The sequence below is a fragment of the Podarcis cretensis genome (genome assembly GCF_951804945.1).
Source record: "Podarcis cretensis genome assembly, chromosome: 12".
Taxonomy (NCBI): Eukaryota; Metazoa; Chordata; class Lepidosauria; order Squamata; family Lacertidae; genus Podarcis; species Podarcis cretensis.
The window spans coordinates 1,752,782-1,876,012 of NC_137181.1; the positions used below are offsets into that span (position 1 = coordinate 1,752,782).

Below are 123,231 nucleotides of genomic sequence, written 5' to 3' on the forward strand. Positions count from 1 at the left end.
ATCCAAGACCGGCTGCTTTGTGTGTGTGTCAGATCTGGGGTGTGTGTGTGTGTTCCTGAATAACTCCTTGTGTCAACAAGGCTTTCAGAAGCCCTTCTCCCCTCAGCTGCTTGAAGTGACGTGGAAACATGCAGTGATTTTGAATCGCTATGAGCTTTCGCAGCGGATGTGCCATGTGTCTATATTTAAACCAGGCTGATAAATTTTGCATCAGACACAGTTTAAAGGCAATGAACAATTAAACTCCCCAAAAAGATGGGCTTTCTGAAAGGTGCCTAAAAGCGGGCGGCAGCTGCAATGCATTTGGACCTGTTAACAAATGTGTCTGTCTTTCTTAATCGAGGGGGGCATTTCTTTGTCCCACAAAGAGATAGAGGCTAAAGGAGCGCCCATTCCATGGGTCAAAAAGAACATCTGCGTCCTATGACAGGCCATTTGCACAGCTGTTGCTGCTGAGGAGGTCTCTAAATCTGCAGCATCTATGACCTTAGGTGGACTCTCCTTCCTAGGAGATTTTAAAGCAGAGGTTGGGTGGCCAATTGTCTGGGATCCTTTAGCTGAGATTCCTTTATCCCTGGGGTCCCTCCCAACTCCATAATTTTGTGATTCCTTGGTGTGGAGCAGGCTTCCTCAAACTCGGCCCTCCAGATGTTTTTGGCCTACAACTCCCATGATCCCTAGCTTGCAGGACCAGTGGTCAGGGATGATGGGAAATGTAGTCTCAAAACATCTGGAGGGCCGAGTTTGCCTATGCCTGTTTTAGGCTATAACTCTCATCAGCCCCCGCTAGCGTGGCTATTGAGTGTGGCTGAAGAGTGTTGTAGTACAAAACATCTGGAGGGCAAGAGGTTGGCCCAGGCTTCCTCAAACTCAGCCCTCCAGATGTTTTTGACCTACAACTCCCATGATCCCTAGTTAGCAGGACCAGTGGTCAGGGATGATGGGAACTGTAGTCTCAAAACATCTGGAGGGCCCGAATTTGAGGAAGGCTGGTGTGGAGGAAACAAGACACGTTCTGTTACCTGCCTGAAGTCCTCCAGACCTTTCCCTGCCTTATTTTTGAAACAAGAAGCTCATATTTCTGCTCCTCTCGCCAAGAAGTACCATCCCTTTTTAACCTAAGTCATTCACAACACTACGGAGGGCAGAGATCATGAGCCCCACTGGGCTGTGAGCATCAGGTGCCTCCATAACCAGTGCTCAAGGAATGGGGTCTGTGCTGGAGCCTGGCCTTGTTGGTGTGGGGTGGGGGGGTGCATGAGCACATCTTCACCACAGCTGGAAAACAGCAATGGCTGCAGCAGGATTTGGTTGCAGTTCAAGTCCACCTCCCTTGTGAACAGACTCCTAGGCCGCTGTCATATTGTGGGGCTGGGGAGCACATTGAGGGGGGAGCTTAGCCGCTGTGGCTGCTTTTCAGCACTCGGACAGTGCACAGCTAGCAAGAGGGATTTCTTCATTTTATTCTACTCATTCATTACATTTCTAGACTGCCCTTCATCCAAAGATCGCAGGGCAGTTGACAATATAAAAACACGAAACAGTCAAGTCGTCTGCCCACAGCAGTGACCAGAGGAGGAGTGACCGCTGGGAGAAGAAGTGCTCTGGTGCATCTGCAGCAGCACAACGGGATGCCTTCAACTGCCCCGGCTGCAACAAAACATGTCTCTCCCACATTGGTCTCTGCAGCCACAGAAGGGGCTGGGACCTTCCAACAGTTTGACTTCACCCCCAAAGGCACACTCCTCCACTGTCTCCTGAGAGAGTTGGGTGTCTACGAGCACAGCATAATAACAAACAAAAATAATTCCCTCCAGTAAAGAGCTTTTTATTCAAAGTGTCTCTCATGAAACAGCTGCCAAACTTGCAGGCAGGTTTCAACAGCTGCACCCAGACAGAGGCAGGCAAACATGTAAGAAGTGGCCCGCAATGGACAAGCCTGGCTTTGTGCTGACCTCGCACGAGAGTGCCTGCGTATGCTGGGAAATACTTATTGGCCTAACCTTCTTCTCCCCCACCCTCAGGGCCAAGTTGCAGCTGAGGCAAGGACCTTAAAGGTAAAACTGTGTGCGCATGCGCACAGAGCACTGGGTCTTGCTCATCGGCACCCTCACCTTGAGCAGGAGTTGCCAAGCGGAGAAGCCTCTTCTGTGTCCGCGGCCCAGGTGACAGATGACTTTTCTGCTGCCATCGGCTAATTTTAGCCTTGCGCTGGGAACAAACAGCTCTTGCAATCTTTTTTGGGAGTTAAGGTGAAGGGGCTGCCATATGTTCACCTGGGATAGTAGAGTTGGAAGCGATCTTGAGGGTCAACTCAACCCTTTGCAATGCAGGACATGAACACAAGTGCCCTCTCTTTTCCTGTGGTTTTTGGCAACTGGTCCTTTTCTGAACAAGCCCTGCTGAGGCCCATCAACACGAGGTTGCTGGGATCTCAGGGTGCGAGAGTTCCCCTAAACATTTGTGGGTCAGAAGTGGAAGGACTCCTCAAGCAGCCAAACAGCCGCCAGGCAGAGGAGATCCCCTTTTTTTCCAATGGGTCGGTGGACATCTCTTCCTGCTGTGCCTCTGCTCTGTCCTTGAGACCTCCCTCCCTCCTTCCCTTTCCCTTGGATGTGTCTTCTGCTGTTTAGACTAGACTCCTCCTCTTCTAATCTTTGTCTGCACCACGGCCACATATAACTGGGCCCCTGACAATATCACTTTACAAAACTGCCAGCCTTCCTCAACAAATTTTCACCCTCCCAACTCTTCACAGCAACTTCCCAAGTTTGCTCAGCCAGTCATGGCTCAGGATGAGCTGAGGGCCGTTTCTTCCCACCCATCTGTTATGGGCTGGTTGGATGCAAAGGAATGGTGGGAGGAACCAGCTGGGGAACCCTCAAGGGAAGAAGGCTCAGAGCCCGGGGACTGGTGGTGGGATGACAATGAGCAGTCAGAGAGAGTAGACTGGGAGGAGGAGGTGTCGGAAGCTGATGAGGCAACAGGGCTTAGTGAGCAGGGAGAGTCTGTGACAGAGAGCAGTCCAGAATTAGAAGCAGAAGCTGAAGCAGGAGGGTGGGAAAAGAGAGGCCAAGAGGCAGAGATGAGTCAGGCTGGTGTAGAGTCACGGCTGTCTCCCCCTCCTGCTGCAACAAACTTCCCTTCCCCCCCTGTCTCCCAGAACCAGATGAGGCGTGAAAAGGGTGGAGGGGAGGTTTGCTGCACACAGATGTAGTCTCTGACTGCTTGGGGAAAGCCCTGGAGAGGAGGGGACTTAGACAGCCGTGGGGGGACTTTCAGTCTCAGCAACTGATCTTCATAGAGTAAGACCACTGGGAATGAACTTTTCTGTGAACTGCCCTGAGACCTCTGGGTATGGGCGAGATATAAATTCAATAAACAACAACAACAACAACTGCTCTGCTCATTAGGCTTGACATTCAACCAAGTCCATGGAGATTGTGTTTTTGCTAATAAAGAGTTAACTCCAATTTTGAACTGTGTGATTACTGACCAGCAGTCTCCTGTGACATCAGATCTCTCTCTCTCTGTGTGTGTGTGCGCAAGTGCGCTCATTGGAGCCCCCAACCTCTCTTTCCCCAATCTCCTCCCTCCACTCTCTTCATTTCCTCTCCAACCCGCTTCAAGGAATTAATAATTTGTGTGTGTGGTAAGATCATAGAAGAGCTTGCTGGATCAGGCCAGTGGGCCTTCGAATCCAGCATCCTGTTTTCACACCCTGCTCTAAAAAATTGGCAAATGGATCTTCTCAATTTTGCACCTCCTTGGCTTGGTTCTCAGTGCAGGGAAACAGCCTGAACCAGCCTAAATGCAACCCTGGGGGCACCTGGTTGGCCACTGTGAGATCAGAGTGTGGGACTGGGTGCGTCATTGGCCTCATCCAGCCACAGGGCTCTTCTTACATTCTTAGTGCCAAACTGGAATTTGGAGAGTTTGTCTTTTCTCTGTAGCTGAGAATTCTGTGTCGTTCCAGCCTTCCTGATGAAGAGTCGGGTGTAACACGGAAGTGTTCAGATTTCATCAGAGCTAATCTTTGGTGAACAAGTCTGAGGGCTCGCCCACACTTCTTTGCTCGATGCTTTCTAGACTCACTTCCAGGCTTTCCAGGTCTGTGCCAAAGGGTGGCAGTGGTTGTTTTATTGACCCGGCACTTTCCCCAGGAAAACCTGTGATTTATGAGATTCTGAAGGTCATGAGTTCAAGCCCCTCCTTGGGCGAAAGATTCCTAAATTGCAGGGGGTGGACAAGATGACCCTCGCGGTCCCTTCCTATGATTTAATCAAAGCAAACAGCAACCCACAGAAAACCCGATTTGCTCCAATTCAGCGCAAAAATGCAGAATCGATCACATAGCATGGCATGCACACACCATTTGAATGCAAAACACTACTAAACCTTAGGTTACGTAAATACAATCTTGGTAACAACACACATACTGTAACAGTCTGTTTTTGACCATGTAACTTGTATTTCAAACACAATTCAACATATAAAGTCCATTCAGTTACTAAATTGGCCATCCTTTGGACTTTAATTTCTCAGGATATGTTTCGTTTGCATTATGTGTTGGTCTATGGAATTACACTTTGTGATATATTGTATGTTGAATTGTCTTTGAAATACAAGTTACATGGTCAAAAACAGACTGTTACGTTGTGTGTGTTGTTACCACACCATTTGAATGGCAATGCCCAACAATCTTTTTTTGGGGGGCCAGCCCCCTCAAATATTTTATTGAGGTGGCCGAAAGGAGCTCAGCCCCGAGGAGTTGGCTCCTAGGAGCAAAAGATTCCTCCACTGAAGTGGGTTGGACTAGATGACCCTCGGGACCCCTCCCAATTCTACAATTCTGTGAAGTAAAAGCCCTCTGGTTTCTCGCAGGATGGTGTGTGGCAGGCTGTCTGTCCAGCCCAACTGGCAGAAGTGGACGGTCCTTAGTGAAGCCCTTAAGAGCATCGGAAGAGTCTGGCCACAGGTTGACCAGGCCAGATCTCGACTAAGCTGCCTCTTGGGGACGCAGGAGTCCGGCTGGAGTCGGCTCTCCGTGGGGGGTTCATTTCTGGGGAGAACTTCGCGAAGGCGGCGGGGGGGGGGAGTGTCCGGTGAGCAAAACCCTTCGGCGCCAGCAACCTCACAGAAGAGAAAGCCAAGAAAGGGAAGAGCTGAATTGGGGGCGAGGGAGAGAAGCAATCCGACGTCGCGGACAGGGAAGGGTCGGGAAGCCCACCTTTGATCTCCCCTGCGAGGATTTGGGGCATCCAGAACCAGCCGCGCTGCGCTGACACCACAGTTTCTGGGGAGCAGAGAGTAACCCTTCAGACAGGAGAAGCGCTCCGACGGCGCAGACCTTTCTCTCCGTCGGCGCGCACTCTGCACAAGCTCTGCGGCTCCTTTTTTGCGCGCCCGAGAAGGTTAAGCTTGGAGAGAAAAAGGCGGCGGCGGCGGCGGCGGATCTGGTTTCGGGGAGCTGCAGCGGAGCGCCGCGCCGTCGGGGCTGTCCTTGCGTGGGTTGGACAGCGCCCTCCCCGCTGGAGGGCGGGCCGAAGCGAGCGGGAGCGTCTCTGCCAGGCTCGCGGCTACGGGCGGAGGAAGCCAGCGGCGGGCAGGACTGAGGCGCTGGCCGTCGCTCGGCCGTCGAGGCGCCTCCATGCGGCGCTGCTGCCGCCGCCGCTGCCACTGCCGCTGCCGGACGGAGCCGCGGAGCAGCGGCGGGACATGCGCGCGCGCCTCCTCGGGCTGGGGCGCCGCCGCCGCCACCGCCAGCCTCGCCGCCCGCCCGCCTTCCCCGCCGCCGGCGGGGGACGCCGCGCGGCCGAGGGATGCGAGGGCCCGTCGTCTCCCACCTCCTGCTCGGCGTGCTGCTCAGGTGAGACGGGGGGGGGGGCGGGGAGCATCTCCGGTCGGGGCCGCAGCTGCAGGGAAGGGGCACTTTGCACGTGCTCAGAGGCGCGCTGGTATTTTCCAGGTGGCGGCGCGTTCTCGGCGCCGGGGCTGAGAGCTGGCGCTCGAAACCGGTTCGGGGGCTCAAATCAAGTGCCAGGCAACCCCGCCCCCCCCGCCTCACTTTCCTTCTTCGCCTTCTTTGCCTAAGCCTCCCACCCGCCTCCCTCAGCTCCTTCCCCTTCTTTGCCTAAGCCCTGCAAAGAAATCACGAGAGGGTCTCTCTCCCTCTCCTTCACCACCAGCTTAGCCGGCAGATCTCCACAGTCCCAGCCCCCACCTCTCTTCCAGATCTGCTTGGATCTTGTCGGGGGGGGGGGGCGCTTCTTGCTTGCACTCGGACTGCGGGGGCGGCGGGTTGTGAAGCCCGGCAGGGAGGGAAGGAGCGAGGCCGGTCCTATCCCGACCCAGCGAGGCCTCTTGGTCCTTCTCGGGGGAGAATTTTAGCACCAGCCGCTTTTCCCTGCCAGGGGGAGAATGCCCTTTGCTGGGCAAGAAGGCTCTGGGGACCGGATCCCCCTCAGAGACTGGCGCTGGCAATCTGGGCGCAGATGCGGCGGGGGGGGGGGGAGGGGCGCTTAGCTCTCAGGCAAGGCTCGGGGAGGGGTCTGAAGGAGAAGGAAGTCCTTTCACCTGAGCTACTAGGCCTGGTTCTCTCCAGGGTCCGAGCAAGCAACACTTCTCCGGGCCCAGGGCAGGAGGGGGACCAGAGAGGCCACTCCAGCAACGAAGCGCCCCAGGGTGGGACGGGCATTGGGGAGGAGTACTGTATGTTCTGGCATGGTGAGCACTCCTAAGAGGCACTGACAGGCTTCTTGGGTTTAGGGGAACGCAGGGGTGCCAGCAGCAGCAGCAGCAGCAAGGTCCTTGGTGTGGGATGTGGGGCTTGCAAGAAGATCCATGTTCCTCATCCATTTTGCGCTGGGAGGTTCCAGCATCGCCCCACAGGCATTCGAGCTGGGGGAGAGCAGCGCTGGGGGCAACTCCTAAGTGTTCTGTAGTATAAGAGCCTCGTAGATGTTTTCAGGACTCCAGCACCCCGTGAATATTTCAGATCCCTCATGTCAGCCTCGGGTTTCCAGGTAAGCGCTTGCGAAGTTGAGCCTAAAAGCCTGCAGGGAGGTCAGGAGCAACCCCCCCCCGCCCCATTGCAGTCTGGGCTTGTTCCGCTCTGCAAATTCGCCAGCTGTCTCTAACATAGCAACCATTTCTACACACGCACACGGACAGTGCAGTTGTGAATAGCCGAGGAGGTTGTTTTTGATCGGGAGCAACCTCTGTCCGTTGTCTGGACTCAAAGCTCGAGGTTTGGGGGAGAGGCCGGCCGGCCAGCGACACTGAGATCTGGGGGTTCAGACCTCAAGAGTGAAACACACAGAGAGAACTCATCTAAGCCGCCCCACCACCTTCATGGAGGGGTGCACTGAAGATAACCCAAATCTTTCCCAAGCTATGGTGCAGTTCTTGCATTCCAATGAGCGTGGGGCCACCCTCAGGAAGGCCCCGCGGCTACTTTAGGGGTGAGAGCAGCCGGCCAGATTTCCTGGCTCTGTGGGACTGCCTGATATGGGGCTTGGCTCTTGCCTCGGGATCCTCTTCAAGGTGGGTTTGGAGTGAAGGGCAGGGAACATCTTGCTTGTACAAAGGTACATCCATTTGGGTGGGCACAGGCAGCGGGACTTCTCTCAGCTCTTCCAGGAATCCTCACTCCCTCTGCCCCTCGGCTCCGCAGCGCAGCATCTCCTTGCCTGCTGCGTCCACTGGGAGTGATATCAGGTTTGCCCGAAGGCACTGAAGCTAAATCAGGTGAAGGTAGCTGATGGGTCTCCATCCCTCAGTGAGTCGGGGACTTGCCCTGCATGCAAAGACAGACTCCGGCCGATTGAGCGGACAAGACCAAGAGTGGGTCCAATGGTCCAGAAGGCGGTTTCTGCAGGTGGTCTAGGGGGAAATGAGCGGCAGGTGGGGCTCGGCCACCTGGAAAGGGAGCCTATCTGGGAGAAGGAAAACTCTGATCATAAACATCCGCTGCCTTGCGGGATATCTTTGGGAGAAGAAAAGGCTAAGGAGTAAACCCTACACAAAACAAGAGTGGAGTCCCTAAGGCGGTTGGGTGGTGCCTAGTAGGCTTCCTTCCAGTCCCTCCTGCAGCCCAGCTGGTGCTCTCCTTTGGACCCCATCAGTGAGGCCCAGAGAGGGGTCTTGTTAGAGGGGCAGCCCAGGACTGGTCAAGGCTTGCGTCTTGGGGAAGTCCCTTCGGTGCTGCTAACACAGTTGTTCGACTTTACCCCTGGAGATGCACGGATGCCAAGAACTGAAGCTCTTAGCCCCTTGCGTGCTTCTCAACTGGACTGGCGGCAGACGCTCCTGTCCTCAGACTAAGTCAAAAGGGAAAGGCCTGGACGGAAATGGGACCCCCACTTCTGGAGATCCTCGAGGGCTTGAGAGAGACCCCAGGCACTGCGCAGCCAGGCGGCAAATGGTCCACACTTCCTGTCGCTGTTTTCTGATCCTTCCTGCTCAGTCGATAATGGTACAGCTCTCCCCCACCCAGGCATGCAGGGGTCCTGTCCTACAAGGACTCACCCACCTAACTTCTGCCAGGGGGGGCCACCAGCCTTTCCAGGCAGCACTGGCCCAGTAACGGAGCAGGGTCACTGGAGACGCATCCAGCTCAGATAGTTTTGCTTGTTGCGTTTATTTAGATGTCATTTCTTGATGGAGAAAGAGAGAGGAGAATGTATATTCTACATGCTGCCGAAGCCTCAATTGGCTTGTAAGTTACTCCAGATCTTTCAGCCCCCCAGAGGGAGGGGAAGGGAGCTGTTCTTGCCACAGACCAAAACCTCCAGGGGGCCCTGTTCCACTCCGGATTCTGCAGGGGCCTTGGCGAGCGAATGATGAGTTGGATGCAAGCGCTGCTGACCTCCCGCAGCGTTTGCTTTGCTGACCTTGCAGAGGAGCTGCTGGGCTTGTTAAAATTATTTGGCCTCCCAGGATCTGCGGAGCCTCTTTTGCGTCTTTTAACAAGGTAGCGTCTTGCAATGTGCTTTTCCAGTCTAGCCAGCGACTCCTTTCCTGGGAGCTTGCTTCCTTTTAATGGACGAGCATTTTCACGCGGGGAATCGACAGCAAATCCTCGGGCACCTCTCGGGGAAGGGGGCATTTGGGAGAAGTGTGGATAGCTCGGTTGGTTGGAGCGCGGCGATGATAACGCCAAGGTTGCATCTCTGATCCTCGTTTGGGACGGCTGCATATTTATTCCTGCAAAGCAGGGGGTTGGACTCGATGATCCTCAGGATCCCTTCTAACTCTACGATTGGCGGGGGGGGGGGACTGCGTGCTCGCTTCGGCAGCACATATACTAAAAAAAAAGGGGGGGGGGGACTGAGAGGCTGGCCTTAGGGACAGAGGCCGAGCTAGCTGCTCCAGCGCCCGGAGCGGTGCACATGCCGTAGGGGGGGGGGTGAGTGTCCCAGGGGGAGAAATACCTATGGGGGGTGGAGCGAGCTGTCCATGGTGGGCTGCGGGGGAGGGAGTCATGCCGCTTTGCCAGCGCCCTTCCTCCCTTCCCTCTTCCTTTTAACAGCTATGGGGAGGCTCCCCCCCCCAAGCAACCCGGGAGCGAGGGGCAATGGCCAGCCGCCGGCGCACAACTCCAAAGCCTCCCCCAGCTGTCAAAACAAAGGGAATGTTATCCCCCTCCGTGATGACACCCGGGGTGGACCGCCCCGCCGCCCCTGCTTAGGGAGAGGCAGAACCTGGGCTCCTCGGAATTGACAAATGGGGGGGGGTGTACAGGGAGGGACCAGCAGCTGGACCAGCAGCTGGAAATATTATTGACTTATTCACAGTATCTATAGCCCTCTATGCTGAATTCTCCCCACTCCCAAGAGTGGGGAGCAAAGTAATGAAAACAAATAATAATAGTAATAGTAATAATAATAATAGTAATAGTAATAATAATAATAATAATAATAATAATAATAATTTATTTATACCCTGCCTATCTGGGTGGGTTTCCCCAGCCACTCTGGGCAGCTTCCAACAAAATATTAAAATACCACCACCTATTAAACATTAAAAGCTTCCCTAAACAAGGCTGCCTTCAGATGTCTTCTAAAAGTCTGGTAGTTATTTTTCTCTTTGACATCTGGTGGGAGGGCATTCCACAGGGCAGGCGCCACCACCGAGAAGGCCCTCTGCCTGGTTCCCTGTAACTTGGCTTTTCACAATCAGGGAACCACCAGAAGGCCCTCGGAGCTGGACCTCAGTGTCCGGGCAGAACGGTGGGGGTGGAGATGCTCCTTCAGGAAGAAGAACAATTTACAAAATCTTTTAAACAAGTCCATTGAAAAACTAAACAACGTCCTATTTGTCTGGGGGGGGGGGAGGTGGTGGGCAGTGCCTGCCTCCCCCTTTCAAGGACGGCTGGGAAGGAGCCTCTGCAGGCTGAGCACACTCAGATGCAGGTGGGCGGGTGACAGAGAGAGAGTGCAGTGCCCCCAGTGCCCTCTTGCCTGGGGAGGGACAGGGAGCGGGCAGAGAGCAGCACCCCCCCCCCCAGGAGTGACAGCAAACTCCCTTGGGTGGTGGAAAGGTCTGCTCTTGCCCTGGCAGCTGCACAAAGACCTTGAGGAACTGGAGGAGGAGGAAGACGGCATCTCCCTGTAAAGGCTGCCAAGGCTGATGTCCAGTTTTTGCAGTGCTGGTTTCCTCAATTTGCTTAATGACCATCCTACAGTAATTCTGAGCAGAGCTCTGGGGAAGCACCCCTTGTTCCATGGGGAGAGCCAGCACAAGGCCTTGCAGGCGAGATGCAAGCTGGGCCCAGACTGGCAGCAAAGGGGAAACCTTTGGCCCTCTGGATAACTCTCTCTGCCCTGCTGTTGGGATGTGAAGAGATGCTAGGATCTAATTATTAGGTATTACCCTTCCTTCCTCACATCTGTGAGCTCAGCAGAGTGCCATCCTTTTGTAGTTTAAAAAGGGAAGCTTAGATAGTTTAGTTTTAGCCTTTTAGTTTAAGCAGTCCAGAATGCTTAAGACAAACTGGGTTCTCCTGGTATATTTCCCCCTTTTCTCCCCCTTAAAACAACAATCACACAGTCTTGTAAAAGGGGAAAAAATAACATTTCCTCACTCAAAATACTTATTGAAGTGTAACAGATGCAGCAGCTTTGTTCAGGCAGGCTTAGGTAATTCAGTTACAAGGACTTGCTTAAGTCTAGCTTAAGATGGAGTCTGAGTTTGGAGCTCAGATTTAGCAGATGTTCTCACATTTCTGGCTTGGGGGAAAGTGCTGAAAAAGAGAACATTTGCCCAGGGAGCTAAGTTAATATATATGGCTCTGCCATCCCTCTGTCATGGCACAGTGGGAGTTCCGTCTCTCACAGAGGGGACAGAAGGAGTAGCTTGAGTGGCACCAAGAGGTTAGACTATTTATTTTATGCATCAGAATCATGTTCCACCTTTTCAAGGAGCTGAAGGTGGCATACAAAGCTCTCTTTGTCCTCACTGAGCCATCACAACAACCCTACAAGGTAGGATGAGAGGCAGTGACTGGCCATACCTTGTGAGCTTCATGGCTGAGTGGGGATTCGAACTCTCTTTCAGGTCCTAGTCTGATGCGCTACCCACTGTACCACACTGCTGCCTTCTACCTCTGTGTGTTGAGGCACCTAAGCCCAGCAGGGCTGAATGGCGACAGGCAGCCCAGATGATGCCAGCTCCTATTTCCAGCAGTGGGGTGTGTGTGTGTAGAAAAGTGGGGTTCAGCCTGCTGACTGTGGAATGTAAAACACAGGAGCAGTCAATGACAACATTCCTAGAGTGTACATGTTAGAACATGGGGAGGGATGTCTGTCCAGCAAGCAGGTAAACTTCCTGGAACAGACTTCCTCCGCATGTGACCAGAGGTGGGTGTGGCCTCACCTGTGCAGGTAATGATAAAAGCACAGGGCAGGCAGCCATCTCTCTCTCTCTGCCATCTTCCTTCGAGGAAGCAACATCTAAGAATGCCCTCTTGGCTCTCAGCCAAGAGAGAAGGAAAGGACTATCTTCCTATAAGATAGATTCTAAATGTATTTTACCTTTTTAAGCCTGTCTGCCTTCTGGGATCATACTGTGATACAGAACATGAGTAAACTCTTTTATACCTTTATGAAGACTGTGTCATGTCTTGTATTTTAAGAGGGAACAAAGGGGAAATTACCAGAGTAATTATTATAGAGGTTCTAGCGAACCTGTGCAGACATTACCGTTGCGAACTTAAAGGGGAATGTCATAAACTCTGCTGATATTTTGGGAACTTGTTAGCACAAGTTGGATTAGGATATAATCTCACCATATATCCTCTCCTGCACCCCAGAACATTCCCACACTGACATGCCCCTCTCTTCCTCCCAGACTGGTGTCAGGGAAAGGAGAAGCAAAATCTGCCTCACGGAGCCTCCCGCAACCAATGTCTCCCTCTGATTTCCTGGACAAGCTCATGGGCCGGACGTCGGGGTACGATGCCCGCATCAGACCCAATTTCAAAGGTAAAGGAGGACTTTGCTCACATGCTTCCCACCCTTTCGCAACGTTTCCCCATCAGGGCTGCCAAATCCAGGACACATCCCTCCAGTGCTGAAGGTCACTCTGTGTGCAAGAATATTGGAGGCTGGAAGTTTGAAAGATAGCCAGGGATGCCAAGCCCCTCCCCACACAAAAAGAGAGAGACTAGAAGACAAGAGAGCCCTTTCCTGGGTGGAAATGGGGGAGTGTTGTCCCTGGGAATTGTATTGCAAGACTCCTGGTGTTGGATAGATTTAGATGAGTAGGAGAGGATATTTTATTTAGTCATTATCCTTCCTCTTTCTCACTTCTGTGAGAATGTAAATACTTATTTTTTAGCAGAGTTAAAATCACCATCTGTGCACAGCTTATCTCTAGAAGCTGTTAGGATAAGGTTGCACGACCTTCTAGAGCAATTATGATATCCAAGGATGTTCTAGGCAGACTTGGATTATCTGCTCCTGTTCATATTTCCCTCTTAACAAAGAAATCACTCTTAGGCTATTTAGTAAAACAAGAAAATATAAGGTTTACTCACATCAAAAGTCTTGCCAGGATTCAACAAGTATGGTGATGAAAATCAGACAGGCAGTAATCCTTAAATATTACAAACACCCATAGTCTAGTTCAAAATGGAGTGTGCTTTCTGGAGGAGAGCTTACAGACAACCTACCCCATTGCAGGCAGGAGAAAAGTGTGTAGAGTCAGGAAGAAGTAAATATTAAGTTTCTATTGTTCTTCCTGCCACAAAAGTTTAGAGGCTATGACATCATCATGTCCCCTGTTTGTGACTATCTAGGAATCGTGCATTTGTGATTTGGTTGCACATCCTCTCACACGTGTCCTGGGATCATTGGAAAAACAAATGACCTGTATAAGGCAGAATCCGAGACCAGGGAAAAGATTCGGCGGAAGAAGACTGGAAGAAGTTTAAAGACTATTTACAGAAATATTGCAAAATTAATGAATGTTAGAACAATGTTGGACAGGAATTAAGGGGTTTCCAGCTGTAATGCTCAAGAAATATGAAAAATAAGGTTTAGAAATAAGTAAAAACTAAATGGTGAGGATTTGCTGAACTAACAATTTGAATTGGAATACAAGAAAGGGAGGTATGAGGAGGTCTGGAAAATAAGTTACAAGAAAATAAGTAATGGAAATTCTATGTGTTTTTAATTATTTTTGTATTTTTATATTTTTGTATTTATGTTATTTTTTCTTTTTTATTTCACATTGTATTATTTCTGGAAAACTTTAATAAATATTCTATAAAAAAACAACAACAAGTGACCTGTATAAGGCAGGTGTCTCCTCCAGGTGGACCAATGCTTTGACATGGTCGAAGGCGGCTTTGAGTTGCGCCCTGGAACCTTGTCAACTCACCTGTGCTTTCCCATTGGCTTACAGGCCCGCCCGTCAACGTGACATGCAACATCTTCATCAACAGTTTTGGTTCGGTCACCGAAACAACCATGGTGAGACTCTGACTGCTTCCCTCGCCCCAAGCACAAGGGTCCTCCTCTGCCCTGGGGCTGGCTGGGCAGTGATCCTGGGGGTTGTGCTTGCCTCTGAGTGGCTGCTGTTCCCTTGGAGGTTGATGGGGGGGCAGGGAGAGGAAAGTGGTGGGAAAGGAGGAGGTTCAGGTGATGAGGACAATTGGGAAGAAGGCAGAGAAGAGCCTTGTGGCTTCTGCATAAGAACACACAAATAACCCTGTAGCTGGATCAAGCCCACGGCCCTCCTAGTCCGGCACCCTTATTTATACGGGTCTTAGTCTATCATAGAATTACAGAGCTGGAAGGGACCATGAGGGTCATCTAGTCCAACCCTCTGCAGTGCATGAATCCTTTGCCCAGTGCGGGTCTTGAACCCACAACCCTGAGATTCTGAGTCTCAGGCCCTACCAACTGAGCTACGATGGGCACAGTGGCTAACAAGAAACCTGTGGGAAACCTGCAAGTAGGATACTACGATCATAAGAACTCTCTCCCAGGGGGTGGACTGGATGACCCCCAGGTCCCTTCCAACTCTACAGCATTGATTCTCCCCTCCCGTGGTTTCCAGCAACTGGATTGTGTCCAGTTAGCACTGATGTTTCACTTGGTATTATTATTATTATTATTATTATTATTATTATTATTATTATTATTCCTGCCCCCAACTATGCAGGGAGAGCGTAGCCTACATCAATAGCCATTGATGTGCAGGAGTTCCAGAGCCTTTCTCCAAATCTCTTCCCAGCTTGCTTGCTTGCTCGCTTGCTTCCTTATTCCCACCTCCCACCTGCCTTGCTCACTCCCGGGCCAGGATACCAGAGGCCCTGAACCAACACTGCACATGGATGCATGTGTGTGTGCAGGTGCATGCCTGTGTCATGTGGCTTGCCCCCGCGTGTGATGGCTCCTCTCTGCTCTCAAGGACTACCGCGTCAACGTCTTCCTGAGGCAACAGTGGAACGACCCCCGCCTGGCCTACCGGGAATACCCCGACGACTCCCTGGACCTTGACCCATCCATGCTGGACTCCATCTGGAAGCCGGATTTGTTCTTTGCCAATGAGAAGGGTGCCAACTTCCACGAGGTCACCACCGACAACAAGCTCCTGCGCATCTTCAAGAATGGCAACGTGCTCTACAGCATCAGGTGGGCCCAGCGGCGCCTGGCATGGGCTCTCCCTGCTGCCATTCGGAAGCAGGGCAGGGCCCGACACAGACCCCTTTCCCCCCTGACCCCCTCCTTTCTCTCCCCTTCCCTCCTAGGCTGACACTAATCCTGTCCTGCCCCATGGACCTCAAGAACTTCCCGATGGACATCCAGACCTGTACAATGCAACTGGAGAGTTGTGAGTACCAGGGCAAAACCTTTTTGCGGTGCCAGGTGCAGGACAGTCGCCGCACCTGCAATCTATGTTTGGAGGCAAGGAGGAAGGATGCTGCCCCAAATTGTTGCCAGTGAGCTGCATGGAGTGGGCAGCAGGTGGGCAGTGGAAGGACTGCCAGCTGAGTCCAGGGTGGCTCCCCAAAGTCATTGTTGAGGTTCTGGAAGGCTCAGCAGACTCTGGCAGTGGAAGAGTCCATTTCAAAGCAGCTCTGGTGCTTCTCAGAAAGCAATGATGCCTTGAGTGGCGGAGTTGGAGGAGCAGGTCAAGGGGAAAGACAATAGCCCCTGGGGCAGGGAACATGTCTCCCAACCGGCAAGGGAGGACAGTGGTGTGGGAATGTTCAGGGATGCAGGAGAGGATATATTGTCTGTTCACAATTTAGCAGAATAACATTCCCCCTTTTTAAAACTCGCAGCGGATGCGTTTGCTCAGGCTCGCTAAAGCCTCTATAATAACTGTTCTGGTATTTTCCCCTTATTCCCTCATAAAAGATAAGACATGTCACAGTCTTCTATAAAAGTATAAGAAGCTTTACTCACACATCATTCTGTTCACAATAGGCTCCCAGAAGGCAGACTTTGCTTAGAAAAGTAACATACACCTGGAAACTATCTCATAAGGAGACAGTCCCTTTGTCCTTGGCTGGAGGCCAAGAGAGCATCTTTGGCTAAACAGATGTTGTTTCTTTGATGCATGTAGTCAAAAAGAGAGAGATGATGGCTGCCCTGCCCTGTGCTTTTGTCGTTACCTGGACAGGTGAGGCCACACCCACCTCTAGTCACATGCAGAGGAAGTCTGTCCCAACCCAGAAGGAAACAGGAAGTTTACCTGCTGGCTGGACAAACATTCCTCCCCATGGGTAAACATGTTCTCTCTAGGAATGTTGTACTTGACTGCTCTTGTGTTTCACATCCCACAAGTGGAACTTGTAGTTGAGCATGATCTGGTCTGCGTTCCCTTTGCTATGGGGTGGGAAGGTGACTGGTGCTGAGCAGAGGAAGAGGCAGTGAGCAAAGGGGTGTCCCATGGAAGATGGAGCAAGCTTGTTTCCTCCTGCTCTGGAAGGTAGGGCTTGAACCCGTGGCTTCAGGTTACAAGAAAGGAGACTCCAACTAAAGACACCAGGAAGAGCTTTCTGAGAGTGAGAGTTGTTTGACAGTGGAATGGACTCTCTCAGAAGGTGGTGGACTTTGGTTCATTGGAGATTTCTAAGCAGAGGTTGGGTACAGTGTTAGAAACGGAGACATGGGAGCTAGGAGCTCAATGGCACCTTCAACCGAGGTTGTGGAAGCAACAACAGAATGTCTAGGTGCACTTTTTAAATAACAAGAATACAAAGCTGAAAACGAATGAACTGCAACTAAAATATTACCTTCATTTTTCACATGGTCTAGTCCTTCCCCTGCCCACCCCCCTAATATTCTTAAGAGGGTCTCTTCTTCAGAGAGTAGCTGGAAGTGGGGAGGCAGAAAAAGGTCCTCCTTTCCTTCCGCTCTGCAGTTTTAATCTGAAATCAGGACTTGCTGCACCCAGAGCTCAGAAACTGCTGGCGCCAATGAAATTCCATGGCTCAAAATGCTCCTAGAATGGGAGTTTTGAACACTGGTTTGGTAGCCGCCAGTCATGGATGCTTTAGATGAGATTCCTGCAAGGCAGGGGGTTGGACTAGATCAGAGGTTCCCAAGCTTATTTGGCCTAGTGCCCCCTTTTCAGAAAAAAAATACTCAGTTGCCCCCTGGAAATCTACCTTTGTGAAGTGCACAAACAGAAAGATGCCGTGAAAAAATTTGCATTCTTTTTATGTATCTATATTTCTAGCTACGTCCTAAGCAGATAATCACTCTGACTTTAACTCTATTTTACATTGATAAGCATCATTATACAACAAATGAAACATGTACAAATGGTTTTTCAAAATTTTATTCTCTTCTTGTCTTTCTTCATGCTTTATTCAACGCCCACCCCCTTGCACCCGAGGCTACCATCCGCTCCCTGGATTGTTTCAGCGCCTCCCAGGGGGTGGTATCACCCACTTTGGGAAACACTAAGCTAGATGACAAGGGACGCGGGTGGCGCTGTGGGTTAAACCACAGAGCCTAGGACTTGCCGATCAGAAGGACGGCAGTTCGAATCCCCGCGACGGGGTGAGCTCCCTTTTCTAGGTCATTGCTCCTGCCAACCTAGCAGTTTGAAAGCACATCAAAGTGCAAGTTGATAAATAGGTACCTCTCCGGCAGAAAGGTAAATGGTGTTTCCGTGTGCTGCTCTGGTTCACCAGAAGCGGCTTAGTCCTGCTGGCCACATGACCCGGAAGCTGTACGCTGGCTCCCTCGGCCAGTAAAGCGAGATGAACGCTGCAACCCCAGAGTCGTCCACGACTGGACCTAATGGTCAGGGGTCCCTTTACCCCTTTACCGTTACACACATTGCACCCAGGGAGCCAGCGGTCCCTTCCAACTCTACCATTCTATGATTCTATGAAGGCCTTGTGGTTTGGGGGAGGGGGGAGGATGCCCGACAGCCCTTGTGGCTTTGTGCAGATGGCTGGGATGCTCTCCCCTCTCACCCTTCCTTCCTCACCCGCTGCCTTTGCCTTCTAGTTGGCTACACCATGAACGACCTGATCTTTGAGTGGGTGAAGGAGCAGGAAGCTGTGCAGGTGGCCGAAGGCTTGACACTCCCTCAGTTCATTTTGCGGGATGAGAAGGACCTGGGCTATTGCACAAAGTCTTACAACACAGGTAACCAGCCTCCCTCCGTCAGATGCTTCCATCGTCCCAGCACAGAATGAGCACCTTCCCACCCGCAACGCTGCCCACTCCTTTGCCACGGGGCTTGTGCCAATGGTGGGCATCTCACCTCCCAGATGTTTCCTCCTCTTTCTTCTTGATTTCCTGACTCTGCTTTCCCCCCTTCTTTTAATTTTAAGGATCCCAATCTTGTACAGAGTCTTTTTAACTGATGGTATCACATCTGCATATTTGACTGGTTTTTGCAAACCATCCAGGGGAATTTGATCCATGGGCATTCTAGGAATGGCACAAATAAATGAAATAAAGAGGGGAACAACCTCTTTATGAGGAGGACACATGGAGGGCCCCCCCCAAACAACTTTTGTAACCTCAGCGTTGTCTCATTGGCACTCTCTCTCTCTCTCTCTCTCTCTATATATATATATATATATTCAGTTTTTCATCATTAACATCATTCAAACTTAAATTCAGCAATATTTATACCTTTATGGGATTCTCTAACCCCTGGACTTCCCTCCTCCCCCTTCTGGTTTTCCTCAAATATATTTTTTTAAATTTTGACTGCATCTAATTACATATATCCAACTTTAATTAAATTTAATTAATTAAATCCCTTACCAGTTAAAAATTACAAGTGCTACATGTCTTTAAATTTTTACATGGTTCCTTAATATACTCTATAAATTTATGCCATTCTTTTTTAAATTTACTGTCATCTTGGCGCCTGATCTTCCCATTTCTGCGTAGTCCATCATTTTCTCTATCTACTCTTTCTTGGTTGGTGTTTCCTCTTACTTTCATCTGTGGGCAAAAAGCATTCTTGCAGCTGTCTTTGCATACATAAACAGTCTTTTTAAGTCCTTTGGTATTTCTTCTCCTGTAATGGCGATTTAAAAAAGCTTCCTTTTTTTATTAACAAAAGTTATCTTAAACATTATTTTCAATTCATTATATATAATTTCCCAGAATGCTCTAGCCTTTTTGCACGTTGACTACATGTGTTAGAACGTGCCCTTCATTCTCTTTACACTTCCAACATAGGTTGGTAGTATTTTTCTACATTTTTGCTAATCTTGTGGGAGTCAAATACCATCAGCACATCATTTTCACATAGTTTTCTTTCAATGTGCAGCATGCTGTAAATTTCAAATACTCCTTCTGTAATCTTTCCCAATCAGCAGTGTCTCATGGGCACGCTCAGGACCAGATTGAGGTTTGATGCGGCCCTAAGGTGCTCCAGAAGGTAACGGGGCCCTTTCGATGTCCAGCTGTCCTTTGTCAACAACAAATTGTTGCTGTTTTTTGTGTTGAATGTATGCTATATGGTCATTTAAGGACCTCATAGGCATCTCAAGCCATTTGCACATAACAAAATACGTATTTTATCAAAGTCATTGAACTGAAATGCAATTAAGAAGAAGTATATTAACAGTGAAATAGTGAATAGTATATTAATAGTGAAATAATTATTAATCTCTAACTTAAAGTGATTTTTTATTCATAACAGACTTAATAATGCAAACACATTGGCATTTGGCAATAACAAAAGTTCCTTTAGAAACACAATGTACAAAGACTCATAATCTAGTCTCTAGAAACTTGCTATAACATGAAATAATAATTGTAGGTTTTATTTTATGTTTTTTATCTTATATTTTGGAAATGTACATCCAGTTTTTCCCCCTTTAATTTTTTTTGGGGCCCCCAAGAGAGTGGGGCCCTAAGCTGTAGCTTGTTTAGCTTATACAGTGGTGCCTCACAAGACGAAATTAATCCGTTCTGCGAGTCTCTTCGTCTTGCGGTTTTTTCGTCTTGCGAAGCACGGCTTAGCGGCTTTAAGAAAAAGGAAACAAACTCGCAAGAACTCGCAAGACGTTTCGTTTTGCGAAGCAAGCCCATAGGGAAATTCATCTTGCGGAACAACTCAAAAAATGGAAAACTCTTTCGTCTTGCGAGGCATTCGTCTTGCGAGGTACCACTGTACGTCAACCCGGCGCTGGGCCTGCTCTGTCTTTTCCCTTGCAGGGAAGTTCACCTGCATTGAGGTGAAGTTCCACCTGGAGAGGCAGATGGGCTACTACCTGATCCAGATGTACATACCTAGCCTGCTCATCGTCATCCTTTCCTGGGTCTCCTTTTGGATCAACATGGATGCTGCCCCTGCCCGGGTGGGCCTTGGCATCACCACGGTGCTAACCATGACCACGCAGAGCGCGGGCTCCCGGGCGTCTCTGCCGAAGGTTGGTGCTGCCAGGTGGTTTGAGGGGGGAGGGGAGAAATAGCGCTCTCCCAAGGAGGGAGGCAAGTGAGCCTCTCCAGTCCCCAAGATGGCATCTTTGTTTCATTATTGCATTCCCACCGCACCTTTCCCTCCAAGGAGCTCAAAGTGGATTTTGAGGAGTAGGAAAGGATGTTCTATTTAGCCACGCTCCTTCCTCTTTCTCACTTCTCTGAGAATGCAAATCTCTGTTTCAGCAGAGTTAAAATCACCATCCTGTGCAGCTTATCTCTGGAAGCTATTAAGACAAGATTGCATAACCAAAGATACTTTGTCAGGGACAGAAAAAAGGAGAGGTTTATTATTTATTCATCATATCCACCACCCACCTTTTCTCAAGGTAGTGTACATAGTTCCTAGAATGATAGAATTTTTAATTTTTGCAGAAAAGACAATACCATTATTATAACCAGTTACATTTCCATACATTATTATATAGATATAAGTAGTATCATTATCCTAATACGTATATGCTTATTAAAAACCTACTATATTCTGTATAAACTCAAAGTCTATGTCTACCAGCAATCCGTTCAATATGTGTTGTTATGTTGTCAGTCCATTGACTGAAGAGGATCAGGTCTTTAATCTTCCAGTGCATCAGTATTGAATTCATCATAGAACCATAGGAATGTAGAGTTGGAAGAGACCCTGAGGGCAATCTAGTCTAACCCCTTGCAATTTAAGAAGGATGATGGAAGGTGTGCAGAGGAGGGCAACCAAGATGATCAAGGGTCTGGAAACCAAGCCTTATGAGGAACGGTTGAAGGAGCTGAGTATGTTTTGCCTGGAAAAGAGGAGAGTGAGAAGAGATTGGATAGCTGTCTTCAAATATCTCAAGGGCTGTCCCACGGGAAAGGGAACAAGCTTGTTTCCTCCTCCTCTGGAGGGCGGGACTCGAACCCATGGCTTCAAGTTATGAGAAAGGAGGTACTGACTAAACCTCGGGAAGAACTTTCTAGCAGTAAGAGCAGTTCAGCAGTGGAAAGGTCTCCCTTGGGAGGTGAGGGGCTCGCCTTCCCTGGAGGTTTCTAAGCAGAGGTTGGGTGGTCATTTGCCATTGATACTTGAACTGAGATTCCTGCACTGCAGGGGGTTGGACTAGATTGCCCCATGGGATCCCTTCCAATTCTAGGATAATTTTATTCTAAGACACTGTGGGACATTAGGGTGCTCCTGCTGAGGAGGGGACCAGATCCCCAAGGGGGATGGAGTCTTTTAAGTCAGGCCCTCCCTAGCAACCCACTTCTGAGGGGCCACCCCCTTCTCCCTTCCTCCTTTGCAGGTCTCCTACGTCAAAGCCATTGATATCTGGATGGCTGTCTGCCTCCTCTTCGTCTTCGCCGCCTTGCTGGAGTATGCCGCCGTCAACTTCGTCTCCCGCCAGCACAAGGAGTTCATGCGCCTGCGCCGAAGGCAGCGGCGGCAGCAGATGGTGAGTAGGCGGATTGACAACCCCCACCCCCACCTGCCCCGCCCCCCACCTTGGCTGTCTTCTTGATGGAAGGGGGCGATTCGCTGGCTGTATTCCCAGCTGCTCTTCTCAGCCCAGACACAATGGCCATGATCCTGGGTTAGGGAAAGGGAGGGGTGGGCAGGATCAGGGCCTCCCTTCTCAAGTGGCAATAGCTGAGCCATCCCTGTCTGCTGGGTTGCTCAACCCCTTCCCAATGCAGCAGGATTGCCCCCACTTGCCCTCCCTCCCAGATTCCTGGCCCAGCTGACCCTGAATTTTTGTTGAAAGTCACCCAGGATGTGGTGGGGAGGCAGGGGCTTTGGAGGGGGCTGTAGCTCAAACTAGCATGTTGAGAAACAGATGGCACCCAGAAGATATTTCAAGGCCTCCCACCTGTTTTGCAGGTGTTTTTCTTTCATCAGGTTCACCAAATCTGCCCCGAGTCTCTGTAGCAAAAGAAAAACAAAACAGGTTTTGAATCTGATTTGACAACATTATCATTGGCCGCTGCCACCAACTCCCAAGAACTCTCAAGGTCTAGTTGGAGTTTTTCATTCTGAACCATGAGGACAAATCTTTATTTTGAGGGGAAGGGCTGTAGTTCAGTGCCTGCAGAAGGCCACAGGTATGACTCCCAATGGCTTCTCCAGGGAGGGCCAGGTGTATCAATGCAATTTGTTCCTTTTGCGGGTTCTTTTTCAGTCAGCTGAATCACTCAGAAAATCCCCCAGAACCTTCTTTCTCAGTCCACTTCATCTGTTGGTGAATTCCCATGTGGGAACAAACACCTCACCCATTCTAGTCCTGCTTAAAGTATTTATTGAAAAATTAACATTACAACCACTGGTCTGAGGAAAATAAAGTAAAACTATGCACAGAGAATCCTTCCTCCTCTCTGCTCTTTAGCTGTCTGGCCAGAGTAACAGCCAAAAGTCTCTCATTCAGAGCCTGTCTAATAGAGAAGTCTGTTGCTAAGGAAACCCTGTTGCTGGGGAAGACCTGTTGCTGGGATAAAACTTGTTGCTAGGGGCAAAACTATGCAAGGATCGTTTCAAGCCTGTTTTTAGACTACACTAACAGGGAGAAGATGCTTGATCTGAGAGCTGCTGCCATTCAATGGATGGAGCTGTGAGAACATAAGGATGGGGGACAACCTGGCTTGCCAGTAGTACATGTGAGAAGAACCTAGGGGGTCTTGGTGGACTCCAAGCTTAACGCGACTCAATAGTGAGATGCAGCAGCAAAAAGAGGTTGGGTGGCCATCAGTTATGGATGCTTTAGTTGAGATTCCTGCCTTGAATGGGGTTGGACCAGCTGACCCTCAGGGTCCCTTCTAACTATGATTCAACGATTCTATGATTCTGTGAGCAGGATGAGATGTTGCCCAGCTGGAGGGAGCATCTCTGAGCAGGTGCAGAGTGCAAATGGCCTTCTCTAGCTGCAGCAAAGCCAGGCACAGACCTAGAATTCAGAGGAAGCACCTTCCTGGGCATGGCGGCAGGGTTCCCAGCTGGGTTTGTACCCCCAGAGATAAAGCTACTGGTCTTTGAGGGTGTCGGTGAGACTGTGTTGCTGCTGCTGCTGCTTCCTCCTTCCACCCCTCTCCCCTTCTCCTCACCCCCCTTTTCCTGAGTCATGCGCCCCACTGCCCACCCCCACTGCAACCATCTCATTTGTAGAGGCCCATACTTTAATAAATGAAATCGTCAGGAAAAGCAAATGTTGAAAGCACATTTTTGAAAGTACATTTGCGTAGCTTGGCTTATTTGGCATCCATCCATTTCTGGGAGTTGCAAGGAAGGGCCAGGAATGCTGAAGGACCCTGGGCATTCCTGCTCAGCCCCTTTCCCCTCACCCACCTCACCCCATGCCCATCTTTTGAGACGTCACCAAGCCTTGACTAAACCCTCCCAGTTCTATATCCGCAGCCTTAAAGGCTGGCCACTTGGCAAGCCGAGACGGAATCATAGAATTGTAGAGTTGGAAGAGACCCCCAGGGATGCAGGAATAGCAGCTCAAGCATCCCTGACAGATGGCCATCCAACCTCTGCTTCAAAACCTCCCAGGAAGCAGAGTCCACCACCTCCCAAAGGAGTCCATTCCATGGTTCAATGGCTCTTCTGATGTTGAGATGGAATCTCCATCCTTATCATTTGAATCCATTGGTTCAGGTCCTATCAAGGTGTGTGTGTGTGTGTGCCTGTAATGATGCTGCCATTCCACAAGCTCCCACAAAACCTTGCCTTTCATCCTCCTCCATTCCCCTCCTCCTCCCTGCCTAAGCTGGGAGCTCCTGAATGGCTGGTTTGTGTGAATGTGCCCTCAAAGCCCACACGCCATTTTGAGCCCCTTGTTGGAGGCATTGTGTGTGTGTGTGTGTGTGTTTGTGGGAATGAGGGTTGTCTTTGGGTGGAACGGACTCCCTTGGAAAGTGGTGAACTCTCTCTCTCGTTGGAGGTTTTGAAGCAGAGCTTGGATGGCCATCTGCTTGAGTTGAGATTCCTGCACTGCAGAAGGTTGGGCAGGTCCCTTCCAACTCCACAACACTACGGTTCTGTGATTCCAGGCCACCCACCAGGGCCTCTAAGCCCCACTGCCCCACTGCCTTTTTGCTGCCATCCTCCAAAGAGGAGAGGGCAGGCCTGCCAGGCACCTGGTGGGTCTCCCCTCTCTGTTCTGTGCATGTGTGAGTCCACCCAGAGGACTGTAGTCAACCAAGCTCTCTAAGAGGAGACCTGTTGAGCCAGAGCGAGCCACGCCTATGGGCATCAATGGACAGACCCATTGCACGGGCTCCCACCCAGCCGAACCCTCGGTCATCCACTCTCCTGTTTCTGTTTGATCTGCACTCCCTGCTGGATTGTAAAAGGGTCTGAACAGCCAGACGCCCAGCTTGGAGTCCCTACGGCAGCTGGAGGTCACGCCCAGCAGCGAGTCCACCTGCGAGACCCTCTCTCAATTCGGCAGCACCGACTCCAGGGTAAAAAGCAAGCACACACCCCTTCCCCACCCCCTGACCCCACTCCGCAGGTCTCCTGCTCTCCGCCTGACACCCTTCTCCACCCCAACCCTCGTGTTTTTCCCCTCCCTCCCTTGCACCTTCCCCATTGCCTGTGAGAAACCCACCCTGCAGTGTTGCCCACAAATGCACAGCACCCCCTGTATGTGTGGGAGCAAAGGGTTTTTGCTGGCAGTTGGGTCAGCACACAGCCCAGAGGGAGAGAGGGTTGGATGTGCTGGAAGCGAGCTTAGGAGGACCGAAGGGCAGCTGTTATCAGGGCATGCAAGCGTTCTGAGTGGCACAGAGCTCTTCGACAGACACACACTATAGAAGCTGGAAATAGAGAAGGCAGCAGCCCCTCTTCACATGCTCTCATGGGATGCGTATAGAAATAAAGAGATAATATATTTGTTAGATATTATCCTTCCTTACTCACATTTGTGAGTTCAGCAGAGTACATCCCCTTTGCTGAAAATAATAATAAGAAAGCTGTTGATAAACTAGTGTTAGCCCTTTAATTTAAGCAATCCAGGATGGTTTATCACAGATTGGATTTCCTGGTGTTCCCCTCCCCCCCTTAAAACAATAAACACACAGTATTCTTATTAGTAAAGATAGATTTAGGTACTCACCCGGTTTCACAGCAGCAGTCCTGCACCAGGCTTAAAAGGTAGTTACAGACATATATGGTAGTTTAGATTAAAGTGGAGTTTGAGCTGTTTCTCATACTCAGCGCATGTCCTACATCCCTAGTCATTGAAGAGAAGAGATGAGAGATATTGGAGATTAGGAATCAGAGAAGGAGCAGGCCAGGGATGTGACCAGCTTATATAGGCTGCTCACCTTTACCTGGCTAGAGAGAGTGGGAGTGGCTCTCCCAGGGAGGATTTCCTGTAGAGATCCAACTTCCCCCGTGTTTGCCTTTCTAGCAAGCACACCTTGTTGGTTTGACTGCCTTGTAGACATCCCACCTGCTCTGCTGTGGCATGTCTCTGGTGTTACCTCGAAAGCAATTTGGTCCCATTAGTTTCAGTTCCCTGGTTCAAGCCACCATCCTTGGAGGAAGGATTTTGGGCTTGAGCCATGATGCAGCAGCATCGAGGGCCCCCCCCCGTCCTGTAGACAAGACGGAGAACCTTTAAGCCGTGACTACCCCTCCAAAGCAATGACCCCAGCTCCCCGGGCTGCTCCCTCCCTTTCTCTTTCCCCAGGAGGAAGAGGTTGTCCGCGAGAGCCGCTTCTACTTCCGGGGCTACGGCCTGGGCCACTGCCTGCAGCACATGAAGGACGGTGGGGCCATGGAAAGTCTTGACCTCTACAGGCCACCCCCTCCCACCTCGCTCCTGAGGGAGGACGAGATGCTCCGGAGGCGCTACCTGGACAGGGCCAAGCGCATCGACACCATCTCTCGGGCGGTCTTCCCCTTCACCTTCCTGGTCTTCAACATCTTCTACTGGGTGGTCTACAAAGTGCTTCGCTCAGAGGAGGTCCACCAAGCCACGCCCTGAGCTCTTACCAGGACTCGGAAGCCAAGCCACAAGGACCTTGGGAGCTGCATTCTGTCTGGCGTTCACCTTGCAAAGCATTGGGATGTTGACCTCTCTCTCCCCCACACCCTTCGTGTTTCCTGGACACAAGTTTCCCAGTGCTGGCCAAGAAAGTTGGCGAGCTGAGCATGGCATAAGAATGCCCAAAGCAAAGCTTGCTCCCACTTCTTCCTCCAGTACCACCGGAGCATGGCGTTTAAGGGTGGGGCGTGTTCCTCAAAGTGCCCCAGGGATTTTAAGGTGCCCCAGCCTACTGGAGGCACCAGAGTTTCGACTCTAGACCTGTGTTGCTGTTCCTTCGCCCCAGCAAGGAGGTGGGAGAGGCAGTGGGACCCAGTTTCCCAGCTCTGTAGCACAGTGTGCTGCCACTGCCTCCCTTGCCATCTAACCCACAATCCCACCAATACTTAGCCAGCATGGTCCAACAGAAGATCCTTGAGGAGGACATTTCCCAGTCACACAGCATGGTCCTTACATCAGCTGGGCTCCTGCCCTGCCTTAGTAGCATGGATATGTCTTGCAAGCAACGTCACTTCCTGCCATCTCCCCAGCACCAACACCACCCATAGATCTGGAAGACCAACCAAACCAGCAGTGGTGCAGGGGGTGGGGGTGGGGGGACTGGGACATGGTGCAGAGATGAAGGTCCTTAAGGACAAGGCAGGTGTGGTCAGTCCTTGATGGTCCAGAACCTGTCCAGAAATGGAAACAAAAGGAAGGCACAATTAATGCAACTCTATCTCGCTGTGTGTGTGTTTATACTTTTTAGAAATGTTTAACTGCTGCTTGGGTGGACTATGGGAGAAATGTTTTGGTGTCCTCATTCAACGCAGTTCAGTTCTTTTTTGGGGGAGGGTAACATAGTTCTTATTCCTTTTCATCTTTAAGCTGTTTATCATGGTTGCATTGAGATATATCTTTGATTACATTAGAGCATATGACATGCAACAATTACATAAAATTAAAATGACAATAAACACACAGACAAATGTTTCTGACAAAGGTGTGTCAAAGTGTATATAGCAAAAGTATGACAATTACTACAGATATGAAATGGTGCAAAGTAACAGTGACAATAGGTAAGAGGAATTTTGTATCAATAACAATTAGAATCTATAGGAATTTATAGGAAAGGGGTAGGGGGAAGTTAAAATATGTCCTTCATGCACGCTAGACTGTGCTGTAAACTTTGGGTACGGTTCTTCCATATGCCTCTTTATTTGTGTAATCAATAAAGTCACATCAGATTGCATAAAAATCATCATGATTCTTTTGCCCTCTTGCTACTTTTAATTTTTGTGGCAGTTTTTCCAATCCTGTTGTTTGCCAGATTGCATTCGACTATTGGTCCATAATCAACCATTATTTGTAATTATTTCCATGTCTTGGCAATGGTTGTTCTTGCAGCGGTTAATGGATGTGTTATGAGTTATGTGTTTCTAACTTGCAACATATTGTGACTTACAAGTTAAGTGGAGCCAGTCCTGGGGTCCTGGGGTCCTGGGGTCCTGGGGTCCTGGGGTCTGTCTGCCTTGTAATCGAAGATGTGCTGGAGACACAGGGCAAGGGAGGGCGTTGCCTCAGGGTGTGTTTCCTGAAGGCTTCGGCTCTCCGCAAAATAGGGCTAGAATGAGACCATCTTGAAGTAGAACACAAAAGCACAGGAATTCAGAATCCCACTCCCTTGGCACCTAAGCAGGGACAGTGTTGGCATGGGATGAGTTTTCCAGAGGAGAGTTCTCCTTAACAGGATAAGGGAAAGCGAAGAAATGGAACGTTCCTAGGCCTATACTGACATCTAGGGACCATGGAGGGAAGTTTGCCTCAATGCAGGACAATCTTCTTGAGAGCTCAGTGCAGTGGTACCTTGGGTTACATCCGCTTCAGGTTACATACGCTTCAGGTTACAGACTCCGCTAACCCAGAAATGGTGCTTCAGGTTAAGAGCTTTGCTTCAGGATGAGAACAGAAATCGTGCTCCGGCAGCGCGGCAGCAGCGGGAGGCCCCATTAGCTAAAGTGGTGCTTCAGGTTAAGAACAGTTTCAGGTTAAGTACAGACCTCCGGAACGAATTAAGTACTTAACCCGAGGTACCACTGTATACGTTTATTTTAGACCGCACAGATTCTCCCCAACCAGTGGCATAGGAAGGGGGGTGCGGTGGGTGCGGGCCGCCCCGGGTGTCACCACTGGGGGGGGGGGTGTGACAAAATGGCAAAAATACGTGTTTTTAAAATAAATTTTAAAAAGTTAAAAAATTGGGCTCACGACACTTTTTTTTGGAAAAAATAATATTTAAAACGAGTTTGATATCTTTGCCTGACAATTAATTAACCTCAGCAAGTCAACACAATACATATTGAAACTTTTTAGTTCAGTCAACAAACGCAACAAAACACGGCTGAACTTGACGCTGTGTAGTGGAGAGCAAATGGACAAGGAAGGAGAGGGGGTGTTTCGTTCTGCCGAAGTCTGTCTCTGCAGTTTGTACTCGAGCGAGACGTCAACAGCCGGTGACTCATCACAGTGGCGTAGCGTGGGGGTGCAGGGGGGGCCGGCCGCACCAGGCGCAACATCTGGGGGGTAGGGTTAGGGGGCGCAAATCCACGGGTTAGGGGGCACGAATTATTTGCCTTGCCCCGGGTGCTGACAACCCACGCTACGCCACTGACTCATCATCACTCAACCCGCAGCCAATCTGACCTTGCTACGCCACGGTCCCCAATATTCCGCCTCCTTCACTGAAATACCCTTCGCAGGACTCCCTGTGGAGAGTGAAGGACCACAAGACAGTTTGCTCAGCAGTGTTGATAAAACACACTTTTTATACCCCCCCCCAATTCTTTTAAGGATCAAGGGAGATATGTTCTGTCTGTTGTCTCCTCCAGTCAAATCAAGGGGTCTCTTCAAAATCTGCCTGTGCCCAGGCCCAAATCTGCTTTGGAAGTGGATTGTGCCCAAGCCTTGGAAAATCCTAGGCAGCTGTCTCTTAGACCAGAAGTTGTTTCATCACTGGCAACCCCGCAAGTACTTTCCACCCCAAGTGAGCTCGTGCGTCACCTGGGCAGGCCCTCTCAACTAAGGATGGAAATGTGCTCCAGTTCACATTTAAAGGTGAACCAACCTAACTCACACTTTCTCAAACAGCGCGAAAACCAAAAGACAGCCATCTTTGGAATTCTCACTTCTTTGGATTTTGTAACCCAGTCCTCTAGCCAAATAATGTGCGTAAAAATGCACATGACAGGGCAAATAGTGCATATAAAAGTTTATACAGTGGTAACTTGGTTCTCAAATGCCTTGGTTCCCAAACACCAAAAACCTGGAAGTGTTTTTTTGGAAGCCGAATGTCTGATGCAGCTGTTGGATATTGTTTCCGGGGCACCTGCACCAACCAAAAGCCACATCCTGGTTTTTGAACATTTCACAAGTCAAATGGACTTCCAGAACAGATTAAGTTTGAGAACCAAGGTACCACTGTATTTGGCACTTTTGTTTTGGCTATTTATTTTGCGTTTTTGTTTTAGAGGCTTTTTCAGTTAATTTGTTTTTGTGACTGTGTGGAACCCAGTTCAATTACTGATTGATTGATTTATTGTGTGACTGCAGAAATGGATAAAAGCCCCCCATTCAAACAATGACTATCATCAGTGCAGGTAAGAAATGTTTTAATTTTTTTTTATCATCTACAATACTGTCTTATACATTTTAATAGTACAATACATTGATTATTGCTTTCATTTTATGGATCAATGGTCTTGTTAGAGAGTAAAATTCATGTTAAATTGCTGTTTTAGGGGTTGTTTTTAAAAAGCTGGAATGAATTAATCCTTTTTGCATTACTTCCTATGGGAAAGAGTATCTTGGTTTTGGAACGCTTTGGTTTTGGAACGGATTTCCGGAAAGGATTAAGTTTGAGAACCAAGGTACCACTGTATTGTCAAAAATGGAATAGAGAAATGCATTATTTTAGGAGAAATTGCTTTGCAAGCTTGTACGTGTTAGACAAACTTTCATATAAATCTATGTATTTTAGGAGTAAGTTGAACTAAGATGGGGTGAATTTTCAGCAGGACTTGAAACAAATATATACTCACAAATTGATGTGGAAATGTGGAGGACTGGACTTAACCCCAACCTAAGCTATGGAATACAGGACATCCCTAGTGGGGTGTCATGTATTTATTTATTTATTCTTATTTAGCAAGATACGCACACACCTATATAATTTAAAATACTGATGAAAACAGACTTTAAAAACATTAAACATATCTGAATTATCAAGATATATCTACAAACCAATAGCTTTTTAAAAGCAATGTACCCAATGAAATTCCATGTCTCTGTAGGCTTGCCTGTGGAAAGGAAGTTTAAGCAACGTTTAAAAGAAGCCTGCCCAATGAAGGAGGGAGATCATGTGGCCCTTCTGCAGGGCCGTCTGAAGCATATCCGGGGCCGTGGTGCAAAGACCCCCCCCCCCCGTTTCCCAGAGTTGTCGCCCTTTTCCCAATCCTCTGCAGGGATCGCTCTCCTCCCGAGGAGGCTTGGGAAGGAAGCTGCATGCCCACCAGCCCTATGGTTGAGGGGGCACAGCTGGCGGGTGTGTAGGGAAAGGGGAGGCAAAGCCACACAGCTCCCCCACTCGCTGGGGCGCCCCTGAGAGGTCAGCGCCCTGGCGCAACGCGCCACTAAGACCAATGGGAAAGACGGCTCTGCACTTGTGAAAGTCCCAGTTCCAGAGATGGGAGTCGGGCAGGCCACTCCTTCAAGTAAACTGATCCCAAGCTATGGAGGGCTTTGTATACTAATAGTCGCCCCTCTAATGTGGCGGAGTAACAAACCAGAAGTGCAGATTGAAATGCTCTTTGATGGTGTTGAGGGGAAGGATGTAGAGAAACAAGCCTCTCCCTCTTCCTGTTACTGGAGGAATCTCTGTGAAAACGAGACCTGTCATTGGGTATGTTTTTGCTAGAATGAACTTAGTTGAACATTGAGGAAAGGAGCTTCCCCCGCCTCCTCTTCGCCCATGAAACCTCAAATCCGCCTGTTTCCTGTTTCTATGAGAAAAAACACATAAAGCTGCAAGTAAGTTTCAAATGGAAGCAAGCGTGCAGATAGAGATATCCGCTCTGCCTGCACCTAACTTGCTTCACCGCAAAAACGAACGGGCGTGGACAATGAAGTCCCCTCTCCACAGAGTCCTGGTGTTGCATCTGATGGGAATCTTCACAGGAGACAATCAGGTATGAAAAGGCACCTTGGAGGGTGGAGGAGGGGGCAAAGGTGGGCTTCAGTCCAGAATTCAATCTTAAATCTGGAGTTTAAAACTTTCAAAAATAGAGTAGAAACAGATTGAAGGACACTCCTTTTTTGGAGGTTTTATAGCAGAGGGTGGATGGCCATCTGTCAGGCATGCTGCATAACCTTGACCTGTGATAGGAGCCTGTATCGCAAAGTCTCACCTTCCCAGCCTCTTTGCATGCTAAGCTGCTTACCCATCTTGTTCTTTTCTGCTTGAGGTCTCCGCTAACTGCAGCCCAAGACAAGACCATTTTTTAGGCAACGAGCTAAGACTTGACATGGCCCTGAATTCCTTCGATGACCAATACGAGGGCTGTGAGATGGAGAAGGAGATTGCACGGCTAAACCAAACCGAGTTCCTCAAAAATAAAATTTATGCCAAAGCCTGGGGGAAAGCAGTCAGCTTGATGTATGATAGTAACTGGCCCAGAAACCTCAAGCCAGAGTACGTTGTAGCAATCAAGGCTTATACCCTTGAAGAACCCAAGTTGTATCCTGATTTCAATGCAGCTGTAAGAAAAGCTGGGGAATCCAAGGAATATTACCTGAATAATTTCAACTTCAAGACCTTCCACTTTCTCCTGACCAGAGCCCTTCAGGATCTGAGGACCTCCAACACCCCCAGCCCCCCCTGCTACAAGGTGTTTCGCGGGGTCAGCAATATCCACTTCAACGCTACTGTTGATGATACGGTCCGTTTCGGGCGATTCGCGTCCTCATCACGGAAAGAGGGGATTGCCCAATGTTTCGCTAAAGTGGCCAAAACCATCTTTGAGATTTACACTTGTCATGGGGTTCTCATCAGAGAATGTTCTTCCTTCCCCGATGAGGATGAGGTTCTGATCCCACCCTATGAGCAGTTCAGGGTTGTAAGTTCCAGAAAGGATGCGGATGGTACAACCCGCATACAGCTCCGCTCTGCTTGGATATTCAGCAAATACAACTGTGCATATGCAAGTGGTAAGAACCCAAGCAATTACTCCTGGGATCAGAGAATAGCAAAGTTTCCTTCCTACCTACCTACCTACCTACCTACCTACCTACCTACCTTCCTTTCTTGAATGGAAGAGGGATAACTGTCATTAGTCATAGAGTAGACCTATTGATATCAGTAGATTTAAGTCAATTTATTTCATTGCTCCCACTCTGGATATGTCTGATGTTGGATGTCAACCCCTAATATAATGAAGTAAAAGCAGCATCAAATAGCAGAGTTAAAATTATAGTTACAAAGCAGAGGCAAAGAAAGCAAAAGAAAGCTAACGGTGCCCTATATCTGGGATGGGGAACCTCAGGCCCAGGAGCTGAAGGAAAATGCCTCAGGACTCTCCCTTGGCCACAGCCCTTTGCCTCCTGGGCTCCACTCCTCTCTGGCTCAGCTCTGCAGCCTCCTCACGTACTTCTCACAGTGTGGAATGTGTTCGTGGGGTGCAATAATGCAGAGAGAGAGATAGGGTGGGGGTGGATGAGCCCTTTTGGAGCATGAAGGTTAATAATACATGAATGACTCATGTTGTGGTTCTTGTTATAGGTGGGAACTATGAGGACGATGCTGTGTCACCAAACTTTTCTGTCCTTGTTTGGATCTTCTGGGCATTTTCTGCAACATTCTGCATCTGAGGAAGAGGGAAAGAGCGGCTTCCGCATCCCTTACATCCATAACCACCTGAGCTTGATTACTTTATGAGAATATATGTTGCTGTGGGGGGAGGGGAGGAAATAAGAATTTGTCAATAGGTAGAATAGGCAAAAAAAATATTTACCGGTAGTTCATTTTTTAAAAAAAGTTTACCCTTGTTACTGCCTTTCCCTCAAGGAGAGAGAGGTGGCACACAAGGTTTTTCTCATTTTGATCAGCAAAGCAACATTGCGCTCTAGGATTGAGAGGCAATGACCTCTGCAAATCAGCTGCCTTGAATGATTCCTGCCTAATCCGGGAAGACATACCTCTTTCCCTTTGCTTTGCTAATGCAAACAGTTTCCTATTGCTTCCATACAATGCTTCTAGTAGTTGTATTGCAAACATTTCCATACAAGGTATTGTTAGCACTGCATGAGCTTTGGCATGCTCTGCGAGATCTCACACAATTTTGGGCGAGATCTCTTTGCCAACGGGCAGAATGTTGTCTGAGATGGCGCTGCCCCTCTATTGGCACCACTTCTCCAGCGCAAAGGCGACAGGTAGGGCTGGGCGATAACTGGTTTTCAATACTGTGATATGAACATCGCAATTGTCAGAGCTGCCCCTAGGTCCCAGCTCACAGAGGACCAACGCCAGGCTGTCGTTATGTACAAAAGTCTTTATTGATGTTCAGTTTCCATTTCCAAGCCGCAGCGCGCAGCTCTACGTCTTAACCCTAGACCGGCGAAGTACCGTATGAGTCTCCTCCCCTATGACACCAGTTTAAGATCCTAGCCCTGCTCCACCTTTTACGCTGCTCTCTCCTCCTCTGGGTCCTCCTGCCCGCTGGGGCATTGCCCTTTCTGGACTCTTCCGACGCTGAGTCGCTTAGCTCCTCCCCCTCCCTCCGGCGGGCTTTAGGACCCGGTTCCCAATCCTCACTCTCTGCTGTCCCGCGCTCCTGTACATTTGAACTTGCCTCTCGCGCCAACCCAGTGACCTTCCTCCTGACCGTTACACTACTTCTGTCACTGCTTCCCTCTTCCGGGATACTGGCCGGATCTGACCTCCCCTCCGTTGTCTGACTCTCCGATGGAGGTGTGGTCAGCCCTGCCTTATCTTCTCTCCCTGGTGGGGAATGCACTGGCCCCGATCCTTGGGACTCTTGCCCCCCACTCTGCTCTCGTGGGGAAGCTGGTCCTGATTTCCAACTACTGCTCTGGGAGTCCCTGCTGCTCCCTTGCTCCTGGGGCGTTCCCCTTGGGAACCCCCTACCCCTGGCCACTGGCGCCCCCTTCTGTGAATCTTCCGATTCGCTGGAGAGGCTCATGGAATCCCTCGGTCCACTGTCCTCTTCTCCTACGCTCCCCTCGGATTCTTCCCCTTCGCTCTCCATCTCCTCTCTTCCCTGTGCCTCTGCTCCTGAACCCCTGACAGCAATATATTAATATATTGTGATATCTGAAAGATGGAACTACGCAGAGGTGAACAGGACAATTTCCTGGCAACTCCTACTATTTAAGAGTCTAAAACTGACAAATGATGATATTATCAGTTGTCTCATGGTCGCTTTCTGCAGCAGGCGAGCCAAAATGCACCCAAATGAGACTTTGGGTTTGGGGTTTGGCAACCAAATGGTGGTAATCAGAAAAATCCAAAGTACAGCAGGCCACTGCCATTACTGCCACCACTTTTCTTTTATGCAGATGCTTTAATTTATATTTTAATTCAGTTGTGCTATCTTTCTTCTTCTACAAGGGTGCCAACTTGAATAACATATTTGGGCATCCAGGTAACCCCCGCCCCACCTAATTGACCACACGACATTTGAATGGCAGTGCCCATAAACTTGCCCCTCCTAAAATATTTTATTGGGGGGGGGGGCGAAGGGACCTCAGCCCCTAGGACTTGGCTCCTAGGTTCTTGCATGTTGTTCAAGTGATTTATTTTATTTATATATATAAAACTAGTCAATCAATAAATAAGAAATGCATGAAAAAAGAAGACGTCCATCAGGATAGATAGGATTAAGGCACAGAGCGCCATTCCGGCAATCAGCTGCCTAGCTAACACGCCAAAATCGCCCTCCCCACAACCTCCCCTCACTCCGATTTATTCACGTGAGAGTCGCGCTGCACTCTGGACCCCAAATATGGGAGCGGAGCAACCTCTATGGGCTTCCTCGGGAGCAGCGTCCCCGGAATCTTACCCCCGAGGTTTTGGAGCCCAAAAAAGAAACGAAGGCGAAAGTGAGCGACACGCAGTTTCTTTCGGGGCCGCGGGAGGCAGACGCAACCGCGGGGCGCAACAGCGAGGGCACTTTCGGTTTCGTTTCCATCCACCCGGACGGAGCTTTTGCGCACCAGCTGGGCGGACGGGGAGGGGCGGAGGGGGGCTCGGCAGCGGCTGTCCAGGCCCCACAACCCCCGCTTTGGCTCCCGATCCTCGCGCATCACCTCGCGGGGAGACTCGGGCAAGGGGGCAGCGCGGGCTGGGCGTGAGGACTCCTGCTGCCCTGGGCAGGCTTCGTGCATGGAGGGAGGACCTCGGACGGATGGACTTGGCTACGCCCGTGGGCCCCGATCCCCTTCCCTCTTGCAAGCTGGCTCTGGCCTTGAACCGGGAAAGGCGCTCCCCACGCCCGGTCTCCCCGGGTCTCGCCTCTGGCCAAGGAATCAGGAGGGAGATGCGCCCTGCAGGAACCCGCCGCGCTCCCCGCCCTCCCGAAGGGCGCCTTGGAACAAAAGGAGACGCGATCGTGGGATGCTGAGCTCCGCATCCGTCCACCTTCAAGGCTGAGAGATTCTGGCACAGTGCCGGATTGAGGTATAAGCCAAAGAAGCCATAGCTTAGAGTCCCACTCTCTTGGATGTACAATTCCAAAATATAAGATAAAAAAATAAAAATAAAACCTACATACAGCAACAGCGTTTTGTGTTGTGTCGGCTCCTATGATGTAAGTCCTGGGCCCCGCCTGCTCGCCTGCTCCCTAAAATATCACTGGTTTCCTCCTTTCTATATATAGGGTGCTTACATTCTGCTATTTATAATTATTAGTAGTTTGCATCATATATTTAACACCTATTATTATTTCATGTTATAGCAAGTTTTTAGAGACTAGATTATGAGTCTTTGTAAATTGTTTTTCTCAATGAACTTTTGTTATTCCCAAATGCCAATGTGTTTGCATTATTTTGTTATGAATAAAAAATCATTTTAAGTTACAGCTTAATAATTATTTCACTATTAATATACTTCTTAATTGTATTTCACTATTAATATACTTCTTAATTGTATTTCACTGTTAATATACTTCTTAATTGTATTTCACTTCAACCATTACTTTGGGGGAAAAACACGTATTTTGTTATGTTCAAATGGCTTTAGATACCTATTAGGTCCATAAATTAGCATATAGCGTATAATCAACACAAAAACCAGTGACAATTTGTTGTTGACAAAGGACAGCTGGACATAGAAAGGGCCCCATTACCTTCAGGAGCTGAGGGCCGCATCAAACCTCAATCCGGCCCTGTTCTGGCACATGCAAAATGCATTGTGGGTGGGCAGCTTGTGCCTGGAAAGGGGCCGTTTTCCCAGCCCCCCCCCCCAAGTGAGCATGGGCGTCTTACTGAAAGATCCTGGAGGAGAAATGCCCCTGTGAGGTGTGGAGTGTGGGCTTGTCTCTGACGCCCTGTTGTCACGCAACTCGCACTTTCCTGCAAGCAGGATGCTTATTGTGAGCCGGTGTTTACATTTTGCGACACTTCATTCAAACAGCGAGCAGTTTCTGACCTCAGGGCGCAGTACTGATTTCAGATTAAAACTGCAGAGCGGAAAGAAAGGAGGACTTTTTTCTGCCCCCCCCCCCCCGATTTCCAGCTACTCTCTGAAGAAGAGACCCTCTTACGAATATTAGGGGGGTGGGCAGGGGAAGGACTAGACCATGTGAAAAATGAAGATAATATTTTAGCAGCTTTGTATTCTTGTTATTAAAAAAAGTGCACCTAGACATTCCGTTGTTGCTCCCATAACCTCGGTTTAAGGTGCCATTGAGATCCTAGCTTTCATTTCTCAGTTTCTAACACTGCTGGAAACGACCTTGGAGTCATTATGGGATGGACAGTTCTTTGCCTCTCTGCCTCTTCCAGGGAGGAGTTTCTGGAACAGCTGAGATGCATGTGAAGGGAACCAAACTTAGAATCACATTCTAATATCTGAGCAACTAGAGAATTCATGCAGCTTGATGAACAGAAAATATTCAAATTTAGTACAAACAGTTTGTAGCAAAACCATCTTCTGTCACTGCTGTTACTACCAAATATGACATGAATATATGGCTCCCACCATATATTTCAAAATACCAGTAAACCCCAGTTCACCCATCAGCCCCTAGGGCAATTTCCAAGTGGTTGCAAAATAGCACAGACCTTCCTTTTTACAATAAATAAAACATTGCAAGAGTTTGTTTTGTTTCCAAAGGGCAAGTCTTAGAAGCGGATGGTTCTGCTGACTCAAAAGGAGGCTGCAGAAGACACTTGCCTCCCCCCCCTGCTGTGTGTTTGTTACCAATGAGAGGAATCAGGAGAAAGGAGGAGTCATGTCAACTTATTGAGAGGGGAGGGGGAAAGGAAATCTGCCCAAATGGAAATGAGAAGCATCAGGTGCGCAGCGGATACCAGGTGTCCGTTGATGAGGCAGAAAGAGCTCAGTGATCTCGGGAAGAAAAGGATGTTCCAGCTGCCTTGGAGGCTGGCCTCATAGACCAGCAGCTGCCAGTAGGTTTCCCAGGGGCGCAATTGTGCCCTTGACACCTTCCCCTGGTGCACACACAGTGCCACTGAACTCCCCATGCCCACTGCCAGGACCTGAGAGGGTTCTAGAGGCTCTAAGCATTTAAAAGATGTTAGTGCCCCCGTATCTAATTCAGCATATGAAAAATAAGCTCATATTGATGGCCACCAACATGGATGACTTTAAAATAGGATTCTTGATTTATTTATCACACACTGGCTTGTCCACCCTTCCTCATTCCCGTCCCTAGAAAGCACCGGTCTGAGCAGTTCCCCCCTTTTCACACTCCTCCCAACAGAACAAACATCAGAACATCTAAATCAGAGCAAAGATCAACCCTTAGGAAAGACGATTGACATTTGCTTCAACTGAGTGCCAAGGAGAGGGTTTCCTGTGGAGAGGCAGAAAAACAAGGGGAAGTGTGGATAAGCCACAGAATTCCCTGGATCCAAAATGTTAAACCCACTTTAGGCTTAAGGAGGTTGTGAAGGGAAGGGGGAATGAAGGCCGTGAAATAATGCCACACGGAGGACGTGCAATAATGATGGGAGATTATCCTGCTGTGTTTATTGATGACACTGCTTCCGTTTACATTGGAGGATGAGATCTTCCTGCTCCTCGTTTGCCTTCTTTGGGAGCTTCTCCGGATTCTGGGACAAAGCACGGACAAAGGTTGCTCAGGGTAAAAGTAGATGCCTGTTGCAAACAAACTCGGGGTAAGTGATTGGTGTGGAGTCAAGAGAAAGGGGGAATGATGTCAAGGGGGAGAGGGGGGAGTTCTCAAATAAGCAAGAATTTACCCCCCCCCTTAAGCTCATGGAAGGACCTCAAACGTCATCTAGCCCAACCCTTCTGCAACTTCTCAATAGGGAGCCCCCCCCCGACTCTGCTTAAAAACTTCTAATGAAATAGCATTGGGGGGGGATTAAATGAGGTGGGGGGAGAACCACGTGTGCCACCTTGAACTCCTTGGAGGAAAAGGTGGGATATAAATGCATTAAATTAATAAATTCTTTCCCAGGAACATGAAGTTCTTCCTAATATTTAGTCTAAATCATTTTTCCTTTTACTTTTGAGCTGCTTGTTCAGCTCTTACCCTCAGGAGCAACTGAAAACAACCCTGTTCCATCCTCCTTTTCCAAGCTGGAATTTGGCTACCATGTAAGTCATCAGCAATTGGAAAAGACAGGGGCCCCATTCTTATTCTTTGCACCCTACCTGCTTTGATTTCTTCTTCCGCTGCCCTTTGGGGATTTCTCCAGCATTCATTTCATCCTCCACTGGTTGCCCTGCTGCTGTCTGCTTTGAAGTCTCCCCAGGATTCCTTCCATCTGACCTCAGTAACATCTCCATCGGACACGGCTTGAGATACAGCTGGTCCCAGTTCTCCTGAACCACCTTCTCAATCAGAGACAGCAGCTCTTCCACCTGGCTGGCCCTTTCCTCTCCCGTCCCTCTGTTGTTGAAAGCGCGGCAACGGCCTTTGCATTTCCTCACCAGATCCTGAAGAGGTCGGTTTCCAGATAGCTCTATGTACTCCTCTAGGCTTTCTGTCTCTAGGTCTTCTTTGCGGGTGAACAAGACGATCGTGTACTTTGTGGCCTCTGGGCCAAAGACCTCCTCCACCCTCTTCACGGCCACAGTGTCTTCCTCGGCGAAACGGCCAGCCTGCATCACAAACACCAGGGCGTGGGGACCTGGCTCACAGAGAGAGAGGCACTTCTGGACTTCCAGAATATCATGCTGTGTCTGAAGACCAGCATCAAAAATGGCCGGAGTGTCAATGATGACTTGTTTCCCCTTCCATTTCTCTGCCCGGACTTCTCTCCTGCAGGTCTGGGTCACTGGCTTCGGGGAGAGTTTGGACTCAAAGGTCTTCTTCTCCCCCAGAAGGGAGTTTCCTGTGGCACTTCTTTCTCCTCCCGTCTTCCCAACAAGAACGACCCGCAGTTCGGAATCCTTGTGGGATCGACTCAGGTTCCCAGGCTCTGTTGGAGAGGAATAAGGAATGTTAACACTATTAAGAGTGTCGCTGAAATTTTGTGCATGCAGTATTTTAAAATGCATCACAGGGAGGAATTTCTCCTTCTACACAAGTCCATATTATGCTCCATCCTGTCTTTTGGATGAAAAGTGTGAGAATGTCTTGCAAGAGAGGTTTGTCAATTTCATACACCACAGAGGGGGAGAGAGGGAAGAGTACACAGTATTTGTAGGGCAGGGCTGGGAGAGTCTCCTGCTTGGAACTCTGAAGAGATGCTGCCAATCCGTGTAGACAGTACTGAGCTCAGTACAAGGCAGGTTCCTCTACTGTATGTGGCAGGATGCTGTACTTGAGGGTTAAATATGCAATGATAGATTGGGCAAGAGATTTTGGTCATAATATAATGGAAGATTGAGAAAGGTTGTGGAAGAAAGGGGTTAAGCTTACTGCATGTACGGTTCTAAAGGAAAACATTATGAAAATGATGTATAGATGATACTTAACCCCAGTAAAATAGCAAATATTTACCATATGAGTGATAACATATGTTGGAAACGTAAAGAAAAAGAAGGAACCTTTTACCATATGTGGTGGACGTGTCCAAAGGTGAAAGACTTCTGGGAAGAGACACACAGAGCTATCCCAGGAGTCAGAACAGCGAGAGGGATCACTGCGTAGCGCTCCCTCTTGCTGTTCTAGCTTCTGGCTTAGCCCCTCTGTCCCTTCCCCTATCTTCTGCAAAAGCCCCCAAGAGCCGCACTCCCTTTAAAGAGCTGCGCGGAGCGTGTGTGCAGCTGTTGGGGGCTTTTCCCCAAGGAGGGAGAAGCCTGCAAGCACCGCACACACGCTCCATGCAGCTCGGAAAGGGAGCGCTGAGCAGAGCCTGGGATGCATACAGGCTCTGCTTAGCGCTCCCTTTAAATATTTTTTCCCCCTTGCATTCCCCCTCTAAAAACTAGGTGCGTCTTATGTTCAGGTGCATCTTATGGAGCGAAAAATATGGTAATTTACACCAGGGGTGTAAACAAATCAAAATAGTCCTTATTTATGAAAATGAACTCACCTGGGGGGCGGGGGGCGGGGAAAGGATTGGACAAATAACTCTCCCATCTTCGCTTCCATTTTGTAACATGGGGATCCTGGGAATGTGGGGGCTTCCACAATATCATTCAGAGGACAGGCCCCAAAGGATGTAAAGTCATTGGGGATTCAGAAACGCACTTCTTCCAGCAGCCAAGCTTATCTAAGCTAGACCTAAATAAACCAAATTTAGCTTCTCAGTCTGTATTGTGTGTGAAATAGGGATAATTTTGTGGCAGAACATACAAGGCTTTCCCATCTCCCCCTGTCCTCGATTCTTCTTAAAGGAGGAAGAGCACTCTACTTATAGTATGCTCAGAGGAACACTGCCCTAATTTTGTTTTAATATAGAAAAAAATCATAAGCAAAGTGAGCATTTAATATGAATAATACCCATTCAGCAAATGCACTGCAGAATTCAAAGTATTCTAGCACTGGCAAAATTGTACTTGCAAGAGATTCATGGCTGGATCAGGGCACCAGAAAGTGAAAAACAATAGGATGTTTTGATTTCCATGTTTCTGAAGTGGTGTTTGTTCCCAAAAGCAGCATGTCTGCACCAAGACAGCAGTCTAATCCCAGATACACAGCAGAAAATCCCACTCAATTCAGTGAGGCTTACTCCCAAGTAAGTGGCATTAGGATTTCAGTCTTAATCGGCTTCTTAAGGTGAATTTTGAAAAGCAATGAAATGCACTGCTCATTTCTGCTCTTTTGACATGGAAAGAAGTGGTCTCCTTTTTTGCTTTTGCATTGAATTTTTTATTATATTTCCACAGTAAGCATTACAAGCGTAAACAAGAAAACGTTGTTCAATACACAGGTGTGTTGAATATTTAAATACATTCTGTGGAATTTTTACCTGTCTTCTCAAGTTAAAGTCTGAGCAGGGGAAGAACCAACTGGATTTGGCTGCCTGTTTTTCAGCACCTCAAAATGTAATTAAAAAGTAAAATTAAATTTAAGTTTCCTTTCCTCCCCCAGCACTAAAGATTTCTTCACTTTCGGCTAAACTGTCCCTTCCTTGGGCCTGAGTGAGGGAAATGAGATAGAATGACAAACTTAAACTGAACTGTGAAATTAAGGTAGGGAGAATGGCTGAAATCCTAACCCGACTTAGTGAGTACAAGACTTGTCGAATTCAGAGGAACTTCAATCCCTCAATTTTGAAAGGCACCATGCAAGGAAGGTAATCGAAATGTAAATACATGTTGATCGCGATAAAAATGAAAGTGTTGCCAAAAATGCTCTTTCTTTTTCAGACAGCCCCAATAATGGTGAAGAATGATTGCTTCAAAAGATGACAAAAGGATATTTCCAAGTTTGTTGGGGGGGGGGGCAAAAGGCCAAGTATTAAACATAAGATACTTATAGATATAAAAGAAAGAGGTGACTTTGCCCTCCTAGATTTCAAATTGTATTATGAGGCTGCATGTTTGGTTTGGATTAGGGACTGGGACGCGGGTGGCGCTGCGGGTAAAACCTCAGTGCCTAGGGCTTGCCGATCGCATGGTCGGCGGTTCGAATCCCCGTGGCGGGGTGAGCTCCCGTCTTTCGGTCCCAGCTCCTGCCCACCTAGCAGTTTGAAAGCACCCTTAAGTGCAAGTAGATAAATAGGTACCGCTTTATAGCGGGAAGGTAAACGGCGTTTCCGTGTGCGGCTCTGGCTCGCCAGAGCAGCTTTGTCATGCTGGCCACGTGACCCGGAAGTGTCTCCGGACAGCGCTGGCCCCTGGCCTCTTAAGTGAGATGGGCGCACAACCCCAGAGTCTGTCAAGACTGGCCCGTACGGGCAGGGGTACCTTTACCTTTAAAACTGGAAAAGGAAGAAACATTAGATTTGGAAGGTCATGATAACAGATATGGATGGCATGCATACTTATGGTATTTTACAATCATATAATCAGGAGATCATTAATGAGGGTGTGGGTGAGGTACAAAGATTTAATAGAACAAAAAACACCCTGGTGGTTATCACCATTTGAAGCTTCGTTACTCAAACCGCTTGGTAAAAAGGAGAAGTGGCCTACATATAGAGAAGGAAAATGGAAATTAAAAGATTATGAGGAAATTAAAGACCATTTTCAGAGTTGGCTGCATTACAGACAATTACATGAGATGTATAAGGAAGATAATAAAAAAGGGTTTAGTTATACAATCTCTAAATTTTAAAAGGTGGTTATAGAAAAAGATGCGAAGCTGCTGAAGAAAGTATATAGTATTCTGCTAGAATGGGAAACAAAAGATGAGGAGGTCAAATCAGTTATGATCAAATGGGCACAAGATATAGGACACAATATACAATTTGAGGATTCGGAAAAGCTGTGGAAAGTGGATTTGAAATTTACAGATTGTTCTCTTTTGAAAGACAATTATATGAAAATGATGTATAGATGGTATATCACACCAGTACAAATAGCAAAAATGTACAAAACCGGGTCAAATATATGTTGGAAATGTAAAGAAAAAGAAGGTACTATGTATCATATGTGGTGGGAATGTAGAGAAGTTTTAAAAACTTGGGAAATCATATATAATGAATTGAAAAAAATGTTTAAAATGACATTTGTAAAGAGACCAGAAGCATTTTTGTTAGGAATTTTAGGACGAGACCTGCCAAGAAAAACAAAGAATTTATTTATGTCTGCTACAACAGTGGCAAGAGTCTTGTTAGCACAAGAATGGGAGGAGGAGGAAATCCCAACGAAAGAACAATGGCAAGAAAAACTGATGAGTTATGCAGAGTTGGCAAAGTTAACACAAACTACGTGAGAAGGACAATCGTGACCTCAAGGAAGATTGGGAACTTTTTATAAACTATTTTTTTTAAAAAACAAAATGACTTGGACTCCTTGGCAGGTTTTGAATAAACATCCACAAATTTATTAATAGAATATATGATAGATAAGGTAGTGATATGTACAATTTTTAACATGCAGAGAATAATATGTGCAAACAAATCAGAGAGGGGAGCTGAGGGAAGTTTTTGGTGGGGGGGGGAGAGGGAGGGATGGGGAGGGGGGATAAAAAGGGGGGAAATAATGTAATTGATTATTTGGATTGATAATTTGTTTTGTTGATTGATCGTGTTTCTATTGTGTGCTATGACAAACTACGTAGAACTATATGCATTTCCACATTAGTAGACGACAAAGTGGAATGCTGATTTATGCAAAATTAAAGCAATTGCAGTGGAACAGAAAACACTGGCTGAAAGTACAAGTGGAAATCAGGACAGACTGAGGCATTTTAGCACATCCCTACTGAGAGTGAAAATGTTCTGGTATTTAAGTGGATCATTCTCACTAGATGCGTTACAGTATGTTGCATATAAAGTCAGACACCTCTTCTTTCTTTCTTCTGTTTTCTTCATTAATTTCCCTTTCCACTTCCCTTCGTATTTTCCTCTTCATCTTCTCAATCTCTTCTTTGTCCTCCTCTAGCATGTCTTCCGTGTAGCAGGGGGCTGCCTTGTTCCTTTCGACCAGGTGGTCGATCATCCCAAGTAATTCGGCCACCTGCTCCTCTCTTTCCTGCCCTTCCGCCCGGTTGTTGAAAGCCAGGCATCTCCCGCCACACTGAGCGATCTGGTTCTGCAGATCCTGGTCTCCCTCTTTCAAGAACGCTTTCAAAGGCCTATCTTCTAGGTCTTCCTTCCGGGTGAACAAGATGATCATGTAGTCCTTGGCTTTGCAGCTAAATATCTTCTGGATTAACTGAGCAACGGCTTTCTCCTCCTTGCTGAAACGAGTCAGTTGAATGACTTGTATGATGACATGGGCTCCTGGGTAGATGTACTTCACACAAGTCTTGATTTCCTTGGAAGTCACATCTTCTGGAACCTTTGTGTCGAAAAAGCCAGGTGTATCAACCACCACAATTCTCCTACCACCAATGACAGTGTCCTCTTTCTGACACTCTGCTGTCACAGAGGTAGGAGAGAGGAGTGATGAAAACCTCTCTTCCCCCAGGATGGTGTTTCCTGTTGCGCTTTTCCCAGCTCCAGTTTTGCCGACCAAGATGATCCTCAGTTCTGCAAGAAAGAGGCAAGAGATGGTGAGCAACTCTTCTGCATTGTCACAGAGGCCAGAGAGGAAACGAGGAGAACATGGGCACCACTCCTCCCCTGCCCATCTCCATCACCCAGGAGCTGTGGGGAGGGAGAAACAAATCGGTCAAGTTCTCCTTCCCTCAGGTTCTCATTTCTCCAGAATTAAGTTCAGTTCCCCACTTTTTGGCATGACAATCTGTACACGTTTAAAGCGCATTTCACCCAATACACATTTCTGGGTGCATTTATGCCCACTATAAACATTTCTGTAAGACGTTTCTCCTAATATAATTCATTTCTCTACAGATATATGCAAATTTGGTTGCATTTCCCCCTGTTCTATGCTTTTTCGTATATATTTTGATTGAACTGCATCTTTTAGCTCATGTGGTTGTTGGGGTAGTGTGAATTAAGTAGGTCCGCATTAAAATAAAATACTAAAATAATAATTGGCTACCTTTCACTCTAAGGTCCCAGGGTAAGTTACAAAAAACCCACACACTTAAAAACAGGTTAAAATTACAGAAATAAGATGGGTGCCAAAGTTAGACACCTCAAGCTTCAAAATAGGTGCACCTTCAGCTTTTGCCAGAAGCTGCACAATGAAGGCTCCAGGTGCTCCTCTCTGGGGAGGAAGTTCCACATCTATGGGGCCACCCCAGAGAAGGTCCTGGGATGACCTTTTGTAGGTGGTAGAACAACGAAGAGGACTCTTTCCCCCAATCATAGAACCCAAGAGGTCTGCAGGGAAAGACCTTTCAGGTATTGGAGACACGAATCATTTTGGTCTTTAAACACCAATGTGAGCACCTTGAATATGGTCTGGAAACAAACCATGAATCAAGCTAATCTCTCTCCCATGGTTACATTGATTCCATCCAACGAAGTTTAGGAACCTGGAATGAGATCAAAACAGCTCGGTCTTACCTGTGCTTCTCCCAGCCATATTCAGACAAGCAGAAAAATTCACAAGCCAATATTCAGGATTTCTAGATCGGAAGCAAAAGAAAACAGAATCAGCCAATGGGGAGCTTTCTGTATTAGGCAGAAATGTGTGCTGCTCCCCCCAAAAACTTGCCTCACAAAATTCTTTTTACACTTTACAGAGGGATCTTCCTAAGTGTCTGCTGTCCCAAATATTTGGCCATCATGGGTGTGTTTCACTCTTTTTGTGTTCCATGCCTCCCCACTGGCTCATGTTCAGAATAAGACCCACGACTCCCAGATTCTCACTGACTAAAATGTCACACCTATATAGCAAATGAAAAGCATCTCTGCTTCTTCCAAAAGACACTTTAGCTCAACCTTTGGTGAGGCTCCAGAGGATGAGAGTCACGGACTTGTGGAGCAGCCATGATGGTCCCTCAGACTCACAGGTGGCATCTGAAGGGAGTTTGCTGCCTTAGTATTTGATCTGTTTCTCCATAGGATGCATTCCTCTAGGGAGCCGTGGGGCCACCATTTCCCTCCAGTATGTGCTAAAAGGAAAGGGTGTCTTGGGGAGAAATGGCAGGTCCCACAAAACAGGAATGGCCCTCACTGACGGCTGCCTCAGAATGGAGGCTGGTCAATTGGGGCAAGAGGGACACTGCCCCACCCAGCCCCCAATCGCTCGCTCCTTCCTTCCTTCCTTCCTTCCTTCCTTCCTTCCTTCCTTCCTTCCTTCCTTCCTTCCTTCTGCTCTATGGTGCAGCTGTGAACATCTTCCTCCTCAGCCTCAGAGTTGCCTTGGTAGACGTCAGTAGGGAGGAGGATAGGGACCACAACAGAGAGAGTTGACTCCGCCCATCAGTGGTTCTGGCTCCGCCCACTCTTGGGCTCCCTGCCTCCCACCCCTCACCCAGTCCGAATGGCACCCCTGGGACTGGGACTTTCTTTTTCTATTAATGCTTTTTATTAACTTTTTGTTACATAACATAAACCCAAACATTAAAATATAACAACAGCAACAAAAACTAAAAAGAAAAACAGAGAACAGATAATAAACACATAACCATATAACAAATAACGAACATATAACCATAAATCCGTAAATTCTTGCCCACAAACTTATGTTACCCTACTTTATATTTCCCATTCTTCTTCTTTAATATCTAATAGACTTCCTTCCTCCTCAAAGCAGGTCTATTTTCCTACTTGTTAAGCTGTTTCTTTCTCAACTCTTCATTCCTAACCTTCTCTGTCCACTATACTTCTAGAGCAAATTGTGGTTTGTGAATATTATTCAAAGCAAGTCCAGGTTTTTATTTGGGGACACTGTTTTTTTTTTTTTAAAATAATCTCTATATATTCCCCACTCTTTTTGGAACTTTTGGTTAGACTGTCCCCTAATTGTGTCCTTCATTTTTGCCATTTCAAAATATTCAAATAGTCTATCCTTTTTTTGTTGGTACTATTTCATCTTTTCAATTTTTTGCTACTAGTATCCTTGCTGCTGTTGTTGCATATAAAAATATTCTCTTATTTTCATTTGGGATGTCTGAGTCTAATATGTCCAATAAGAAAGCTTATGGTGTGTGTGTGTGTGTGTTTAAATATTTTTTTCAGCTCTTCATATACAGTATCCCAAAAATTCTTAATTTTTTTGCAGCTCCACCATATATGTAATAGTGTCCCTTCTACCTGATTACACCTCCAGCACATATTATATTTCTTTTTGTACATTTAAGATATTTTGCAAGGGGTTATATACCACCTGTAAAACATCTTCCACAAATTTTCCCTTAATGAGTAACAGGCCATAAATTTCCATTCTTTGTTCCACAACCTTTCCCATGCTGATAATTGAATAGTTTTACCCAAGTCCATAGCCCACTTAATCATTACTTCATTCACCTGCTCATCTTTTACCTCCCATTCTAAAAGAAATCCATACATTCTAGAGATTACATTTTTCTTATTTTGTATTAATTATTTGTCTATTTTTTATTCTTCTCTCGCAAAACCTTTTTTGATATCTATCTTAAAGACCTCATTTATCTGATGATATTGGATCCATTCTGTCAGATTATGTTTAATTTCCTCATATTTTTTCAGTTTCAATTTATTGTCTTCTTCCCCCAGTAGATCTTTATATGTAGTCCACTCCATTTCCATATTCTTCCTTTTAACTGCTATCACCTCCATGGGAGATAGCCACCAAGGAGTTCTGGGTTCCAGTAAGTCTTTGTATTTTTCCCATACCTTATATAGCAGTTGGTCCCTTACCATTCCCGCCCTGACTTGGCCACAGTGATCCATGCGACGGTCATCTCCAGGCTTGACTACTGTAATTCGCTCTACGCGGGGCTGCCCTTGAAGCTGTCCCAGAAACTCCAGCGGGTACAGAATGCCGCAGCGAGGCTCCTCACGGGGTCTCTGCCATGGGAGCATATTCAACCAGTGCTTTTCAAGCTGCACTGGCTCCCGGTGGAGTACAGGGTCAGATTTAAGGTGCTGCTTTTGACCTTTAAAGCCCTTCACGGCCTAGGACCCTCGTACCTACGGGACCGCCTCTCCCGGTATGCCCCACGGAGAGCCTCAAGGTCCATAAATAGCAACACCCTAGTGGTCCCAGGCCCTAAGGAAGTTAGATTGGCTTCAACCAGAGCCAGGGCCTTTTCAACTCTGGCTCCGGTCTGGTGGAACGCTCTGCCTCATGAGACCAGGGCCCTGCAGGATCTGATTTCTTTCCGCAGGGCCTGTAAGACAGAGTTGTTCCGCCTGGCCTTTGGTTTGGAGCCAATTTGATTCCCTCCCCCCCCCCCTCTCTCTCTTTTGTTTTCTTTTCCTTCTCCTCCTGTGACGAGGCTACATTTTAATATTTTAATGTTCCATTATTTTAATATTGTATTTTATTTTTGTTTTTAAGTTGTAATCATTCTTCTTGTTTTTATTATTGTTTGTAAGCCGCTCTGAGCCCGGCCTTGGCTGGGGAGGGCGGGGTATAAATAAAAAATTATTATTATTATTATTATTATTATTATTATTATTATTATGGTTTCCTTATAATATGGTTCACAAAGCCTCTATGGACTTTCAATTTTCTTTTGTAATTGTTATATGTTGGAAATCAATAAAACTATACTTATTAAAGAATAAACAGGACTTGCAGCTAGGTAAGTATTCATAGTGCAAGTCCCACTGAACTCTAGACCAGTGCTTTTAAAATCAAGAAGATCTGTTCCATAGAACTGGATTGGGATCAACAGATCTGCATCCTCAACGGGATTCTCATTGGTCTTGACAATCTGAAAGTGGGATAAAGTGGGTGGATATGCTTGGAAGTTCAATTCAGGGGAAGGTTCTTATTTTATTTTATTACTGCATTTTCCTTTGCTGTCCCCAGAGCTTAATTTTAAAAATACCACCTCGCGACTGTACATTTTTCTTGCCCTTCAAGTGTCCCTTGAAAAAATGAACCGTTTTGGTAAGACCCCAAATCCACACAGTACCTTATTTTAGGGCAACTCAAGGGGCGGGGAGGAAAGTCTTTTTAAAAAGCTCCAAACTTTATTTGGTAACCGCACTTATCTCCAGCCCAAATAAAGGCCACCTGTGCAATTGCATTTGCTCACATGGATCATTTGGAACAATCCCAGCATTCTGTCTCCTGTGTAAAACTTTCTGGGTTGGGAGTGGGGAGGAAAAGAAAAGACCCTGATCAGGGGGCAGCCAGGAGTTTTGTTGGGGGGAGGGCAGAACCGACATGATTTGTCAGTTAAGTATTTTTATTGTTTTACTTGAACCAGGTGGGGGAGTTGTGCCCCCTGCCCCCCTTAGCTATGCTCATGACCCCGATACCAGTTAAACAATTTCACCTCCCATTGATTTTAATGGAACAATTAAGCCAGCCAGTCTTTCACTAGAAAGTTCAGTACAATTCCTTGTCTATGTAGATTCAGTGGTAAGCTTCATTATACTGCACTGGTCTTACTCACATGCTAAGTGTCCCAGGATCAGGGTCTCAGAGATGCTCAAGGGCTTCTGCTTTCAGACTGCAGGACCATAAACCTAATCCTGCAATTAGGTTAGTTTTGTATTTTGGTTATTATTGATCCCACTGACTTATTTCAGGACTGAAGGCTAGGTATGTAGGGTGGGGGTGTCAAGTATTTTTTGTTCCCCCACAAACAAACCCTATGCACATTTTCATGGAGTAAGCTCCACAGAACTTAATGGGGCTTCGCGCCCCCCCTCCTTAAATTGTACTATTAAATTTCAAAGATATGGGGCTTTTGCTGGCTTAATTGCTCCAGTTAGAACCACAGCATTTTAGGCTTAGAGTAGACAGCTATGCGGGGGAGGGGGGTTAACCCTAACAAATTCATTATGAGAATTGGCAGACTTCACCCCTTTACAAAGGGTGACCATGTCTGCAGATTGCAGCCATTTCTGGCAGAAAAGAAAATCGCCCCAGAGTTCTTTACAAATGCTCTTTAAAGGGTGCCCTGTGCGAAAACCGAAGTTTTCTGGGCCACCCCCTCTTGGTCCCATAAATTCATCTCCGTTACCCCCTAATCTGCTGTGTAAAAAAGGTAGGTAGTAACACAATTGTAACATTTTGCACGACAGCAGCAATTGCACAATCATTCAAAACTATTTCGTTTAATTCACTCAACCATGCTGGTGAACTCGATTCAGTGATACCAGCTTTTCAAAGTCATTTGACCTCCAGCGTCCTCCCCCTGCCGCCCCCTTAGGCAACCCCACTGCCCCCAACCCCCAAGCACGGGGTGGTACCTCCCAGTTTGGGGGCCACTGCCTGGCCGGCTCTGCCTGCAGGTTGGCAGGCGTAACTCTGTGTGGAGAGGCTCTTTTACCTAAAAGTTTCAAAGGACGGAAAGGGGAAAGAATGTTACAGCCATTTCGAGAGTCACAATTGTAGGGGGTGGGAGGAGGGGGCGGAAACAGAGCTGCGTTTTCCACATATCTAACAAGAGTCCCAAATTAAAAGGCAAACAGGAAAGACACGGAGCATCTCCAAAACAGACTGATCTGCTTCCCAAACCTGCAGACTCGGACCTTCAACTCTTGCAGCTGCTGCTCACGCCTCCCCAGCACCAAGCTGTGGGTCTGAGGGAAGTGTGGGGTTCCTCTGCCTCTCGGGTGCTTCTGCAAGAGCCCGGAAGACTCAGTGGGGCGAGCAGAGTCGTCTCCGCTTGGCAAATCTCTTTTGGTGAATGAGAAACAAGTCAGAGAAACCTCCCTGACTTATCAGAAAGGGCTCTGGGCTGCTAGCCAGAAATATTTGGTGGCACTGCAGGGTGAGAGGGGGGCTGGATTCGCCCCTCCCCGTTTTATTTCCCTCTGAACCGAGTCCCTGGTCTACGAGAGAGAGAGAGAGAGAGAGAGAGAGAGAGAGAGAGAGAGAGAGAGAGAGAGAGAGAGAGAGAGCGCAACGCCCATCAAGCGCAGCTGCTCTTTGATAACGCGGAGAAGAAGGTGCGCTTCTCTTTCTGCATTTGGGAACCCCAGACGTCGCCTTGCGCAGAGTGGGGCCCTCGCTCCGTCTGGCGCAATGTCTCCTGCACTGACTGGCAGGGGCTTCCCAGGCACCCGTCTCTCCCCCAGCCCCACCTGGAGAGGCCGGGGATCAAACCTCGGACCTTCTGCATTCAATGCAGCTGCTCTACCGCTGAGCTGATTCTCCCTCTTGGCGAAAGACTCCCTTGCTCTGAGTTCAAGTGCGGATGGGCTGGTGAGAGCAGAGGAGGGAAGGGGGAGATTCCACTTTGACCGGCGAGCCGAGGTCTTGATCCCTGAATTCAGTGATCTGGGAAGAGATGCCAACGAGGGATTGATTTTTCAGAGGGACCTGTCTCTTTCCTCTGCCTCTCCTTTTTCTATCCAGTTCAATGGAGAGATTTATTTCTTGCGGGGAGAAGCTGTGTGCCGAAAAATCCCTGGTGTGGGGCAGAAGAAGTCATTTCCATTCCTCCCCCCTACTGATTGTTTCTTTTCTCTTTTTGTACCACCCCCCATGGCAAAGGAAACACGACAGGTCTAATTCTGGGATTTGTCAGTCTCTATGTCTGGAAATTTCAGGCAATTCTGGTAGGGGAATAAAGGGAAAGGGAAATGTTCTTTTAAAAATAAACTTTAAAACCCCTAAAAAGATGTTCCTGCAGATTGTCAGGCTCAATCCACCATGGAGGGGCTCCTTTAACTGCAAATTTAATCAAAAGGAAAAGATTCATTATTATACAGGCAAGCCAAAATTTTGCTTCCAAGACTCAGATTTTCTTCAAAAGTTTTTATGTATTTTATGTTGAGATAACCTCAAATTAATTTTTAAAGGTTTTTGGTCCAAAATTGGGTGCAGGAGATTTTTTGAAATTTTCGATTTTCAGTCGATTTAGGCTAATGCAATTTCTGTGTCAGTATAGGAAAAACCTCTTGTTTTGCTTATTTTTCAACCGATTGGGCTTATTTTGGTATCAAAATAAAGGTAATTGTGGTCTCTTTCAAAATAAGGTATAAAAATGGTATTAAGTGCCACAGAAGAGGGTCACCGACTATTCAAAGTGAATTCTGGTCATTTTATTCCCGGTAGGTTCAATAAGCCATAGTTCGCAAACCACAACTAACATGTGTATCATACTTTTGTTGTACAATGGGCTAACCATGTACTTGTTATAAAAAACAAGGAGGGTGTTTTTTGTATTATAAATCAATTATAAAATTGATTTTGAAGGACATTTTTTACAAAACAAATTACTTCTTTGGACAGGTTTGATGTCTCTTTGAATCTGAAACATTCATGAGAATAGTTAAAATTGTAATCTCTTATGTTACAGTGTCATCTGATATATTTTAAAAATTAAGTTTTATTGATTATATAATAAAAACAAAATGCGTCTCAGACCCCTTGTTCATTTTATTGTGTAAAACACTTCTGCAAGAAATTGCATTAGCCTAAGTCGCATGAAAATTGAAATTTTCAAAAAATTCTCCCTTGTCCAATTTTGGACCAAAAAAACTTTAGAAAATAAATTGAGGTTATCTCATAGGTATCTTACACATAATTTTTTTGGAAGAAAATGTGAGTCATGAGAGCACAATCGAGTATTAAAATCAGGTTATTTGGCGTGGAATGACCCAAGAGCTCTAACTCAGTCTCTAGCAACAGGTCAAACAAAGCAGACCTTGAGCATCTCTGAGGCAGGTTGAGATACAGAAGACTTAAAGTCAAACCTTGTGGCTGCTGCTCCCAGCTCCCAAATACCAACCTGTGGTCCGTCTGATGTGTGGGTCTCCCTCTGTGTGGGTCTCCTCCTTCTGCTGCTGCTCCTCTTGGCTGCTTCTCCAAGAACTGCAGGAGACCAAATGGAGCTCCTCTTAAATTTTCCACCCAGAGGGCAGTTTTGTCCTCTCCTGTAGCCAATAGAAACAGAAATGCAATTCCGGGAAGCTGTTTTGGCTTCTCAGAACATGATCTGGCTGCTAGCCATGAATGCTTTTGGGGGGGGTGTGTGGAGCTCATGCTTGCCTTCTCCATTTTATTCAGCTCAGAACAGAGTCGGCCATCGACAGAGAGGGAGGGAAGAAACTGCAGAGCAGAGGGACCATCGAACACGAGAGTCTTCTTCAAGCTCCAGAGGCGTCACAAAGAAGGTACCGTTGGCTTCCTTCTCTGAGGCTCCCTTTGCAAGGAGATGTCACCTGGCTCAGCCATGCCCCACCTGGAGATGCCAGTGGTTGAACCCGAGACCATCTCTATGCAAACCAGAGGCTCAGCCCCCTCCCCACTGCAAAGCAGCTGCCTTTAAGAGGTGGTCATCTCTGGAGGGTATTTTCATCAGGACTAGCCCCAAGGAGCCTACAGACCATCATCCTGAGTGGCTGCAGCTGTTCAGGGCCCTCCCCAAACCAGCCCACCTGCCTGGGAGCTGCAGAAGGGGGGATATCAGGCCAGGCTGCCAGGGACCCCCAAGGCAGAAGCAGGTAAGGGGGGGGGAGATGCAGCTCTGGCTGGAAGAAGGGAATATCCGGGTGCTTTTCCCCCCGACCGTTTGAACACTGGTGAGGGCGAAGCAAGTATGCCCGCAGATGTAGAGGGCGGGAAGATTCTGGCAAGAGATTGTGAAGGACAAAATGTTAGTCATGTTTATTGATTAATGCTTATACACCTGTTGGTGATAAAAACCACACACCTTCAAAGCCGTTTCCAAAAAGACAGAACAATGAAATTATCAACAGGAAAAAATTAGCAAACCTAATTTAGGAACAATGCATGTAAAAAAAAGTCATCAACTGCCTGCCTAGTAATTGAATCCCAAATCTGCAGGGGCAGAATATGGTGCTTTGAGTTTTTTTCAGGGTTGTGTTTACATCATGAGTTTCCTCTGGTGATGGAGAGGAGTTTGGGCAAAGCAGGAGCTAATGAACTTCTTTTTCTGGTTCTCTTCCAGCTCAGCATTTTGCCTGGACAATGGATGAATGGAGAGAAGAAGTTAGAGGTAAGTTTCTTCCTTCTCCTGACCCTCCTCTGAAAGAACCACGTGATGGGAATGGTGAAGGTTGGACCATTCGTGGGCCACAGTTGGAAGGGTGAGGTGACCCCAGGTACTTAGGGGAATTTTTTTTTTTTTAATAATTATTCAGTTTTTAAAACATTACAACATAAAAAAACAGAAAACACAATACAAAAAAACAAAGCATTTCCAAGAAAAAATGCAAAAAACAAAAAAAGAAAAACAGATAAAAAAGAAAAAAAATAATTAGAAAATACACACAATCAAAACAGGAAAAAAAACAAGTTAAACCTTTACATAATTTTTTTTCTATGACTTATTTCCTTGACCTCCTCACACCTCCCCTCTTTGTTTTCTAGTTCAAATAGATATTTCAGCAAATCCTTCATCTTTATTTTTATCCTAATAATTTATCTTAATATACTGTAATTTTCCATTCTCTCTTTCACCAATTAGCCATCCACTTTTACTTTATTTAATCTTATTTCTCATTAAAACTGATATATTTAAACCTATTCTCTTAAGACATTTCCCCTAGGGTCATAAAAATTCCATTCCACGATTTCCCCCTCTCTCATTAAAAGCATTTTTTTAAAAAAAAATTCTCAATATATACACTTTAAATTCCCAATTTTCTTTCACCGTCTCCCCTCCCCGGTCTCAGCCCCTGCCAACAGTTCCATCGGCTTACAACAGTCCATCAACCTGGAGATCTCAAATCCGAGGCTCTTAAGTCTTTTTTCATGTCACATCTGCCGATCTTCTTGATAATCTTTAATATTAAGAAACAGTTCTCGGGGGAGCTCCAACCCAACGATGGTCATATTCCTTCTTATCAAGTCTGCCAGATTTCCATAATTAAAGATAGGGCTCCTCACGGACCTCTCCCGGGTTTGGAGACGTGACGCTTCAGTTCCTAAATTTTACCTTCTCCAGCAGGCTTCCCCTGCTTCCAAAGGGAGTGTAGGTAATAGTTTCAATCAGTGAAGTTTTAATCCTTTACGTAGAGCTTTCCAAGACCTTAGTTAACAAACTCTTTGCTTCAGTCTATTTACAAAAGGGGGAGGTGGACTTCCTGTTTAGACCTTCCCCCGTTCCTTGCCAAATTAAATTGTTTTAAAAACCTAATTTCCCGTTCTACTCACGGATTGTTGTTTGAAATCCAATTGTCCACAAGAAAAAGTCAGCGTTCTCCGGCAACGGCTGTGCGGCTTCACTCCGTAAAAATAGCGGTCGATTCAAAACACCGCGCCGCTCACCCCACGTCGTCTCGAGGCCCCAAAAAAGGGTTTTCCCTGCGGGTAGGGGGGGCGCTCCTGGTGTCAGCCGAATCCCACATTCCCAGGCTTCCTCCGCCTGGGATTTTTAAGGGGTCTCCACCTTCGCCGCGGCAGCAAGACCCGAATTTCACGGAGCGGGTTCCTCTTAGTCAGAGGAATTCCGCCATTGCCGATGGCGCTAACCCGGAAGTCGGGAATTGTTGCAGTGTATGGACCCTGCATGGTGGCAATTCAGGGGGCGAATTCCCAGGCAACAATTCTGTGGGAATGTTGTGGATACCAGGAGAGGATATAGTGATTAAATATTATCCTTCCTCACTCATGCTTGTGAGCTAGTAGCAGAGCACATTCCCTTGCAAATTGCAGGAAGTGAGTTGATGGATTCGTCAGAACCATTTGAGTTACGCAATCCAGTCTGGCTTGTCCAGATTGGATTGTTCCTGGTAAACACCCCTTGTTCCCTCTTAAGAACAATAATGGCACAACAGTCTTCTTTTAGAATGTAATGATAAGATTTACTCACATTCAGTTCACAGTATGATCCTGAAGGCAGGCTTTTGCTTTTAGTTACAGGGAAAGGTGAAGGTTCATCCTCTAGTGAGGGATGAGCCCATGTGCTGCTGACTGAGGGCCAGCACACAGCAAAAGGGCATCAAGATGGAACAAGGTGAAAAAGCGAAAGGAAAAAAGGGAAGATGGCTGCATGACCAGCCCTTTTATGGGGTCTCCCAGAGTCACGCCCATCTACCTGGTCACATGCAAGGGGAGGATGCTCCAGACCAGGTGTGAAAGGAAGTCCTCCTGGCTGGAGCAACATCCCCTGTGTGTCCACTCTAGGCAACCAGGAAATGTTGTGTTTGACTGCTTTTGTGATGTTACATCCCACAAGTTCGGTCCTGGATTCCTAGACATCTTCCTAATTCCTTTCCAGAGACTACCAAGGCACAGGAGAGCAGAACCAGAAACCTCAATGAAGATCTATGGATTGTTCTTGTTGGGAAGACGGGAGGAGGGAGAAGTGCCACAGGAAACACCATTTTGGGTGAAGAGAAGTTTGAGTCCAAACTCTGCCTGAAGCCAGTGACCGAGACTTACAGCATAGAGGTCCGAGCAGAGAGGTGGAAGGGGAAACAAGTGGTCGTCATTGACACTCCAGACATTTTTGATGCTCGTCCTCTAACACAGCATGATATTCTGGAAGTCCAGAAGTGCCTCTCTCTTTGTAAGCCAGGCCCCCACGCTCTAGTGTTTGTGATGCAGGCCGGCCGTTTCACCGAGGAAGACATTGTGGCCGCAAAGAAAGTGGAGGAGGTCTTTGGCCCAGAGGCCACAAATTACATGATCGTCTTGTTCACCCGCAAAGAAGACCTAGAGACAGAAAGCCTAGAGGAGTACATAGAGCTATCTGGAAACAGAGCCCTGCAGGATTTGGTGGGGAAGTGCCAGGGCCGTTGCTGCGCTTTCAACAACAAAGGGACGGGAGAGGAAAGGGCCAGCCAGGCGGAAGAGCTGCTGGTGAAAATCGAGCAGATGATGATAGACAACCAGAACAAGCCTTTCCTTGAGCTGTTTCCAAGAGGACCTACAAGAAGCGCAGCTGAAATGAAACCAGAGGAAGAGGCAATGGACACAGACGAAGGAGGACTAAATGAATTCCCTGAAGGTAGAATCAAATTATGATTCTGAAGCAGTTAGAGACCTCCCTGGGTTGAGTTTCCCAAGGTAGACCTTCCTTAAAGAGACCCACCAAATACCTGAACTTCTTCTTTGTTCAAGTAAGAGCTCAAAGGAGAGCAGAATCCTGCACCTAGAAGGGGGTGGCTCTGTAACTTGCAAACATTTTGCAAATTATGGAGATGGGTGCAAGGGTTTGCTTGCTTTATGCAATTCATCACATGAGACCTATGCAGGCATTTGATTCACACATGCATACCGTATGCCCAGCATCCCAATGGTTGGAAATTCCAGGTCATTGGGGCTCCTGGTTGTGGGGTGGCTTCTAATTGTGTTCAGCTGAATGTGCTTAGAATCCCCTTCAGACCCTGTTTCATAATGTCCAGAGTGGAGTCAGTGCTAGCCAGGACACAGGCAGGTGGACATCTGTGTTTTTCTCCTGGCTAGATGCGGGAGAATCTCTTAAATTTTGACTTCTCTCTGCTTCTCACCTTCCCCAATTATTAAGCACAGCTCTCCACATTTCAACATATACTCTAGTATATGCATTTTTGTACACCTTACTTGGCTGGAAAACTGCACTAATAACTTCAGAGAAATGTGGATTTCAATGGATGGTTGTTTTGCTTTGAATATTGTTTCAGAAAGTCCGTATTGGATAGCTTCTGATGCCGCCAGGGGAAGAGACTCCGCAATCGTATCCTCACCACTGGGAAGGCCTGGCCACACCACGTCACTGGGGCACCCTGAGCCTCCCCAGCCAACAGGACAGGGAGAAAGGAACCCCCTGCCACTCCCAGGAGGATGTGGGATGGCCGATGGAGGGAGAAGTGCTCCAAGGAACCCCTTGGCCCCAGGTCAGTTGGGCCTTGAGAGCCACGGATAACACCTTAAATGGGGACCAGAAAGATTCAGACAGCCCTGAATGTTGCTTCAGTTGACACTGAGAGATTATCCACACTTACATTTTACCCACCACATTCCAGGCACACATCCATGATTTGAAACTCTGTGTTCGAGAATGTTTGTTTGTTTGTTTGGTTGGTTGGTTGGTTGGTTGGTTTTTGCGGTGAGGTTTCCCCACAACAACTGAGTGTCTAAAGCTGAATCAAAGCAAATGTCATAAAATCATAGAAGTGGAAGGGAGCCCCATCGCCATCTATCCCAACCCCTGGCAATGCAGGAATCTCAGCTCAAGCATCCATGACAGATGGCCATCCAACCTCTGCTTAAAAACCTCCAGGGAAGGAGAGCCCCTCACCTCCCAAGGGAGACCGTTCCACTGTCAAGCATCTCTTGCCCTCAGAAAGTTCTTCCTGCTGTTTAGTTGGAATCTCCTTCATTGCAACTTGTAATGTCAATTCAGGTTTCCCAAGAATTGACACTTGCTCTGATTCAGCTTTAAAGAGCAGGTTTTCTTGGGGAAACCAAGACCAGGTCATTGGACACAGAGCTATAACCTGAGGACTGTGCCTGGGAAGCATGGAGGAAAGGGACGTGTGATTAATATGAACATTCCTTATTCCTTTCCAACAGAGCCTGGGAATGTGAGTCGATCCCACAAGGATTCTGAACTGCGGGTCGTTCTTGTTGGGAAGACGGGAGGAGGCAGAAGTGCCACAGGAAACACCCTTCTGGGGGAGAAGAAGACCTTTGAGTCCAAACTCTCCCCAGAGCCATTGACCCAGACATGCAGGGGAGAGGTCCGAGCAGAGAAGTGGAAGGGGAAACAAGTATTAGTCATTGACACTCCAGCCATTTTTGATGCTCATCCTCAAACAGAGCATGATATTCTGGAAGTCCAGAAGTGCCTCTCTCTTTGTAAGCCAGGTCCCCACGCCCTGGTGTTTGTGATGCAGGCCGGTCGTTTCACCGAGGAAGACGCTGTGGCCGTGAAGAGGGTGGAGGAGGTCTTTGGCCCAGAGGCCACAAAGTACATGATTGCCTTGTTCACCCGCAAAGAAGACCTAGAGACAGAAAGTCTAGAGGAGTACATAGAGCTATCTGGAAACCAACCTCTTCAGGATCTGGTGAGGAAATGCCAGGGCCGTTGCTGCGCTTTCAACAACAAAGGGACAGGAGAGGAAAGGGCCAGCCAGGTGGAAGAGCTGCTGTCTCTGATTGAGAAGGTGGTTCAGGAGAACCGGGACCAGCCGTATCTCAAGCCGCGTCCAATGGTGCTGTCACTGAGGTCAGATGGAAGGAATCCTGGGGAGACTTCAAAGCAGACAGCAGCAGGGCAACCAGTGGAAGATGAAATGAATGCTGGAGGAATCCCTGAAGGGCAGCAGCAGAAGAAATCAAAGAAGGTAGGGTACAAAGAATAAGAATGGGGCCCCTGTCTTTTCCAATTGCTGATGACTTACATTGTAGCCAAATTCAGACTTGGAAAAGGAGGATGGAACAGGGTTGTTTTCAATTGCTCCTGAGGGTAAGAGCTGAACAAGCAGCTCAAAAGTAAAATGAAAAATGATTTAGACCAAACATTAGGAAGAACTTTATGGTCCTGGGGAAGAATTTATTAATTTAATGCATTTATATCCCACCTTTATATCCGTGGGACTCAAGGTGGCACACGTGGTTCTCCCCCCCCCCTTTATTTAATCTCCACAAGAATGCTATTTCTATTTCTATTAGAGGTTTTTAAGCAGAGTCTGGGGGGGGGGCTCCCTATTTAAAGGCTGGAGAAGGGTTGGGCTAGATGACGTTTGAGGTCCTTCCCATGACCTTAAGGGGGGGTTAAATTCTTGCTTATTTGAGAACTCCCCCCCTTCTCCCCCTTGACATATTTTCCCCTTTCTCTTGACTCCACACCAATCACTTACGCCAGCTTTGTTTCCAACAGGCATCGACTTCTGCCCTGAGCAACCTTGGTTCGCGCTTTGCCCTAAAATCCGGACAAGCTTCCAAAGAAGGCAGAGGAGGAGCAGGAAGATCTCATCCTCCAATGTAAACGGAAGCAGTGTCATCAATAAACACAGCAGGATAATCTCCCATCATTATTGCACGTCCTCCATGTGGCACTATTCCTTCAACCCCCTTGCCCTTCTCAACCTCCTTAAGCCTAAAGTGGGTTTAACATTTTGGATCCAGGGAATTCTGTGGCTTATCCACACTTCCCCTTGTTTTGCTGCCTCTCCACAGGAAACCCTCTCCTTGGCACTCAGTTGAAGCAAATGTCAATTGTCTTTCCTAAGGATTGATGTTTGCTCTGATTTGGAGCAGAAGAGGGGGTGTTCCATCGGAGAGGAGTGTGGAAAAGGGGGGGGGGGGGACTGCTCAGACAGGTGTTTTCTAGGGACGGGATTGAGGAAGGGTGGACAAGCCCAGTGTGTGGTAAATAAATCAAGATTCCTGTTTTAAAGTCATCCATGTTGGTGGCCATCAATATAAGCTTATTCTTCATATGCTGAATTAGATATATATGGGGACACTAACATCTTTTAAATGCTTGGAGCCTCTAAAACCCTCTCAGGCCCTGGCAGTGGGCATGGGGAGTTCAGTGGCTGTTTGTGTGCAACAGGGGAAGGTGTCAAGGAGACAATTGTGCCCCTGGGAAACCTATTGGCAGCTGCTGGACTATGAGGCCAGGCTCCAAGGCAGCTGGGACATCCTTCCCTTCCCTTCCCGAGATCACTTGGCTCTTTCTGCCTCATCAACGGACACCTGGTGTCCGCTGCGCACCTCATGCTTCTCATTTCCATTTGGGCAGATTTCCTTTCCCCCTCCCCTCTCAATAAGTTGACATGACTCCTCCTTTCTCCGGCTTCCTCTCATTGGTAACACAGATTGACAAATGCTCCTGAGTTACCTTTTCAAGGCCCCCAGAAGAACTGGGGGGGGGGAGTGTGTTTACACTGATCTCCTCACTCCTCTGACTGAGTCCCGGTTTTGTCATGGCAGCTTATCAAAAGGTGTATTGAGGGTTGTGGCACAGCCCTGCTACGGTATATTTCTCCTGGTTTCCTTCCGTTCTCACTGTCACCCAATTCACTTTTCCTGCTATTCTGTATTCCATCTGATAGCCTTTCCATAGGCTGTTGGCTTAAACGTAAGCTGAACACTGTGGGGGTTGATTTTGTGGGAAGGTTTACTTTATTTTTTAAAAACAGTATTTTTATTAAACAATTTCAACATAACAAATCATTAATCCACATAATCAATTACATTATTTCCCCCCTCCCCCCCTCCCCCCTCCACCAAGGATTTCCCTCAGCTCCCCTCTCTGATTTGTTTGCACATATTGTTCTCTGCATGTTATAAAATTGTACATATCCTTGCCTTATCTATCGTGTGTTCAACTAATAAATATTTGGATGCTTATTCAAAACCTGCCAAGGAGTTCAGATCATTTTGTTGTCTTTTTAGGTAATTTGTAAAAAGTTCCCATTCTTCCTTGAAGTCACAATTGTCCTTTTCAAGCAGATTGTATCTCAATTTGGCCAGTTCTGCATAGCTTTTTCTTGCCAATGTTCTTTCATTGGGATTTCCTCATTCTTCCATCCTTGTGCTATCAAGACTCTTGCCGCTGTTGTTGAAAACTTAAATAAGTTCTTTATTTTCCTTAGAATCATAGAATCATAGAGTTGGAAGAGACCACAAGGGCCATCGAGTCCAACCCCCTGCCAAGCAGGAAACACCATCAGAGCACTCCTGACATATGGTTGTCAAGCCTCTGCTTAAAGACCTCCAAAGAAGGAGACTCCACCACACTCCTTGGCAGCAAATGCCACTGTCGAACAGCTCTTACTGTCAGGAAGTTCTTCCTAATGTTTAGGTGGAATCTTCTTTCTTGTAGTTTGGATCCATTGCTCCGTGTCCGCTTCTCTGGAGCAGCAGAAAACAACCTTTCTCCCTCCTCTATGTGACATCCTTTTATATATTTGAACATGGCTATCATATCACCCCTTAACCTCCTCTTCTCCAGGCTAAACATGCCCAGCTCCCTTAGCCGTTCCTCATAAGGCATCGTTTCCAGGCCTTTGACCATTTTGGTTGCCCTCCTCTGGACACGTTCCAGTTTGTCCGTGTCCTTCTTGAACTGTGGTGCCCAGAACTGGACACAGTACTCCAGGTGAGGTCTGACCAGAGCAGAATACAGTGGCACTATTACTTCCCTTGATCTAGATGCTATACTCCTATTGATGCAGCCCAGAATTGCAGGTCTTGTCCTACAATTCCTAACAGGGAGGTTTACTTTAGCAGAGTTAAACAATCCCCTTTATAAGTTTATGCAGCGGTCTGAGTTCTACTAATAAAGATGCCTTCCTGGTTAAAAATCCTTTTGAATCCCTCTTAAAGAATACACACACGGATCTGATTCATATTAATATAAAACTATTTTACTCTCAGATTCATTCAGGTTTACAGAACTGTACCTGAAGGCAGGCTTAGGTTACATAACTAGTAAATAAACTATACTGAAGGAAGGTGAGGACAGGTGACCCCACCTAGGCCCGAAGTCACCCCCCACCAAAGCAGGCTCAAAGCTTCTCAAAGCTTTTCAAAATCATTTTCTCAGCAGCTAAGCATCAGAAACATTCCGCTCTGCTGTAACAAAGGTAGAGAACAGTCCATTGTTTCTCAGGCCTTTCTCATGCCTTCTGGCCTTGCTAAAGAACCACATTGCAACTTGCTTTCTGTCCGGGAACCATGCCAGAACAAGAGATTGAAACATATCTGAACACTCTGAACACTGAAAAAAGAGAGAGACTATTAAAACCCAAGGAATCAAAGAGCCCTAGGATTACAATATTGACCATTGAGGATATCCGCAAGATAAATGCCCTCAGGGCAGCGGACAATACTGATGTTGCAATTGAGGCAGCTAAAAGTTGCAATTGAGGCAGTTAAAGCTCCACTTTGATGGTCCCGCCCCACCGAGTGTACGACCCCCTGGAGTCATCCGACGCCCAGGACCACAGACCTCCAAGCACTTTTAATCAGAATCCTTCTTTCGAAGAGGACCCGGCCAAAATAATTAGGGGTTTGTCTTCAAACAGCCAGCAGCCAGAAAGCAAAAACGCAATCTTGGAGCGAGCGAGGGTGTCCATGGGAGGGGCAGAAGACGCCTAGGGAAGAAACCAGTGCGCCATCTGCAGGCAAGAGGGTCATTGGGAAATGGAATGCCCACAGGCCCCACGCCCGACACCCCCCACCCCCACAGGCTGGGAACAATAAGATTTCTCAAAAATGATTTATTCTCATCTCTGTTCTTGCTCAAAGACTGTTGCAGTGGACAGCAAGTGAACAGACTGTTTCTCATTCACGCAAGTAACAGGACATTAGCTCCCCCCGCCCCTTGTGCCAGGCGCTTGGAGTAGCTTATCTCTTGGCTGCTATCCCAAGAGGAAAATGCTGCATTCTCGCCAACCAGCTACCCCGAACCTCACACTGTCTGGATTTCCAGTTCAGCCACAAAAACCCAGAAGGCCAAGGGTTAGCCACCCCTGTGCCCCCAAATACTAACCTGAAGAAATGACTTTCTTTTAAAAAAAGCAAGTGAATGCTTTCTGTGAACTTCTGAAAAAGGAGCCGCAGCATACCATAGGAATTGATACTTTGAGGAATTTGATACTTTGCCAGAAGCAAGGGAACACATTGGACACTAGCAAACTTGGCAGATGAAAACTGAAATTTGCAACATGGCTTACAGGCCACGAGAGCTCTGAAAATTAGTGTGCAGAGAAAAAGACTTAGAAAAAAAAATCTCAGCTGGCAAAACTTAACCCAAGGAACAGAACTGTTAACCCCTTGCGAAGTTTCCTGCCAAGCATACCCTATTGAGTTAATATACCTTATGTGCAAATGTTATCTATCAATTTGTTCTGTGCGATCGCTGCCGTCTTTGTTCTCTTAACAAGTGGACTTTTGCCAGAATACCTTATGAACCAGGTGATGAGGACCCAGATTGGACCCAGATGCCCAGACATCGCTCCAGCCTTGTTGGAAGGGACCCAAGATGCCGAACGCCCACCAGACGACCCGACGCCCGTGAGATGACCACCCTGCCTTCCTGCATCACGCTGATGCTTTGCACGGCTCAAGAATCCAGCGTGGATTGAAAGAGGACATTTTCTCATTTTCTTTTATTTCCTTTTGCATAACTGAACTTTATAGAAGGTTGAGGGCCTCTGGATAGCCTTACAACACCCCTGCAGAGAAGGGTATTTGTGTGGGACGTTCAATCAGGGAAATTATGCCCCAGCCCGCTTCCACCTGGTAGAGCTCCACCCAGAGCCTCCAGAACTTAACTAAAGCCCCCGTTGAACCACAGCACCAACTTGGTACTAACCCTGTGCACGAATGGCACAGATTAGCACTGTCTGCACTCTGGCACCTGTAGATGCTCTGAGGGGACTGCCGCTCCTCCCTGTGCCTTGGAATGAATCCTCAGTTACAGCCTCAATCATTCCATCACCAAATTACTGGCTGGCTTTGTGTCAGTAAATCAAAGAGCGCCAGTGACAATCTGCAATCGTACGTTCCCAGCCCAAACCGTTACACCTGAGTCCATGCCAGGAACTTTTTCTGGCTGCAATGTGGGCTTCAGAAGGGGGGGGGTATCTGCACGCATGCTTCGCCCCCAGATTATAGCGCTGGCCCAAGTATACCAGCCTGTACCTTTTAAGAAAAAAGCTGTCCAAAGATTAAGAGGGGGGAATGAAGGAAGGTGAGGACCGGTGACCCCACCTAGGCCCGAAGTCACCCCCCACCAAAGCAGGCTCAAAGCTTCTCAAAGCTTTTCAAAATCATTTTCTCAGCAGCTAAGCATCAGAAACATTCCGCTCTGCTGCAACAAAAGGTAGGGAACACAGTCCATTGTTTCTCAGGCCTTTCTCATGCCTTCTGGCCTTACTAAAGAACCACACTGCAACTTGCTTTCTGTCCAGGAACCATGCCAGAACAAGAGATTGAAACATATCTGAACACTCTGAAATCCGCCCCCCCTTTCCTGGGAAGGGCACCAAGAGCCCAAGAGTGCCAGGACAGCTTTCTGTTCATGCTCAGAGGAACTCATGGGGCAGGACTCTGGAAGGAGGAGAAAGGAAAAGGAAACTGGAAAGGGGTATATATGCTTGTGCACATGATTGTGAACTTCGTGCATGCTTTTTGTGACTGCAGCTTTACATCCTACAGATTTCACCAATAAGCAGTTTGGAGGGCATCACCCTTGCCTTCCCTCGTAGCCGAGTAAGATTGTCTTCCATGAACACGGTCTCAACAGTGTGTCCATAAGTGACTGTGGAGGCCAATTCTGGATCCACACACAGGGGTGTAGAAAGGGGGGTGCAGGGGGTGTGACTCACCCTGGGTGTCACCCTAACGAGGTACCACTGTAGTTGCTTTGGAAGCCCATAATCAGGCATCTAAACAACCTTTGCCTTCATGACCTCCTTAAGCCCAAACTGTAATATGTTTCTGTGGAATTCTATGGCTTATTCATACCATACTGTAGCCTTTTTAATCCATGGGTAGGAATAATTGTTGCACCCGAGCAGAGACAAAAGGAGTCAAACAACACCAAGGGGTTAATCCAGAGAAAGAGCGTTTTATTCTGCCGTCGGGGGGGGGGGGGAGGGGGGGGAGAGAAGGCACCTGTGTGATTCAGTTCACAAAAGACAGGCCGCGCCGAAAACATTTTACAAGCAGGTTTTATCCTTTTTTCAAACCCCTTTTTTCCTCTCCCCCATTCACAGATTCTTACATAGAAATGTTGCTTTTCGTTCTCTGACTCTGTTCCCGGAAGTATGTTGCAAATCAATGTACCAGGACAAGGTTATCTGGGATCTGGGAAGCGAAAGCTTTTACTGTTCCCAGCTCTGGGTTTGTTACAGCGTTTTTGTTACAGAGGACTGCTTAGCTCATGCTTTTTGTCTTAGAGGAAAATGCAGTTTTTAAAATGCGTACGCCGAGGCCTGACTGGGGGGGGGGGGGATTCACAAACAGTTTTTTTTAGGGCTTTCTGGGGTAAGCCTAACTGTACCCCTTCAATACTTTTCCATCTATTAGACGCCGCCATATATAAGACCCCCCCCCTAATTTTGAGGGACTCAGTTTTAAGAAAATGAGGGGAGATGGCCCAAAGTTGTTGAGCCTCTCCCCCCATGCAGCTGCGGGCAGCCGGTTGGCCGTAGGGCACCTTCCCTCATGCCGCTGCGCATGGGGAACGATCCAGGGAGTGCTTCCCACGTGCAGCGGCATCGGGGAAGCTGCACCACCAGCAAGTGCCCCCAGATCGCTCCCCTCTCTCTGCGGCATCTTCCCCCCCCCCCATGCCACTATCTGTGTATTGGACGACCCTAGTTTTTTGACATGATTTTTGTGTCAAAAAACCTCATCCAATACATTGAGAAATACGGTAATTCCTCTTGTCCTGCTGCTCCTTTTGGATTATTTCTAGAGGTTAATAAATGAATAATCTCACTGTTTCATGAGTATATTTGGTTCTCTTCCTGGACCAGAACTAACCATCAGAGAGGCTGCCTGCACAAGCACCACTTCCTATGAATACATGAAATATCTTTTCTCCTGCATCAGCTCCTTGGTCCATCTCCATCTAGGAGTCGTCTGTGGGAGGGACATTTTCAGAATGTCTTTACTGATATTGCTAGTGATATGTTTGCTACCCTGAGCTCTGTTGGGAGAAGGGTGGATATAAATTGAATAACAACAACAGCAATTAATTACTAAATAAATAATTAAATGCTGAATATTCAAAAAAAAATGCATTGGTGGATCAAGCTACCTCTCTGAGAAGCTCACCTGTCATTACTGATCTTTCTGAGGAATATCCAATAAGCTTCTTGGCGACTGTTTGGAAACAGTCAGCTTAGTCCTTCCCATTTGTGGGTCAGTCTCTAAAGGAATGCAGCTGGGTTGAGAAGGAGGAAAAGGCAAACCCAGTTTCTGTGAAATGCAATTCTGACATCTCTGCAGAGCTGTTTGATAAAAGAGCAGAAAGAGAGAGAGCACAGCAAGAGGGAGATTTGAAAAGAAAGACCACACCAGAGGAGAAACAACTTCCTGTTTCTCAGCCTCAAAATTGTATATTCAGCTGCTGGGTGGAATATTCTTTCTAACCACATGAATACCCAGAAATGGCCAACAGCAAGAAGCTTCTGCCTCTCACTGCACTGCAGTTGTTGAAGGGGGCAACTTTCATAAATCCAGATTCCAAGCAGAGCAATGGGGGATCGTCCCACATGAGATAAGAGCCTCAAAGGAGCCCTACAGCTGGAACAGGCCAATGTCCCATCCAGTTGAGCATCCTGTTCTCACAGGGGTCAACCAGATGTCCCTTAGGGAAGAAGCCCACTAGCAGGACTTGGGGGCAACAGGAGCACTCTCCCCCTCCTTGCCCCCAGCGATGGGCATCCTGCAACCTACTCTTTGGCAGTGGAAGTGGAGCATATTGCTAGAAGCCATTGTCCTCCAGGAGTTCACCTCATCCTCTGTTAAAGCCAGCCTGTTGTTGTTGTTTAGTCGTTTAGTTGTGTCCGACTCTTCATGACCCCCTGGACCAGAGCACACCAGGCACTCCTGTCTTCCACAGCTTGGTCAAACTCGTGCTGGTAGCTTCCAACCATCTCGTCCTCTGTTGCCCCCTTCTCCTTGGGCCCTCCATCTTTCCCAACATCATTCCCACCTCTTCCTAAGAGGCCGGCTCTTCTATGAGACAAACTGAGGCAGCTGCCTCAGGCAGAAAATTCTGAGGGTTGGGAAAGTGGCTAGAAATGTTTCCTAAAAGCACTCCTTTCTAGCCACTTTTCTGACCCTCAGATTTTATTTTGGGAATTGTAGAACTACCTAAACTGTATAGAAATTTGTTTATGTGCGCGACTACAGCAGCAAGAATGTTACTCACCCCAAAATGGGAAGAAGTAGAAGTCCCAGAAAAAGAAGAATGGATGCAAAAACGTACGGAATATGCAGTAATGGTGAAACTTACCGGAAGAATAAGAAATCAGGATAACAAACTTTTTATAAAAGAATGGAAATGGATTACTGAATTTTTACACATTAATAATAATAATAATAATAATAATAATAATAATAATTTATTATTTGTACCCCGCCCATCTGGCTCGGTTTCCCCAGCCACTCTGGGCGGCTTCCATAAAAACCAAAAATACACTAAAATATCACAGATTAAAAACTTCCTTGAACAGGGCTGCCTTAAGATGTCTTCTGAATGTCAGGTAGTTATTTATCGCTTTGACATCTGATGGGAGGGCGTTCCACAGGGCGGGCGCCACTACCGAGAAGGCCCTCTGCCTGGTTCCCTGTAGCTTTGCTTCTCGCAATGAGGGAACCGCCAGAAGGCCCTCGGTGCTGGACCTCAGTGTCCGGGCAGAACGATGGGGGTGGAGACGCTCCTTCAGGTATACTGGGCCGAGGCCGTTTAGGGCTTTAAAGGTCAACACCAGCACTTTGTATTGTGCTCGGAAACGTACTGGGAGCCAATGTAGGTCTTTCAAGACTGGTGTTATGTGGTCTCGGCGGCCGCCCCCAGTCACCCGTCTAGCTGCCGCATTCTGGATTAGTTGTAGTTTCCGAGTCACCTTCAAAGGTAGCCCCACGTAGAGCACATTGCAGTAGTCCAAGCAGGAGATAACTAGAGCATGCACCACTCTGGCGAGACAGTCCGCAGGCAGGTAAGGTCTCAGCCTGCGTACCAGGTGGAGTTGGTAGACAGCTGCCCTGGATACAGAATTGACCTGCGCCTCCATGGACAGCTGTGAGTCCAAAATGACTCCCAGGCTGCGCACCTGGTCCTTCAGGGGCACAGTTACCCTATTCAGGACCAGGGAGTCCCCCACACCCGCCCGCCCCCTGTCCCCCAGTACTTCTGTCTTGTCAGGATTCAACCTCAATCCATTAGCCGCCATCCATCCTCCAACCGCCTCCAGACACTCACACAGGACCTTCACCGCCTTCACTGGTTCTGATTTGAAAGAGAGGTACTGGACACCCAGTCCAAACCCCCTGATGATCTCTCCCAGCGGCTTCATATAGATGTTAAAAAGCATGGGGGAGAGGACGGAACCCTGAGGCACCCCACAAGTGAGGGCCCAGGGGTCTGAACACTCATCCCCCACCACCGCTTTCTGAACACGGCCCAGGAGGAAGGAACGAAACCACTGTATAACAGTGCCCCCAGCTCCCAGCCCCTCTAGACGGTCCAGAAGGATGTTATGGTCGATTGTATCAAAGGCCGCTGAGAGATCCAGCAGAACTAGCAGGATTACTGTAATGATTACTGTAGAAACCTGCAGTTTTATAAGAGTATATATTTACAGTGGATAAATAAATGAGCAAGTTAAATGAATTTGCATATGCAGAATATATTTTTGAAAAAATAATAATTTAAGGAACCGCAGAAAGAGGGGGAAGGAAGTCAAAATATGGAAATGTTAAATTGTTTGTAAAACGAATGAAATGTATAAATTTGAAAAATACAAATAGAAAACTAAAAGAGAAAAAAGAAATGAGTGCCATGCGATGTGCCAGAACATCACCAGCATTGGCTTGAGAGTCAACTCCCAATCTAGTCAGGTTTGATGCAGAGAATGGGAATTGCACCATCTTATCTCCTTTGCCTCAGGCAGCAAAATGTCTTGGGCCGCTCCTGCCTCTGAGGATGGGAGATGGTGGCTGCAGCTGAGGGCAGCAGGATGTGGAAGGGATCCATCTGGCCCAAGGGAGCACAGAGCCATGGACCGTCTCCCGGGCAAAGGAGGAGAGGACCTCCACCTTCAGCCGGTGGCTTTCCCAATGGGCACCTTTCACCAGCAGGCCATTTGAACCTGGACAAAGGTGGACCTGTGGGCTTGGGCCCCACTGACCTTTCCTTTCCTCGGGTCCAGCCGCAATTGCCCCCAGTCCACCCCCGATTCTCTCTGCAGATTGACATCCTCATCACCTTTTAAAAAGTGATGGGGGGGGAGGCGTCAGCATGACTTAGCTTATTTGGTTTAGGAAAAGCTCCAAAGCCATTGACAAGAGTCAAATACAATCCTTAAGGGGATGGAGGGGGCCCTGTGGGCGATGCCGAGCAACATCATGATGTCATGCGTGTGATGCTGTGTGATGCTGCATGACATCATGCATGCGACATTGCTCAACACCTTGAATCTTCTGTCTTCTTTGGCGATCCCTCGTAGCCGAGTAAGATTGTCTTCCATAAACACAGTTTTAACAGTGACTGTGGAGGCCAATTCTGGATCCACACGTCCTTCCACAGTAGGGACATTGGATTCTGGGTGGGAGTGGATCACGGCATGGATTTGCCAATCGTGCCTTCCTCTTAGCACGTTTCTCCCTTTTGTCCTGAGTTCGAGCATCTTCAAAGCCCAGGACACCTTTGGTCAAGGCTGTTCTCCAACTGGAGCGCTTGCCAGCCAGTGTTCCCCAGTTGTTGGTGTTTATACTACATTTTTAAAGATTTGCCTTGAGCCTTTGAACCTCTTTTGTTGACCACCAGCGATACACTTTGTGAGAACACCCTGAATATTAGGAGACTCGTCCCCCTCAGCCCCTGCCAGGCATCATTCTGTGCACTTCTCAGTATAGTATGGTGCTGATGATGTCAAGCTTGCAAGTTCGATGGGGCAGCTGCATATTCCTGGATTGCAGGGGGGTTGGACTAGATGACGCTCGGGCCCCTTCCAACTCTATAATTCTCTGACTCTGCGACCCTCTCGGGCGCTCGCCTTTTCTCTAAGCTGAAAAGCTCCAGAAGGTGCCACCCACCGCCCAAACCAGCTGCTGGTTCTCCAGGCAGCCACTGGGGGGAATTCTTGTCCTGCTCCTTCCAAGCCGAAGGGGACCTAATTCAGCTGCTACTTTCATTTTCCCTTCGGAGAAGCAGCTCGTCTCTCGCTCCCGTTCGCTGCAGGAAAACTCAAAGCGGCGTGGAAGACGACGCGGGCCGAGGAAGGATCTGCAGAAGCAGCTGAGGAGGTGAGGTCTGCCGTCTGGGAAGGGCAGAGTGGGGGAGAGATGAGAGGAGGGAGAGAAGGACCTGGTTGCAAAGGGAGCCCCTGCTGCAAGAGGACCCGGGAGACGCCCCTTGTCTCGCTTCCAGCCCTGGCCAGCCTCTCCGCGCTCCTGGGCGCACCTTCCTCGCTCAGAAGCAGCTCCCTTCAATATGCCCAGACATACCAGGCTGGGCCCCTGCCCTCAAGCGTCCTAGGGAGGCAGCAGCTGTGTTTAGCCTGTTGCAACAAAAGGCAAGGAAGGATCCCTGTGGAGGATCCTTAAAGGCTGATCGACCAACTGTGGCTTAAGAGTGCGCCCGAACTGGAGCTTCTCTTCCACAACAAACAGGAACAGGGCAGCTGCAGGATTGTGTTTGTCAGGGACACTGTACTCCTTCTGGAGCTTGCTGAAATTATTCCTTGCCCTCCCCAACGTTTTTCCGATGAAAATAGGGACCTCCTGTTCCATAATAATACTGTATTAATAATTTTATTATTTGTACCCATCTAACTAGGTGGCCCCAGACACTCAGGGAGGCTTCCAACATGTATATAAAAGCATAACCAAACATTAAACAGCTTCCCTATCCAGATGTCCTCTAAGTCTAAAGGTTGTCTGGTTACTTATCTCCTTGGCTCATGGGTTCCGTAAGTCCAGGCCCTCCAACATTTCTCCCATGATCATAGGGACATCCTAAGCCTGGATGTCTCTGTTGGTTAGAGCCAAGGTTGCAGGCTTGATCCCCGTTTGGGGCAGCTGGATATTCCTGCCTTACAGGGGGTTGGACTAGATGACTCTCGTGGTCCCTTCCAACTCCCCAATTCTATGAGTCTATTATTCTAAGGAAAAGTGGGACGTTCTGGGGTCAAATCTGAAACCGGAGGGGCTTGTGTAAATCTGGGACTGTCCCTGGAACATAGGGACACTTGGAAGGCCTGTTAATCTTGTTTAGACAAGCCTATTCAGATGCTTAGAAAGCTGGCGAGACTTTTAATCTGTTTTTAGCTCTTGTCATTTTAACTTTTTAACTCAGCTTTTAAGTCATTGTTAATTCTTCTTAATGGTGATTTTATCTTTTGGCAAAATGCTTTGAGGTTCTTCTCTTTTTTTTACAATCAAGGGGTGCATATTTTTATGAAATGAATAAATTAAGCAAACACTCCACCAGAATATAAATTTTATTATTTGAACCCCACACTTCTGACTGGGTTGCCCCAGCTACTCTGGGCAGCTACCGACAGATCTAAACACATAGATAAAACAGCAAATGTTAAGAACTTCCTGATACAGTAATATAAAGTCATGTGCTCTTCAGGGTGAGGAGGGGTGTTCTTCTGCTTGCAATACGTGAAAATAATAGTTGAAATTAATAATAATAAAGTTTTTAATTGAATTCTGTTGAAGTGCCACCTGAGGAAAGAGCCACAGTGTTTGGGCACAGTTCAGTGGGCATTTCCTTTCTCATTGCTTGCAAAATATTCTGAACATTTTTATGTCTGAAATGTGCTGTTTCTCTTTTGAGATACCACATGGCTGAACTAGGGGTGGGGTGCTGGGTTTGCAGATGGAAGGCTGCCTGAGAATATCATCTTGATTTCTTGCCATTTTTTTCAGGGGAAGATGGACTGGACCAGAGGAGGTAAGGAAGGGTTCCAGTGACCCAGAGGCAGATTGACTGCTTGGGGTGGGGTGGATTATTCCAGATCCATTTCGCAGGAGTTTTTCACGGCACCCCCAATGACGTTTATTTTATTTATTTGCAGAAAAAATATTGTTATACCAATGTGTAATATTTTGGGATTTGGGGAGGTGGGAGGTGCCTGGCTGGGATGCCATCCTGATGCACATCTGCAGGAATCTAGAAAGATGCCCTCGGCTGCATCAGGCCACTGGTTCGCCCGGCTCATTCTTGCCTGCACTGACCAGAGCTGGGAAAAGGAACTAGCACTTGTTCAAATTGAAGATGCATATCATAAATCCCTGCATATTTTACAAAAAACTTAAACCATTCAGTATTCCATTATTGCATCCATCAAAACTTATTTACACTGCTGAATTTATCAGGTGTACACAAACATTTCCCAATCTATTCTTCTGCTTTTATTTATACATGTGTACACTTTACATAAGGGACGCGGGTGGCGCTGTGGGTTAAACCACAGAGCCTAGGACTTGCCAATCAGAAGATTGGCGGTTTGAAACCCCGCGACGGGGTGAGCTCCCGTTGCTCGGTCCCTGCTCCTGCCAACCTAGCTGTTCAAAAGCACGTCAAAGTGCAAGTAGATAAATAGGTACCGCTCCGGCGGGAAGATAAACGGCGTTTCCGTGCGCTGCTCTGGTTTGCCAGAAGCGGCTTAGTCCTGCTGGCCACATGACCCGGAAGCTGTACGCCGGCTCTCTTGGGCAATAAAGCAAAATGAGCGTCGCAACCCCAGAGTCGGTCATGACTGGACCTAATGGTCAGGGGTCCCTTTACCTTACACTTTACATATGCATTCAGTCTCTCTGAGGATCAGAAAACAATATAATTCTCAACAATCACATATTAAGAGGGATCCCACCAGAAGTGGTTGCTCTGATATTTTTGCTGACCAGCTCTTTGCTGTCTTTCAAAACCCGCAGGAAATAGGGGAGAACTGAGGATCGTCCTTGTGGGCAAGACTGGAGGCGGCAAAAGCGCCACAGCAAACAGCATCCTTGGCCAGAAGCTCTTTGATTCGAAACTTCAGGCCAGGACAACCACCTTGTCCTGCCAAAGGGCGTCCTGCACTTGGAGAGGCCATCCTGTGTCCGTGATTGACACAGCGGATATTTTGGGCACCAGAGATTGCGATGAAAGGCTGGACCAGGAGACCAAGAGCTGCCTTGACCTCTCTCAGCCTGGCCCTCATGCGCTCGTGTTTGTGACCCAAGTGGGCCGCTTCACCTCAGAGGACGAGGAGGCAGCCCAGCGAGTCCGGGAGATGTTTGGGACGGAGGCCATGAAGCACACCATCCTCTTGTTCACCCGCAAAGAAGCCTTAGAAGGCGACTCCTTGCGGGATTACGTGATGCAGTCAGATAACGAGGCTGTCCGGAAGCTGGTCCAAGAATGCGGGGGGCGCTTCTGCGCTTTTAATAACAGGGCGGCATTAGGAGAACGGGAGGACCAGGTCTCCGAGCTGATGGAGATGGTCCTGGAGATGGTCCAGGGGAATGCAAGGCCATACCTGGAGACGCCCATCATGGAGGCAGCGCTTGGATCTTACATCTGCAGGAAAAGGGCCAAGGGAGAGGGGGAAGGGAAAGCTCACAAGGGTTTCAGCTACCCAAAAATATTTCTTGCCATATGTGTGTGTGGTGCAGGGCTTTACCTGTTACTTTACCATTGTAATCGTTTCTCTCAATATCTCCCGTTTAGCAAAGCTGGGGATTTTTAAAGCCAGCCCACCAGCTTCTTATGAGGTGTCAGGAGAAAAACAAATAAACTAATGAACAAACCGGATTGTCTGGGTGCAATGTCGTAATAATCACATGCTTATTATTTTATTTGTCATTGTATCAGTTGCAATGCCCCTGTGACTCTGGACAAATAGGAACAACAGAGCATGTGCTTCTCCAGTGCCTATATTACAGAGACATTAGTATCAGCCTCCTCTCCCCATTACACCATAAGTACCCCAAGGTGCACAGGACAATTTTATACCTCCCTGCTGCTGTCAGATCCCAACCCTGCTACAACATACGATGTTGCCAGGTTCTGCACAGCAGCGCTCAAGATCCATCGGATGATGACCTGCACCACAAACTAGATTTAATGAACACTCACATCATAGTGCTCTCTAAACTGATAGTTGTAGTCTTTTATATACTAATCTTTTATGCTCCTCCACATCCATTTAATGCTCCTAACCCCTCTTTTAGTTTCTTATAGTCTTTTAGATATACCTTCTCTTTTAATACTTTTTAGCTTTCCAAAACGTTTTACAGATTCTAAATGATTGCACCCCACCCTACTTATTCTTGTCTATGGCCGTAATAAAGATTTGATTGATTGATTGATTGATTGATGATGTATTGCATCAGTTCATTCCATTTCTGAATCACACATCAAACCAATTGAACAGGACAAACATAATAATAAAAGCACATATAAAACTATTCCACGTACGCAGACAAGGAAACAAACTCACATATCTTATCAAAGCCAGTACTAGGGCTGGGTGGTAATATTGTCCGGAAGTGGTTTGAAGTCCGTATCGTGATATCGGTTTCATAATATTTGACCTGGCAGTTTATCGCAAGTCATGATGCGTGTGTGCTATGCAGAAATCACAATGTGGAGAAAACCGTGAAGCCAGTCAGTGCCTCTACACAGCTCCATCCATCCATCAGACATTGTGATATATCGGTATATCATGGTGTTTAGCTGCTGATATATGGCCGTGTTGAAAACCAGATATCTGTTCACATCTATAGCTCCATCCTTATTTCAGACATCGTGATAAATAAATATATTGCAGTGTTTAGCTGGTGATGCATTGCAATGATGAAAACCAGATATTGCCATGCCCTAGCAAGTACAGATCAAAATCCCCACTTGTTGATGGGAAGGATTCTGATCTGGGTGGCAAACCATAATTATTCCCACTTAACAAATAGGTGACTGGGGCTGACTGCATACAGTATATTTAAGTTGCATGATTCCCCACAGAGAATTCTGGGAACTGGAGTCTGTGAAGGGTGTCTGGGATAGTTGCTCTCTGAGAGGTGAACTACAGTTCCCAGGATTCCTTGAAGGAAGTCATGTGCTCTTACTGTTCTTTCAATGTGTGATGCTGACCACTGACTGAGTTAAGTCCAAAACAAGCATGAATGAGTGTCCATAAAGAAATTTTGAAAAGAGGAAGAAAAATGGTTTGGGGAGGGGTGTGTGGCGTTCGTACGGAGCCCCTGGTCATCTCATGGACTATTGACCCGTACACCACTAATCCGCTGCCACCAACCAGGTCCTCCCTGGTAAAATCACTTCAGTCTCAGTCAGCTTTTCAATTCATAAAGAAGAGTGTATTTTTTTTCAGACTTAAAACAAAACTATTACAGCATTACAAACAGTGTTCCTCTTTACTTTCTTTTATGTTCCTCTCTCTATCTCTGCTACCACCCCACACTCACGGACCAACTGCCCTGTCTCTCTATTACCAACTGCCTTTCCCAACCAGCCCACCCATGAAACCCAACCAACTACCCACCCACAACTCCCAACGAACTCCTCCCAGAACTCTTCTCAGAACTCCTTTATAGTCCCACTGACTCCACCCCCCTGGGTCCTGTCTGTGCAACCTATTTAACAATTTCCCCTCCAGCACTCTCTCATACATGGTAATGTCACAGGGGGTATTCAGAAGACAGAGAAGCCGGTGTTTAACCCTTTGCCTGCACACAATTTCCCCTCTCTAAATTCTCCTGATGACAAACCAACATAGTGTTCATAGCGCCAAAGTCATGAATTCAATACCCTTACGGCAACTTGCAGATTCCTGCATTGCAGAGGGTTAAACTGGATGGTGCTTGGGATCATCTCAGGATCAGTTCTATGATTCTAACCTTAAGCCATAAAATACAGAAATATTCCTTTAAAATACAAAAAGCATTTCATTCTGCCTTGCTTTTAAAGTGACAGAGGAGAAAGAGCAGCTTTTTCCTGAGACAAGCCTCTCCTGCAAGTCTGTTTGCCAGACTTGAGATAAGAAAGGGCTTATCAGTTCTGAAGCAGCAAAGCAGTTACTCTCTGGAAAGTAGCTCAGCTCCGATCTGACCTGCAGTTTAGGGAGCATTTTGCAAATGTGAATGTCCACAAGCAGTGCTGGATTTACGTATAAGCTGAAGAAGCTATAGCTTAGGGCCCCATTCTCTTGGGGTCCCCTAAAAAATGTAAAGGGGAAAAAATGGTACATTTCCAAAATAAAGGTAAAGGTAAAGGGACCCCTGACCATTAGGTCCAGTCGTGACTGACTCTGGTGTTGTGGCGCTCATCTCGCTTTACTGAAGAAGAAGAAGAGTTTGGATTTGATATCCCGCCTTTCACTCCCCTTCAGGAGTCTCAAAGGGGCTAACATTCTCCTTTCCCTTCCTCCCCCACAACAAACACTCTGTGAGGTGAGTGGGGCTGAGAGACTTCAAGGAAGTGTGACTGGCCCAAGGTCACCCAGCAGCTGCATGTGGAGGAGCGAGACGCTAACCTGGTTCACCAGATTATGAGTCCACTGCTCTTAACCACTACACCACACTGGCTCTGTACTCTGTACTGGCCGAGGGAGCCGGCGTACGGCTTCCGGGTCATGTGGCCAGCATGATGAAGCCGCTTCTGGCGAACCAGAGCAGCGCATGGAAACACAGTTTACCTTCCCGCCAGAGCGGTACCTATTTATCTACTTCGACTTTGACGTGCTTTCGAACTGCTAGGTTGGCAGGAGCAGGGACCAGGCAACGGGAGCTCACCCCGTTGCGGGGATTCAAACCGCCGACCTTCTGATTGGCAAGTCCTAAGCTCTGTGGTTTAGACCACAGCGCCACCCGTGTCCCTTCTCATTTCCAAAATAGAAGATAAAAAACAATTACTTTGATATAGTGCATACTGTATTTTGTGATGTGCAAATGGCTTGAGATACTTATGACGTCCATAAATGACCATATAGCATATATTCAACACACAAAAAAACAGCGACAATTTGTTGTTGACAAAGGACAGCTGGACATCTAAAGGGCCCCATTCCCTTCAGGAGCTGAGGGCCTCATCAAACCTCAATCCGGCCCTGGACACAAGTTCTAATGAGAGAGGGAAACTTTTCTGTCTCATTTCTCTGTCCACGTGCCATGATGTGCAGGATTGGGCTCTCTGCCACTTGCAGTCTCCCTCTCCCCCCGGAGTTGCTTGCAAAGCCTTTTCCCTTCCAACCTGCTGCTGTCTTGGACAGCCAGGGGGCGTCCCCTGCTCTGCTTCAGGAAACCGAATTTATTCTGCCCTGTGAACTTTCATTTTCAGCTCCGAGCGAACGTTCGTCTCACAAGCTGAACGATTTCAGGGAGAGCGGAGGAAGGAGCAGCATACAGAGCAGAAATAGGAAAAATCCACAGATGAAGAGAGAATTATTGTGATCTCCAAAAAGGTAGGAGGAAGTGAAGGAAGCCGCAGGTGGGGGGGGGGGCAAAGGAGTCCAAACCGATTAGTTTTTTCATGGTGCAATTTTGTACGTGTCGGCTCAGAACTGAGCCCAATGGGATGTTTAGGACTGAAACTCAAGGGCAAAGCATTTCTGCATGAAGAAATCAAAATAGGCATTCGGAATCTGCTGGCTGTAGCCATCCCAGGGGGCGTTTGCGTGACGACAGGATGAAACCTGGCTCACGAAATGTTTGCCCGGGAAAAGATGAGGGTTGATGATGCCTTGTTGAGGGGACTTTATGCGAGGATGGGGACAGGGGAGGAATTTAGTTCACATTTACTATTGAGCCTACATAATTTGCACTTTCTGAAATAAGATGGAAACTGAAACACAGCCAACCTTCGCGATTCACACTTTCCTGAATTTTGTGATGCACTTCTCCAGCCAAACAATGTATATGAAAATGCAAAAAGCAGGGGGAAGTGTGGAATAAAATACACATATTACTTTAAAAACAAAATAAAAAATCCATGTATTATGTTGGGGGAAATTGCTTGCAAGAATGTGTACATACAAAAATGTTTTTTAGGAGAGATTTGCACTAAATGCTGGTGAATTTGCATGAGGTTTGTTTTATTTTTTAATGCAGATTGCTGCACAAATTTAGAGAGCTGTATTTGTCAAAATGAGAAACTGAGTGAATTGATTTGAGGCAGGGCTTAGCCTCAGAACCTGTTTTGAGGGCCACAACTCTGCCCAGAAAAAAATTAAGTAATTGCATATAGAACAAGGAAACAAAAACCAAGATTAAGAGTGGATTCATGGCCAAAATATTTTAAAATTATTTGAAGAATTTGTGGTAGGAACAGTTTTGCTCTAGTTCCTGATGGCACTGAGTTTTACCCTCAGGCTCAGCTGACTAAGCACAGGAACTGATTCCATCTCTTGACACATATAAAAGCCTTTTTTGCCTGAGAATGATATCCCTGAAGTCTGACAGAGTCATGGCACACCAACTGCACAATTGTAGAAATGTCTGGATTGGTATCCCTTTAATGGGTGTGTGGTCTTTTGAATTTGTAAAACATTTCCTCTTCATGTGTGTCATGCTGGTGGTTTTCGTTCTGTAAATCTGCACATCAGTGGAAATAAAGAAATAAGTGGGATTTTACTGGGATTTAAAATAAAAATAAAAATGTATGGACTGCAAAAATAAAAGTCTGCCACAGAAAGTAGCTTGCAATCGTTCGTACAGCCGTAACTCTGTCATTTGCAGGGAGAAGAGACCGGGGCGGGTGAGTCGGTGGCAGTGAGATATGGCAAAGCAGTCAGGATCCACCAAGGTAAGTGGGAACAAAGGAGCCATTTAGAAGATATCCGGATCCTGGCCAGCTAAAAGAGTCCAGCTCTCCTCCCAGCTCTCTTGCAGGACAGAGGAAGTAGCTTTTGCAGTCCCAGTTTGGTCCTCGTGATGCTAATGGAGGAGGAGCTTTTGTCAATTGTCACTTCAGCGATAAGGAAAAATCCTGGGGTGAGGATTTACTCCGCTGCCTGGCTAGTTGGGGTGCCACTCCCCGCGGATCACCCTGGTCAGCAGGAGGAGGAGTCTCCAGCCAAGTTAAATAAGCAAAACAGTGACCAGTAAACTTGATCTTTATTTGTTGCAACAAGGTTCAAACACACGGAGAATAGGAACCCCGAGCTTGGGGTTGCGTGAACTTTTAAGACCTTCCGCCCCTTCCCATAATACATTTCCAGATACATCACAAATAGGTCACAAAGTAGGAGTGTTTGGCATGTAGAAACATGAGCCCATCACCCACTCCTGTCAATAACCCCAGTTCCTGACACATTTTAACTACCCTCTCCCCCAAGGAACACAGGCCCCACAAATTTACAATAATCCTCTCTCAAGTTTGCACTTTTGAGGACCCGTGTCCCGGGGTGTTGGGTTTGCTGACCGAAGGCTGTTTGTATCTAACCTGTTATGTTGCAACAAACATTCCAGCGGCAGAAGTGGTGGCTCAGATTGCATCGGAAAGAAGACAACGCACAAGATTCTGGTAAGTGTTCCCCCATTGAGTTTAACATCCTGCTGCACAGGATAGGGAATATCATAGAGGACTGCCGTGTGTCCTCTTTTTCCAGTAAAGGGACCCCTGACCGTTAGGTCCAGTCGTGGCCGACTCTGGGGTTGCGGCGCTCATCTCGCTTTATTGGCCGAGGGAGCCAGCGTACAGCTTCCGGGTCATGTGGCCAGCATGACTAAGCCACTTCTGGTGAACCAGAGCAGCGCACGGAAACGCCTTTTACCTTCCCGCCGGAGTGGTACCTATTTATCTACTTGCACTTTGACGTGCTTTCGAACTGCCAGGTTGGCAGGAGCAGGGACTGAGCAACAAGAGCTCACCCCGTCACGGGGATTCGAACCGCCGACCTTCTGATCGGCAACTCCTAGGCTCAGTGGTTTAACCCACAGCACCACCTTTTCCCCATCTTTTTCCAGTAGAAGTCAGCAAATGTGTCCTCTTTTTTGCTCCTCAAAATATGTTTGTGTGTGTGTTTATTCCATATACAGTGGTACCTTGGGTTAAGTACTTAATTCGTTCCGGAGGTCCGTACTTAACCTGAAACTGTTCTTAACCTGAAGCACCACTTTAGCTAATGGGGCCTCCTGCCGCTGCCGCGCCGCGGGAGAACAATTTCTGTTCTCATCCTGAGGTACCACAGTACCTGAAAATACACTGTAAACAATTAAAAACATTAGCAGGACTACAATAACACTTGCAATGTGAAAAAGACTATGGTTAAAATTCGAGTTATATAGATAAATAGAGAACGGTATGAGATGCAGAATAAAATGTTGTTTGTGGACGCCACGGAGGGGAGGAGGGAGGTCAGAGAATTCAGAGAATTCAATATTTCATTATTGTATTCTAAGTTTGAATGTCAAATCATAAATGTAAAATTAATTTAGAATATATTTTTTTAAAAAAAGAAAAGGGACGGGTAGTAAGGGGGGACTCCCCCCCTTATGTGTAACAGATCCCCAGGGGATCCACTGCAAGAATGTGGTTGGTCAAGGGAGCCGTGGGCTCGAAAAAGTTGAAGAGCACTGCTCTAACGTGATCTTTCTAATTCACAGGGGACAAGGAAGAATCAAAACTGTGTATCGTCCTTCTTGGCAAGGCCGGTGTGGGGAAAAGTGCCACAGGGAACACCCTCCTCGGACGGGAGAAATTTCACTCGGCTTTTTCAGCTAAGCCAACAACTCAGAACGTCCAGAAGGAGAGTGGGGAATTTAAGGGCCATAAGTTTTCTGTGATTGACACGCCCGCTGTCTCTAGTTCAAAATCTCTCAAACAGCACAAGCGAGAGATCAAAAAACTCTGCAAGTCCAGTCCTTACGTTCTGGTCTTTGTGATCAGTGTGGGCCGTTTCACTCCGGAAGACAAGAAAACTGCTAAAAAAGTCAAGAAGGTGTTTAGGAAGAAGTTTGGGAAGCGCATGCTTGTCTTGTTCACCCACAAAGAGGATTTGAAAGGTGAATCCTTGGAGAAATATGTGGAGAAGTCCGAAAACAAGGCGCTCCTGAAACTGGTTAAGAAATGTGGCAATTGCTACTTTGCTTTGAATAACAAGGCAGCTGGAGAAGAGAAGGAGGAGGCCTCCAAGCTGCTGATGGAAAAGCTCTGGGACAGATCAAGGCCCTGCAAAGAAAAAGGGAAAGAGGGGGGAAGGGGAAAGAATTGAAGGCTGCTCTTATATCCTCTAGTTCATAGTGTTTCATTTCTTTCTAAAATATGTGGGGCTTCCCTTGTGCCTAATCTGGAAGTTGCAATGAGTGCAGGATGCCACCATTGTTGACAGGAGGGTGCTTGTCAGCCTTGGACACCTGGGCCGATTTGCTGCCAGGCCAAGTTCAAGGTGTTGCTCTCAGGATATTAAGTCCTTAACAGTTTGGGAGCAGTTTAGTCCTGAGATCGCCTGATCCCACATGTGGTCTCTGGATGCTTCGATTGGCAGAATGGGCACAGTTACAGGTGCCACATAATATCTGCTCTGCATTGGTCAGAAATGTTTCTTTCAGTGTGGAGGCACCAACACTCCCTGCATATCAACATCAGGCAGGCAACTTTGCTCTTTTTTGCTGCCTGCAAAAAACATTTTTGTTTAGACAAGGCTACTCACATATTTAGAATACTGATAAGTTTGTAGTTTGTCGCTGGTTTTAATTTGTGGATAATCCTGTTGTTTTATTCATTTTGCAAATTGCTTTGAGGTTTTCTACAATCAAGAGGTAAAGGAATTTTATGAAAATAATAACATAATTGTCTGCTGTTTCCTAAACCGCATGTAGGAATGGATACATCAGTCCACTTCCGTTCTCTCAGTTTCTCATGTTTCCTGTCTTAAACTCTCTGGAAATGCATTATTTTTATTTTTGAACCATTATGAAAGTTTAGCCGTATTTTTGTGTCAATTTCTCCTAACAAACACCTTTGTAAATTACGTACATACTTTTGCAAGACACTGTTCCTAATAAAATGCACCTTTGCATGTCATTTTCACAGTTATATGCATTCTTGTGAACTTCAGCTAGAGAACTGCATCATGAGATTCCACAAAGGGAGGATTTTAGATATTGATTGTTTCATTTTGCTTTGGAAAGTGGAAATTTACTATTTCCACCTTTCAAAGGAAGCTGGATCAAATTTCTCCTGCATCCCTCATTCCACTTCCTTGTTCTTCAGACCCTTTAATCTGTCTGGTATTTGTAGGGCAGCCCCATGGGAAATCCTATTGAACTCAGTGGGACTTACTTCTGAGTAAACATGGTTCGGCTTGCAGTGTGAAGCTGCCTAGTCTTTACCCAGTTACCTGGGAGTAAGCACCATTGAATACCATGGGATTTACTTATGAGTAGACGGCGCAAGACTCCATTTTCAATTAAGGAATAAACACTCCCAGTGTTTCCTGAGAAATGGCTGGCCACTGAAGCATTGCAATTATAGAATGGAAAGTAGATTGGTGACCTTTTCCTTCAAAATTATAGGAGGGGCTTTGTGCACCACCATCACCATTTCCTCCATTTGGTGCAGGAATTTTATTTTCAGGATAAGCAGGAGTCCATTTTGCGCCTACACACACCACTTTTAATTGTTCTCCGGTACTTCGAGGGGAGGAAAAAGGAAAACCGGGGCATTCCAGGATCAAATCAGAAACTGGGATGGCTTATGCAATTCCTGGGCTGTCCCTGGAAAACAGGGGCTCTTTCAGAACATGTATTCTCCCACCTCATGGTCGGACTATCCCTGATTGAGATTTCAGAAGGCTCTCCCTGCTCAGGAGGACAAGGAAGGCAGAGAAAGCTGCAGGGAAACTATGGGAGTAAACAGCAAAAGCGAAAGCGAAATCTATGTGCTGTGGACCATTTCTGAGAATTTGCACCATTACAAATAATACCCTGCCTTGTGTGGGAAACCCCAATAGGCAGGTAGAACATTCTGTTTTTCATATCAGTGGTTTCTATCTTCTGCTCGACCTTGAATGCAAAACATCATAGCAGTTTCTCTCCTCTTTGCACAGCAGCGCAGCAGAGATCTCGCAGTTTCATCCCACATGTTATGTTTTGTTTATGCCGCACAAAAACCTTATTTCACATGCATATATCTGGAGTGTGTTACAGGAATTTATGTAAACATTGGGGGCAGGCGGGGTGTTTGACCTCCAGCAGACATCATACACACACACACACCAACTACCAAACTCAACACAATCACTCCTGCAAATGTCCCCACAAAACACTTCATCACAGTTTTTCCCTATCTCTATTCAAAGGGCCTCCGCTGCACATTACCGAATGCAACGATTCACTGATAAATATATCTACATACTGGCTCACTGGGAAAACCTTAGAAAGGCATATAAAATCGCTCCTGTCTCGATTTGTGCCATTCCAACTTTGTTCTGTTCAGGGAAGGAATAGCTATCAAGGGGGGAGTCTGGGATGTGGGCAACCATAATCCCTGAAACCTGGGATCACGTACTGAGCAGCCTCTTGCACAAGAATCATAGAGTTGGAAGAGACCACAAGGGCCATCGAGTCCAACAAGAGATACTCCCTGGCATCCTGGCAAATGGGTGCCAGGCAGGTAGTCATCTCATGCACAATAGCCAACCATCCAAGAATGGATTGTGCTCCCGGGTCAGGACAAAGAAGTGTCATTACCTGACCTGGAAACCCAGGAACTTGTCAATACTTCCTTTGTATCACTCGATGGGGGTAAGGTGGAGGGCAAGAGAGGGTTGGGGGCAGAACCTGATGGACGAGTTTCTGCCAGAGACCCCTCCCCATTTGTGACATATGTGTGATGTATCTAAGATGTGTGCATGATACTTCACCAAAGGAGTGTTTATGGGGGAAAGTGTGGGATGTGAAACACAACTACAACATTCCTAGAGTGAACATGTTTACACATTATTTAGTATAATTCGGTCTTTAACGTCCCTTGAAGGACAGCCAAATTTAAATAACAATCTGACACACAGCTGTGAGGCATTTGCGAGCTTTTTTGCGGAGAAGGTCCTGTTGCTCCGCCATGACCTCCCTGCCAATTTGGATACAATAAAGGAACTGGAAGCCCCTCGACTGTCCTCGGGTCCAGTATTGGACCACTTTGACCGGCTATCTCCAGCCGACGTGGACAGACTCCTCCGAGCTGGAAAGCCCACCACCTGTCCTCTTGACCCGTGCCCGTCATGGCTGATTAGAGCGTGTCCAGACGAGGTGCGGCCCCCCCTGGGGGATATCATCAATTTGTCCCTTGGCACCGGGATATTCCCAGGGGAACTGAAGGAGGCAGTGGTGCGTCCGCTCTTAAAGAAAACATCATTAGATCCCTTAGATCTATCCAATTACTGCCCAGTTTCGAATCTTCCATTCCTGGGTAAGGTGATTGAGAGAGCGGTTGCTGAACAGCTTAGTGGGTTTCTGGATGAAACATCGGCTCTGGATCCATTCCAGTCCGGCTTCCGCGCTGGTCATGGGACCAAGACGGCTCTGGTCGCCCTAACAGATGATCTCCGCAGGCAGCTGGATCAAGGCGGGTCGGGGCTGCTGATTCTTCTAGATCTGTCAGCAGCCTTTGACATGGTCGATCACGAACTTCTGGACCACCGCCTTGCCGACGTGGGGATCCAGGGCACTGTCCTTCAATGGCTGCGCCCGTTTCTCTCTGGTCGGGGACAGAGGGTGGCGCTTGGGGGGGAATTGTCATCGCGCCACTCCTTGGTGTGTGGAGTGCCTCAGGGTGCGATACTCTCCCCAACGCTTTTTAACATCTTTATGCGCCCCCTCGCCCAGCTTGTCCGGAGTTTTGGGCTGGGTTGCCATCAGTATGCCTATGACACCCAATTCTATCTGTTGATGGATGGCCATCCTGACTCGGCCCCAGACACACTGACCAGATGTCTGGAAGCTGTGGCTGGATGGTTACGTGGGAGCCGGTTGAAGTTAAATCCTTCGAAGACAGAGGTCCTCTGGCTAGGGCAGGACGATATGGGATTGAGGGGGCAACTCCCATCTCTTGCGCGGGTTGCAATTAGTGTCAGCACCGTCCATCAAGAGTTTGGGTGTAATCTTCGATACCTCCCTCTCTATGGAGGCGCAAATTACAGCTACAACAAAGGCAGCATTTTTTCATCTCCACCAAGCTAAGCAGTTGGCTCCTTACCTCTCTCGCCCTGACCTAGCCACTGTGATCCACGCGACGGTCACCTCCAGACTGGCTAATTGTAACTCGCTCTACGTGGGGCTGCCCTTGAGACTGACCCAGAAACTCCAGCGGGTGCAGAATGCCGCTGCGAGACTCCTTATGGGGTCTTCGCTGCGAGATCACATTCATCCGGTACTATACCAGCTGCACTGGCTCCCGGTGGAGTACAGGATCAGCTTTAAGGTGCTGGTTTTAACCTTTAAAGCCCTATGCGGCCTAGGACCCTCGTACCTACGGGACCGCCTCTCCTGGTATGCCCCACAGAGGAATCTACGGTTTGCAAATAAAAACATCCTGAAGGTCCCAGGCCACAGAGAGGTTAGGCTGGCCTCAACTAGAGCCAGGGCTTTCTCGGCTATGGCTCCAATCTGGTGGAACGCTCTGTCACAAGAGACTAGGGCCCTGCGGGACTTGACATCTTTCCGCAGGGCCTGCAAAACAGAGCTGTTCCACCAGGCCTTTGGTCAGGGCGCAGCCTGACCCCCTCCTCTGGCAATCTGCACAGAATTTTGCTTATTGGTTGCCATCAATTTGATTTTAATTAATTTTTATAATGAAATGTTTTTAGAATCGTTGGATTGCTTGATTGTTGTTAGCCGCCCTGAGCCCGGCTTTGGCTGGGGAGGGCGGGATATAAATTATTATTATTATTATTATTATTATTATTGGGAGGAATGTTTGTCCAGCCAGCAGGTAAACTTCCTGTTTCCTTCTGGGCTGGGACAGACTTCCTCTGCATGTGACCGGAGGTGGGCGTGGCCTCACCTGTGCAGGTAACGAGAAAAGCACAGGGCAGGGCAGGGCAGCCATCTCTCTCTCTTTGGCTACATGCATCGAAGAAGCAACATCTGCTTAGCCAAAGATGCTCTCTTGGCCTCCAGCCAAGAGAGGACAAAGGGACTGTCTCCTTATGAGATAGTTTCCAGATGTATGTTACTTCTCTAAGCTAGGTCTGCCTTCTGGGATCATATTGTGAACAGAATGATGTGTGAGTAAACTCTTTTTATACTTTTGTAGAAGACTGTGTCGTGTCTTATCTTTTATGAGGGAATAAGGGGAAAATACCAGAACAGTTATTATAGAGGCTTTAGTGAGCCATAGCAACCACATCCGCTGTGACTTTAAAAGGGAGGATGTTACTCTGCTAAATTGTGAACTTGTTAACACAAGTTGGAAAGGCTATAATCAGACAATATATCCTCTCCTGCAACCATGAACATTCCCACAAAAAGAAAACTAATGAAAGTGGAAGCATCCCTTTGTTCGGGGCTTTTTCCTGCTTCTGCCGTGTGGCGGGCGGAAGTCCTGTTGCAGCAGTCTTTTGAATAAAAGATCAAGCCAACCGGCTGCTGTTTTGCTCCTCATTTTTTGGCTGGTGTCTTTGTTTGGCAATCCAAGTGAGCCCAGGGATTTCCCTATAGGAAGTGTAGCGTGTGCACTGCGATTGCAGGAAAAGTGTGTTTAGAAGCATGTCTGACCTACAGGCATGATAGTGCCAAGTGCATCAGAGGTGCTTTAAATGTATGCTTTGGAAGTGGCAAATGGTTCTCTGTTCTTCCTTCCATTGCCAAATAAGGTTGCTATCGTTTCTCAGTCACTTGATGGTTGTTCTAAACTTAGGGTGGATTAGAAGTAAAATCTGTAGAAGGACTTTAATTTTAATTGCCGTATTTTTCCGTCTATAAGACGCCCCCATGTATAAGACGACCCCTATTTTTTGAGCCCCAAATTAAGAAATAAATATTTTAAACATTCCATGTATAAGACGATCCACAATTTTAAACTTTAAAAAAATGGGGGAAAATATAGTCTTATACAGAGAATAATATGGTAAGGTTATTCTCCCCAGTTGGGGGCAGTTTATTATATTCCACCATTCTAGCACAGGGGTCGGGAACTTGAGCTTGCAGCTACACAATCTGCAAAATGCCAGGAAAAAGAAAGAGGCTCTGAAGGCAAATCTTCTGATTCCATGATAATGGGGGCCACAATGGTCTCTGAGCTTGTGCAGAGTGCCTTGCTTCCCTGATGGGCAGCTGCTGCCTGCACCCCTTTAAAACTTCAGGTTCGGAATAAGGGACACAAAGACAGTGAGAGTCAAGGTCGTGGAGGGAAACGCCGGGACCAAAATAGCTGCAAAGAAACACGAACAAAAATGTTGAAATGTCTGTAACTTCCTTTGCAGCAGAACTTAGCAGCATTAACCCTCATGATTGCTTTTGTGCGGGCAAAAACTTTTTCTTTAAGCCAACGGCTTTTTCTGGCAGGCTGTGGGTGGAGTTTGGGCCATTTCTCACTGGAGGAGAACATAGTTTACTGCAGCCTGTCTTTCCTTTCCAGCTTGGAGCCAACAGCAGCCGCCTCCTCTGCTCCTTCTGTCTGCACTTCAGGAAAAGAATGTCGTCCAAGAACGTCCAGAAGTAGGAAAGATCTGGAGGAGCCACACCTGTGATCTCCAAAGAGGTAGGTGGGAAGGGGTGAAGAGGACAGGGTCAAAACCGGAGACGTTTTTCAAGGAGGCTCTCTCCTAAGAAAGAACCAGGGTCTGTTGCAGCAAAAACAGGAAGGAATGTTCCAACACCTTCAAGACTCTCAAGTTTCTTCTTCTGCAACAACACCTGTGCAATTATAAAAATATTAAGAGCTTTTTTTTTTAAAGAAATGTTTTATTTATACTTTCCAAATTTATACATTTCATTAATTTCACAATCATTTTAGCATTTCAAAGTTTGGCTTCCTTCCCCCTCTTTCTGCAGTTCCTTAAATTTATTTTTTAATATCTTCTGCATATTCATTTAATTTGCTCATTTAATTATCTACTTTAAATATAAACACTTATGGAACTGCAGGTTCTTACAATAATCTTGCCAATGGTCTTATCTGTTTGCAATTTATCTGTAAATATTCAATAAACCATTTCCGTTCTTTTATAAAAAGTTTGTTATCTTGATTTCTTATTCTTCCGGTAAGTTTCACGTTTTCTGTATATTCCATAAGTTTTTGTTTCCATTATTCTTTTTCTGGGAATTCTGCTTCTTTCCATTTAGGAGCAAGAAATATTCTTGCTGCTGTAGTAGCATACATGTATAAATTTCTATACAATTTAGGTAGTTCTGTCCCTATAATTCCCAGAAGAAAAGCTTCTGGGTTTCCCCGCCCCCCAAGGTTATTTTAAGCATCCTTTTCAACTCATTATATATCATTTCCCAGTAAGCTTATTAATATTAAAAATATTAAGAGCTTTAAGGCTGGTGGCAGTGACACTCACAACCCAGATGTGGGTTATCCCCGAAAGACATAAAGACATAAAGATGAAAGACATAAATTTATACGGAATTATAAAGGCTGATGGGGAAAATCCGACACCAGCCTGACCAAGTCTTCCAGAGAGAATGGAGTAAATTTGTTCAATATATAGACAGTAACTGCAAACATATAAAGGCACTAGCAGGACTGAGAAAAATCATGCAGCGTTTATTGAAAGGAACTTTCTACTTGTGTATTAAGCTTAGAATAAGTTAGATTAGATGGAGAATCTAGAAGGTATAAATGTGTGGAATTAGGATGTGTTTTATAAAAAACCAGGCGATGGAACAAGCAGCTGAATGGAGCTAAAAACATATAAATGGAGATATGATGTTATAAAAATGTTAAAAATGGAAAATCAATAAAAATATTCTATAAATACATAAGACTTAAATGTATTCGACCGTGAACGCTGCAATCCAACCGCACTTACCTGGGAAGAAGCCCCACTGGGTTCAGTAGGACGTGCTCCTGTGCAGACTTGGGGAAGGTTGCACTTGGAATTGCAATTCAGCAATTCTGTTGAGTTTATCAAGCCCTGCACTGGGTTGATGTATCATCATAGAGGTTGCACCCACGCCCTGCCTTCGGCTCACGGGGGAGGCTGGCTTTCAAGCAAATGACTAACTTGCATTGTTTGCAGGAACAAATCCTGGAAGACTGTCACCTTGAAGCAAGAAAATTGCCACGGGAGAAAACATGTCACGTGAACCATTGCTGAAAACCTCAGAGGTAAGCCCCAAGAAAGGGTGGGCAATTTGCTCTTGGGTCATTTAACAGAAAGGAGAGTAGAAAGGTAATTCATAGAATCATAGAACTGTAGAGTTGGAAGGGGACCCAGGGGTCATCTAGTCCAGCCCCCTGAAATTCAGGAAACACAGCTAAAGAATCACTGACAGATGGACACCCAAACCTCTGCTTTAAAATCCCCAAGGAAGGAGAGTCCACAACTGCTGACCTGCTCTTACTGTCAGAAAGGTTTTCCTGGTGTTTAGTCAGAATCTGCTTTCTCATAACTTGAAGCCATGGGTTCGAGTCCCGCCCTCCAGAGCAGGAGAAAACTGGTGATTGGTGGTGGCAGCCGGCTGGAGACTGGCATTGGCGATTGGGGGTGTGATTGGTGTCTGCGTCAAGGCCTGCTAACGATCGGCTGCAGCAACTGAGCGATTGATTAGCGGCAGTGGCGATGCTTGCGTGCAATTGTGTATGGTTTTGTGTAGTGTGCAGGGGGGCTTATGGCAGTGAGCGTGCAGACCATTGGTGGCTGTGGCAATCCCCCCCCCCATTTTTTGTCGCAGTCCCCCCAAAAAGGGGTCATCTTATACAAGGGGGCGTGTTATACACGGAAAAATACAGCATCTCTGTTTCTCAGGGTCTGTGCACTTTGCAAAAAGTGAGGCCTCAGAGCACGGAGAAGATTCAGGGGGGTTGTTCTTAAAGAAGAGCAGTCGGTGGTTTAATAATAATAATAATAATAATAATAATAATAATAGATTTAAAAGCATTTCTCAACGAGCATCAAATTAGTGTTCAAGTTTGCAAATCGAAGGCTGCTCTGGACTAACCTTAAACTATCACAAATATTTCAGGCAGATGAAGATTCCGTCGGAGAAGGTAAGAAAGAAGGCAAGACATCACATTTTGAGGGAGAAATCTACATTAGCTACTGTCCCACAAACATTATTTATCCCTTCCTCCATTTTTAATGGTTCCAGTTGAAACCGCACCAGTATTCCCAGCTCTCCCCTTCCTGAAGGTTACAGGAAGCAGACGATTCCCTGGTTAAAACAGCTTCTCTGGCTACCCATCATTTTCCGGGCAAAATTCAAGGACCTTTAAAGCCCTTTACAGCTTAGGTCCAAGCTATCTGAAAGACTGTATTCCCTCATATGAACCAGCTTGGATTTTGAATGATACCAACTGTACGAATGTCATGATCTACAGGAATAAACCATCTGGAAAATTCAGATTGTCACCCCTGTTTGCAGCCTGGCAAATTCTTATGGGAGAGGACAGTCCTTCAGATAACCTGGGTCTAAGCTGTACTTGGCTCAATCAGCACAGTTTTCCTTCCACTGCAGTCCAGCTTCCAACAAAAACTACCTGATTCGTCTTGCTATCCACCATGGCCAAATTTAACATGCTAAATTTCCCCATATGAACGGGCCCAGTTCCTGCAATCATCCTTTGAGATCCTTCTTTGTGCGCCTCCTCCTCGAGAAGTCTGGAGGGTGGCAACACATGAACAGGGCCTTTTCTACAGTGGCTCCCCATTTGTTGAATACTCTCCCCGGGAGGCCTGCCTTGTGCCTTCATTGCAGATCCTTTAGGTACCAAGAGAAAAAGTTTCTCTTCAGCCAGGCCTTGGGCTGATTAACTTTCTATGGCCTTTTAAATGTGTTTGTGGGAACGGGGTTATTGGTTTGTTTTTGTCCTTGTTTCATTATGTTTTTAGTTTTCTCGTTTCGTATTTTTATGATGTGAGACACCCTGTACTTTTTGGATGAAGGGTGACATACAAATTTAATAAATAATAATAACCAGGGCATTTTTTCAGCTGGAGCTCAGCTGAGGTACCTCTCAGGTGGGTTAGTGTTACAGAACAAGGGAGAAGTTTTTGGTGAGCTCCAGCACACTCTTTTTTCTACAAAAATAGCACGGATCATAATGGATGTTGTGATTAATTACACAATACCACACCGTTCATTTCAACACAAAGGCCACTAATTTTAAGGGAATGGAAATACAGTGGAACCTCGGTTGTCGAACACCTCCGTAGTCCGGGTTTTGAATGTTGGGAACCCGGAAGTAACTGCTCCAGTTTTCGAATGATTTTTGGAAGCCGAACATGCTTCCTTTTTGAGTTTCCCTATTGTACTGAGGCTTCCCTACTGAGTTTTTGGTTTTCAAACGTTTTGGAAACATTCTTCCGGAACTGATTACATTCGAAAACCAAGGTACCACTGTATCATCAGACAAGCAGCAGAAGCGAACCCCCATCCTATTCTCCTGCCTGATTATCATCCCAAACAACAAACAGGTGAGCTGCTGCCATTTTCACCCCCTCTGCTTCACTGGATGGCAGTGAGGTGTTGCCTTGAATATCAGAAAAGGGTTGACTTTCCCCTGGAGATAACTTTAACCCTTTGGTTGCTGATCTCCTGTTCTCTAACATCTCCTCCATTGCTCACAGGAGAAGACAGAGAACTGAGGATAATCCTCGTCGGTAAAACAGGCTGTGGGAAAAGTGCCACGGGAAACACCATCCTTGGCCGGAAAGAATTTGTGTCGGCGCTTAGGCCAGGAACAACAACTGTGACCTGCCAAAGAGGCCAGGGGACCTGGAATGGCAGGACTGTCTTGGTGGTGGACACAGCAGATATTTTGAGCTCAGGTGCCTTCAGTGATGAAGAATTAGCAGCCGAGATCATCCGCGGCATTGAGCTGTCCAGGCCTGGTCCCCACGCTCTGGTTTTTGTGACTCAGGTGGGCCGTTTCACAGCAGAAGACGAGGCGGCAGCGATGCAAGTCCAGGATGTCTTTGGCTTGGAGGCCACCAAGCACATGGTGGTCTTGTTCACCCGCAAAGAAGATTTAGGTGGAGGCTCCTTGCGGGATTATGTGGGGTGGTCAGAGAACAAGGCCGTCAAGGAGCTGATGGAGAAATGTGGCCGCCGCTTCTGCGCTTTCAATAACAGGGCAGAAGGGGAAGAGAGGGAGGAGCAGGTCTCCGAGCTGATGGACATGATCCACGACATGGTTCAGGAGAACGGAGGAGGCTATTACATCAACGAGCTGTACTTGGAGCCCGACATAACCAATGCAGATCTCAGGAGTTACATGATAGGAAACAGATGGGCCAGGCAAAGAGCAGAGCAAGTTTCTGGCAGGAGGCAGAATGTACCGCGTCTCGTGGCAGATTGGTTGTTGGTCGCTACGGGAATTGCAATTGGGTGCGCTTTGCTGGGGTACATTATTTGGCGTGTGTTTTCTTACTTTCAAGTTGGGTCATCTGCCTCCTAAAATAGCTCATATTGGTCTTTCATACCCTCTCCAGCTGTTTTTGGCCTACAACTCCCATCATCCCTAGCTAGCAAGACCGGTGGTCAGGGATGATGGGAACTGTAGTCCAAAAAACAGCTGGAGACCCGCATTTGGGAAACCCTGGGATAGAATGTCAGACCAGGAAATCCCTGACTGCTCAGGGTTCAGATCCCCACCACTCAGCCATGAATCTCACTGGGTGACCTCAGGCCAATCCCTCACTCTCAGCTTAGCCTACCTCACAGGGTTGTTGTGAAGATAAAATGGGGAGGGAGAGAATTATGAACTCCTTGGAGGAAAAGGTGGGATATAAATGTAATTAATAAAGAAATAAACTCTTGTGTGGCAAGACGAGCAACCTAACTTAACTTGGAAGGTTAGAGTTCAATGAGAGGCAGTAGTGGTTCGAATGTCAGGCTCAGAGCTGGGAGAGCTGGGTTCGGATCCCTGCCACTCAGCCATGAAGCTCACTGGGTGCTCTGAGTGCCATAGGTTCACCACCACTGCTCTAGAGCAATTGCCTTCAATGGCTTGAAATAAGAACCAAGAGTACCCACTATTTAAAAACGTGACCAGGAAATGGGGGTGGGGGGGTTGTGCAGAGAGGGGGCTGCTATCCGTGAAAGGCTCTGGCTGCCTTTCTGGAAAATGCTCTGGCCATGTCAAGTTGATTTCCCAAGGCGGGCTGGCTTTGCACCAAAAGCAATATGTAATCACATCTGGCTTTCTTCCTGCCTCACCCAAAAGCAACTTCCTGTGTTCTTCTCAACCTACATGGCTTAAAAGCCGTGCTCAGTTTTTCTCCCTCTTGTAGTGATACGGATTCACATGACTGCAACAAAGCTATTTACCAAACCAAAGAAGCCTAGAAGAGTGTAGAATGTGGCCTTGGGGGAAGGAAGACCCCTCTGTGCTTGTGTGTGAGTTCAAGACTGTGCAAAAAGGGGGGTCAGATTTCCTAGAAGTGATGAACAGAATCTAGGAGCCACTATGTAAGACGAGCCCAATATTTGGATCTGGCCGGGGACCCACCTAGTCCTGCATCCTGTCACAGCCACACACTCCTCACCTGTGATTCCCAAACAATGGCATTCAGAGGCGATTGGAGACTCTGCTGCTCTTAGGATATGTGGTTCCCGTGGTGTAGGAAGGGGGTGTGGTGGCTGCAGACGGCCCCGGGTGTCATCACTGAGAGGGGTGATGGCATACTGCGGGGGGCGGCACATAACGTGGGGCCTGGCCGGCAGTGCCCCTGAGCCACGCGTCTCTCCTGGGAGTGGCGTGGTGGCAGTGTGGGGCTTGTGTCCGCCAGGCAGACTCCGCAGAGGCTCCATGCAACGTGCTCTGCCCCGGCTCGCCCGGCCCCCAAGTGCAGGCCATGCGCACCGCTCTGCGCATCCAAGCAGCTAGCTACGCCACTGTGTGGTTCCAGCCACAAATACAACCTGAGCATAGGGTGGAGAGGCTTGCAGTATGAACACCCCAATAAATCTTGCTTCCAGTTCTCGCTATGCAGAACTGGCAAAACTGACATATAAGCTACGGGACAAGGATAACTGTGACTTTAAAGATGAATGGGAACCCTTTACAAAGTATTTGAAGACGCAACAAAAGTGAACTGGACTCCTTGGCTGGCTTTGAACAAACATTCACAAACTTTTTATTGATAACCATCAGCTAAATAGTTTGAGGATCTATACAACTGTGTAACATGCAGAAAACAGCATTCTTAGAGAAATCAAAGCCTGGAACTGAGGGAAGCCAGGTGGGGTGGGGTGGGGGTTGTGTGGGAGGGTGGGGGGAAATGGGGGGGATAAGGATGATATGTTTCTGGATAATATGTTTTGTTTTAATTTTAAATAAAAATTTTATAAATAAATAAATCTTGCTCCCCCAGTTTGGGTCCAGCACAGAGCAAGGCGAGGGCTTACTAGGATAGCTCAGTTGGTAGAGATCTCAGGGACGTGGGTTGAAGCCCCACTTTGGGGGGAAGAGTCCTTCAGTGCAGGGGGTTGGACTAGATGGCCCTCGGGGTCCCTTCCAACTCTGCCATTCCATGATTCTTTGTTTTTCTGGGCAAGTCCCTGCAGGCAGGCATCCCGTGGTCAATGAGCTTTGGTCAAGTCAGGCGGAGACAGACCCAGATGGCCACAGGTTTGGGGGCGAGGGGACCAGAGGGGGCTGTCAGGAAGATAGAAGCAGGTTGATTGCAGTGGTTTTCAAACTGTTTACTCTGGGCTAGACTTTCAGAAGACAAATGTGTTCACATTGTTGCAGGCAAAGATGCTGTACAGTGGTCCCTTGGGTTACATACGCTTCAGGTTACAGACGCTTCAGGTTACAGACTCCATTGGCTAAAGTGGTGCTTCAGGTTAAGAACAGTTTCAGGTTAAGAATGGACCTCTGGAACGAATTAAGTACTTAACCCGAGGTACCACTGTAGTTCCTGGGTCTTGCCAATAAAACTCAAACACGTTGCAGGATTCCCCCCAAAAGAGACCAGAGACAATGAATATTTCATCCAGCAGAGCTTTACTGCTACTGAAGGCAGATGAGCATCACAGTCACAAATCCAACACATTGAGGATTGGCACTGTCAATAAGAAATCCACTTGCAGACTTCAACTTACAATAACCTATAACAAGTCTAAACCTTCACACTAAGCGTACTATGTACAGAACAGCACACTAGAAGGAAAAGAGATAGAAAGAGAAACCCAGGCTCCTTCCGGCCTCAACTTTTATAGAAAGAAAAGAAAACAGAACCAGTTTAAGGCAGCTGTACTCAGCTTCTCTGAAGGAATAACCCAAACATCATGAACCTTCTGCTTGTTTCTTTCATACAGAGAAACTTCCAGAACCTTCTTGAATTAAATAGAATAGGAAAGATCTTTCTGCACTAAGAAAGTGCAAACTGACAGTTATTAATATTGCAGTTGTTGTATAAGGGAAAGTAATGGAAAGTAATAAGATTTTGGAATGCAGAAATAAAGAAAATAATCAAGCCATCAATTCTAGCATGCGGGGGGCCACTATCTAAATTGTATGACCCAGTATTTGAACGATTGGTATTAATAATTGTATTATAAATTGTTATTGTTATAACGAGGCTATTATTGGATTGTAATTGAAATCTAATAAAAATTATTATTAAGAAAAGAAAAGAAAGCGGTGGTGGGCAAACATATCTCCATCCTTGATTCCTGACTCCTCACTGCCGATATTACAAAATGTTACAGCAAGAGCTGTCCTTTTTGAATTGTTCTTCGGTGTACCGTGGTGTTCTGCCATTGAGTGCCACCAAGCCATCAATCATCTCAATGAGCTTCTTCACCTGATTCTCCTTTTCTTTTTTATCAGCCACATTGTTAAAAGCAATCAATCGTCCTTCGGACATCTCAATCAGATCCTTCAGGTGCCCCTCAGCGCCTCGTATGAACTCATTTATAGTTAAATGATTCTTATCTAACTCATCTTTATAGGTGAATAAAAGAATCAGATAGTTCTTTCCTTCATCCTTGAAGAGCTTTTTCACCAGCTGAATTGTTTCCTGGTCCTCCTTTGTGATCTTTCCCGCTTTTATCACAACGAGGATGGCGTGAGCTCCGGGATAGACCAGACCAATGCACTTCTTCAGCTCCTCTCGTGTGAAGCGTTTCTTATATGCTGTATCAAAGAACCCAGGTGTGTCAACAACAACAATTGTCCTGCCACCTACAGTGGCTTCTCTTCTTTCGCAGGCCTTGGTTGTTGAATCAAGACTGGATGTGCTTTTAAATTTCTCAGCCCCCAGGATGGTGTTTCCTGTTGCGCTCTTCCCAGATCCAGTTTTGCCAATGAGCAGAATTCTCAATTCTTTGTCTGGTCTGGCTAAATAAGAGATAAAAAATACCATGTCAGCAAAGTTCCTGAGACTAACACACACACACACAAAAGTCTTACAAATGTTTCATAGGTGTGCTACTTATTAGTTACCTAATTTGTTTTACAAGAAAGGTGATTCTGACTAAACGTCAAGAAGAACTTTCTGATGCCAAGAGCATCAGACTTTACTTTCATGGAGGTTTTTAAGCAGAGGTTGGCTAGCCATGTGCCATGCGTGAGGTAGTTGCGATTCCTGCGTTGCAGGGGATCAGACTAGATTAATAAACAACTACCTGACTTTTAGGGACGCCGATGGTGCTGTGGTCTAAACCACTGAGCCTCTTGAGCTTGCCAATCAGAAAGTGGGCAGTTCGAATCCCCGCAACAGGGTGAGCTCCCATCACTCGGTCCGTGCTCCTGCCAACCTAGCAGTTTGAAAGCACGTCAAAGTGCAAGTAGAAAAATAGGTACCGCTCCAGCGGGAAGGTAAACAGCGTTTCCGTGTGCTGCTCTGGTTCGCCAGAAGTGGCTTAGTCATGCTGGCCACATGACCTGGAGGCTGTCTGCGTGTCTGCGGACAAACTCTGGCTCCCTCAGCCTATAGAGTGAGATGTACATGCAACTCCAGAGTCGTCCACGACTGGACCTAATGGTCAGGAGTACCTTTACCTTTACCTGACTTTTAGAAGGCGGCTGGGGGCCCCCGGCCAAATGGGCAGGGTATAAGTAATATTATTATTATTATTATACCCTTGGGGTCCCTTCCAACTTTGCAGTGCTGTGATTCTATTGAAGCTACAGTGGAACCTCTGTTTTTGAACGTCTCCGTTGACAAGTATTTAGGAACTCGGACGCCGTAAACCCGGAAGGAAATGCTTCGGTTTTCAAACACTTTTCGGAAGTTGAACATGCTGCGCAGCTTCCATTTTGAGTTTCCATATTGTGTTGAGGCTTCTGTATTGAGTTTTCAGTTTTCAAACATTTCAAGACTCAAACGGTCTTCTGGAACGGATTACGTTCGAAAACCAAGGTTCCACCGTACAAGGGAAATTTCCTACCCCTATTTCTCCTGCCAGTTGAGGGTGCACAGAAAATGTGTTGTGGTGTTTCTTTCCAGTGGGCACCCTGACCACAGTTTCTACCCTCAGCATGATCCAAGGAGAAGACTTGTTTGTGGCCACCTTGAAGTCATAAGCAAACCATGCAGCATTTGTTTTGCTACCTCAGGATGGTCAGTATCAGGAAAAGACTCACCTTCGGCCATGCTGCCTGTTGCAGAAAGATCAGCTGCCATCAAGGTTCACAGCGGTCCAGAAATCCTGCATTAAAAACACCAAAAAGTCATTTGCAGAACTCCTGGGGGACTCTCAGTGTTGGAAACTCAGTTTCTCTCCAGGGACTTTCCTGCTACTGGAGTCCTTAGTCAAAAACAAAGTTTGGGGAATACGTAAATTGGTCCTCTCTGATACTTAAGACTGGTAGCTAAGGAAGCAACATTCAATGAGATAAAGGTTGCTGGCTCTCTACCTTGGCTCCAGTGGGGAAAAATGAACTCCTTGTGAGGGGTCTAAGTCCAAAAGGGAATTGAAGAAACTGGAAGAACCAAAACTTAGAGGTCCTTCCATTCCCACTTCTTGTACAAGGCAAGAACGTTTGCAGATAAGCTCAGCTCTGGGTAAACATGGCTACAAATCAAACTCTAAACCGAATGACTTCACCTGAGAAGGCCCCTTCTACATTCTAGCCACACCGAAGAGGGAGCAAGCTTGTTTTCTATTTCTCCGGAGGGCAGGATCCAAACAGTGGATTTGATTTACAAAAAAGGAGATTCTAACTAAGCCTCAAGAGGAACTTTCTGAAGGCAAGAACTGTTTGATGGTAAACAGACTCCCTCAGAAGTTGGTGCCATCTCCTTCCTTGTAGGTATTTAAACAGGCTGGGTGGCCATCTGTCATGGATTCTTTAGATGTGATTCCTGCGTTGTGGGGTTGGACTAGATGGTCTTGTGGGAATGTTCAGGGTGGCAGGAGAGAATATATTGTTTATTAATATCCTTCCTAACTTGTGCTAGCCGGTTCCTTCACTTAGCAGAGTGCAGTCCGCTTCTGACGCAGCAGAAAGCTGGTTGCAAACTCGTGTGAGTTTCTTAAGACAACTAGCAATTCAATCTGGCTTGTCTAGATTGAGATATGTTCTAATATTCCTGGTAAGACCCTTTTGAATCCCTGCTAAAAGAATAAAAACACCACAGTCTTATTCATAAGTAACGAAAAGCAGTTTTACTTAAGATCAGGCAGGGAATTGCTGTATTTTACAGGGGCGGGACCTAAACTGAAATCAATGGAAAATGTAAGGAGCCATATTACGGTTTGGTTGCAATACCATCTGTCACATGAAATGTTTAAAGTAGATAGGAAGAATGGTTTTTCGGACCAAAGCTGACAATTCAAAAAAGAACTTCTACGAAAAAAAGAGAAACTTTTGTTTAAAATGTATAATCTGTGATTAGACTGGGAAACAAAAGATGAGCCCTTTCTGTTGGGGATAATTCAGACGGAAATTCCCAGGTGTCCGAAAAGGTTATTTATGTGTGCCACCACTGCGGCCCGTGTTTTGTTAGCCCCAAAATGGAAAACGAGCGAGGTCCCAACCAAAGGAGAACAGCAGCTTAAGTTGACTGAATATGCACAGCTTGCAGACTCGAGATATAGAGTAAGAGAACAAGAAGAACATACGTTTAGAGAAGATAGGAAAATGTTTATTGAATATATGAGAAATAATTGTATACAGCTGAAAATGCTGGCAGCATAAAGATAAATTCAACAGTGTTAATAAGTTTTGAGGGATGTAATAATGGAATACTAATTGGTGTAGTTTTTGTAAAATATGAAGGGATTTATGACATGCAAAAGGAACCTTGGATAGAAAAGAAGGGAAGTCACTGATATTTTAAGGATGTAAAATGAGTATTTTAAATTGTAAAACAGAAAATTTAATAAAAATTATATAAAAACAGAAAGGGGTGAATCCTTGGCATGGATCGTGCCCCCCCTTTCCCCTCCCTTTTAGAGCATCTCCCGGGAGGGCAGACTTTGCCTCCAACCACCAACCGCCCCTACAAAACCAGGTGTGGTAGGAGCATTGTGGCATTTGCAAAATATTCCCCCCCACCCCACCCTCCATTTCCTCCTGCAGGAGGGATCCGCACCTCTGCTTAATTCCACCAGAACAGAGGGGTGTTTTCACTACCTTGACTTCTGCTGGGCAGTTTTCTCAGCCTGGAGGTGTTCCTGGTCTGGCTGTTTCTCTCTGCAGCTTCTGGCAGCCTCTGACTCTCCCCGTCCCTCTCAGAGCTCTGAGTCTGGTGCAGGCTTTGAGTGCACAGTAACAACTGAAGTTTTGACATACGCTCAGCAGTGGAAACTGAAAGTGTTTTCTTCTCACTTGATTTATCCAGTTACCCATCTGTAAAAGGGGACCAAAAGAGCATCAAAAGAGCCCGGCTGATGGATCAGGCAAAAGACAGGCTTGGAAACCAGGTGCCCCGACAGGGAGCTCACAAGCAAGACGTAAGCACAATGGCCTCATCCACACTTGTGATTCTCAGCAGCTAGGGTATTCAGAATGCCAAGCAGACCAGAGTAACATGGGAACTATGTATAAGGCAGCCTTATACAGAGTCAGACCATATGCCTAGACGCATTACTGCCCTTGATTGGGACACTAGACTTCAGTGGAGGCAGCCTAGAATAGCCTTAGCCTTTTTTGCTGCTGCATCACACTGTGGGCTCATGTGAAGCTTGTGGTCTGCTAAGGAAGGAACTGATTGATCGTCTCCTCACAACAGAAGAAATCCAGTTTCAACCAGAATACTGTTACTTTCCAGATGCCAGACCACACCTGGTCAGACCACACCTGGAATCCTGTATCCCGTTCTGGGCAATACAATTTAAGAAGGATGTTGACAAGCTGGAAGGTGGGCAGAGGAGGGAGACCGAGATGATCAAAGGTCTGGAGACCGAGCCTGATGAGGAACGGTCGAAGGAGCTGGCGATGTTTAGCCTGGAAAAGAGGAGATAGGAGAGCCATCTTCAAATATCGGAAGGGCTGTCCCATGGGAGGGGGAACAAGCTTGTTTCCTTCTTCTCTGGAGAGTAGGACTCAAACCAATGGCTTCAGGTTATGAGAAAGGAGTTTCTGACTAAACATCAGGAAGAACTTTCTGGCAGTAAGAGCAGTTTGACCGTGGAACTCTCCTTCCCTGGAGGTTTTTAAGCAGAAGTCGGAGGGCCATCTGTCATGGATGCTTGAGCTGAGATTCCTGCATTGCCGGGGGTTGGGCTAGATGACCTTTGGGATGTCTCTTCCAACTTTACGGTTCTATGACTCAGCTTTCTACTCTCCTTTCTGTTAAATGACCCAAGAGCAAATTGCCCACCCTTTCTTAGGACTTACCTCTGTGGCTTTCAGCTAGTTACGCCTGTGCAGTATGGCCTGAGATCAGGACACTTTCCCCAGGCTAAGCTTGCCTGGTGCACGCTGGAAAATTCAAGATTTCCTGCCAAACCACACAGGAGAACCACTAGCCCCACCAGATGGGGCACCATCTGTTAAAGAAAATTCTGGGTTGAGAGACTACTCAGCAGCCCAGCTCATCGGGGTACCAGTCCCCTGTGGGTCCCTGCGGTCAGTAAAAGAAATAAATTCCAGCCAAGCAATTTGGAGCAAAACAGCAGTCAGTAGATTTACATCCCAGCTAGACCCCGGGGCCCCCCTTTTTTTTTTTTTGCGGGCCACCACTCACCATGGGGGGGGGCGCTCCACCAGCCAGAAGGGGCAGTGTGCGCCCCCAGCTGTAGACCGCATGGCTTTAATTATGCTGCCACCGTTCTCAACCGTAGACCACATGGCAGCCATTTCTTTTTGGCGGCTCTGAGGGGGGAGCACGGCTAGGCCGCACGACGGATGCTTCAAATGTGCATGGCGGTCATGTTGGTTTGCATCCCCCCCCCCTTTCTGCTCTGGCTACGGGCCTCATGTGCTGTGCACATTCAATCATAGGAGGGTCTACTCCACAGGATCCCATAGCATATGGATGTGAGTTAACTTGTTATTCCTTTTCCTGCAGTTTTAGCGTATTTGTGCAGGTAGGTTCGCTGGTTCTGTCGCAAACCCCCCCCCCCCAATCTTCTAATTGTAAAAAAACAACACAACACAACATTGTAGGAAAATAGCCAATATAGTAGTAGTAGTTGTTGTTGTTTAGTCGTTTAGTCGTGTCCGCCTCTTCGTGAGCCCCTGGACCAGAGCACGCCAGGCACTCCTGTCTTCCCCTGCCTCCCGCAGTTTGGTCAAACTCATGCTGGTCGCTTCGAGAACACTGTCCCACCATCTCGTCCTCTGTCGCCCCCTTCTCCTTGTGCCCTCCATCTTTCCCAGCATCAGGGTCTTTTCCAGGGAGTCTTCTCTTCTCATGAGGTGGCCAAAGTATTGGAGCCTCAGCTTCACAGTAGCAGTAGCAGTAGCAGTAGCAGTAGCAGTAGCAGTAGCAGTAGCAGTAGCATAATAATAATAATAATAATAATAATAATAATAATAATAATACGACCTGCCCATCTCGCCCAGGTCATTAGCAGGTGCTAGTAGTGGTGTGCTCGCCTCAAGATGCATCATGTCTCTAGCCATGGCTGCAGAACAAAGGGAAGGCTCCCCCTCTCACACTCATGAAGCCATAGGTGAGGGCACCCCTAAAGCCGCTGCGAAGGGCACCCCGAGCAATGCTCGGAGCGGCCGCCGAGACCATATAACACCGGTCTTGAAAGACCTACATTGGCTCCCAGTATGTTTCCGAGCACAATTCAAAGTGTTGGTGTTGACCTTTAAAGCCCTAAACGGCCTCGGTCCAGTATATCTGAAGGAGCGTCTCCACCCCCATCGTTCTGCCCGGATGCTGAGGTCCAGCACCGAGGGCCTTCTGGCGGTTCCCTCATTGCGAGAAGCAAAGCTACAGGGAACCAGGCAGAGGGCCTTCTCGGTAGTGGCGCCCGCCCTGTGGAACGCCCTTCCAGCAGATGTCAAAGCGATAAACAACTACCTGACATTCAGAAGACATCTGAAGGCAGCCCTGTTCAGGGAAGTTTTTAACGTGTGGTATTTTACTGTATTTTTGGTTTTTATGTAAGCCGCCCAGAGTGGCTGGGGAGGCCCAGCCAGATGGGCGGGGTATAAATAAAAAAATATTATTATTATTATTATTATTATTATTATTATTATTATTATTATAGCAGCCAATAGGATTTTCAAAGGGCCTTTTCTTCCGGCAGGAAGGTTCCGCCAATGAGGCTTGTAATAACTAGAAAAAAGGTGAGGGGTGATCATATTGACGGCCCCTCCACCTCTGATGCCAGGCCCTACAGGGCCCACCCTAAAAAGAAAAAGTGTGTATTCCCAGAGGAGCTCATGGCTGAGAGCGACACTTCTCTGTCCTGTGGGGATGATGTGCAGGAACTAATGTGCCAGAACCGCAGCCTGCAGCGTCGCCTGGCCCAGCCTGAGGAGCATTTAGATAAGTCTAAGTCCCCTCGTCGACGCTCTCGCAAGGGTAGGCATAGGCATAGGTCACCCGTTTGAGTTCACCTGACAGCTCCTCCAGCCCCAATTCGCGCAGAACACGACGCAGGAAGAAGAGGTCTTGCAGATCGAGGAAGCATGAGCGTAAGTGCAAGAGGGACTCTTCAGATTCTTCGGATCTTTCAGGTATGTGTGATTCCTCCTGTGGCAAGTTGGAAGAACGCTGTAAGGGGTGCTGGATTACTACCCACAAGGCCCCTGACCTTCCTAGTTAGATTTGGGAAGTCACACCCGGCATCATCACCACGCTTTTGGGGCCAGGGAGCCACGCGGGGAAGATGGGCTGGACGCAAAAGGGAGGGTGCGGGCGTCAAGCTTCAAGCGGACGGATCAGCCACCTGACATCCGGCTAAAAAAGAATCTTCGCCACCGCATCCTAAATGGGGAATCTGTAGATATCTTTACTCTGCTCTCCCCGGCTTCTTCTTGTAGTTCCAAGTTTAAGCCGGAATCGCGTCGTAAAAAGGATAAGGCAGTGGATGTTGATAGAACATTTGATAATTGGTTAATTGCTTACACATCCTACATGGGGTTGGTGGCCGCCGCTTGCTTACCCCGACAAGGAATGGCACCTAGACAACTACCAAGGCATTATTTTAAAAGCCGGGGAAATGGCAGGGGACTTGTGGGTTTAGCGTATGGTGAGGATTCCATGAGAGGGCTGCTGAAGACCCCAAGGCGCGGTGGGACATTAAGGACAGTGATACTTGGTTCGAAGTAGTGGCACCACACTTCCAAAAAAGGGCTTTTGGGGGGAAATCAGGCAAACCCTCCTCCAAAGTACAGAGGGTGGCTACGTCAGCATGCTGGGAGTTTAATAATGGGTTGTGTAGCAGAGACAGATGCCATTTTGACCATGTGTGCGAGCGCTGCGGTGGTCCTCACCCACGGACTAAGTGTTTTCGGGCTAAGCCTCCTTTTCACGGTTTTCGAAAGACAGGATCGGGGAGTGGATCCAGGGACGCCAAGGGAGACTCAGGAGCCTCTACCTCTGGAACCCAACAGGCCAAGGCTGCCTCTAGAAAATGAGTTTTTTTCCGCCCTAGCCCCAACTCCTGTCTGCCTCTCAGCGATGTTACCTTTGTTACAAGCTTATCCCAACAGGGCTGCAGCCAACTATTTGGAGGCAATGTTTCATTCTGGCTTCCGCATCCCCGTCTCCAGCTCACCAATATCCAGAACCCCTCCCAATCAAAAGTTGGTAAGGGAAATGCCCCTTGTTGCATTTAACAAAATTGAAAAAGAGCGGCATTTAGGTGTTTAGTAGCCAGCCCTTTCCCTGCCCCCCTTTTCAAAAAAATTATAGTTTCCCCGCTTGGCATAGTGCCCAAAAAACGTCCTGGTGAGTTCCGTATGATACACAATCTGTCATATCCTAGGGGTGGGTCTGTAAACGATGCCATACCACATGAGCATTGTTCTGTAAAATATGTGTCCTTGGACGTGGCCATCAGAACGATTAGGGATTTAGGCCCAGGGGCCTTATTGGCAAAATGTGACATCAAGTCAGCCTTTCGACTGCTCCCAGTTCATCCTGAGGACTTTTGACTCTTAAACTCAGGGACAGTTGGTATTTTGATAAGGCTATGCCTATGGGTTGCTCTGTGGCCTACGCGGCCTTCGAAACCTTTAGCATATTTATTGAATGGGCCATCAAAAGGACATCTGGTTCCCCTTACATGACCCATTATTTAGATGACTTTTTGATCATGGGGGCCTGGGATTCCCCCTCCTGCGCCCTACCCTTAGCTACTTTCATGTGTCTTGCGGCGGACTTTGGCATACCTTTGGCTGCCGACAAGACCGAGGGCCCTTCTACGGTCCTTTCCTACTTGGGTATTGAACTGGACACACATCAGCAATCATCACGCCTCCCGCAGTCCAAACTCGAATCCTTAAAAGCCTTGCTGGAAACAATGCTGGGGGTTAAAAAGACCACACTTCACCAAGTTCAGTCCCTAATGGGCCATGTAATGGGATGTGGGGTTGCTTGTGCGTAAGCCGCAAACTGCTCCAAGCTGAGTAGTTTGGTCAAACTTTTCCCCGGCTGGACAGCCCTTACTCCGTGGCTGTCTCAATCACAGGCAGAATCCGTCAGTGGGCGTTTCCTAAACTTACTCCAGCATAAAAGTTCTTTGACACCAAGTCTCCGCCTAGCCTCTCTGCGCATTGGGGAGTGTTTGGCAGCCAGGGCCCCTCAATCAGGGTTGGTGGATACGGACATTAAGTTATCGGGGGATACTGTGAATGTCAGAATTCGGTCATCAAAAACAGATCAATTGAGAAAAGGAGTCACATTGGCGCCTCCTCCGACGGAACAGGAGGGGCCCTGCCCATATCGGGACACACGCTGCTTCTTCAGGGTCCGGCCTAAGTGCAAGGGCCCTTTCTTCATACACGCAAACATGCGCCCTTTGTCGTGATCCCAATTCACAGCAGTCTTGAGCGAAGTCATAGCGGCCTGTGGAGCTGACCCCCAAGTATATTCTGGGCACTACTTCCGTATCGGGGTTGCCACTTAAGCGGCAGTCCAGGGTTGGGACCCAGCCTGCACCAATACACTGGGGCGCTGGCGCTTGGCAGCATATAAAAGCTACCATATTTTTTCGCCCCATAGGGCGCACCGGCCCATAGGGCGCACCCAGTTTTTTGGGAGAAAATAAAGAAAAAAAAATTATTCCCCCCCCCCAGGCGTGGGGCTGGGGCGGGGGAAGCCCGAGCTTCCCCCGACCCCAGCCCCCAGAACAGGCTGCTATCCGCAAGCCGTGGGAGAGCTGCGCGAAGCCCAAAGCCTGGGGCGTGCTGAGCTCAGCGCCCCCCAGGCTTCGGGGTGCAGGCAGCTCTCCGCAAGCCGTGGGAGAGCTGCGCGACTTCGCGCAGCTCTCCCACGGCTTGCGAATAGCTTCCTGAAGCCTGGAGAGCGAGAGGGGTCTCGCTCTCCAGGCTTCAGCGAAAGCCTGCATTCGCCCATAGGACGCACACACATTTCCCCTTCATTTTTGGAGGGGGGAAGTGTGTCCTATAGGGCGAAAAATACGGTACGTTCATCCCGGCTCCTCCTCCTTAACACTTGCAATTTAACTTTCTTACAGGTTTACCCACCACGAAGATCTGGGTTGTGGGGCACAGCATTGTCCATTGGTGGCGGAGCATGCCTGGTCGTAACCTTAACATTCACCCCAAGGTACGCATTTATTGGATGGGCCACTGGGGCATGCGTTAGTCGGGCTTGATGCCCATATTTAGTAAGGCCGCAGTGGCGCATGGCCCCTCAAGAGTCTTGATTTTACACCTGGGGGAGAATGATTTAGTAGAACAAAAAGGCATTGCCCTGATCCTTGCTGCAAGGGCAGGTATAGAAAGCTTGCATGCCTTGTACCCAACAATGGCCATAGGCTGGTCCAATCTCCTCCCCCGTCTCCGCTGGAGGGGGGCTTCCAATCCCTCTCACATTAATTATGAGGTGGAAAAAAATCAACAGGGCCATGCCCAATACCATGTGGCTAATTGGTGGATTCTCTATCCCATACCCCACTATCAGGGCAGAGATGGCCGGCTTATTCAGGGCGGACGGGGTGCATCTGACACCATTTGGGAATGACCTCTGGCTGCACGACTTGCAACAGGTCCTCAGGGACTGGGTAGACAGCAATGTTTGAAGGCAGAGTATGGGTGATGGTTCCTCGGTTGTGGGACTCTTGGTGGCGAGGCCCTTAGGGGGCCTAAGGTGACAGTTTTAGGCCTTGGCAAAGTATCCTTTAGTCTATCATCAAGTCGGGGGGATGCATTCATGCTCCCCCCCATGCGGCGGCGCTTGCAGGGCCCGTTAAAGGGCAAAACTGGGAGTCCCTGGCCCTAGAGCGGCGGCATATAGGTCAAACTCCCGGGACGAGGTCGGAGGAAGGGCAGGCTGTGCAAGTTTGCGCTTTGCAGTCCCCTCTCACTGGACCTCATCTGCCTGCATATCCTCAGCCAGGTGGGCTGAGAGGGTTGCCTGCCAAGGCCTGTGCCAAGTTCCCCACTTCTGAGGCTCAATAAAGTTGTGGCCAATTTGAACCCCATACTCTGGTCTCTTGTCTCATCATTTGGGGTAAAGGGGTGGGCACCACAGACAGGGTTTAGCACATGTGCCCACAATAGAACTTCCCTTGCATATCTAGATCCTGGGGCAAGTCAGTGATGGGATTTAGCTTTCCTTGGCTAACAATAAGCTCAGCAATTGTCACCTCTGGACATTTCCTGGGAAGGGAGGAGTGTATGTGTCTGAGGGATTATGGTGGGAGGTGGGAGGGAAAAGAGACCATTGGAATGGAGGGAATTGGCAAAGGGGTTGATATTATATGATTTATAAAGCTAGGTATCTTCCCTGAGCTGTCAAGTTGAAAGGATACATTCAGGCATAATATTTGTAACATTTAATAACTTTAAAGATGTGCCCCCCCCCATAATTTCAGTAACAACATAAATTCCTGTAACACACTCCAGATATATGCATGTGAAATAAGGTTTGCGTGCGGCATAAACAAAACATAACATGTGGGATGAAACTGCAAGATATCTGCTGCGCTGTTGTGCAATAGGAGAGAAACTGTTATCTTGTTTTGCATTCAAGGTGGAGCAGGGAATAGAAACCACTGACATGAAAAACAGAATGCTCTACTTGCCTATCGGGGTTTCCCACACAAGGCAGGGTATTATTTGTAACGGTGCAAATTCTCAGAAATGGTCCACAGCACATAGATTTCGCTTTTGCTTTTGCTGTTTACTCCCATAGTTTCCCTGCAGCTTTCTCTGCCTTCCTTGTCCTCCTGAGCAGGGAGAGCCTTCTGAAATCTCTGTCAGGGATACTCCGACCACGAGGTGGGAGAATGCATGTTCTCAAAGAGCCCCTGTTTTCCAGGGACAGCCCAGGAATTGCATAAGCATCCCAGTTTCTAATTTGATTCTGAAATGTCCCGGTTTCCCTTTTTCCTCCCCTGGAAGTATCGGAGAACAATTAAAAGTGGTGTGTGTAGGTCCAAAAATGGACTCCTGCTTATCCTGAAAATAAAATTCCTGCACCAAACGGAGGAAATGGTGATGGCGGCGCACAAAGCCCCTCCTATAATTTTGAAGGAAAAGGTCACCAATCCCCTTTCCATTCTGTAATTGCAATGCTTCAGCTGCCAGTCATTTCTCAGGAAACACAGGGAGTGCTTATTCCTTAATTGTAAATGGAGCCTTGCTCTGTCTGTTGTTGTTTATTCGTTTAGTTGTGTCCGCCTCTTCGTGACCCCCTGGACCAGAGCACGCCAGGCACTCTTGTCTTCCACTGCCTCCCGCAGGTTGGTCAAACTCATGCTGGCAGCTTCGAGAACACTGTCCCGCCATCTCGTCCTCTGTCATCCCCTTCTCCTTGTGCCCTCCATCTTTCCCAACATCAGGGTCTTTTCCAGGGAGTCTTCTCTTCTCATGAGGTGGCCCAAGTCTTGGAGCCTCAGCTTCAGGATCTGTTCTTCCAGGGAGCACCCAGGGCTGATTTCCTTCAGAATGGAGAGGTTGGATCTTCTTGCAGTCCATGGGACTCTCAAGAGTCTCCTCCAGCACCAGAATTCAAAAGCATCAATTGCTCTGACAGATCAATTGCTCTGTCAACTCATATGTAAATCCCACGGTATTCAATGGTGCTTACTCCCATGTAACTTGGTGAAGACTAGGCAGCTTCACACTGCAAACCTAACCATGTTTACTCAGAAGTAAGTCACACTGAGTTCAATAGGATTTCCCATGGGGCTGCCCCTACAAATACCAGACAGATGGGCGATTAAAGGGTCTGAGGAACAAGGAAGTGGAATGAGGGATGCAGGACAAATTTGATCCAGCTTCCATTGAAAAGTGAAAAGTATTTGGTACAAAGTTGTAAGTGGGACAGGGGGAGGGGGTTAAATATGCTTTCTGTTCCTGTTTTCGAATATGCAAATAAAAAAAGAGTTGTTTTCTGGAGATGGGTGTTAAATCAGGGGTCAGCAAACTTACTGCGCCTTGGGCCAGTGTCTCCAGCACTGATCGCATGGCGGGCCGGAGGACTGGCGAATGCGTGCCCATATGCGTGCACACATGCTATTTCCGGCGCATTTCCAGGTTGGAGGAGCACTGGAAATAGGTTGTGTGCATGTACACAGGGCTCCTACGACCCGGATGTGCACCGGAAATAACACTTGCGCATGCGCACAAGCTATTTCCAGTGCTCCTCCCACTCGGAATTGGGCAGCTGTGCAGCACAGTGCCAGTAAGAGCAGGCGGCAGCAGTGGGGGTTGCTGGAGGTTGCTGCGGGCCTGATAAATGAGTCCCTCTGGCCTTATCATGCCCGCAGGTCTTAGTTTGGGGGACCCTGGTGTTAAATAATTCCCCTCCGTAATGGTAAAATTTCAGAACTTTGGGAAGAGGTTCAAGCATGTCTCTCGCTGTGCAGGACCTGGTGTCCAGGCACTCGTAAGAATTCACTGTACATTTAATTGGCTGTAGGGCAGTAAATGTGTCTGGCTTAGAAACAGGCCTCTTTTGGTTTCCTGGGGCTTATTCCCAGGAAGTGGGTGCAGGATGGCAGTCTAGGCTTTGGTTTAGGATCAGTGTTTGGGGGAACGGGGTTATTAAGCCTTTGAAATCTGTCTGTCCACAGTCAGGTGGGGGTTGGGGAGGGAGAGAGACTGAAGCAGCAATGACTAGACGCTGCTCTCTAACTTTGTGTTATGACATGCCCTCCCCATGGCATGGGATGTGGGTGGCGCTGTTGTCTAAATCACTGAGCCTCTTGGGCTTGCCGATCGGAAAGTCTGCGGTTCAAATCCCAGTGACAGAGCGAGCTCCCATTGCTCTGTCCCAGCTCCTGCCAACCTAGCAGTTTGAAAGCACACCAGTGCTAGTAGATAAATAGGTACCACTGCGGCGGGAAGGTAAACAGCGTTTCCGTGCACTCTGGTTTCTGTCATGGTGTCCCGTTGAGCCAGAAGTGGTTCAGTCCTGCTGGCCACATGTTCAGGAAAAGCTGGCTGTCTGTGGACAAACGCTGGCTCCCTTGGCCTGAAAGTCAGATGAGCGCCGCAACCCCATAGTCGCCTTTCGACTTAACTGTCCAGGGGTCCTTTACCTTTACCTCCCCATGGCAGCCACATTGTGCTCTGCCCCACACCCCTGCCAGCAGTTTTATGACTCCCAACTCCCACCACACTCTCTCCAAATTCAAAATGTACCCCTGATCCAAAACGGTTGGTGGCCGTTTGATCCAGCTCCCATTGAAAGGTGGAAATAATAAATTTCCACTTTCCAAAGCAAAATGAAACGCAGCCGGTCTGTGGGCAGACATACCATGGTCAATAGGCTTTGGTCAAGTCAAGCTGAGACAGACCCAGATTGCTAAAGGTTTGGGTGAGGGGACTAGAGCAAGCAAGGACTGTCGTCATCATCATCATCATCATCATCATCATCATCATCATCATTTATTTATTTATTTATATCCTGCCCATATGGCTGGCTTTCCCCAGCCACTCTGGGCGACTTCCAACAAAAGATTAAAAATACATTAAAACATCAAATATTAAAACTTCCCTAAACAGGGCTGCCTTCAGATGTCTTCTAAAAGTCAGATAGTTGCTTATTTCCTTGACATCTGATGGGAGGGCATTCCACAGGGCGGAGGCCACTACCAAGAAGGCCCTCTGCCTGGTTCCCTGTAACCTCACTTCTCACAGTGAGGGAACCACCAGAAGGCCCTCGGAGCTGAACCTCAGTGTCCAGGCTGAACGATGGGCGTGGAGATGCTCCTTCAGGTATACTGGGCTGAGACGTTAGGACTTTAAAAGACAGCACTAATACTTTGTATTTTGCTGGGACTCATTTGCCAACTTCTACTTTTAACTATGGATTGCTATGACTCTGCCCATGAAAAAGAGGACATGTCCTGGAAAAGGAGGACATATGGCAACCCTATAGTGCTTATCTCATTCTATATTCGGGGGAACGATGGGGGTGGAGACGCTCCTTCAGGTCTACTGGACCAAGGCCGTTTAGGGCTTTCAAGGTCAGCACCAACACTTTGAATTGTGCTCGGAAACGTACTGTCAGGAAGATAGAAGCAGGTCTATTGCAGTGGTTCTGAAACTGTTTACTCTGGGCTAGACTTTCAGAAGAAAAATTTGTTCACATTGTGTTGCAGGCAAACAGCCTGTAGTTCCTGGGTCTTGCCAATAAAACTCAGGAGCCAGGAGGATATCAGAGTCCAACGATTTTATTACTTTCCAAGAAGTAGGTTCAGCGGGATCACTTCCACAAAGACTGAACCCCACCCCCCAAACACCGGGGGGGGGGGTAGGGTGGTTACCTATAGGTTTCTTACACAAAGCATTAAAATTTCCTGCATAGAAAGATTTCTCATTACCTCATTCAAGGAAGCAAACTAGCTGTTATTAAACAAAACTCATTTAGATACATTTCACTTTAGCGTGCCTGCGATTCAAGCATAAGCATTCGCTGACATAGCTTTAATTTACCGTGCCTGCGTGGCCTTCGCAGAAGAAGAAGAAGAAGTGTGATGGCCTGGGAATCCGATTCAGAGGCTGAACCGGAGGAATCCCAGCCTGCACAGGAGTCCCCGCCTCCAGGGCCGGCTGAACTGGGGCAGGGCCTTGATTCTGAAGCGCCTACACCTGTGCCGGATCCTCAGGAGCAGGCACCAGGTGAATCCACTCTGGCTCCGGAGGTGGTTGAGGACTCAGTGCCTACAGGTGAGTCTCCCCCTGGGTCCAGTAACCCTTCAGCCTCTCCTGAGCTGCAGAGACTCAGGGCAGAGAGGCGAAGGGAACTGGTTTCTCCCGGGAGGAGTGCTCGCCTTAAGGCCAGGAGAGGCGGGTCTCCTGGGGGCCGGGACCGCCCCTGGCCTCAGAGAAGATAAAGGCCAGCATAGGCGCCGACTCCATGGGGCCTGAGGGGGCCCGAGCCCCCTCAAAAATTCATTTGGGGGGCTCTGCCCCCCCAATAATTTAAGAAAAACAAAGCCACTCCCGATCTAGAGAGGGGGTGGGGTTGCGGGCTCTCGACCCATCAACAATCTCGCGGGGCTGGCGTCAGCCCCGCGAGAAGCGGGGATTCCCCCTAGCTCATTACTATTCACCGCCCACGGCGGCAGCCAATCGGCTGCCGCAAAGGGCGGGCCCTCACAGGTTCACTTAAGGTCGGGGCAGCCCGGGGCTCGCCCCTTTCGTTCCCCCAGCAGCAGCGGTTTGGAGGTCTTGGCCCCCCCCAATATTTTTTATAAGTCGGTATGGGCCCCCGCTCCCCCAATATTTTTTATAAGTCGGCGCCCCTGAAGGCCAGTCAGCCCGGTCCCAGGTTGCGGGAGCAACGTCGTTGAAGAGCTGTTTCGGCCAGCATCCAGTCCTGTTTCCCCAGAGTTCCTGTCCTTGCCCAGCTTCTTGCTGTGGACCCCGCTTCGCCCGAGGAGGACTGTCTGCCGACCCTCAACTCAGGTCCTGGACCTCGCCCCACGGTAACCTCCGCCCCCCAGACCAGCACAAGAAGAAGAAGAAGTTATTATTTATACAACGCCCATCTGGCTGGCTTCCAACTGAATATTAAAAACAATACAGCATCAGACATTAAAAACGTCCCTAAACACTTATCTTTTAAAAGTATTGTCTGAAAAGTGCAGTATAAATGAGTAACACTTTTTTGTTGCAACAGCTATTGTGCTTTGTATTGCATGTGCTGTGAACCTGCGTGTATAGCGACTTGTGTTCTTGAGCTAAAAGTAAAGTCTTTCTGAGCAGTTTCATAAAGCGATAGAGCTGTCTTTTGAGGCCCTTGGGGTCCCCCCACAACATCAGAAAAGAAATACTTGAAAAAGGAAAAGGGGCAACGACTAGCTGTGCATGATTTGTAATATGATCATGGGACACCCAGAAAGTATAAAACAATGCAGCTACACAAGAATATGAATTATTCCCAAAATATAATTACAGTCAACAAGCCTCTTACATATGTATCTTAAGGATACCCTCCAACACTTCAAAGCCAAAATCTGGGACGCCATCTTCCTGTTTTTTATCGAGAGAGCATGTTGGCTATTTTGGTCACTGTGATCTCGCGTGATTTCACACTGTGCCCCCCCCCCCCGATTAAAGCACTTTTGGGGGCACGGCACCCCAAAATGTGCATTTTAAGGCAAGATCACAGCCCTGAAAAAAGCACTTTATTGGGGGAGGGGAATTGTGCTGTGAAATTGTGTGAGATCACAACAACCAAAATGGCCGCTGTTCCCTCACCAGAGAAAAACAGGATGTCCCTGTTTTCCCAGGACACTTGTGGCGTATGCCTTAAGTATGTATACAAACTCAAGGAAAGGTGTGAGCTTTTGTGGTACAATGAAGTATGACAAACCACACTTGTGGGGGGAGGGGCTAACAAAATAAAATTGGCAGAAGGTTTGAAGCATAAAGACTCTTTTGCAACGGATCTGTACAACTTTATTATGTGCACAGCTAAAAAATGAAAGCAAGACTTCCTTGACTTTAAAAAACAGCCAGGGTTAGCATAAATTGTGTCTTGCCTTCTGTGCAAACGATTGTCTGTGGTAGGAACTCAGCTATGTTATTTGGGAGTTATTTTTTATGCATTTCCTAAACTCTGCCTTCTGGGCTAGAGCGGGATGTTTGACTCAATGTTTGCAAGACATTGTATTATGTTGTCAGAATTTTTAAAAAGAAAAAGAAATAAGATTAATATCACTTCTTTAAACTGAATAATCTATTAAGCCCAGGAACCACAAGTGAAGTGACTGGGGTAGTATTTTTAAGGTCATTTTTATTTGACTATTTCCACCATTTGGTTTTGCTTTTGCTTCAGTGTATCAATACTGAAAAGCCTAATGAAAAGATTTATGGGAAAATTAAACGGAACAGGAGAAATGAAACATTTGCATTCCAAATAAATGCACAATGGTGAAAACAGGTCATTTATTGGGACAGAGTGATTTTTCAGCTGTTGTTAAAAGTTGCAAAACAACGAAGTATGGGATGGAGCGATGGAGAAATTTCAGAAACAATCTGATATGATGGATAACAGCAACAACCAGAGAAAGAAAAACATAACATCTTATGAGGACAGGAAGAAACACCAGGGACAGAATAATTGCCACACACAGCAAGAACAATGATACAGTTTGAGTTCCTCACTTGTAGTTTTATAAATCATTTAATGTATCAACAGAAATAGAAGTTATTGTCATGGAATTCTACTCAGTATTGCTCCACAGCAGAACTCCAGTGTATAGTTAGGAGAGTAAAAACTTAAACATGTTGCAGGATTCCCCCCAAAACAGACCAGAGACAGTGAATATTTCATCCAGCAGAGCTTTACTGCTGCTGAAGGCAAATGAGCATCATGGTCACAAATCCAATACATTCAGGATTGGCACAGTCCATAAGAATTCCACTTGCAGCAGACTTAACTTAAACTTACAATAACTTAAGTCTTATCTCCAGCAAGACGTAAGCCAAGTCCACCAAGACATGTCCTTTCTGAATTGTTCTTCGGTGTACATTGGTGTTCTGCCATTGAGTGCCACCAAGCCATCAATCATCTCAATGAGCTTCTTCACCTGACTCTCCTTTTCTTCTTCTTCAGCCACATTGTTAAAAGCAATCAATCGTCCTTCGGACATCTCAATCAGATCCTTCAGGGTCCCCTCAGCGCCTCGTATGAACTCATTTATAGTTAAATGATTCTTATCTAACTCATCTTTATAGGTGAATAAAAGAATCAGATAGTTCTTTCCTTCATTCTTGAAGAGGCGTTTCACTTCCCAAAATATTTCCTGGTCCTGCTTTGTGATCTTGCCAGCTTTTATCACGATGAGGATGGCGTGAGGTCCAGGAGAGACCATGTCAATGCACTCCTTAAGCTCATTTTTCGTGAAGGGTTTCTTAATTTTTGTATCAAAGAACCCAGGTGTGTCAACAACAACAATTGTCCTGCCATCTACACGGGCTTTTTCAAATTCGCATTTCTGAGTTGTTGAAGCAAGTGCATATGCGCTTTTAAATTTATCAGCCCCCAGGATGGTGTTTCCTGTTGCGCTCTTCCCGGATCCAGTTTTGCCAATGAGCAGAATTCTCAACTCTTTGTCTGTTCTGGCTAAATAAGAGATAAAAAATACCATGTCAGCAAAGTTCCTGAGACTAACACACACACACACACACACACACAAAGTCATACAAATGTTTCATAGGCGTGCTACTTATTAGTTACCTAATTTGTTTTACGAGAAAGGCGTTCTGACTAAACGTCAAGAAGAACTTTCTGATGCCAAGAGCTGCTCAACAGTGATATGGACGTCCCTGGAAGGTGGACTTTCCTTCCATGGAGGTTTTTAAGCAGAGGTTGGCTAGCCATGTGCCATGGGTATGGTAGGTGCGATTCCTGCATTGCAGGGAATCAGACTAGATTAATAAATAACTACCTGACGTTTAGAAGACATCTGAAGGCAGCCGTCTTTAGGGAAGTTTTTAAAGTTTGATGTTTTATCATTTATATATTTTTAATAATTTATTTATTTTCAGTGAAAAATCACATCAAAAATTACAAACTCGTCATGTTTTTAATGTTCTGTTGGAAGCCACCCAGAGTGGCTGGGGGCCCCAAGCCAAATGAGCGGAGTATAAGTAATAAATTAATATTAAAGTATTATTATTATTAGATGACCCTTGGGGTCCCTTCCAACTTTGCAGTGCTGTGATTCTATTGAAGCTACAGTGGAACCTCTGTTTTGGAATGTCTCCGTTGACAAGCATTTCAGAACTCGGACGCCGTAAACCCGGAAGGAAATGCTTCGGTTTTCAAACACTTTTCGGAAGTTGAACATGCTGCACAGCTTCCATTTTGAGTTTCCATATTGTGTTGAGGCTTCTGTATTGAGTTTTCAGTTTTCAAACATTTCAAGACTCAAACAGTCTTCTGGAACGGATTACGTTCGAAAACCAAGGTTCCACCGTACAAGGGAAATTCCCTACCCCTATTTCTCCTGCCAGTTGAGGGTGCACAGAAAATGTGTTGTGGTGTTTCTTTCCAGTGGGCACCCTGACCACAGTTTCTACCCTCTGAATGATCCAAGGAGAAGACTTGTTTGTGGCCACCTTGAAGTCATAAGCAAACCATGCAGCATTTGTTTTGCTACCTCAGGATGGTCAGTATCAGGAAAAGACTCACCTTCGGCCATGCTGCCTGTTGCAGAAAGATCAGCTGCCATCAAGGTTCACGGCGGTCCAGAAATCCTGCATTAAAAACACCAAAAAGTCATTTGCAGAACTCCTGAGGGACTCTCAGTGTTGGAAACTCAGTTTCCCTCCAGGGACTTTCCTGCTACTGGAGTCCTTAGTCAAAAACAAAGTTTGGGGAATACGTAAATTGGTCCTCTCTGATACCTAAGACTGGTCGCTAAGGAAGCAACATTCAATGAGATAAAGGTTGCTGGCTCTCTACCTTGGCTCCAGTGGGAAAAAATGAACTCCTTGTGAGGGATCTAAGTCCAAAAGGGGATTGTAGAAACTGGAAGAACCAAAACTTAGAGGTCCTTCCATTCTTACTTGTTGTACAAGACAAGAACGTTTGCGGTGTAATAAAATGTTTTCTCTGCAAGGAGGGAGGGGGTGAGGGAACCTTCCCATTGTCTCAGGAATTAAGTGATTACCATCTCAAAGGAATGGCCAGACTACCAGAAAAGGCAATCAGATAAGGCATTATCTGATAACCTGGCAGACAGGAAAAACAACAACATTCAAATTTCTGTTGTAGACCGCCTTTTCTGTGATGTAGGTATGATGTTTGTGGGGGGTGGTCTTGGGTTACAGGGCAGAGAATTTAAAATGTCTATATAAGGGGGGGCACACCTTTGTTCTGGGTCCTTCTCCTTCTCCTGCGTGTGAGGGGAGCACCCTGTTGCAACAGATCAATAAAGATCAGGCTTACGAGCTGCTTTGCTTCTCAATATTCTCTGGTTGGCCTCTGTTGTTTTCTCCGACCGATGGAGAACCTACAAAGGACTCTATAAGGGAATAAAGCCAGATAAGCTCAGTTCCGGGTAAACAGGGTTACATATCAAACTCTAAACCGAATGATTTCACCTGAGAACGACCCTTCTACATTCTAGTGAGTTTCACAAGAAGATCAAATCAGTCAACCCAATCTAGTCACTTTTACTGTGGGGTCAGTAAACTTGGCAGGCTGATTTTCAGCATTTCTTAATTGTGCTATTTTACAACAGCAGAACAATGAACAGAGGAGAAGGAGGAGGTGCCCACAAATCAGAGCCAGAGGACTTACAACCTTACAGGTTTGCGGCCAGAACCCCCAAACCTGTACTTTAATGTCACAGCGGAGAGGGAGCAAGCTTGTTTTCTATTGCTCCAGAGGGCAGGACCCGAACCAGTGGATTTGATTTACAAAAAAGGAGATTCTGACTAAGCCTTAGGAGGAACTTTCTGAAGGCAAGAACTGTTTGATGGTGGAACAGACTCCCTCAGAAGGTGGTGCCATCTCCTTCCTCGTAGGTTTTTTAACGGTCTGGGAATCGGGGGGGGGGGGGGCAGCATTGCATCTCGCAGGAAGAAGGAGAAAGGACCTAACCGGTGGCTGTGCCTTTTTGGAGGTAGGGCGTTTGTGGAAGCTTCTACCACCTGACCTCTCCTCCACACGCCTCCAAAAAGGGGTGAATCCTTTTTGTACATCCTGGACTTATGTCTTACAATTTGGCTGGCATGCATGACTTTGGTATGGAAAGGTGAAATTTATAAAAGTTTTATGGGCCATATCCTTAGGAAGAATCTGTATAGAGTTTGGGAGAATAATAAAAATCTGCTGGAAAGGAAAACACCTTTATGGCTCTCTCCTATTGAGGCTATTACAATTAAGAGAGTTAATATGGATAGACAGTAGGTGACTTACAGGGAATTGCTGTATTTTACAGGGGCGGAACCTAAACTGAAATCAGTGGAAAATGTAAGGAGCCATATTACGGATTGGTTGCAATACCATCTGTCACATGAAATGTTTAAAGTAGATAGGAAGAATGGTTTTTCGGACCAAAGCTGACAATTCAAAAAAGAACTTCTACGAAACAAAGAGAAACTTTTGTTTAAAATGTATAATCTGTTATTAGACTGGGAAACAAAAGATGAGCCCTTTCTGTTGGGGATAATTCAGACGGAAATTCCCAGGTGTCCGAAAAGGTTATTTATGTGTGCCACCACTGCGGCCCGTGTTTTGTTAGCCCCAAAATGGAAAACGAGCGAGGTCCCAACCAAAGGAGAACAGCAGCTTAAGTTGACTGAATATGCACAGCTTGCAGACTCAAGATATAGAGTAAGAGAACAAGAAGAACATACGTTTAGAGAAGATAGGAAAATGTTTATTGAATATATGAGAAATAATTGTATACAGCTGAAAATGCTGGCAGCATAAAGATAAATTCAACAGTGTTAATAAGTTTTGAGGGATGTAATAATGGAATACTAATTGGTGTAGTTTTTGTAAAATATGAAGGGATTTATGACATGCAAAAGGAACCTTGGATAGAAAAGAAGGGAAGTCACTGATATTTTAAGGATGTAAAATGAGTATTTTAAATTGTAAAACAGAAAATTTTATAAAAAATATATAAAAACAGAAAGGGTTGAGTCCATGGCATGTACTGTGCCCGCTTTTCCCCTCCCTTTTAGAGCATCACCCAGGAGGGCAGACTTTGCCTCCAACCATGAACTGCCCCTACAAAACCAAGTGCGGAAGGCGCATTGTGGCATTTGCAAAATATTTTCCCACTCCCCCATCCCCCTCCCAATTTCCTCCTGCAGGAGGGATCCCCCCCCTCTGCTTAATTCCACTAGAACAGAGGGGTGTTTTCACTACCTTGACTTCTGCTGGGCAGTTTTCTCAGCCTGGAGGTGTTCCTGGTCTGACTGTTTCTCTCTGCAGCTTCTGGCAGCCTCTGACTCTCCCCGTCCCTCTCAGAGCTCTGAGTCTGACGCAGGCTTTGAGTGCACATTAATAGCCGAATGTTGGACATATGGAAAGTGAAAGTGTTTTGATTCATCCAACTGCACATCCGTAAAAGGAGAACACAATAGCATCAAAAAGAGTCCGGCTGTTGGCTCAGGCAAAAGGGGTCTATCATTGTCCAGCAGCCTGATGGCTCCACAAACCAGATGCCATGACAGGAAACTCACAAGCAAGACGTCAGCTCAATGGCTTTCCCCACACTTGGGGTATTCAGAGGCATAGGAGGCAGCCTTATACAGAGTCAGACCATGTGCCGTAGACGCATTACTGCCCTTGATCAGGACACTAGACCAGTGGAGGCAGCCTGGAATAGCCTTAGCCTTTTTTGCTGCTGCATCACACTGTGGGCTCATGCGAAGCTTGTGGCCTGCTAAGGAAGGAACTGATTGACCGTCTCCTCACAACAGAAGAAATCCAGTTGCAACCAGAATGCCGTTGCTTTCCAGGTGCCAGAGCACACCTGGAATACTGTGTCCAGTCCTGGGCGCCACAGTTTAAGAAGGATGTTGACAAGCTGGAAGGTGGGCAGAGGAGGGCGACCAAGATGATGAAGGATCTGGGGGGGAAAGCCTTAGGAGGAACAGTTGACGAGGTTGGGAATGTTTAGCCCGGAAAAGAGGAGATATGAGAGCCATCTTCACATATCTCAAGAGTTGTCACATGGAAGATGCACCAAGCTTGTATTCTCCTTCTCCAGAGGGTAGGACTCGAACCCATGGCATCATGTTACAAGAAAGGAGATTCTGGCTAAACATCAGGAAAAGATTTCAGACAGTAAAAGCAGTTTGGCAGCGGAATGGTCTCCCTCAGGAGGTGGTGGACTTTCCTGCCTTGGAGATTTATAAGCTGAGGTTGGATGGTCACCTGTCATGGATGCTTGAGTTGAGATTCTTGCATTGCAGGGGGTTGGGCTAGAGGACCTTTGGGGTGTCCCTTCTGACTCTACCATTCTTGGATTCTAGCATTCTGTGTGTACTGTAAAAAGGAGGCAGATAAACTCCTCACTCCTGCATCACAAATAATGATGATGATGATAATAATAATAATAATAATAATAATAATATATTATTTGTACCCTGCCCATCTGGCTGTGTTTCCCCAGCCACTCTGGGCGGCTTCCAACAAAGATTAAAAATACATTAAAATGTCACACATTATAAACTTCCCTGAACAGGGCTGCCTTCAGATGTCTTCTGAATGTCAGGTAGTTCTTTATCTCTTTGACATCTGATTGGAGGACGTTCCACAGGGTGGGTGCCACCACTGAGAAGGCCCCCTGCCTGGTTCCCTGTAGCTTTGCTTCTCGCAGGGAGGGAACCAACAGAAGGCCTCAGCGCTGGACCTCAGTGTTCAGGCAGAACAATGGGGGTGGAGACACTCCTTCAGGTATACAGGACCGAGGCCGTTTAGGGCTTTAAAGGTCAGCACCAACACTTTGAATTGTGCTTGGAAACATACTGTGCAATAGAGCTGATTCCCAGGCTGCAGATCCCAAAGAGCAAGCTCTCTCCACTCTGGGAACGTGGGCTGGTTGCTCCTGGACAAAAATCTCCAGAAGGGCTCATCCACCTTTCCACTGCTTGTGGGGACACCCATGCAGTTTGCAAAGCAAACAAACACAAAGGAGTTGAGAACTTGCACTGACTTGGAAAACCTCAATTGGGTCCTGCTGCCCAACTGCTACCTGCAGGATCTTCTCCCCCACCTTTTTCTGGGTGTTTGTGCTGGTTGTTCAGACTCATTTTCGCCACTGAGTGTGTCCTGGAAAAGGATCTGTGGCCAACCCCACCTGTACGTGAGAGATCCTTCTTTGTGTGCCTCCTCCTCCTCCAGGGGTCCAGAGGGTGGCAACATGAGGACAGGGCTTTTTCTGCAGTGGCTCCCCATTTGTGAAATGCTCTCCCAAAGAGACTCGCCTGGCACCTTCATTATGCATCTTTAGGTGCCAGGCGAAAACGCTCCTCTCCAACAAGGCCTTTGGTGAATTGACACCCAAAGTGCTTTTATATGTGTTGTGCAAGGGGGATTACTGGTTTTTGTTCCTATTCTTATTATGTATTTCATCATCATCATCATCCTCATCAATGCCACCCTGATGAATATACTTGTGTGCCAGATACGTTCACAAACACACACTTGTTGCCTTCACAGCACATATGTTTCACTCCAGTTCTATGCATGTGAAATAATGTTTGTGCACAGCTGGACTTAGCCACAGCTGGAGGCAGCGATGCCTCTGAATTCCAGCTGCTGGAAACTCCCGGGGGGGGGGAGAGTTGTTCTTGAGCTCAGCTCCTGCCTGCAGGCTTCCCTTGGGGGCATCTGGCTGGTCGCTGTGAGAACAGGACTGGAGAGCTCCATTGCTTAGAGCGTGGTGCTGATAGCTCTGTTGGATAGTGTGGGGGGCTGATTTAGATTTAGATAAATTTATTGTCATTGTCCGTATATACACAGTATACACAACAACGAAAATCAAACACCCAAGACCGGATTCACATACACATTTGCACGTATCTCCAACACTCTCATCCTATTCAGACATAATCTATTAAAACATACATAATCCAGAATATAACACAACCTATTAGAAGCATAGCATAACCTAAAACCTATCTCATTCCTTACTACTCACTGCTTGCTATTTCTTACAACTGGCCCTGAGATCATTGTTTAGTGCAATCAGAGCTCTTGGATAGAAACTATTCAGAAGGCGTGTGGTTCGTGTTTTCATTGTCCTATATCTT

General features: G+C 47.2%; 8 protein-coding genes and 1 long non-coding RNA gene across 17 annotated transcripts; 4 read left to right on the top strand and 5 right to left on the bottom strand.

The window, feature by feature from the left end:
• The first annotated feature begins 5,769 nt into the window (after window positions 1-5,769).
• On the top strand, window positions 5,770-27,871 carry LOC307199202 (glycine receptor subunit alpha-4). 2 transcript variants are annotated; one of them, XM_079946949.1, is made up of 9 exons: window positions 5,770-5,869; window positions 12,352-12,485; window positions 13,909-13,976; window positions 14,920-15,143; window positions 15,260-15,342; window positions 17,982-18,122; window positions 20,160-20,374; window positions 21,698-21,847; window positions 26,081-27,871. In XM_079946949.1, the coding sequence occupies exons 1-9, from the start codon at window positions 5,823-5,825 to the stop codon at window positions 26,375-26,377; spliced, it is 1,359 nt and encodes a 452-aa protein (XP_079803075.1). In that variant the 5' UTR covers window positions 5,770-5,822; the 3' UTR covers window positions 26,378-27,871. The 2 variants fall into 2 exon arrangements, with proteins under 2 accessions (XP_079803075.1, XP_079803074.1); XM_079946948.1 differs by lacking the exon at window positions 5,770-5,869 and adding an exon at window positions 6,849-7,025.
• LOC307199389 lies at window positions 27,020-32,033 on the bottom strand. The gene is made up of 2 exons (XR_013831960.1): window positions 31,912-32,033; window positions 27,020-27,108 (listed from the first exon to the last, which is right to left on the bottom strand). It is a non-coding gene; the product is annotated as an uncharacterized lncRNA (long non-coding RNA).
• LOC307199246 (erythroblast NAD(P)(+)--arginine ADP-ribosyltransferase-like) lies at window positions 30,952-33,943 on the top strand. The gene is made up of 3 exons (XM_079947026.1): window positions 30,952-31,659; window positions 31,936-32,677; window positions 33,249-33,943. The coding sequence occupies exons 1-3, from the start codon at window positions 31,513-31,515 to the stop codon at window positions 33,335-33,337; spliced, it is 978 nt and encodes a 325-aa protein (XP_079803152.1). The 5' UTR covers window positions 30,952-31,512; the 3' UTR covers window positions 33,338-33,943.
• A 4,740-nt stretch (window positions 33,944-38,683) lies between these two features.
• Window positions 38,684-40,364, bottom strand: LOC307199251 (GTPase IMAP family member 1-like). The gene is made up of 2 exons (XM_079947038.1): window positions 39,351-40,364; window positions 38,684-38,828 (listed from the first exon to the last, which is right to left on the bottom strand). The coding sequence occupies exons 1-2, from the start codon at window positions 40,197-40,199 to the stop codon at window positions 38,721-38,723; spliced, it is 957 nt and encodes a 318-aa protein (XP_079803164.1). The 5' UTR covers window positions 40,200-40,364; the 3' UTR covers window positions 38,684-38,720.
• A 3,692-nt stretch (window positions 40,365-44,056) lies between these two features.
• On the bottom strand, window positions 44,057-53,476 carry LOC307199261 (GTPase IMAP family member 4-like). 4 transcript variants are annotated; one of them, XM_079947052.1, is made up of 3 exons: window positions 53,458-53,476; window positions 46,175-46,236; window positions 44,057-45,229 (listed from the first exon to the last, which is right to left on the bottom strand). In XM_079947052.1, the coding sequence occupies exons 2-3, from the start codon at window positions 46,191-46,193 to the stop codon at window positions 44,511-44,513; spliced, it is 738 nt and encodes a 245-aa protein (XP_079803178.1). In that variant the 5' UTR covers window positions 46,194-46,236; window positions 53,458-53,476; the 3' UTR covers window positions 44,057-44,510. The 4 variants fall into 4 exon arrangements, with proteins under 4 accessions (XP_079803178.1, XP_079803176.1, XP_079803177.1 ...); XM_079947050.1 differs by lacking the exon at window positions 53,458-53,476 and adding an exon at window positions 51,806-51,858; XM_079947051.1 differs by lacking the exon at window positions 53,458-53,476 and adding an exon at window positions 51,251-51,595.
• A 119-nt stretch (window positions 53,477-53,595) lies between these two features.
• On the top strand, window positions 53,596-60,645 carry LOC307199118 (GTPase IMAP family member 8-like). Of its 2 annotated transcripts, XM_079946762.1 has the most exons (6): window positions 53,736-53,842; window positions 54,645-54,687; window positions 56,914-57,645; window positions 58,301-58,513; window positions 59,193-59,965; window positions 60,502-60,645. In XM_079946762.1, the coding sequence occupies exons 2-6, from the start codon at window positions 54,660-54,662 to the stop codon at window positions 60,607-60,609; spliced, it is 1,854 nt and encodes a 617-aa protein (XP_079802888.1). In that variant the 5' UTR covers window positions 53,736-53,842; window positions 54,645-54,659; the 3' UTR covers window positions 60,610-60,645. The 2 variants fall into 2 exon arrangements, with proteins under 2 accessions (XP_079802887.1, XP_079802888.1); XM_079946761.1 differs by lacking the exon at window positions 58,301-58,513 and having other exon boundaries at window positions 53,596-53,842.
• Window positions 60,646-71,466: 10,821 nt separating this feature from the next.
• On the top strand, window positions 71,467-94,261 carry LOC307199715 (GTPase IMAP family member 8-like). The gene is made up of 7 exons (XM_079947693.1): window positions 71,467-71,621; window positions 73,254-73,278; window positions 74,262-75,055; window positions 80,061-80,127; window positions 81,930-82,384; window positions 91,458-91,482; window positions 93,062-94,261. Exons 2-7 carry the CDS (start codon window positions 73,260-73,262, stop codon window positions 93,889-93,891), a joined length of 2,190 nt encoding a protein of 729 aa, XP_079803819.1. The 5' UTR covers window positions 71,467-71,621; window positions 73,254-73,259; the 3' UTR covers window positions 93,892-94,261.
• A 2,166-nt stretch (window positions 94,262-96,427) lies between these two features.
• On the bottom strand, window positions 96,428-101,163 carry LOC307199269 (GTPase IMAP family member 9-like). Of its 2 annotated transcripts, none has more exons than XM_079947069.1 (3): window positions 101,026-101,163; window positions 99,031-99,095; window positions 96,428-97,782 (listed from the first exon to the last, which is right to left on the bottom strand). In XM_079947069.1, the coding sequence occupies exons 2-3, from the start codon at window positions 99,068-99,070 to the stop codon at window positions 97,136-97,138; spliced, it is 687 nt and encodes a 228-aa protein (XP_079803195.1). In that variant the 5' UTR covers window positions 99,071-99,095; window positions 101,026-101,163; the 3' UTR covers window positions 96,428-97,135. The 2 variants fall into 2 exon arrangements, with proteins under 2 accessions (XP_079803195.1, XP_079803196.1); XM_079947070.1 differs by having other exon boundaries at window positions 100,985-101,121.
• LOC307199268 (GTPase IMAP family member 9-like) lies at window positions 96,428-120,727 on the bottom strand. Of its 3 annotated transcripts, none has more exons than XM_079947068.1 (4): window positions 120,338-120,727; window positions 117,644-117,708; window positions 115,942-116,572; window positions 96,428-97,157 (listed from the first exon to the last, which is right to left on the bottom strand). In XM_079947068.1, exons 2-4 carry the CDS (start codon window positions 117,681-117,683, stop codon window positions 97,136-97,138), a joined length of 693 nt encoding a protein of 230 aa, XP_079803194.1. In that variant the 5' UTR covers window positions 117,684-117,708; window positions 120,338-120,727; the 3' UTR covers window positions 96,428-97,135. The 3 variants fall into 3 exon arrangements, with proteins under 3 accessions (XP_079803194.1, XP_079803192.1, XP_079803193.1); XM_079947066.1 differs by lacking the exon at window positions 96,428-97,157 and adding an exon at window positions 112,655-112,978 and having other exon boundaries at window positions 113,948-116,572; window positions 120,338-120,665; XM_079947067.1 differs by lacking the exons at window positions 96,428-97,157; window positions 120,338-120,727 and adding exons at window positions 112,655-112,978; window positions 118,324-118,365 and having other exon boundaries at window positions 113,948-116,572.
• Between the last annotated feature and the right edge of the window lie 2,504 nt (window positions 120,728-123,231).

Bases quoted from the DNA above. Each gene is read 5' to 3' on its own strand.
- LOC307199202 (XM_079946948.1), top strand. From the start codon at position 6,961: ATGTTTTCAGGACTCCAGCACCCCGTGAATATTTCAGATCCCTCATGT. The intron at 7,026-12,351 runs GTAAGCGCTTGC...TCTTCCTCCCAG, and splicing joins TGTCAGCCTCGGGTTTCCAG to ACTGGTGTCAGGGAAAGGAG. The intron at 21,848-26,080 runs GTGAGTAGGCGG...CTCTTTCCCCAG, and splicing joins GGCAGCGGCGGCAGCAGATG to GAGGAAGAGGTTGTCCGCGA.
- LOC307199246 (XM_079947026.1), top strand. From the start codon at position 31,513: ATGGAAGCAAGCGTGCAGATAGAGATATCCGCTCTGCCTGCACCTAAC. The intron at 31,660-31,935 runs GTATGAAAAGGC...TTTCTGCTTGAG, and splicing joins TCTTCACAGGAGACAATCAG to GTCTCCGCTAACTGCAGCCC. The intron at 32,678-33,248 runs GTAAGAACCCAA...TTCTTGTTATAG, and splicing joins CAACTGTGCATATGCAAGTG to GTGGGAACTATGAGGACGAT.
- LOC307199251 (XM_079947038.1), bottom strand. From the start codon at position 40,199: ATGCATTTTAAAATACTGCATGCACAAAATTTCAGCGACACTCTTAAT. The intron at 38,829-39,350 runs GTAGGGTGCAAA...TGTTTGCAACAG, and splicing joins GGAAGAAGAAATCAAAGCAG to GCATCTACTTTTACCCTGAG.
- LOC307199261 (XM_079947049.1), bottom strand. From the start codon at position 46,602: ATGGCTGCTCCACAAGTCCGTGACTCTCATCCTCTGGAGCCTCACCAA. The intron at 46,237-46,552 runs GTTGAGCTAAAG...CTTCCGATCTAG, and splicing joins CCTCTGGAGCCTCACCAAAG to AAATCCTGAATATTGGCTTG. The intron at 45,230-46,174 runs GTAAGACCGAGC...TCTTTCTTGCAG, and splicing joins TATGGCTGGGAGAAGCACAG to AACTGAGGATCATCTTGGTC.
- LOC307199118 (XM_079946761.1), top strand. From the start codon at position 53,624: ATGCAATTCCGGGAAGCTGTTTTGGCTTCTCAGAACATGATCTGGCTG. The intron at 54,688-56,913 runs GTAAGTTTCTTC...ATTCCTTTCCAG, and splicing joins ATGGAGAGAAGAAGTTAGAG to AGACTACCAAGGCACAGGAG. The intron at 59,966-60,501 runs GTAGGGTACAAA...TGTTTCCAACAG, and splicing joins AGCAGAAGAAATCAAAGAAG to GCATCGACTTCTGCCCTGAG.
- LOC307199715 (XM_079947693.1), top strand. The intron at 75,056-80,060 runs TAAAGCCAGCCC...TGTCATTTGCAG, and splicing joins TTAGCAAAGCTGGGGATTTT to GGAGAAGAGACCGGGGCGGG. The intron at 82,385-91,457 runs GTTAAGAAATGT...CAAATATTTCAG, and splicing joins ACAAGGCGCTCCTGAAACTG to GCAGATGAAGATTCCGTCGG.
- LOC307199269 (XM_079947069.1), bottom strand. From the start codon at position 99,070: ATGGCAGCTGATCTTTCTGCAACAGGCAGCATGGCCGAAG. The intron at 97,783-99,030 runs GTGAGTCTTTTC...TCTCTTATTTAG, and splicing joins AACAGGCAGCATGGCCGAAG to CCAGACCAGACAAAGAATTG.
- LOC307199268 (XM_079947066.1), bottom strand. From the start codon at position 117,683: ATGGCAGCTGATCTTTCTGCAACAGGCAGCATGGCCGAAG. The intron at 116,573-117,643 runs GTGAGTCTTTTC...TCTCTTATTTAG, and splicing joins AACAGGCAGCATGGCCGAAG to CCAGAACAGACAAAGAGTTG.